This window comes from Nannobrachium achirus, assembly GCF_963921795.1.
Source record: "Nannobrachium achirus genome assembly, chromosome: 10".
In the NCBI taxonomy this organism is placed as follows: domain Eukaryota; kingdom Metazoa; phylum Chordata; class Actinopteri; order Myctophiformes; family Myctophidae; genus Nannobrachium; species Nannobrachium achirus.
The window spans coordinates 61,722,724-61,866,902 of NC_137819.1; the positions used below are offsets into that span (position 1 = coordinate 61,722,724).

Genomic DNA, 144,179 nt, shown 5'->3' on the forward strand with positions numbered 1-144,179 from the left:
GTTTCATGGCTGTATGTATAACACAGCATGAGCTATACCTGTTCAAAGTTTGCACTTTCGAAGGCTTCCTGCAGCGCCACCATTTGGCCGATTGCTGTAAAAAGTAATAGCACGCGTCGCCACAGTAAGCTGAACACATTGATGTTTTTATTTTCATTTTCTCACTAAGTATGTAGGAGTAGAAAGGAACCGAAATCCCGTCTACTGTTGATTGCCTGCCTGATAGATAAATAATGACAATATCTAAAGTGTGCTCGCCTTATAGGCGAGCCCACAATTATGGGCCCATTTCCTAATAACGGTGACTCAACCAGGAATTCAGATTTCCCTTTCTGTTCACAAATGAAAACATAGATTGACACAAAATGAGTGTAGTTTCATTGTCCTCAAATCTAAACAATATTATGTACTAAAAATAAGAATGGCCTTTTAGTCCATGGGCCATACGAGAGGTCGATCTCCAAAAGGTGGCAAAGGTTACCATGCATTTTTGAAAAGCTCTATATCTGTAGATTATATTTTGGTATGATATAAACCCTTTCTGAGACACAGCTAAATTGGTGTCATCAGCTGCCAAAGTCGGTGTCCCATTAACTTACATTACAGGGAAACTTACAGGGAAAGAAATAAAAAAAATGTATCTACTTTAAGTAGCATATGAGGGGTCAAACCAGGTTTTTTCTCAAGATTCTGAATCCATTGCAAGCATGTGTTTTGCACGACAAACATTCCTTGGACTAAAAACGGCCCCACAAAACTATGGTTTAGTGATGAAAAGTGATGAGTCGTCACTTTTCACAGTTTTGTGGGGGCCGTTTTTAGCCCAAGGAATGTTTTTCGTCCAAAACACATGCTTGCAATTGGATTCAGAATCATGAAAACCCCCTTGTTTGACCCCTCATATGCTACTTAAAGCAGATTCATTTCTTGCACTTCAACAGCAATTTAGCTGTGTCTCAGAAAGGGTCATCATACCAGAATATAATCTACAGTTATAGACCTTCAAAAACAGGGACATGCTGGGCCCCTGATTCAGCCCGGGAAAAAGAGTTGGAGAGGCCCTCATTGCGCGCTATAGAGAGAGATCTCTCTATAGCGCTGCTGCTACTCAAAGATTAGCCTTGACAAGTGACAAGCCAGTGGGACAATTACATGAGTTATATTTCGTCGTTGTCGGGTGGAAACCTTTTATGTCCAAAACCATTTTAAAAATGATTTAAACTTGTGAAAACAGCCGATCTACAAGCACACAACGCCTCGCACCGTGAGACGTTGTGTGCTTGTAAATCTGCTGTCTTCACTACTTTTGTGCAATGGCCTTGTATGATGAAGCATGGCTTTGCTTTGCGAAAAAAATTATAAATTTGAAACTTGGAGATACGAGATTTCTGCCCGACAGTGACGATTTACTTTGTTGGCCGCCCAGCCCCCCAAATGGAACGAAGGCCGACATTTAATTTATTTTCTTTTCCTAATGGCCGGCCTGGACCCGCCGGGAATGAACCGGCCGTTCGGGAGTTGTCCCGCTTTTCCCAATGGCCAGCACGTCCCTGTTCAAAAATGCATAGTAACCTTTGCCACCTTTCGGAGAGTGACATCTCATATGGCCCATGGACTAAGTGAATGGAGTTGCTGAAATTGAAACTGTTCTCAAATTGAAACTGTTCTCAAATTGAAACTGTTCTCAAACTGAAACTTTCCTCAAATCGAAAGTGATGTCCTCATATTGAAACAAATACAGTACTAAAAAGAATGCATAAAATTGTCTTCTTAACAACAGGGAAAAAGTGACTTCAGGTCTTAATGATGATACTGGCACAGATGCATCTGAACTCTTGGACATGTCCGTGTACAGACATGATGACATCAGACAACAGCACGTTCGAGCCCCGTCCGGGAGGCCTTATCTAATCTACTGTTGACACACATCGATCTGCGTGTGTATGATCACAGCTCCTCACCACGTGTGTGTGGTAAGATTACTAATTGACACATATTGGCAGAAGGGTTCAAATATCGGATGTTGAATAAGGTGATGATGATGACTGGGAGTGGAGAAAGTCCCGCTCCAAAGACGTTAAAGAATTATCTTCATTGTTATCTTCATTGTTATGGTCCCACTGGGGAAATTCTGTTCCAGCTTCCAGCATGGGGGGTTAAGGCAGTGGTTCTCAACCTTTTCAGGCCGCGACCCCAAACTAATCATATTAATCATATTTCAACTGGGGACCCCCCCCACCCTAACGAGCATTAAGAGTTGAGGAATTACATTTTGTATAACACGGTTCTATTGTGAAAATAGGGTTAGGGTTAGATCTACATGCTCACAACAACGCGAGGCGTTGTGAGCAATGTAGATCGGCAATTGTCACAATTTCTGCATCTAATATTTGACAATTTGTCCAATGTTTGATGTGTCATTTTAGAGGTATTAAAAAGTCCTTAAATTGTCACTTTAGAAATGTGCAGATACCCTCTATAGACATTATGTTGGTGTGTTTACTGTTGAGTTAAAAACAATGTTGTACATTAAGTTAATCATCTGGGGACCCCCCCAAAATAATTTGGGGACCCCCCTGGGGGTCCCCGACCCACACGTTGAGAAGCACTGGGTTAAGGGACTGCAAATGTGTGAGGGGTGTGTGTTTGTATACAAGTGTGTGTGTGTGTGTGTGTGTGTGTGTGTGTGTGTGCGTGTGTGCGTGTGTGTGTGTGTGTGTGTGTGTGTGTGTGTGTGTGTGTGTGTGTGCACGCGCGTGTGTGTGTGTTTGTGTGTGTTTTTATAATTATACATAATTATACATGTACTGTATGTGCATTTCCTTATACGTACATGTCATGTGTGTGTGTGTATGTGAGAGCATGTATGGTAAATATTATGGGAAAATTACAAGTGTATGTTTGTATCCATAAGCCTCTGGCAATGTGTGGGACCCTCACTGTAACACACAGATGAGTATTCAGACTGCTGTTGGTGTACCTCAGGATGTATGTCTACTGTAGGCTTCATGGTATGTGTGCTCAGCTAAAAAGGGAACGTATACGTACGTACATTAGCCCTCTCACGCTTAGCAAATACAGAAGTAAATGGCTTAAACTTCAGCCACAGAAAGCCATAAAGCTAGCACACAGACTCCAGAAACCTGCTTGAAAAGAGTTACTGTTTTCTCCATATCATACACAAGGAACTGGCCAATCTTTGCATATTTTACATTTATCCCTATAAACGGTATCACATATAAAGTCCCAAAATAGTGACTTTGAAGAATACTAAATTATCATCACAGAATATGGTGGCCATGTTCAATTGGAGCCGCATTAGCCCAAACTTTTAAATGGAATAAAAGGTCATGTGTGTGCACATAGAAAATTATTTGACTTCACATATTGGGGAACAGTCAATCAAGGGCAAATCACATCCCTTTTAAGTTGGGCAGCAAACCACCCATCTCAAGCAATTTATAGTGGCTAACATAAGGGAGCAATATTGGAATATAATCAACATAAGAACAATTTGTAGAAAGGAATGCAATAACATCCATTCAACAAATAAATACCGGTAAATAAATATACAATAAAATAATAATATCAACATCAACCACAACAACAAAAAGAAGTCTGTCAATATTAATATTTGGTGGACAATAAATCATAAAAGATAGGCCTATTCCATTTAAAAAATTGAATTTCCATTGTTCCTGTGCACATTATTATATTCCATAGTCTGGAGGGGAGCTGTACTGTGATTGGCTTGTAGCCATTTTTTAATCTTTATTCAAAAGTCATGACATACAAGACAATACAAAGGACAGCAAGGACTGACTGACGTTCTACTATGAGTTGCTGAACACATAAATGCGTGTTCAGACAGCAACTCAAATGATTGTTTCTTAAATTAGGAAAAAAGAAAAAAATGTAATATTATGATTCTGCGTGTATATATGGATGTATTCTAAAAATGAAGTCTAGCAAACATTGTTGGTTCTAGGATACATTTTCGAAATCTCACAAAAATAATAATAAAAAAAGCCAACTGTCAAACATAGTTTTATTTATTTATTTTGCATTATATTACCCCCACTGGGGGTCGTTCCCCTGACAACCACATTCTATCCAATCACGGCGCCACACGGTCCCTCCAGGCTATGGGATGCCCGTGCAGATTTAAATCCCCTGGCTGGAGAGGCGGGTGGGAGTGAGAGTGGGGCGTGGTGAAGTGTGGGGTGAATGGCTGGTTGAAAAAAGGGGCGGGGAACACATACTGCTAAATTACTACATCCCCCCGGCACTCACACTCACACTCTGGCACAATCACACTCAGTTTTCAAATTGATCCTACTAGACCGTTAAAGATCCGTGTGAAACTAAAAGTGACGATTTTCGTGAACAAGAAGACCTTTATATATATAATTTTTTTTTACCTCGATTGAAGACAAACGCGGCTGTTGTTGTTGTTATTATTATGGCCAAAGGCGAAGGAGCCGAGCAATATTCTAACACGAGTTTATTGACTAAACCGGCGGTGAGCTCCGATGGCATCAAACTGGCTGGGAAGGTAAGTTCATTCATTCATTGTCTCTATAACGATAATGATGCTCTTTAGAGGGTGGCTTTATTGTAAGGCAAATCAAATAAACAGCAGCTTTCAAAAGATATTAATCACGATTCATCATATAATAGGCTAAAATGTGTGTGTGTGAATGAATGAATGAATGAACGCGGGCGAGCTGGCATTTATTGTGGGCGACTCGGCGACACGCGTCGCTCCTGAGATGAATTCATAAACCAACCGACACCCGCGCCTTTCTTTGTTTAAAGGAAATTAAACCCAACTGGCCAATTAATCAGAACATTAAAGAGCACGGCAGCACGCCCATCCCTGCCCTTCCATATACTGTATCACTAGTATCAACTATATGATTGAATTGCCCAGGCTTAGACTATAATTATTGACACATATATCCAATATTGTGTGACTTTGAACAGCAATTTAGCTTTTTGTTTGTGTTTTTTTGAATATATTTGTATATACAGGCCTATATTTTGTGTTATTGGTTTTTGATCACTGTATGATTGGTGTGGAGATAGCCAGTCATCATTGCTGCCAATTATAGGCTAGGCTTGTCTTGTCTTTAGTTTAGGCTGTGCTTGAGCAGCAGCTGCAGCAGTAGTCAGCCACCAGAAAGCCTACGTGTCCTTCAGCCATGTAGTGAGGTGGTTCCCCATGTAAATAATCATCATCATATCTCATCTGGGTTTTTGTGAAATTGGCTTTTTGAGGTTTCATTGTAAAAACATCTCTCCATCTCAGTCTGGAGTAATCTAATCAGTCCAATGTATTCTCATTCAAAGCATTTAAAGCATTTACTCCAATGTATTCTCATTCAAAGCGTTTAAAGCATTTACTATCTTTAATTCCACCCCAATAAAGTAATTTCTAATATCAGAGGACAACATAGTGCTACCTACTGTATATAGCCTATCTGCCTATGCATGTCATTTGTTTATTAGTTTTTAGTGCCCTGTGTACAAAAAGCTCCCTGTGTCTGACTCTGAAAAGGAGCATCTTAGTTTTGGAAGTGGACAAGCAACAGTGTCCAATGTGTGCTGCTCCACCTCCTCTACCATTGAAGACATGTCTTAGTCCTAGATGTAAAGAACGTGTATTTTGAGCTTATAGCATTAAGGAACAGTGTTGACACGTCTTAGGTGACTCATTCATGACACATGTTCCCACATGGCATGGTCACACAATCTTGACCTGCCATGGTTGCATCATGAGTGACACTTGATGCTACACATTGAGATTTTAGAAGTAGAAATAGGAGAGCCATTTATTTATGGATTAATTTCAAATTCGCTTTGCACTCCTATTTTAGCTTTAGGTTAGATACACCTATTTATTCCCAACTGCTTTAGATAAGTCTGTATTGGGGAATAATAATTATGCATGATTGGGATCAAGTTTATATACATTTGTAATGTAAAGCAATTTTCACATAATGAACTCTGAACAATGTCCAGAGAATGAGGTTGAGACGTTGTACGGATTTAAGATTCTGTTGCGTCGAATACGCTAGGCTCTTGTGTATTGTTTCTGCAATTTGAAACTTTCACTGTTGTGACGAGTTGTCGAGTTCCCACAGCGGTCAGAGGGCTTCTGTCACCGAAACAGAAAGGCAGTGTTTATCAACAAGACGTAAGACATAAATCAGGAGGTTCATTCACATGTGGTCACAACTTAGGGTGTTTTCATGCTCAGCCAATCTGAGGAAAGGTGGTGTCAAATTATGTCTCTAGCCCACTGTGCCTAGAGTAGGTGTTCTCGACCTTCACAGGAATGTCAATATGCAACTAGCTGACAAGGGCATCATACAGTGTAGGATACAATACTTTAGGGCTCAGTTATCTATCATAAGTTTGAATGGTCACATGGCAACAGTGGTTCTCAACCTGTGGGTCGGTACCACAGATGATTAACTTAATGTGCAACATTGTTTTCTCTCTCAACAGTAAACAAACCAACATAAAGTTTAAGTGTATAGAGGGTATCTGCACATTTCTAAAGTGACAATCTAAGGACTTTTTAATACCTCCAAAATGACAAATTAAACATCGGCCAAATTGTCATATATTAGAGGCAGAAATTGTGAAAATAGCACATCTACATGCTCACAACGCCTCGCGCGCTGCGAGGCGTTGTGAGCATGTAGATCTGCTATTTTCACAATAGAACCGTGTTCTACAAAATAATGTAATGCCTCAACTCTTAGTGCTCGTCGGGGGGGGTCTGTGGGTTTGTGGCCTGACGAGGTTGAGAGCCACTGACACGATGGCAGCCCACCTTTCTCAGAGACGTGGATTTACAGTTGCCAGTCTGTCATTCAACATGCATTCTATTGGCGTTGGTTCACAGTCAGCATGGGCATCAACACAGCCAGGTCCTTTGATTGGACCAGGGGTGAGGGTGTGTTTACATGGCCCTGGACTGGCCGGTAGCCACAGGGCCAGTGGTTTGGACTTCTGGTTTACCCTGGCTGGCGTCCCTCTTGGACGGTGGTTGAGCCAGTTAAACTAAGAGCCAAGCTGCTGTCATCCTGGCCTCAGAAGGGTGCTGCGTATCCCTGGTGAGAGACCAGGGACGTGCTGGCTATTGGGAAAAGCGGGACAACTCCCGAATGGCCGGTTCATTCCCGGCCGGTCCAGGCCGGCCATTAGGAAAAAAATGTCCTTCGTTCCATTTTGGGGGCTGGGCGGCCGACAAAGTAAATCGTCACTGTCGGGCAGAAACCTTGTATTTCCAAGTTTCAAATTTGTACATTTTTTTGCAAAGCAAAGCCCTGCTTCATCATACAAGGCTGTCGCACAAAACTAGTGAAAACAGCAGATCTACAAGCACACAACGCCTCGCAGTGCGAGGCGTTGTGTGCTTGTAGATCGGCTGTTTTCACTAGTTTAAATCATTTTTAAAATGATAAATACAAAACAAACGGTGGTTTCCACCCGACAACGACGAAATATAACTCATGTAATTGGCCCACTGGCTTGTCACTTGTCATGATCTGAAATGGCAAATCTTTGAGTAGCAGCAGCAGCGCTATAGAGAGAGATCTCTCTCTATAGCGTGCAATGAGGGCCTCTGCAACTCTTTTTCCCGGGCTGAATTGGGGGCCCAGCACGTCTCTGTGAGAGACAGTGCACCCTCTCCCATCCAGGGATGGGACGATATGTGATATTATCGTATATCGTGATTAAAAAAACACTCAGGATGATCGTATCGTGGGGAGATTTAATTTATCGTGATGTCGTCCTCCATCATGCGCTGGGATCAATTCACCTTTTATTTGCTGAGTTGCATATCCGGTACCACTTAAACCCTCTATAATTGGTAAAAGGTACTTATAATATACGTACTCGATACACTTTTTTTCACTCTATCAAATGTCTTTGCGAAAAAATAGCCCATCTATAAGCTCACAACGCATCACGTTGTGACACGTTGTGAGCTTGTAGATCTGCTATTTTTTGGCAAATGTTCCGCCCCAGGATAATGGATTTTGATTATCGTGATAATATTGTAAATCGTGATATGACATTTTCATATCGTCCCATCCCTAGAGAGGACAGCCTCTCCCATCCCGGGATCTATTGAGGATTTATTTGTTTTGTCTGTGTGTGTGTTGTAACTTAGGCTTTGCACAAATGGTCCAGAGAGATTTGGCAGTACTGTTGCAAAACGTCTCATCTTAGGAAAGAAAATTAGAGTCGCAGTGGAGTGCCAACTAGACTACTCAGTCGCTGGTTCCAAGGATTTAAGTCATATTGTGTTGTGCATGAAGGACATCAAAAGAAGAAAAAAAAAGCGGACTTGGAAATGCTGAAGTGTGAAATGATTGTTTGAAGAAGAGGGGAAGTGGTTTTGAATAGCAAAACTACTGAAGTGGAATAAGGATAGCAACCCTGAAACAATCAGGGACAAATGATTAGATTATGCACACCAATTAGAGCTTGTTTTGGATGAGCCTGCTGCAACAGTCAACTGTGCTGCTTAAGCTACTCCACGGATCATTATAACAAGTCTCTGCTAAAGTCTAAGCCTAAAAATGCCTCTAAACCGCTATAAATACTTGCGGCATTTCAAACATTCCATATTAACCTACATTTGGATAAAGCTGCCTTATGACTCCCAAGTCAAGCCCATTTATTAGGCATCTATAGGTAATTATACAAGCTAAGTAGTCTCATAAAGTATAATGTCCAGCTTTTTAGCTGTGGCCTTGCAGTTACTAAACCACTCGGTTTGGTCCGTTAGTCTTGGCTGTCAAAGTTTTCAAGCACAAGTACTAACCGAGGGCTGGTCGCAGCTCATCACAGACTATGTGCTTGTTTGAGCCTTATTAATTAACCCTTTTTGATTCTTTCTCAGCACGAGACGAGGAACAGATTGTCGATCTGCAACAAGCTGTGCTATGCCATCGGTGGAGCGCCTTACCAGATCACCGGCTGTGCCCTGGGCTTCTTCCTACAGATCTACCTCCTGGATGTGGCTCAGGTGAGTCGCTATCCTCCAAACACTCGTGCACCTCTGTAGCAATAACCTTCCGTGTCGGTTCTTTCAAAATGGGAACCTGGATTTTAGATATCAAGGACTGCATTTATCTAGCCTAGTTACAGCTAGACATCATCCCCACACATGTTAAAACAAGGAGGGGATGTAATGTTTCGGCGAGCGACAAAGGTGTCTATAACAAAATAAAACTTTAGCTCATTTGCTCTTAAGGCCCTCTCTCTATAGAGGGTATGCGCGTGACATCATCATCATCATACCTGGAAGTTATGTGGGAAGACTGGGAACACATACTGAGTGGCAAAATGACTACTTTCAGGCCTTGACAGCCCATACATCCAAACAGAAAAGTCTTATCTGATTGCTATAAACCAGTGGTTCTCAAAGTGGATTCCAGGGACTCTGTGGGTTCCTTTATGGGGGTCTAAATTGACCCATACAAGTCTGTAACTCTGACAGTGTACAAATGGAACCAAATGAACCCGTTATCATTTGGTTCCATTTGTACACTGTCAGGGTTAAGGGGAGACCTTGAAATGTCAAAGTTTGAGAAACACTGCACAAAAACAACGTTAAATTAATTTTGCCACTCACTTTGCCACTCGATTTTCCATTCACTTTATGCATGCGCATGCCCTCTATATTGGCAACATACTGTGCACATTACTGTCCTGCCGTGCTTCAGTATGTGTGGAACGTATGGCATTCGGATGGGCACAAGGGCGGACGTGGATCCTTTTGCCTCCCCACATGCACACTGTAGCGCTTCCATACAATGGGGCCATTGTCGTTGAATAAAACGATGAGGCAGAACAGGTTCCCTTTTTATTGTGTCGCTCATTAACTCCATGACAGCGCTCGACTGATGACTGTAACACCCAACAGGCTTACAGGAGCTTATACTGAAATTCTGCAGGGACGGGAGGCGGGTATGGTGGGGTGGGGTGGGAGGGGGTCTATTTAGTAGGACGATTTGGTGGGTCTGCCTTTAATGGGCTTTGACGCTGATCCGGCGGGCCGTTGTAAAGTTGACGGCTTCCCAGGGGTTGGCTTTGTCTGAGCGCTCAGATCGGTGATTAAGAGTCAATTGGGGGACACAGCGTGGAGCGCAGCGTACAGTGCAGAGGTCTCGCGCTCATGGCTGCACAGTGCTTTCACTGGCTCTGTTCGTCACAGTGGGCAGAGGACATGCAGAACACGGAGCAGCTCTACCGCTGAGGGCCACAGCTGCTGCTGGACTTGGCTTGACTCTCGCATTTGACTTTCCAAGACTGTCCCTAGTCTCCCTACAGATTGTGCGAATTGGATATTGCATATCGTCGTTGTCGGGTGGAAACCCTCTATGTCCAAAACTGTTCGTTTTTATCATAAAAAAAATTAACTAAACTAGTGAAAACAGCCGTTCTACAAGCACACAACGCCTCGCACCGTTGCTTGTAGATCTGCTGTTTTCACTACTTTTGTGCGACGGCCTTGTATGATGAAGCAGGGCTTTGCTTTGCAAAAAAATGTACAAATTTGAAACTTGGGGAGATACGAGGTTTCTGCCCGACAGTGACAATATATACGTAACATTCTGAATTTGACCAAAATACAGAATTATAAATTGGCCCAATATTAAGGCATGGCTTTGAGCTTGGCTTTGAGCTTTCCAAATATAGGTTGTGGAAGGTATGCAAGCATGAGTTCTTTTTAAATTGGATGTCATGTCAGGAGTAGCTAGTTGTTTTATATAGCAACAGGTATGACTGGTTTTGTTTCAGGAATTTTCTTAATAAGGAAATTGTTTGTACTGCCATGTACAGTAGTTATGACAATATATTACTCAGAGAAACCATCAGAACAATATCGGCCACTAATTTTTAAGGAGTGCCAGACAAAAAAAAATCAATGAAAATAAGCAGACAAGTGGTAAATGGATAACACACACACATATATATTGCACTTTATCTAATCTTTTCGGCTACTTAAACGCGCTTTACAATGTTCACGTTCACCCATTCACGTGACAAATGCACACACACAGTTATAGATTAATGTTACGTTCACACACTGACGGCTGAGGCAATCACGTAAGGCACCACACTCCTCGGGAAACGAACCGGGAACCTTCCGGCTCCCAGATGGACGCTGTAACTCCTGAACCACTGCCGTCTGGGTGCTGGGAGGAAACGGGAAACGTAGAAAGATGATTCTCACTAAAATACGCAACTTTTCGTTTGCCAACGGGTCTGAGCTGCATGTTTCTATTCTGCATCTAGCCTTAAGCAAGACTTCCGAGTGAACATTTTGAACGCAAATATTTTCTTCTGGAGGTCCCTGGAACAAGATATTTTGAGATAGGGGGTCCACGGCCAAATACATATTATTTGGGGGTCCGTAAACCACTGATATTGACCGATTTTACAATTGTCTTCCAAATCCTAACAGTTTTCGTATGTTGCTATATCAGTGGTTCTCAGATGTTGTCATGTCAAGGACCCCCAAAATGAGATATATTTGGCCGCGGACCCCCATCTCAAAATATTTTGTTCCAGGGACCCCCAAAAGCAAAGATTAGAGTTAAAAATGTTCACACCAAATGTGGGTCTATTCTGCATCTAGCTTAAGTCCCAAGACCAGTTGGGAAACCCGCACACGCCTAAAATACCATGTTCTTTCCATCTTCTCCTATCACAGTTGGACCCCTTCTATGCTTCCATCATCCTGTTCGTGGGCCGAGCGTGGGACGCAATAACGGATCCCACAGTCGGCTTCCTGGTCTCCCGCACGCCGTGGACGCGGTTCGGACGCATGCTGCCCTGGTAGGTACACAGCAAACCCCCAGCTGGGTGCCCTATCACAGTGGTTCTCAACCTTTTCAAAATAATCATATTTTAACTGGGGACCCCCTCACCCTGACGAGCACTAAGAGTTGTGGCATTACATTTTGTATAACACGGTTCTGTTGTGCATGTAATGGCTATTTTCACAATTTCTGCCATTTTTTTTAGAGGTATCAAAAAGTCCTTGAATTGTCACTTTAGAAATGTGCAGATACCCATGTTGGTTTGTTTACTGTTGAGTGAGAAAACAATGTTGCACATCAAGTTATATCATCTGGGGACCCACAGGTTGAGAACCACTAGCCCTATCACAGGGGTTCACAGACCGTGTGAATGTTTTGGCGTACATTTTTGTATTGTAGTAATTTCTAGTGTTCTAGAATAACCCGAAATGAATCAGAGCTCGATAGATAAACATGCTTGCCACCGCAGTCCTTCCTGCTACGGCAGAAAACCTTTCCACGTAGCGTCTACAACGTCTGCTGCATAGACGCGTCGCCATGGGAACCAAAGAGTTCAGTAAAAGGTGTGGGAACCCGTCACCGACGGCTGTTTGCTTAACGTTTTTGACTGCTACGGCGATCGCGCCATAGCAGCTGTACTTCCGCCTAGCGGAGCCCTCCTGAAAACCGTCCCAAGCTTAAAGTCCCTACCTACTTTCTCATGTCCCGGACCCCGAGAATATGCTTTGGTTTAAATGAAATCTTGAATTGGCATATTACTCACTGTATGTCAGTTATACATTTTAGTGAATAAGGTTGAAATGGCACTGCTTTGAAAAGCATAATGAGGAAAGATGTGTCTCTAGGAATGCCCAGTGTAGGCTACTCTAGGAATGCCCAGTATTCTCTCTTCCTCTGTTGATCCCGGCGGGGGGCTGCATATGGTTGAGCCTGATGAGTCAGAGAGCTCATTATGGGGTGTTCTTCTCAGCTGATGTGCAAGTGTCCACTGGCGGTGTGGGGGTGGGGGCTCGTGCCATGATGACTGCATCTGAAATTCCAACGTCAGCCCATGATAGGTTACTAGAGTTCATGCTGCTGCATCATCTATTATCACGCCACTTCCTCGTTGCCCACATATTATTCATTACACTCGAGCTTACGCTCTATCTTCCTCATTTAACCTCTCTCTCTCTCTCTCTCTCTCTCTCTTTCTTTCTCTCTCACATACACTCTCTCTCACACTCACACCATAAAAGCCTTTACTGCAGCTCTGCAAACCATAAAATATCCTAATGAAAATATGCTTTCCGTACGCTGGTTCCAAGATTTAACACTAAAACCTGGATGTGAGCAAAATCCCTTTACAATTGCCTATTTGTGCGTCTTAGGTTTTTTTTAATATAGAAAAACCATGCATGAGCGGTTGGAGGTCTTGCACATTCCCACAGTATGGCCTCTTGACACAGCGCTGATAAATATAACCCCAGCCTGTTAGAAGCTCTAGTTTTCACACCACAGCGCTTTTATGCACTCGTTTTCTTTTTTATGATTATTTTGCAACGGAGTGTGACTTTCTCTGAATATGAGAAGACGCTATTTTGAATAGACTAAAATCAGTGGTTCTCAAAGTGGATTCCAGGGACTCTGTCTGTGGGTTCCTTTAGGGGTCTAAATTGACCCATATATAGAGGTTTGTAACTCTTGACTGTGTACAAATGGAACCTAATTTGGTTCCATTTGTACACTGTCAGAGTTATGGGAAGACCTTGAAATTTGAAAGTTTGAGAAACACCGGACTAAATATATGAAAAGGATAACCCTCGTTGTTTGGCCTGCCCTGCCTGGATAATGACTTCATGCATAATGGTTGGGTTTAACACACACTAAATGTATGAAAAGATAACCCTCATTGTTTGGCCTGGATAATTACTGAATGTATAATGGTTAGGGTTGATCTTATTTGACCTTTTCTTTTCTTTTCTAAACGTAGTCAGTTCAGTTTGAGCCCTTTCTACGAAACCCATTGTTTCAGGGTTTTCATCGCCTGGAGCAATGTGTCCCTTTCTTTTCCTGCAACTGTGTAGTGATTGTGTCTCTGTGTGGTGGTGGGGGGGGGAGAGAGTGGGGTGATTATATTTAACACTGCCACAGCCATTTCAGGCCACTGCTTGTGACCTTAAGCTGGATGGCATGTCTGTCATGTCTGTGGCTGTCAGTGCCGAGTATGGATTTATCCTTTTGGACCGCCATGGCATCCATATTCTATATCCCCGAGTCCTTAGTCTCGCGTAGCCAGACAACTATTCCACAATCTCTGAATGCTATATAGAGTCTGGAACAGCAGCTCCCGAACGGCGAGTATCGAAAACGGGCATTAACGTTCAAAAAATATATTTTAAAATGTCATTTCTGCTAAGCAGCACGCTAAACATGCTTATATGATTTTTATTTATATAATGATAAATGTGTGTGATGTGAGACGGAAACGGAAGTGACGAGGAGGCTTCACTTCCGCTCTCATCTCGCACTCATCATTTCTTCCCCGGTCTGCCAGACTGTATGCTGGGAGCATTTGACCAAATCGCGGAGGCAACAGTCTGGCCACGCGAGACTACTGAGTCCTGGATCGTCAAACATAGGGCTGTCACAATTATTACATAATCGTCTAATCGCAATTATTTGACATAATCACAATTATTTTTTGTTATAATCGTCATACTCGTTTACATGTTGCAAAAATGTTTCAAACATTGATTTTTTTTTTAAACGGCAGATCTATAAGCTCACAACGTGTCGCGACGCGTTGTGAGCTTGTAGATCGGCTATGTCTATCAATGTTATTTTTTAAGTAGTAAGTTGTCAAATTTGTCAGTAATTTCGTTGCGTATTTAGGTTCTACCATGTGTATCTTCAAAGCCTAAAAGCCAAACAGAAAGGTAATTGTCAACGACAAAAACACAATTAAATTGTTAATCGCAATTATTTGAGTGACAATTAATCGTCATGTAAAATATCATAATCGTGACAGCCCTATGAATCGCTAAACATGTTGGGTCTGTGAGGGGCTCCTGGTCCGTGTTTAGGGTGTCAATGACCCTCTATGTGATGTGAGTACGGTGAGGCACAGGGTGGGAGTTGGGGCTGTGGATTATGTAAGTGGCCGGTAGCGTAGCGTCCCCCTATATACACTGAAGCATTTAGAAGCTGCTTGATCTAATTGGAAACCTGAGGGAGGAAAGCTTGAGGGGACACCAAAAGGGGCAGTCGAAGAATGTTCTGGGGAAAGTCAAAACTCTAGGCCTATCTATGCCTTTCTATACTATCTATGTTTATTTATTTGTCGTTGATGTTGGTTACAGATACCAAGCCCCCAAAACAAGATAAGGTATCTGCTGTTAAGCAGGCACGTGCGCACATATACATCAAAGGGTGCTTGAGCTTTTATCTGTCTGTAAAAAGTGCCCTCTCCTCCAGACCATGAATGCAGTTTTTACTATGGTGAAAGAATGCCATACCTGAAGGCAGCATTCAAGAGAATTGCCTTGTCCAAACTCTCCTGAACTTGAATGCAGCATCTTTCTTTTTTTTTTTCTTCTTTATTTTGGAAAATATGTGTACATCCTGCCACAGAATTCCATCAATATGTATAACTTTGAACATTGGTAGAGGATGATCTTGTTACAGAATAAAACTCGTAAACTAAAAACTTCCTAAAGTACCATCCATTTTTCTTTATTTTATTTTTTTTTTGCAATCAAGTTGCACTTAATAAAGTGAAAAGAATTGCCCTCTCTGCGTGGAAATCCATGCCAGCGTTGACTTGATCATGCTTAGTTCAGTGTGGTATCAAGCACCGAAAATAGCCAACCTCCAAGCTCACAACGCATCGCAGCGCGACGTGTTGTGAGCTTGGAAGTCTGCTATTTTTTATATTTTCACCTAAAAAGGCCCTTTTTAGAAATGTCAGCTCCTGCCTTTCTAACGTTTTCTGCACGTCCCTGCGGTTAAGTAATCGGTTACCAGATGAGCAGGTCCTCCAAAGAGCAACATGTTCTGTGGAGGCATCCGTTTACTCGCCGGGGAGAGGGGTGTGTCAACCCTCCCGTTAATATCCCAAGACACTTGTGGAATGTTCCCTTCAGAGTCCCCTATATCGGGGTGCAGCGGGACCCAGGTCCCAGCAGGTCGGCTTCTGGCACAATCTGTTTGTTGTGTTGTCTACCTGGGGGCATTAAGCAGTAGCACACCTAGATTATTAGATTATTAGTGCAGGTAGGGCTGTCACGATATGACATTTTACATGACGATTAATTGTCACTCAAATAATTGGCGATTAACGATTTAATTGTGTTTTTGTCGTTGATAATTACATTTCTGTTTGGCTTTTAGGCTTTGAAGTTGCACATGGTAGATATGACACAAAACCTAAATATACAAAGAAATTACTGACATATTTGACAACTTTATACTTAAAAAAGAACATTGATAGTGGAAATAGCCGATCTACAAGCGACGCGTTGTGAGCTTGTAGAGCTGCTATTTCCACTGTTTTTGACCTTTTTTTTTTTAAATATATGAACATTTTTCAACATGGAAACGATTATGACGATTATGAAAAATAATCACGATTATGTAAAAAAAAATCACAATTAGACGATTATGTAATAATTGTGACAGCCCTGTCACACGGGAACACAAGATCTTCCCGTGAAGTTTGTGTTCATTTGCACAGAAACGCCCAAGCTTTGGTTTTGTTAATATGATGCTTTGCATGCATAATGATGATACGCATTATAACTGCAACAAGCAGCAACTTGGGAGAGGGTTAGGTAGAAAAGATTTCATCATTATCTGAAGACAGCATCAAGATATGAAAGTGGGTCGTGCAGAAACATTTCTCTCGAATACAATCTGGCTGTTTTTTTCTTTAGAAAAAGAGTGGGTGTTTTGTTGGAGGAGGAAATGATGAGGGAGCCGGCGGTGAGTTCAGTCCCTTCGTGGATTTGATCAGTAAAGAGCACATGACCAGGGACATGCTGGGCCCCTGATTCAGCCCGGGAAGAAGAGTTGGAGACGCCCTCATTGCGCGCTATAGAGAGAGATCTCTCTCTCTATAGCGCTGCTGCTACTTTGCCATTTCAGATCACGACAAGTGACAAGCCAGTGGGCCAATTACATGAGTTAAATTTCATCGTTGACGGGTGGAAACCTTGTATGTCCAAAACCGTTTGTTTTGTATTTATCATTTTAAAAATGATTTAAAGTAGTGAAAACAGCCGATCTACAAGCACACAACGCCTCGCACCGCGAGGCGTTGTGTGCTTGTAGATCTGCTGTTTTCACTACTTTTGTGCGACGGCCTTGTGTGATGAAGCAGGGCTTTGCTTTGCGAAAAAATTCATACATTTGAAACTTGGAGATACGAGGTTTCTGCCCAACAGTGACGATTTACTTTGTTGGCCGCCCAGCCACCAAAATGGAACGAAGGCCGAAATTTTATTTGACATTTTTTCCTAATGGCCGGCCTGGACCGGCCGGGAATGAACAACCGGCCGTTCAGGAGTTGTCCTGCTTTTCCCAATGGCCAGCACGTCCCTGCACATGGCATTTATGTTGACAATTGCATGCGAGTTTGTTGCAGTCGGACGTTCATGATGAGAAATGCATGCGTGTCTGAGCTGCGCCTCGGGCAGGGAGGAGTAGTATGCAGTTAGGAGTTCCTCTTGTCTTCCCGAGCCGCGTGTAGCCGGCGGGCGGGGGAGGGGTGATGAGACAGCTCCGGCTGGCTGCTCATTGGTCCAGCCCACAACACACCACCTGGCTCGGCCAATGGTGTTGCAGCTTTCACTAGCAAGGGCCCTTGTAGACTTTATAGAATGTGTGAGGAATCCAAGAGGTTACTTCAGTTCAAGTGAGAGGGAGCGAGTGAATGAAATGCACTATTGCAGTCGATTCCTGCCGGCAGGGACTGACATGATGGGTTGCAGGTTTCCTGTTGGTAGTTTTTTGGCTAGAATTATGCAATTTTTGCATGTAAATGCCTATAAAATGTGTTTGACACAATTTTATGATTTCTTAAATAAATATTTTGATGAAATGGCCGAATACCTGGCTTTTTCTTTTCGCCACTATTTAACTGAACTATTTATTTACTATTTAACTGAATGAAAACATTTTTTTTTTCTCAATATTGCCACAAAAGGTGACCTGGCTAGAGCAATTATCTATATTGATAATTGATTATGTGTGTATGTCTGTTGTATACATACAGTGTCATACTAGGTCAACTCCAATCTGGGAACCCAATGAAAAAAAAAGAAAAAAAAGGAGTCTTGAGAGATTACGTCAACGCAGGCATGAGATCACAAACTGGGATGTTATCATAATTGGCCCATAAAATGGCTTATCAGTGTTTTAATTACACTGTTTAATGATATCCATTTCCTCTTAACGCCTCGTATCATAATTCTTGACTGAGGCTAGGAGGGGGTTTACTGACCTGGAGAAAAGTAAACCAAGCTCCTCCTAGTCAGCATTGCTATTTTAGAAACCAGAAATGTGATGCTAGGAATGACATTACGGTTCTGCCACTGGTTATGTACGCTGGTCTAAAGCATAACGTCCCATAATGCACTTGGCCCAGCAGTCTGCTTTAGGTCGTCTGCAGCAGATGGCAATTTCTTCCAATTTAGGACGGTATAATTATTTTTATGACATTTTGATACAGGAACCAAGCTGCCCGTGTCAAATATAGATTATACAACTCGTAGTTCCAACGAAGCAATCTGATTTGTTGAAATGGCTTTCTACCCGTGCGAATAACGAGTATTACCACACGGGTCATATCAAACAAAGATATCGGCTGTGCGAGCTGAAGAGCTCCCTTTCCCAACAATATGCTAGGCGGCTACGCTAGCAGCTGTTGTATAATCGTGATATTACACGAGAGGGTGTGTGTTATCGTCATTATTAGCACTTCTGCGCTGCCTATGGAACTCTACTTCGGCTCGTTCCTGCCGCAACGCAGGTGTGCCAATAATCACGATAACCCACACCCTCTCGTGTAATATTGTTTAATTAACTCTAGATCCATTTCACATCATGATTTTATTTGTTCTTAATCCCGATATGCTTCTTTGACTGGTGTCCCCCAGTGTTTTCTAATAACCCCCCCCTCTCTTTTTCCCTTTATAGATCTTGCCCCAAAATAGGGACACGAGGAATTTGTGTGGTTATTGCATTTACATCAATGTTTAATTGGACTAAATGTTTAAATGAAGGGCTATGTAAAGCACATGCAGTTGCCTTCATGTGTATGAAATATGCTATACAAATATGCACTTGTCATCTTCTAGATTAACTTGACTTTGTTTGGATTCTTTGAGCTGTTTGTTTGAGTGGGGCGGGAGTTGGTCTGTAGTGTACAGTACGTGCGCACGTGGAGGCACAGACAGGAAACTGGCAATAAATAATCATAGCTACTGGTCTGGTCGCCGCTCCCTTGATAAGGACTGGCTTTGAATCCAACCGCGAGGGCAGGGCACTCCCTCCCTCGCCTGAGTCAGTTTCACATGCTCTACGGAGCTTAGATAGACTCAACACCATGACCATGCCTCCTATTGTACTCACTCAAACCTGTAATCTTAACAGGTGAGAGTAAAGTATACATCTGAAAGCTGCCGAAAATAAATATAGCTCTGCTTGTTGATTGGCTATTTTCAGCACGTGGCACTGTCGTATGATGAAGTCCCAGGCTTTATGATTGGTTGATTTAAACCACCATCAACACTGGCTTAACTTTTTGGGTACATATTCAAAATTCATTGTTATACAAAAAAACTTTAATTGAAAAATCTCTCTGTGGTTTAAATGGTGGTTTTCTGAAAGTATCCCCGAACAAGGAATTTAACTCAAAATTGCTATGGTGGAAATATTAATTTGCTAAAACGTTTAAGTTTGTAGATATAGATCACTACACTTTTCCCAATGAGGAATGAAGTCTAAACATTTTTTAAGACTGGCACTGGCTGTGCTACCATGTAGAGTGAGTCTACCCACACATATCCTGGTTTATTTTTAGGACATTATTCATAAAATACCAGAGCCATGACTGTTGGTCTACGTCACGAGGGATGCACGAGTCTTCTTGTAGATCATTTGTCTTATCTGAACAGGACCTGATATCATTGCAACTTCTGTTTGAGGAATTGCACTGAACTTCCCGCATGTGTGGTGCCAAATACACACCCCAGTGACCCACATGCATGCTGTCGTCTGATTGGCTCATACAGCTCAGGCCACAGGAAGAAACGTTAATGGGGCAGGAAGTGACTGCAGACATTCCATTTGAGTCAGAAGAAGAAGTAGGTGGAGAGAGAAGTGATGAAATGATTAGAAATGGTAGAACCACAAGCGTAATTTGTATTGGGTTGATGGGTTTAATAAACCCAAGGGCCCCCTACTGGTGACAGTATTATAAATTCATAGGCTATTATATCGCCCTTGTCGGGTGAAAACCTTGTATGTTCAAAACCGTTCATTTTGCATTTTTCATTTTAAAAATTATTTAAACTAGTGAAAACAGCCGATCTACAAGCACACCCGCGAGGCGTCGTGTGCTTGTAGATCTGCTGTTTTCACTACTTTTATGTGCGACGGCCTTGTCTGATGAAGCAGGGCTTTGCTTTGCTAAAGAACGTACAAATTTGAAACTTGGAGATACGAGGTTTACACCCGACTATGACGATATGTATTTTGTCATTTCCAATATATTAGGGGTCTCTAATCTCCTAATCTATGGGCCCCCCTCACAGCAGTACAGGGCCCTTTTGATCTGAAAACCCATGCAGAATAAGATCTAATTTCGCCCCTGGGTAGAACGGCATGCTCTCACTCTTATCAACATTGTGTATCCTTGTTTTGAGTTCTTGGCATACCAACTAAACACATAATGTACATGATACACTGAACTTAACTGCCTCTCCTGAACCAATTTCAGGCGTAACATTTAGCCATCAATCATGCATTTCCTTAGGGCAGAAAGCTACTTGATAGGCTTATAAGCAAGTTCTTGCTTGGCACAATTGAACTTGTTTGGGTTGTGTAGTTATGGTATGATGTAACCAAATATCGGCGAGATATCTTCTCTGTAGATGACAACGTTTATAATCTATAATATGCTGAACTACCCAGTGACTAAAAACAGGTCTTGAAGTCATTCTTTTACACACGTGAATGTGAAGCAAATTATGCCTGGTATAAAATTACAAAACCATGTCCCCAGTCAAATCATGTCCCCAGTCAAATCAAAGACAAAGTTGACATTTCTATTAACAAGAAACACTACAGAAAGTATTAAGTGGAACATCGACACGTGTTTCTCCATGCAATGCAAGTCAATGGGAGCATACAGCATTTTGAATAAATCAATTTTTAAAATCCATTATCTCACAAATATTTGGTTTTTAGATCATGGCAAGGTAACTACCAAACTCCAATCTCTACCAAAATATGCTTTAAGGTCAAAGACCAGGATGTCTTCGTGTGATCCTGACACTAAGGCACACCGTCTTCAACCTCTATCCAACACATAAACGGGCATGTTTGTAACGGTTCCAAGGATAGTTTGTATCCCCTTCTCTCTCTCTCTTACCAATTATAAGAACATGACACAACGTTGCCACTACAAGCTGACTCACTCAAGTGTGGCCTGGCTTTTGTCGTGAGAAATGCAGAGCTGAGGCCATTTGGCTCAAAGTGAATGACGGAGAGGAACACAAGAGTTGATTACGGGGACAACATCATTATGTAATGACGAGCGAGTGGCCTCTTCTCTCCACACAGTGCGGTCACTGTCTAATGGTGCTGGCATTACGCGCTCCAGTAGCGTCACGTTCTTGATCACTCACTGTGCTGTTGTGTTGTCTCTTCATAGGATCGTGCTGTCCACTCCCCTCGCTGTGCTGACGTACTTCCTCATATGGTATGTTCCTCCTTTTGAGTCAACCGAGGTCACAGGCAAGGTCATCTGGTACCTGGTCTTCTACTGCCTCTTCCAGACCCTACAAACTGTGAGTCACACACACACACACACACACACACACACACACACACACACACACACACACACACACACACACACACACACACACACTAGGGATGGTACGATATGAACATGTCATATCGCGATTATTGTGACCAAAGAAATTGCAATTTACAATATTATCGCGGTAATCAAAATATCCCCAACCTCCATTATCCTGAGGCAGAACATTTGCCAAAAAATAGCCGATCAACGCGACGTGTTGTGTGCTTGTAGATCGGCTATTTTTTGGCTAAGAGATTTGGTTAGAGAGTGAAAAAAAGACTGTATCAAGTACTGTACGTATATTATAAGTGCGTTTTACCCATAGAGGGTTTAAATGATACCGGATATGCAGCTCGGCAAATAAAAGGTGAATCGATCCCTGTGCATGACGGAGGACGATTTCATTTCACGATGAATTAAATCTCTACGATACTATTATTGTTAGTGTTTTTTTATCACGTTAAACGATAAGATCGTTTATCGTCCCATCCCCCCACACACTACACACACACAAACACCCTTGTGCATGCAGGCAGTTACACCTTCACTTCCTGTGCACAAATCAATGTTGACTCTCTGCACACTTGTTGATTCTGCAGGAGTCAAAAGCACATTTTCTAATCTAATTTTTTTAATCTTAAAATCTCAATCTCCTCCAGTGCTTCCATGTGCCCTATTCTGCCCTCACCATGTTCATCAGCGAGGAGCAGAAGGAGAGGGACTCGGCCACTGCTTATAGTGAGTGTGATGATATGATATGATATGATATGATATAGTACTTTATTGTCAGTTCACACTGAAATGTGTCTTGCGACACAGCAGCCATGTATGCGAAACATATACAAACATTTGACACAAGGGAAAAGAAACAACACAGGTTTACATACACCAGTAAGACTCCCTAATCGGGAGATAAGCGACCGTAGGTCACATATCTCCACAAATAGGGCAAAAATGTGGTTTTCCAAAATCTTCCTGAGCCATGTTGATGACATGAGTGTAGACATACTGTGTAGTGATTTTCGTGATTTTAGGGCAACATCTGTAGGAGCAGTGTCCAAAAATGTGTTTTTAAAAATCGGCCTCATGGTGGCGCTAGAAGAGGGCCATGTAAGAAATGAGGGGTGGGGTCTCCGCGGCGCCGAGGCGGACGAATAGGTACCGGCCCCGGCTCTCCCGGTCGCTCCTAGCCCAAGTTACGGCATTTTATGTGCGCTGCAGTGGCAGGGGGTCCTCCACTGGGGGCGCCACCACTTTTGCATCCGTTCTGGAGCACCAGCAGTTGGTGGTCCCCGGGAATTCCCCGTGAGCAGCCCCGTTGGGGTGGTCATTTTTGCACATTTGGTCATTTTTTACATCTGGGGGTCCCCCAGGGACCTGGGGGTCCCTGGAGCTCCGGGGGTCCTTGGAGGTTGTAGTTTGGCAGGCAAGGAGTGTGTGTGCCAAATCTGGCATGGATCGGGCCAACGGTGGCCGAGATATGAGCAGGGCAAAAGTGTGACGTGTGAGGTGTGACTGACTGACGGACGCACGGACACCTCGAGCAGCTTTCTGTAGTAAGATGCGACCTACGGTCGCAATAAGGATAATACAGACAAGAGCAATGTCCACCGCTAAGCCTACCCATGGCCAAACTCCTGATTAAGCCCTAATGTCGACTGATGGACAAAGGACCTTTTTAGTCTGACCTTATTAGTCCATGGGCCAGACGGGTTGTCGGTATCAAAAAGGTGGCAAAGGTTACCATGCATTTTTGAAAAGCTCTATATCTGTAGATTATATTTTGGTATGATAACCCTTTCTTAGACACAGCTAAATTGGTGTTATCAGCCTCTAGAGTTGGTGTCCCATTAACATTACATTACAGGAAAAAAGGTAAAAACATTAATCTGCTTTTAGTAGCATAAGAGGGGTCAAACTAGGGGGTTTTCATGATGCCGAATCCATTGCAAGCATCTGTTTTGCACAAAAAACATTCCTTGGGCTATAAATGGCCTCAGAAGACGATGCATGTATGGGTGTGCATTCATGTTAGTCGGAGGCCTTAGGGTTTTATTTCTCGTGCTAATCAGTCTAAAAGCGCCAAATATTGCACAGATGTAGCCCAGGGCATGCTCTAATGATTTAGCTAGGGCGCCCGAGTCGGTGACCTTCGGGCTCCAGAAAACATCCACAAAACTCTGAAAAGTGATGACTCATCACTTTTCATCACTAAACCATTGTTTTTCTGGAGCTGTGGCGACCCCGAAGGTCACCGACTCGGGCGCCCTAGCTAAATCATTAGCGCATGCCCTGGGCTACATCTATGCAAAATTTGGCACTTTTAGACTGATTAGCACGAGAAATAAAACCCTAAGGCCTCTGACTAACATGAATGCAAACCCATACATGCATTGTTTTCTGAGGACATTTATAGCCCAAGGAATGTTTTTTGTGCAAAACAAATGCTTGCAATGGATTCGGCATCATGACAAACCCCTAGTTTGACCCCTCTTATGCTACTAAAAGCAGATTATTTTTTTGCTTTTTTTTCCTGTAATGTAAAGTTAATGGGACACCAACTCCAGCGGCTGATAACACCAATTTAGCTGTGTCTAAGAAAGGGTTATCATACCAAAATATAATCTACAGATATAGAGCTTTTCAAAAAGGCATGGTAACCTTTGCCACCTTTTTGATACCAACAACCCGTCTGGCCCATGGACTATATTGTATGCAGGAACACTGTATCTCCTTCCTGAAGGCAGCAACCTATATTCTCTGTGCAACACATGGCTACTGTTAGAGGTAATATTTCTTGCCAACCTTAGAATGCTGTTATCATATGTAGTCGTATATAGCCTCTGAAGTGGTTGTCCAACTATCTTGGAACAAATGTTCAGTTGTTGCAGCAGTTGTGACTTTAGGGCTGCAGACAAGCATCCATACCAGGTGGTACTACAGTACTGAAGAACACTCATAATGACAGACGTGAAAAACATAAGAAGAATCTGTCTACTAGCGCCAAATGATGATGAAACTGAGCCACAAAACACAGGAAATGTGATGATGAAACTAACCCACAAAACGCAGGAAACCTTTCCGCACAGGGGAAGAGCAATAAGGGATGTCCAAACGCAAATGGTCCATTGTTTACAAAGTTCTAAGTAACTTCCTGTCGCATGAGGTCACTGTATGAATCACATCCACCGGAATGACCCCCCCCCCCTCTCTCTCCTCCTATCAGGGATGACCGTGGAGGTTCTGGGCACTGTGATTGGCACAGCCGTCCAGGGGCAGATAGTGGGCATGGCCAACGCACCGTGTGTACCGGCTGATGTCGTCGCGGAAAAATGGAACGGTTCCTCTTCCGTGTTGGACGTCACTGCCGTGCCGTCTAACCACTCCCCCATCACCCTGGAGCACGAGGTGCACACACACACACACACACACACACACACACACACACACACACACACACACACACACACACACACACACACACACACACACACACACACACACACACACACACACACACACACACACCCTTCATCCAAAGCTAAACTTCCACGGGTGACTCATGTGTGTTTTTAGTAATCACAACATGGGGATGACGTAGGGGTGGGCGATAAGGTGATAATTATCGTTGAGACGATACAATGTCTCCACGATATGCCTTTTCAGAGATATCGTATATATCGTGATACAAATGAGGGAGCCTTGTAAAAAAAATCCTGTTTAATCGTTAATACAGAGATTCATTGCAGAATTCAATTTAAACCTGCATTTTGGTCTAAATCAGTAGTTCTCAAACTTTAAAATGTCAAGGTCTCCCCTTAACTCTGACAGTATACAAATGAAACCAAATGGACCTGTAAGGGTCCATTTGGTTTCATTTGTATACATTACATACTTGTTAAATACTTGTAAAGTTCAATTTAGACCTCCCAAAAGGAACCCAGAGAGTCTCGTTTAAAAACCAACGTGAAAAAAGAATCCCTGATAAAATCGTGTATAGTGATACAGCTTGGGAAAATATCATGATATTGTATTTTTCCATATCGCCCACCCCTAGGATGACGAGGGCAGCCATAGCCGAGTAGGTAGAGAGGCCATTTGGGAATCAAAAGGTTGTCGGTTTTCCCCCCCTAGCAGCCCTTCCAGTCTGTGTCATCTCATCTCCACAGTGTCCATGAGCAAGACACTTGATAGTTGAAGAGCTATCACCTCACCACAGTGTAGTTTTCTAGCTATCACCCTAGGCTTTAGGCTGCACATTCACTCTACTAGAAAACTACACCGCGGTGAGGTGATGGCTTTTCACCTTGGACTAGGATAGAGGCTTAACTCCTCCCTGGGTGCACTTAAGGGCATTTCTCCTAATTGTTAGGATGGTTTAAATGCAGTATAAAGTAAGGGTCTTGTGTATAAACCAGGGGTCTTCAACGTTTTCAGGCCAAGGACCCCTTAGCTGAGAGAGACATGAAGCGGGGACCCCCTCTACATATTGTATAAATGTGTGATACAGATTTTAATTGATTTCATAGATAGATTCATAAACTTGTTTGACAACACTGTAATTAGTCTGTTAGATTCGTGTTGATGTGTTTTTGTCAGACTTTTAACACTTAAATCATTGTTACTTACTAAACTTCGCCTTTCACTCTGTACTTGGTCTGCTCTTTTTTTTTACCTCTACACCAAACCTATTTGCCAAACATAGACGATCTACAAGCTCTCAACGCCTCACAATGTGAGGTGTTGTGAGCTTGTAGATCTGACATCTTTGGCTAAGGTTCTCTTCAGAATTGGGATGCGAGGGTTCAAGTTGTTAATTTAAAAGAATTATCCTATCACACAAAGAGAGAAGAGAAGAGAAGACTGTAGTAACTCTGAGGACCCCCTGTTGAAGACCCCTGGTATAAACGATCAATTAACTCCGGCCTCTTGCTTCTCCTTGTAGAAAATTGCCTACATGATCGCCTCGGGCAGCATCTGTGCCATCTACGTTCTGTGTGCCATCGTTCTCTTCTTCGGAGTGAGAGAGATAAAAGGTAAAAACACTAATCCCTTAACTTACACTTTAGTCGAGAAGCATCCCAGTCAAAAAAATAAAGTCCCTTGACCAGCGAAGGAAATTTTCACATAGGCCTCATTTATTCATCATAGGACTGACTTGTGTGACATTTACTGAATGCCTTCAGGGATAGATTACAAGTACAATATATGAATGAGAAAACAAGATTTTTAGCTTTTTAGCTATTTTTTTAAGATCTTAAAAGAAACGTAATTAAAAATGTTCCCTTTCTCTCTCCTTCCTTCTCTCCCAGAGTCATCGAGTCGTCCTCGGTCAGAGCCCATGGGTTTCTTCCGGGGAATAAGGATGGTGATGGGACATGGACCCTATGCCAAACTGGTCATGGGCTTCCTCTTCACGTCCATGGCTTTCTTGGTGAGTGTGTAGTGTGTACCAGGGGTGCAGGCGTCAGGATTTAAAATGAAGCAACACGGAACTGAAGGTTCCTATGATTGGCCGCTAGTTGCGCTGTTCTGGCACCAGAATGTTCTCCATAGGATTCCATTCTATTCCCCCGAACTTTTACATTAGATGTTCTTTCCTTAATACGCATTGTCATAAGTACTTTATGATTCCTGTCGCAAGTTTAAAGCCTCGTTTCAATCACCATGATATGCGTTTTGTGAAAATATGGTCCAATTAATGTTATATTTTATGTTAAAGCAGGGTGTGCTGTAGGAGGGGCTTGTGGTCATAGGCTTGTGATGATTCTTCTTCGTGTGCTTTATTTGGCAAGCTCAACACCACATTCTCCCAAGTGTCCCTGCGGTTGCATGTGACCGTTGGCAGCCAATAGCATTTGAGATGGTACCATTTCTACTAATGAACATTGATTTCTACAATGATGGCGGCACGCCACCGTACAAGGGACAAAAAAGTGTCATTTTCGCAGCATAGAAACCAATGGTTTAACACGGTCCATATTTTTTTACAGTCTGAGACACACAGACAACAGATGCATTCATGCTTACAGTTTGATAGCACAGATCCACTGTGAGCACACTCCATACACCATTTCCACAAGTTAGGGGTTAAAATGAACAACTTGAGGATTTTACAGCTTATGTCTGTCACTGCCCATACCTGGTCCTTTGGGCCTCTCTACTCTGGTAAATGGTAAATTGTGCATTTGTATAGCGCTTTTATCCCAGGCGCTTTACATTCACCCATTCACGCACACATTCATACACCGGTGGCGGAGGAAACCATGCAAGGCACCAACCTACTCACCGGGAGCAACTAGGGGTTCAGAGTCTTGCTCAAGGACTCTTCGACATTAACTCAGGGGGATTCAAACTGGGAACCCTTCGGGAACCCTTCGTGCTCTAATAAAGTTTTTTCTAACCCTGAGCTATGCCGGCCCCACTCTAAAACAGTTTCATATAGTAGTAACCCTAACCAAAGCTCCGTAAGGCAGCTTGCCAGATTTTGCCCTGGATATGGAAAAGGCTGCTGAGTATGTGTGTGCATATGTAAAGTATGTTTGTTTTTATGGTTTATGGGCTAAGCCACACTTCTTGTGTAAAATGTTTGGAGTGTATTGACAGTTTATGTTCTCTCAGCCGCAGCATGCTTGGCGCCTGCACGTTGAAGTGTGTGTGTGTGTGTGTGTGTGTGTGTGTGTGTGTGTGTGTGTGTGTGTGTGTGTGTGTGTGTGTGTGTGTGTGTGTGTGTGTGTGTGTGTGTGTGTGTGTGTGTGTGTGTGTGTGTGTGTGTGTGTGTGTGTGTGTGTGTGTGTGTGTGTGTGTGTGTGTGTGTGTGTGTGTGTGTGTGTGTGTGTGTGTGTGCGTGCGTGCGTGCGCCATTTACTGAACATGTCTGTGTGCTTCTTGTGCTTCTTCTATACAGCTCCTAGAGGGGAACTTCGCCATGTTCTGCAAATCTACACTAGGCTTTGATAAGGACTTCCAGAACATTCTACTTGTCATCATGGTGAGAGCGCGTACACACACACACACACACACACACACACACACACACACACACACACGATGACATTTTCAGTGCGGACAAAATGGAGAGGTGCGCGGTTTCCCACAGTACTGACCAAGTCTGTGTCAGCATACAGTATGTAACCTTGGATCAACCCGAGAGAAACAGAAGCATTATCTTAGCATACACAAAGGGAAACATCAATTCCCTCAGGCCAGTGAGAGCCAGCCTGGCTCCTCCTGGCCACTGTGATGTGTGACCGCTCTGGCAGGTCCAAATGCCAGCCCATTCCCACAGACACCAGAGAGAGACATAGCGGAGCTGTTGTGCCTCTCAGCTGTGGGAATTAGCATTTTACATTCTCAATCCTTTTGTTCTGTTTGATGTACTTTCATTGTCCCTCTTCTTATATATGGACAAGTACAGGGGAGAAAAGGCCTTAATCGATCAATCGATCTTAAGTGTAGAGGTTGCTGGAAGCAGTCGACTGCGAGCTCCCAAAATGAACTTTACAGGGTGAGAAACTGTCCTCGGGTCAGCGAGGTTGAACAGATTTGAAGCACTGATCCTTTACTTTATGGAAAGGATTACGCAGCCAAAGAGGGTGACTTTTCAGTTTTAATTTATTTAATGAATTGACTGGTCTTTCTTTTTCCCTGAGATCTCTGGATCTCATGGCAGTGACCCTAATCCTCCTCGTTTTAAACGTCCAATAGAGAACATCAAGCTGACTTCTGAACAGCCCTCACGGTGTTGTTGTTGTTATGAATACCATGGGAAAAGTCAGATTAACCCATTTAGGCCTGAACACATTATGACGCAATATTTTATGCTTTAAATATAAAAAAAATAGCAGATATACAAGCTCACAGCGCGGCACCGAGTGCCGCACTGCAAGCTTGTAGATCTGCTATTTTTGAAAAATCGTGAAAATTAGAATTTTGACCCGATTCTATAAGTGTCTTTTGAATCCTTCTAAGATTTTTGGAAAAAAGCTATGTTTCTATGTCAGCAATCTGGCCAGCCATCGTCAAAGAGTGCCGCGCTGCAAGCTTGTAGATCTGCTATTTTTGAAAAATCGTGAAAATTAGAATTTTGACCCGATTCTATAAGTGTCTTTTGAATCCTTCTAAGATTTTTGGAAAAAAGCTATGTTTCTATGTCAGCAATCTGGCCAGCCATCGTCAAAGAAAAGGTCCTTTTCACTTAACTGGAGCTCAGTTAGTCCTTGAGAGACTACTATGTCAGTGGTTCTCAAACTTTTTCATGTGAAGGACCCCCAAAATGATATTTATTTGGCCACGGACCCCCATTTCAAAATATCTAGTTCCGGGGACCACCCAGAAGCAAAATTTGAGTTACAAACGTTCGCTTTGAAAATACAATATATTCAAAGATTTGCACACATTTTCACGACTCTTTTCAAAAATAGCAGATCTACAAGCTCGCAGCCGCGCCGTGAGCTTGTATATCTGCTATTTTTCACTGGTTAAAGCATTCAATAATTCTAGGCCTAAATGGGTTAAACCAGAGGCACGGTAGGCGTTATTTTTCCAGCACGTTGGATAATCGAAAGATACGGTAACTCAATAGGGAGTCGTACAGGAACTGCAGAGGATGGGTAAACACCAGGCCACAGGAGCAGCACAGGGTGTACACCCTGTGACAATGAAACATTGTCCGCGGGGCGGTGGGGAGCTCCATCAGATGGAAACAAACAAAAGGACCATGTGTTTCTGTTTGTTGCTCCGAGGCACTTTGGGAAGACAAGCACGTTCCAGGGCACGTTGCTAGCCAGGGGGCAAGCTTTTCTTGGGGCCTGCAGCAGCCTGGGCTGAACTGATCAAGATTAGCGAGGCGTTTGCTTTAACTTTGTGCTGAGCCACGTTGTGAGCTTGTGGATCGGCTATTGTCGGTGAAGAAAGTTGATGTTGTAGATAGGGATGCGGTATCGGCACTCGTGGTATCGGTACTCGCCCCGAAACCGGCCTATTTTGCGGTATCGGTACTCGTCCGATACTGCTCATAAATCGCCCGAGTACCCTGTGTGTTCCGCCACTTCGCCTTTCTCTCTCTCTCTTAAAGTATCAAAAGTAAAAATACAAAATATTTGAGCATAGCAGATCTAGAAGATCATGCACAGTACAGGAATTTCCATGGGCTAAACCTGAAAAAAAAAGTGAAATGTGTGGCAGTTGTGCCATGTTCTGGGAAAGCAATGCAATTTAATGTGTTATATACAGCCAGAAAGTGAGGAACATCTGATAAAAAAAAAAAAAAAAAAACGTAATTTAAAGACATTTTGTATTATTAATTGTACTCTTATCGGTACTCGGTATCGGCGAGTACTCAAAATGAAGTACTCGTAAAAAGTGGTATCGGGACATCCCTAGTTGTAGACCAGTGGTTCTCAACCTGTGGGTTACTATTTTGGGGGGTCCCCAGATGATTAACTTAATCTGTGCAACATTGTTTTCTCACTCAACAGTAAACGAACCACCATAAAGTTTAAATGTATAGGGTATATGCACATTTCTAAAGTAACAATTTGAGGACTTTTTAATACCTCTAGAATGACAAATTAAACTTTGGCCAAACTTTTGGCCACACTATTGTGAAAATAGCATACCATCTGCATGCTCACAACGTCTCGCAACGCGAGGCGTTGTGAGCATGTAGATCTGCTATTTTCACAATAGAACCGTGTTATACAAAATGTAATGCCTCAACTCTTAGTGCTCGTCAGGGTGGGGGGGGTCCCCACTCCCCACTTAAAATATGATTATTTTGGGGGGTCGTGGCCTGAAAAGGTTGAGAACCACTGTTGTAGACTAGAGGGAAGAAAGTGGCCAACTATGGAACCCCTGGGGCCCTGGCCTGGTCAATAAACTATATAAGGTTAAGTGGTTAATTTCCCTAGGATATGCTGTGAGCCGTGTTCTTTCTATTGCTCATCTCAGAGATGCTGTAGGTTTTAGGGGTTGATTTTCAGAGGAGAAGCCTGGCAAGGTGCTGGTGTTGATTACAACGATCGGATGGCACATATTCAGAAGCACAGGCGAAAAACACCCTACTAAAATGTCCTTGGCGCCTTATAGGAATTTAGCAGATAAGACTCTTATCTAGTGTGAAATCATAGGGTGAAATCAGTCTAAACGCCATGTCAACAAACAACAGGGTAAATAGTCACGTGAGTATAGCCTGCAAAGAAAACGATTCAGTGCTTCAGAGAAACTTGCAGAAAACGATTCAATGCTCCAGAGAAACTAGGTAAACGGCAAACCTAGCAATTGTAACAACCTGCTATGGCACACAACATAACATTCCTAGCATTTTGTGCTAAGGCCAAAACAAATCTCGCAATTCCGGGAGTCAAAAGGAATCCACTGGGAACTGAATTCCATCTTAACCATTTATATTATATGGTGATGTCCTGTCAAGCTTGACAGCCTTGTGGGAAGCATGGCCAAAAGCTTTTCTGTTGTGCAAAGGTTAATTCACTCATCAGATCAGCCAACACAGGGAATCTGACAAAACCTTCGCTAAAACCCCCAGGACAACGATCCACTCGTCCTAGACTCTTCGCCCTCCTGGCCCCCAAACTGTGGAATAAACTCCCTGTTGCACTTAGAACGGCAGACTCACTCCCTAGCCTCTGCCGTGCACCTTAGCCCATAGCACTCACGGTAGCACTTTAGCACCTTACCCTAACTAACCATAGGTGCTTGGTCTGCCTTTTCTTTGATTACTATTTCTATGCATTTGATGTATTGCCTTGCTATTGTAAATCACTCTGGATTAAGGCCATGGCTATACGGAGCTGGATTTTTCATATATCCCGGTTTTTCAGATATCCACATAGAAAAATATCTAGGTCCACACGACAAAGATATCTAGGTCTAAAATAATCTGAGTCCCCAGACCTCCACTAGGGGGACAAGCACACACACACAGTAAAGTCTTAAGAGATATCCGGGTACCGTGTCTACGCGGATCCAGTGAATCGGATATTTTTCAATGTCTTCACTTATTTATCCGGTTTAAAAAAGATCCAGCTTTGCGGCCGAAATATCCAGCTTCATGTGGCTGCAAGCCCCAACAGCACAAAAAAATGTCTAGCTTCAGAAATATCCAGCTCCGTGTAGCCATGGCCTAAGAGTGTCTGCTAATGCCTAAATTGATTATTATTCTTTTTAAAACAAAAAGCAGATTCGCTTTGCTGGCCAAAAATAATAATCTCTGACCTAGCACAACGTGTTGCCCATAGCAAACACACTAATAACACAACATATCTGCAGTCTTTACTCTAATGCTCCACGGTTCACCGTCAAATTGTGGAACGCTGGTGTGTGGCACCAGAGGAATGTTATCATTACAGAAACATTAGTTGGGCCATCCGGGGGGTCAAAGGGCTCCTGACTCCTAACTAAGGTCATTGAGTGGATGATCTCTGTGGAACTTTGAATTGTATTGAAGCAGGATTTGTTTTGGGAAGGGCTCTCTATTGTCCACCGCCTGTTGTGTTGTGATTGGCCCTTGAGAGGTCACACATTCTTCATTCCATCAACACATTTGGAGGTATTCTTTGGAAGTATTGTTTAAGCCCCAAATGACGGCTAATCCCTTTGGGGGATGTTAATGCTTTTCGTGACTTGGTTGGTTGCACAGTTCCATGTATTCATTGGTGATAGAAGTCTTTTCGTTCATATATATTCACTGTTGGTAGACGTGTAAAACGTTGCTGCTGTGACATCTGAATTTCCCTCAGTGAATCAATTTCAGTGTTATGTTACCATTATAACGATAACTGGAGCATTGCGTTCACGTGGAAAAGAAATAAAACTTCCATGCAACCCTGGTCACAACCACTAAGTGCTGTTCTGGTCACTGTTGGTGTCAACAAAATGGTTGGATAACCAGTTAAAAAACAATAATATGTTTGTATTTCCCCTCCAGTTCTCGGCTTCCCTGACCATCCCCTTCTGGCAATGGTTCCTGACTCGGTTTGGCAAGAAGACAGCTGTTTATGTTGGAACTACGGTAAGGCTGCAGCGACGTTATTACCCCGCCAGGACAACTTTGTTTTTTTTTTTTACAACAAGGGTTCATATTTTAGATTATAATTGGAGAAAAGATGGGTGTTAAAATGTTTTCATTTACTGCTTTTGTTTTAGTGTTTTTTTTATGATATTTGATTTCAGTGGGTGGGGTGCATGCGTACAAGAGGCTAAATATGTATTTTTAGACACAATAAGCCCATTCCCAAGATGCACCGCAATCTTTCATGGGCAAATGTGACTTATGGGGGCTAGTAGTGTTACTGTAAATAGTAATAAAGAAATCGCTGGCTTATTGTGGCAAAAAATACATATTTAGCCACTTGTACGCATGCCTCCAAGTAACCACTGATAAAACAGTAGAAAGCAGTAAATGAAAATATTTTAACGTTCTTCTTTTCTCTAATTCTCAAATTTCTCTAAATCTAAAATATGAAAAAACAAAGATGTCCTTTAACATAGTAGGTGTTTCTCTTCTATTTATTTTGAACAGTGTTGCAATGGTCCGGTCACGCACGTACACGCCGCCCCATATCTTTTCTGACCAGTATCACGCCTCTGCAGGGGCATGCATCGATTCCAAATAACCCCCAAATTCACACACCGGACAACGTTTAGTGTCACCGCAGGGTGATTTAACGAAGAGATGAGCCTGTATGCATATCCATAGACCAGGGGTTCCCAAACTTCCCAAACGTTTTGGTCTCGGGGCACCCCATAAATATTTTTTTAATCCGAGGCACCCCTACATTATAATTTTCACTCCCAGCACCTTATATTTATAGCATATTGTCGTTGTCGGTTGGAAACTTATGTCCAAAACCGTTTGTTTTGTATTTATCATCTATAAAATGTACTAAACTAGTGAAAACAGCAGATCTACAAGCATACAACGCCTCGCGATGCGAGGCGTTGTGTGCTTCTAGATCTGCTGTTTTCACTAGTTTTGTGCGACATCCATTTTGGTTAGAAATGACTGAAAATAACTTTGTACTTCAAGTTTAAAATGATACTAAATATTTTTTTAAGTGTCCAAATAAATTCCAAATATTATCAAATGATCTCGCGGCACCCACTTTGAAAACCCCTGCCATAGACCATTGTTTGAACCTGTTAACTCCTGCAATGTAGACGGGCGCGTGACGTCATTAAAACCGCAGACCCCCAAACATCGAATCACCAATGCAACACTGATTTTGAAGGGTGACTTTGTAACTTTGTGGGAAGTAATTTGGTGTTGATGACTGACATTTGTTTTTATTTTCTCTCTCCAGTCTGTCATCCCCTTCATGATCCTGGTGGTCTGTGTTAAGAGCAACTTGTACGTCACGTACGTCGTCTCCGTCTTCGCTGGAGTGAGCGTAGCCGCGGCCTTCCTGTTGCCATGGTCAGTGACACACACACACACACACACACACACACACACACACACACACTCACACTCACACTCACACTCACACGTTCAAGCTCTAGATTTGGTTATGGTTAGGGCTGTCACGATTATGACATTCTACCTGACGATTAATTGTCACTCAAATATTTGCGATTAACGTGTTTTTGTCGTTGACAATACATTTCTGTTTTGCTTGTAGGCTTTGCAGTTGCACATGTATGGCAGATATGACACATAACCTGAATAAAAAAATAAATGCCCGACATATTAGACAACTTTATACTTTAAAAAAGAACATCGATAGTGGAAATAGACGATCTACCAGCTCACAACGCGTTGCATTGCGATGTGTTGTGAGCTTGTAGATCGGCTGTTTCCACTATTTTTGAAAATATATGAACATTTGTCAACATGGAAACGATTATGACGATTATAATAAATTAATTGTGACTATGTTGAATAATTGTGACGTGCCTTGTTATGTTGTGATCTTACTGATGGCGTCCGTCTCTCTACTTGTAGGTCGATGCTTCCCGATGTGGTAGATGACTTCAAGGTGAGCAACCCTGACTCCACCGGCCATGAAGCCATCTTCTACTCATTCTACGTCTTCTTTACCAAGTTTGCATCTGGAGTTTCGTTGGGCGTCTCTACGATGAGCTTAAAGTAAGTCTGCGCTGTCGGACCGAAACCTTGTCAACTCCATGTCATTCCTCGTTTCATACTTTGTGCAAAAATAGCAGATCTGCAAGCTCACTGTGTTGCATTAGTCCATGGGCCATACGAGTTCTCGGTATCAAAAAGGTGGCAAAGGTTACCATGCATTTTATAAAAGCTCTATATCTGTAGCTTATATTTTGGTATGATAACCCTTTCTTAGACACAGCTAAATTGGTGTTATCAGCCGCTAGAGTTGGTGTCCCATTAACTTTACATTACAGGAAAAAAAGCTAAAAATTAATCTGCTTTAAGTAGCATAAGAGGGGTCTAACTAGGGGGTTTTCATGATGCTGAATCCATTGCAAGCATCTGTTTTGCACAAAAAACATTCCTTGGGCTAAAAACTGTCCCACAAGACTATGATTTAGTGATGAAAAGTGATGAGTCATCACTTTTCACACTTTTGTGGGGGCTGTTTTAGCCCCAGGAATGTTTTTCGTGCAAAACAGATGCTTGCAATGGATTCAGCATCATGAAACCCCCCTATTTTGACCCCTCTTATGCTACTTAAAGCAGATTAATTTTTAGCTTTTTTTCCCTGTAATGTAAAGTTAATGGGACACCAACTCTAGCGGCTGATCACACCAATTTAGCTGTGTCTAAGAAAGGGTTATCATACCAAAATATAATCTACAGATATAGAGCTTTTCAAAAATGCATGGTAACCTTTGCCACCTTTTTGATACCGACAACTCGTATGGCCCATGGACTACATCACATTGTGAGCTTTTAGATCTGCAATTTTGATCACTCACACACACACACACGCACACTCACACACTCTCTCTCTCTCTCTTTCTCACTCTCTCACTCTCTCTCTCTCTCTCTCTCTCTCTATCACACACACACTCTCACCCAAAATCTACACCATTAATCCTTCAAAACAAGTCGGGAGGTCTTGTCATTAAATGACGAATTGAAGTCTTGACACTCAGCACTAAGCCAAATCCCACTTCAAAGTCCTTCTTATCCCCATTCATCTCATTGAGTACAGTAAATGTGTGTGTGTGTGTGTGTGTGTGTGTGTGTGTGTGTGTGTGTGTGTGTGTGTGTGTGTGTGTGTGTGTGTGTGTGTGTGTGTGTGTGTGTGTGTGTGTGTGTGTGTGTGTGTGTGTGTGTGTGTGTGTGTGTGTGTGTGTGTGTGTGTGTGCATCACGTGTTTAGAGTTACTGTAGAATGATGGTCTTTTGATCTGTCACGTGGTGTCTGCCATCAGGACAGTTGTACACTTTTTTTATTTGGATAATTTTAATTCAACCAGTCCTCTGGATCAGGAGTTCCCAAACGTTTTTGTCTCAGGGCACCCCATAAATATATTTTTTTAATCGGAGGCACCCCTACATTAATATTTTCACTCCCAGCACCTTATATTTATAGCATATCGTCGTTGTCGGGTGGAAACCTGGTATGTCCAAAACGTTTCGTTTTGTATTTATCATCTATAAAATGTACTAAACAGCAGATCTACAAGCACACAACGCCTCGCATCTACTAAACTAGTGAAAACAGCAGATCTACAAGCACACAACGCCTCGCATCTGGTTTCTACCTGACAGTATTGATATTTTAGTGATTATGTTGCGAGGAAAACATTGCGATAATAGCCATTTTGGTTAGAACTGACTGAAAATAACTGTGTACTTCAAGTTTAAAATGATACTAAATATTTTTTCAACTGTCCAAATAAATCCCAAATATTATCAAATGATCTCGCGGCACCCCTGGACTGCCGTCACGGCACCCCAGGGTGCCCCGTCACCCACTTTGAAAACCCCTGTTCTGGATGCTTTGATGTAATACCCCCACCACCCCATTTATAGCTTGTTATTTTTAATGATTCCTCCTCCAACATGTATGGCTTGTGCACTAACAGGTTTCGTGTCATATTTCTAGTTTTGCAGGATACAAAACTCGAGGCTGCTCTCAACCGGAGGAGGTCGACATAACCCTAAAAGTGCTGGTCTCTGCCGCGCCCATCGTCCTCATTCTGATTGGCTTGTGTATATTCTACTCTTATCCAATCGATGAGGAGAGGAGGCAAGGCAACCGCAAGCTGCTCCAAGAAATGCGGTAAGGCTAATTAATGTCAACGTCTGCTTGATTTGTTACGTTTATCTCCCTGACGATCCGTAGAACCTCACAACGAAGGGTGTAACGATATACTAGTAACTGAATCGAAAAATCGATTTTAATTTGCAATGATCTACTGTATCGATATGCAAAAGCAAAATATATATTTTGTGTCGTTTTACAATGCAGATAATCGGTATCGAATCGTTTTGCTTTGCAATGCAAATAATCAATTGTATGAAAACTAAGTGTTTCGCCTTGTATTTAGCAATTTTAAGAGGGAAAATAAAAAAGAGGGGTCTTAAAGGAGTAGTTCACCCCCAAAATTACTTTCTTCTATTGATTACTCTATTGAAACTAAACATAGTATTGAACTCTAGTCTCCATGGCGTGACTAATCAATAGAAAAAAAGTCATTTTGGGGGTGAACTACTCCTTTAAACCTGCACTATTGAAACGTTTCACACGTATTTAATTTTCTTTGCTAAATAGTTACTATATGGATTTTAAATCATTGAATCGAAGCAAATCAAATCGTATCGCTATGATTGAATGAACCAATATCGTCCATGTATCGTGTTGTCAACCATGTATCGTGATGCATATCGTATCGCTCACAACACATCGCATCAGGGCACGTTGTGAGCATGGAGATCAGCTTTTTTTTTTTTTTGCATAATATGCTATGCAACCGAGTGTGAATGAGGCTTTGTAATGATATTTTGTTGCTTTTTGTATGTGTTTAGTGTTTACTGGTCTGTTTAGCAAAACCCAAAGTAAAGAAAAACGTATGTTCTTGCAGGGACAGCGAAGCAGATTCTGAAACGGACTCGACAGAGCTGGCCAACATCGTTTAGAACCTTTTAGAAACCCATGGACCAATCGGGTGACTCACTGCCATTTGCACTGGGCGGGACCAATGGACATGGGCCTGTCGAATCGTAGTGATGCCGCCTTGTCCAATTACATTGCTGCTCCTAAATGTCTTCAAATCTTTTCTTTAATGACGCAACGTCATGGCAACAGCCTGGCCATCTCCTTCCTGGAATAAGTATCTGACCCTCTTCAACTGTGACTTCAAGGTCTAACGCCACCATATCTACGTTTATTGCCAATTAGACCAACTTTCGAAACCTGTATTCTTTGTACATTGAACTAGATGGGAGTTCTATAAATGTTTTGTTTTTTTGTTAAAGTTGCACAAGATCTTGAAATGTGATGTGGATGCATTTTGTGGACACTGCCAATGTTGGTTCTATTTAGAACTGAGTTTCTATCCCAATAGACATATCTACGCCATATCACAGTTAATGTTGGAAATTCACAACCTTGAGCAATGCGCTAAAATAACTTTATACTCCATGAGATGTATTAGGGCCTACATGAGAAACTTGAACAATGGTAACGATGGCTTAATTTCTTTACATATATTTTCTCTTTTTGTTTTACAAATGCCACAAATTCTGATACATTTTGATAGATTTTTATACAACACGTTTTAAAGTCTATTGAAGTATTTCTATCCGATTTCTAAAGTGTTTGTTACATTTGGCATTTGTATCATTTTGGACCACCTGATACTCAAAATGGCCTTCTAATGTTGGTTAAATGGAACCAAGCTACAAACTTACTTTGGTCAGTAGTGGTACCTACCTATCCAGCATCAGCATTTTTAAGAATTCCGTTCCCCTTCTCTAGAACAATCTCAAAATGACTTTGTTCTTTTGTTTGCCAATTTGTGCGCACAGCGCGTTTACTGTAATCAACTGGCCTGTCCCCATCCTACTGACTTTGCGCAAAACAGATGGTTAACTATCTGGTCTTTAATTAAGTGTTTGCACTGTGTAGAAGCTGTGCTCACTAGTTTTAATTCCCCTAACATTGTATTGAAACCACTAAGATAGGACAGCAGTTTGTTTGCACAGTCAAGCAGTTGACAATATAAATGACACAGCCAATAACATTTACATTTATTTAAGAGCACAGCTACTGAAGACCAGATATGGATTACTGTCTTTTATATTATTTACGTTATTGAGCGACTCCATAAGTGCAACTGGTACTATTCTAGAGTTATTTAAGTATTTATTAGTATTGATTTTAGTGTTTTTGAGTTCATGTTTGCAGGAAGGTCATGTTTTCCACAGTATTTAACCTGTTCAAGGCATCCAAGTTAATTCCAAATGAGCAAGTGTTGAATGAAGTAGGGGGGATCGGTGATGTGTTGTATGTATTAATGTGAGGAGTCTCAAAAGTTGAAAAAAAAAACTTTTTAAATAGACAAATTCTGGAGCCTTTTAAATGCATGTCCTTGATCGAATCCAGTCCCCCCCCCCCCCCACCCCCCTTCACCTGCATAAAAAAGGGAAGCACATCATTTTGGAAAAAAAACAAACCCAGGTGGTTGGATATGTGAATTTTGTATTGTCAAGAGTTTGTATTTGTGTGTCAACGTTGCGAAATCGATGTACAGTTAAAGGAATGACTAGATTACTTTATAATCCTCCGAATGGGGAGAGAAAAAAAGATCATTTAATTGTTTCCTATCTTGGATATGGAACCTGTGCAGTCATATGTTATACATACTGTTACATCTTCAACGTTATGTTGATTCTGACGACCGGGATATCGGGATTTTTTTTTTTTTTTTGTAATCTATTTGCCTCTTTTCCTCAAAGTTTATTTCCCTCACCCACTAAAGCCTAATTCATTCTTTGTCGTACTTAAAGGGGCACTCCACCACTTTTCAACCTTTTCAACCTATGTTCATACAATTGATCCTCACTCAAAAATAGCTTTTCTTTTTTTTTTTTTTTCTTTTTTTTTTTTTTTCAGAGGAGGGCTGTGGGCAGGTCAGAAACCCATAGTCTTGTGACATCATCGATTGCCAATCCAGCTTATAGAAACTGCAGGCTTTCTATTCCTGAAAAGTTGCAATTTTAAAGTGGAAGCCATTGTTCTCGCGATAATAAAAATCTTTTTTTTTTTTTTCAAAAATATTGATAAATTTTTTTTTTGGGAAAATGATGATGTCACAAGACTATGGATTCTGAACTTCCCACAGCTCTCCTAGGAGACTTGGACTAAGTAGATTTTTTTTTTGATATTTTATCATGACCATTAGTGAGGACCTATTATATGAAGACAGGTTGAAAATTGGTGAACTACTCCTTTAAGCACGATTTATATTTAGTCACATGGTGGTGTCGCGCGCCAAAAATATCCGCGACACATAGTGAGCATGTATGTCACACTGGCATGAAGGTGACCTTTGCCAAAAAAGAACTTGTCTTTCTGCAAAAAAACAAACAAACATGCAAATTATAAATTAGGCTTCTCTGTAAAAATGGTGCCATATTTTTTTTATATTCTTTCTCGGTCATTATTGTTTTAAGAAACTGTTGGACAACTTCCCTCCTGTCTCTTGAGGCTGCGGCCAAAATGTGTGAGCTTTAATCAATCTATAAAAAGCTCACAAGTCTTGTGTATACATGCCTCCTGTTCATAATGTATATATTGTACAGTATGTAAATATCTTTGATATTTGTGGCAGCAAGTGAAATGAACTTGTGTTCATTGATGTACTGTAGTTATTTAAGAAAAACGTGAGATTAAATATGGAAAGATATTGTTAATAAATACTGATTCTTCATAATCTCAGTTGTCAGAATTCATCATTTGTTTGTCAAACTTTGTGTATATTTTGTATAGACTATAGGCCTATATATGGAATGTCCATAAATGAAAATGGCATATTAAAAGTATTTTCATGTGCATATTTGGCCAATGTTTTTACAATTTGAAACGCATGAACTAAAAACATTTCTCTAATACTCTTATGTGAAAGCCGTGTAGGGCATGGGTATTCAACTGGCGGCCCGCGGGCCAAATGCGGCCCGCGGGGACCTTCCTTGTGGCCCCTGGAGCAATTTTGAAAAAAAAAGATTTTGAAAAAAAAAAAATCCAAAATCATTTTTTTGGTGGAGGCTAATACGTTATAGGTATGGTTTGCGCGATATGAAACGTGAGCTTCATCTTACCATACTCACAGTAATCCCTAATCATATTCCATCATATTCAAGTGAAGTGACTCCAGTCAGAGCACAGCAGCAGAGTGGAGTGTGTGTGTCTGCGACTCACCTGATCCTCGTTGAGCATCGTTAAGGCATCAAAGAAGGCAATTGTGTGTGCACTGTCAATAAGGTCGACATCTACTCTAAGATAGCATCAAAGCCAAGTTATTGGCCATCACTAGTGTGATGTAGTTAGCACTAGATTTTAAACAAGAAAGCATGTTTACAGTTGTCAACATGTTGAACAGAAATTAAGCACATTAACATGAAAAGTATTCTACTTGAAAAGTATTCTGCTTTGCAATGTAGTTAAAATGTGGTTGTTTGTGAAAATGTAGTGTAAATGTGGTCGTGCCGTTGTTTCAAGTGTACAATAGCTGGGGGGGGGGGGGGGGGGGGGGTTACGTCAGTGCGGCCCCCGGCCCCTTGGGTTTCTGTCAATGTGGCCCCCTGGACAATTTAGTTGAATACCCCTGGTGTAGGGGGTATTTCTATGTTCCAATCCACTTTATTTATAGATCACATTTTAAAACTACAGTGTTGAACCAAGTCTTATAAGCACATGGCAGATGCCATGCTAAAATAACGAAAAACTGCAATAAGAATGCAACATAATAAAAGTGCTTTATATGTATGAAGTGTTATGTGCTGTAGGGGAGAGCGGGGTAAACTGAGACACTGGGTAAACTGAGACACCCCCTGGATCTAGGCATTGAAACACATTTGTGGTCATGTGACCATTATATTTTCAAGACCCTTGAATTTTCCCCTTGCCATGAAGGAGAGGACCTGATAGTGCTGTTGAAAACATGCTTTTTTCACGAAAATATGTTTTTTGCATGTAAAAGTACATTTTCTTGCTGTCAACATAATCAGCTGTTGTGTCACAGCAAATTGAATCGGGGAGAACATTTTATATCATACATGTTGATGAACTACCAACTTATAATTCCATGTGATAGATGCTAGCAGAAGATTACCCTGAATTGATAAGAGATGTCCCTTTTCCCAAAATGTGGCTATGGGGTAAAGTGAGACAATTGCTTCGGGGTAAAGTGAGACACTATCTCACATTACCCCAACATGATAGACCAGGAGAAAGCTGTACAAACTTGATTAAAGGGTTTACCAAACTTCTCTCAATTGATTCCTATGTATTTTTCCCTGTAGAATCTGCAAAGTATATTGTTGTATACTTGTATTGTGCACAATTAATGAGATAATTAGCATATTTGACTAATTCAGAGCCTCTGTTCACCTCTTCATCCAGGACTTTGTGTCAGGTGAGTGGGTTTTACTGTGGGCAGCCTCCACCCCTCAGGTGGAGGCTGGTAGCATTCTAGACACTGAGACTTCCCAGCACAACACACGCACGCACACACACACACACACACACACAAATGCACGCACGCAGGCAGGCAGGCAGGCAGGCAGGCAGGCAGACAGACAGACAGACAGACAGACAGACAGACAGTCAGGCGTGCGTGTGCGCGCGCACACACACACACACACACACACACACACACACACACACACACACACACACACACACACACACACACACACACACACACACACACACACACACACACACTCACACACACACACACACACACACACACAAACTGTTCCAGAAATGGACCTGGGAGTACCAATAGGGGAGGTCTTTGCCTGGGTGACACCAGAAACCCAAAGGTTACCAGAAACCCACAGTATTGCTTTTTTTTAATTGTATTTATTTAATTATATTTTAATGGCAAGTACACCATTTCTGTCTCCATACTGCTGACTGCTGTAACTTTGAAAATGAAAAATAAAATCTATATCAAATAAAGAAGGAAGCTGCTTTTTCTCCCTTCAAAGACCCACCACACACAATCTTTTTTTCTAGCGTTGTGTTGTGTTATTTGAAATAAGATTAATAAAACACAACCTTTGGCGTTATAGTGACATTTAGCACATTTATTTTCAGAGTGACAGTATAGACTAGAGACTGCTGGCTTTGAAGAGAGTGTTACTTGAGGACAGGAGGAGATCAGACCAGCTAAACTAGTTTTCTTTTCGGCAAGTAAACTAATAGTTGTGGTTTTCATTAAGGATGGGTATTCTGTTGATGAGAAAGGCTTGGAACATTATTGTGATTCCATTCTAGACTAGTTAAGTAATGGAACATTGGAGGAAGAAACTTGAACACTGATTAAATTGACTGTCATGTCATGGCATGGAATGCAATGTCACAACTACTTTCATGTTTATCCTGATGCAACACAACAGTATCATGCTACAAAGAAAATCATTCAAAGAAGAAAAGAATAAAGAAAGATAACGCATTACCCCAACATGATAGACAGGGAGAAAGCTGTAAAAACCTGATTAAAGGGTGTACCAAACCTTTCTCAATTGATTCCTATTTATTCTTCCCTGTAGAATCCATTTATCTTTTACATATTTTATTTTTGTTTTTTTCAATTTTTGAACTCAGACAAACACAGAAGAGTACAGTAGAATCCATTTCTGCAAAGTATATTGTTGTATTGCATAATTAATGAGATAATTAGCATATTTGACTAAATCAGAGCCTCTGGGGTCCTGGGTAAGTGTGGGAGACGTTCACCTCTTCATCCAGGACTTTGTGTCAGGTGAGTGGGTTTTACTGTGGGCAGTAGAACCCCTCAGGTGGAGGCTGGTAGCATTCTGGACACCTAGTGGCTTCTGAGACTTCCCAGCACAACACACACACGCACGCAGGCAGGCAGGCAGACAGGCAGGCAGGCAGGCAATATACTTTGCAGAAAAGGATTCTGCAGGAAAGATTACATAGGGAACAACTGAGAAAAGTTTGGTAAACCCTTTTATAATATTTGTATAGTTTTTTTTTCTTTTTTCTTTCTTCTCATACATGGGTGGAAATGACAGGACCAAACACTATTAAAATAATTTCTGCTATGTAAATTTTGGTATTGTGCATTTAACCTGGTTAACCAGGTTTTTATGGTAGTTTTAAAGAGACAAAAGTAAGTGGATCACTTTACCCCCTTGATTTATCTGGTCTGTCTCAGTTTACCCCGATGCTGGGGTAAACTGAGACACAAGACCACTTTTTTTTAAAACAATCATATTTTCACTGCCTTTTGTCTTGAACACATTCTGATAACTTCCATTGTTAGGAAACATCCCAAATTACTAGGACATTTGAACATTTGTACTGATTTATCTTTTAGTTCACCTAGAGCATACATGGGCAACTGGCGGCCCGGGGGCCACATGCGGCCCCCACCTTCACTTAATGCGGCCCTCAGGTTAATATCGGAATACTATAATAATTAGGGATGGTCCGATCAGGTTTTTTGGAACCGATCACCGAGCACCGATCACAAAAGTTTGATCACCCGATACCGATCAATCACCGATCCGATGAAGTTATTATTTATATATTATTTATATTTTCTAAATGTTAATGTTTTAACTTTAATTAATTAATTCACTCATGAATTCATTTATATATTTGCCTTATAGTTATTTACCAGCATTACTATGTATTTATTATCATAGCAGTAACTAATTATTCCTTCAGCACTGTGGAAATCAATACCCCAAAATGGCCTCAAGTGGGCATACTGAACGGCTGGTTGATCGGATGCACCGATCGGATCGGATCGGTGAATTTACCTTTTGATCTAAACCACCGATTATCGCCGATCACGCTTTGATTGGCCCGATCCGATCCATTGCCGATTGATCGGTAACATCTCTAATAATAATATATTATTGATTTCAGCTGTTCCAAACATGACCCGCTTTCATTACTTCAGTCTATATTCGTAGCTTAATGGCATAGCACTAGTCTTTTTTATGTCCAATGTATTTGTATTTAAGTTCATAAAGTTAACATATGAACATATAAATGCATTTGAAATGAAATAAAAACTTTATTTACAATAATCCTAAAGTTACAATGTTGGATTCCAATTCAAAAATAGCAGATCTACAAGCTCAAAACGTATCGCGCTGCAAAACGTTTTGAGCTTGTATATGAATTGTGGCCCTCTGGAGTGAGTGTGAAAATATAGTGGCCCTCTCCATCATCAAAGTTGCCCACCCCTGACCTAGAGGGGAGCAAATTGTGTCTCAGTTTCTCAGTTTACCCCACTCTCCCCTATATATGCCATTCACACTGAGCACTATAACTATAAAAATATAGTTTTAAAAATCATTCTAAGCCAAGTGGGTGGCAGAGTTCACAGTAAATATAAAAACACATAAATACAATGGTGAACGATATAGTTATCTTTATATAGTTCTAATGCTCAGTGTGAACAGCCCTTTAGTTATAGGGTTAGGAGGAGACAAGTGAAAGGTGGAGAACTGGACACTGCAGTGCCAGGAGAACAACCTGTTTCTCAACATCAATAAGATCAGCTGATATTGGACTACAGGAGGCCATAATGAGAGTGTGCCCAATGTACTGTACATCCATGTACTGTACATCCATGTACTGTACATCCATGGCATTGCAGTGGAGATGCCTGGATAAAAGCACAACATGGATGTTGCTAAAGATTATTTTTTGTGAATGACTTTTTTTCTTTTCTTTTTTGTGTGTTGTAGATTTCGATTTGACACTGCTGATTAAGTGTTACGGAAAGCTGAGTCAGTTCATAAAGTGACACAGTTAGTGATATCCGGACTAGCTTGGATGAGGTTAAGAAGCAATATTTGCCCTTTAAACACTGGTACATCAAATCCATGACCTGTGGAAATATTCTTTAATTGTATGACCAGTGGATCAACACCAGCAATACAATGCCATGCTGTTTTTTTAAATCAAGTTCATACACAGTTCCACACTGTGTTTTATCAAGTTCATAGTCAACACAGCCATCTACCCAGGGATTTGGTAGCCTGGCGGGCCATCCCTGATACTGCGTTCACTCATTCAGACAAGTAGGTGAATGCACAGTATGAGGTTGGCTTGCCAGGCTAGATATTTGGAGAACTTGGTGCTTCCATAGGTTGACAAGCTTCTTTATGGAGATGATTTCCTTTAGCCAGAAGCACTTGCACCTGCCCTAACTGGTGTACTGACCATGGTGTTACTGGGGTTAACTGACCAGCAAACTGGCCTGACCTGAACCCCACAGAGAATCTGTGTTGTGTTGTCAAGAGGAAGATGAGAGACACCAGACTCAACCACACAGATGAGCTTAAGGCCTCTATCAAAGCAAACCTGGGCTTCCATAAGCAGTACTACAGGCTGACCACCTTCATGCCACACCCCATTGATGAAGATATTTGTATTCCAGACCAAGTACTGAGTGCACAAATAAACACAACCTTTCAGAAGCTTGACATTTCTGTATTATAAATCCCTCTTTTGAGTGAATATTCTTGCGATATGGACTTTTCATTTTCATGAGCTGTATTATGCCATAACAATCTAAATTTAAACAAAACTATTCACTGCATGCACAATTAATCTAGAATATATGAAAGTTTAACACATGTAAGTAGGCCGATATACAGAAGAAAAGGAGCTTTTACACTATATTCTAAATCTAAAGGCCAAAGGCACAACAGTGGTGTACGTCTGCCATCTAGTGGCGCGGGCGCGGAGTAACAGCCTCGACCTCTGTACTCGACTGCTTTGGCCTGGGTGCGGTGTACAGTCTGAAGTCGATCACAGAGCCAGAGTGCTGATGCAACACTGACTGACAGATCCCTAACTAACTGTGCCAGAGAGAAATCCATCTTAACGGTGAGTTAACTGATCATGTTGCTGTACGGATCTTCATTACACCAATATGTGATTTAGCTCACTGAATGACAGACATGGACGCTACGCCTACAACTGTAGTTTACTGGTGCTTCACATACACACACATGGCAGAGCAGCTAGCCTGTCCATTCACTGGTTTCAACGTGTCTGCTAATCCATGTTAGCATCATCATCACATGCATGTTAAGTCAAGTCTAATGTGTGCTCCCTCGACAAGTACTCAAGTTAACATGATGTGGCTTTTTAGCTTGTTGTGGTTCTGTTCTTGTCGGCAAGCAACACCGTCGTACGACATAGTATGAAACAAGCCTGCTGATTAGGGGATTAATACCATATGTTCCATCATGGGGCAGCACTTGAGCATCAGAATGTATGTTATATTCAAATGTATAAAAATCGTTTGAAAAATGTAGGCTATATAGGGATGAAGTGGTTAATAATATATGTTTTGTAACAATAATAATCGAAATCTACAAAGTATCCTTCTAGGTTTGAATATATTATATTGGAATAAAAGTACAATATTTGGATCTGAGATGTTGTGGAGTAGAAGTAAAGCAATGAAAATGGTCCATACTACTCAAGGAAAGTACCTAAAAATACTTTAAGTACAGTACTTTCAGTAAATGTGGCCTACTTACTTTACACCACTGCATGGGAACGGGCAGCCTGTTGGCAATAACCACAATGTTGCATTAACCACAGTACTACTAGGGGATGGTAACATTGGTGTTGTATATTTGTCATTTAATGTCTCAATGAAGTGACTTCAAAAGGACCCCAATGTAAACAAGCCATAGTGATTTCTTGGGTTGAAATCCTAATAGTAGACCTTGTATCAGAATTGTACTGTCATGTCTTTTCCTATAGGGCTATGCGAACTGCTAAAAAAAGTATTCAATCAATCAAACAATCAATGATATTACATACATTTCATACATTTCATGTATTCCAAATACACAGCATCTAGATGGGTCCTATCCGCGCCTGGTTAGCAGACTGGTCTCCACAGCATAACAGTTCTCCATGCTGCAAGTGTACCAGATACTGTTGTCTAGTTAAGTTCTCCATGCTGCAAGTGTACCAGATACTGTTGTTGTCTAGTTACATATCCATTTGAAAGTTCTGACAGAAAACATATCTTTAGTAAAATATCTCTCCACTTTTCCATGACTGCTGTGGTTACACATCTCCATTCAGAAGCATTGCCATTCAGAAGATTGACTTCCATTATTCTAAATGGAGGTGTTACCTAAACCTAACCTAAGCCCTAACCCTAACCTCAGTGGGGGTGTTTCAGAATGGAAATGTTTCTAAGTGGGGGTGTTTCTGAATGGAGGTCTGCCCCCGACTGTTGGACTGAACATTTGAAACTTCCTTTGGGAACAGCAGTCTATGTTTGGGAAGCATAAAGGTGCAATTGACAGGTGCATTGTGATTGGTGTGTGATCATTAATCACACCACCTGCCAATTAGCCAGTAGCTATGCCCCTCCCAAAAAGCTTTTGTCCAATGCTAGCTTAGAATAACTTCCTGCTTGCCAAGGTTTGCCTTGGCAACAGCCTTGGCAAGCTGCCGGTTGCTAAGCTAGCATTGGACAAAAGCTTTTAGGGGAGGGGCATAGCTACTGGCTAATTGTGTGCCCTATACATTTGTGCTTCGCAAAGAAGTTTTGATATATTCAGTCCTGCACTCACTTTGGGCCCCTCGCCCGGAAAGAATGTCGTCTGTGTGCAGCTTGTGGAAAGGTGGAGGTATTTTACTCATAGACTGTAGAAAAATATGGACGAAGCGAAGCCATTGGTTTCTATGCAGTGCAAATGGCCCTTTCTACCCCTTGGAATGAGTTTCGCCATCATAGAATTGTAAAGGCATCAGAGATGCTATTGGCTGCCAACGGTCACGCGCAACGCAGGGATACATGGGAGAATGTGGTCGGAGCCTCCCGAAATACAGCACACGAAGAAGAACACAGCCGGCTGGTATCAGTTTAGTTGGCCACGCCCCCCCGCAACTTTATCATTTATTTTAAAATACATTGGACCACATTTCGACAAAACGAATATGATGGTGATTGAAAGGCAATTTTTAACTAGCGATAGGAACCATACAGTATTCATGAAAATGTTAATTAAGGTTAGAAAACGAAAGGGGAAAATTAATGGGATCCAATGGAGGGCAATTCTTTTTGCGATCGGCCGGGGGGAAAACAGCGCAACTAGCGGCCAATCATAGGAAGTTTTAGTTCCGTATTGGAGTCATTTTAAATCGGCAGAACTATGCCCCTGATTTTACTAAACACAGACTTTCTACCAGAATGGATATGAAACTAGAGGACAATATCTGACTCTTAGGAATACATTTTGGTAGACTAGAGAAGATTTATGCCACAGAGATTAGTCTGCTAACTGGGCAGGGATAGGACCGATCTATGGCTGGAATATTATACAAGTAATACAAGAAATGTATAATATCACTGCTAAAAGCCAACCCTGAACCGCCACAGCCACTATATGTTTTTTGTTTTTGTTTATTGTTCACTTAGATAAGAAAATCAATTAAACACACTGACAGGGCCTGTCTGTGTAGTTGATTTCTGATAGATACAAATTGTCTGTTGGCTCTGATGATAATGCTTGATGATTTCATCTTGGTTTAGCTGTGTAGGATCCAGAGTGATGGCAGGGCTGAGTCCAGAGGAGAAGTTCAACCTCATAACAAGGAACTTACAGGTGAGACACTCAAATATAAAAAACATTCTGGATGGCAAACTCTTTGGGAGTTTAAAGTGGATCACTTACTGTAGATCAGTGGTTCCCAAAGGTTTTAGCCCGTGACCCAAAGGAGACATTAGACATTAGCCCGGGACCCACACTAGTGAAAACAGCAGATCTACAAGCTCACAACACGTTGCGATGAGCTTGTAGATGGGCTATTTTCGCTACTTCTTATTTATTTGTTTTCTAATTTTTGGAATGACTTTGATTTTTCTTTGACTTCATGACATTTTTGAAATACATCATAGAATTTAGTTTTTGATTCATGAAACAAAAATATATAAATATAGGGGGAAAAAAATTAAGGGACCCATAAAAATATGTCTGCGACCCACAAATGGGTCCTGACCCAGTGTTTGGGAAACAGTGACTTATATGGCAAGGCACTGGCGTGGTCTAATCTACAGTATAACACTTAAGTGGTGGATTTGGTGATGTGCGTTTGTTTTACAGGAGTTCCTTGGTGAGGACAAAATCAAGCAGGTTCTCCAGGAAGGAGAACTCAAGGTCTACTGGGGAACGGCCACCACAGGAAAACCCCATGTCGCTTATTTTGTGCCAATGTCCAAGATAGCAGACTTCCTCAAGGCAGGGTGTGAGGTGGGTGGACCTTTAAGTCTGGTTGCGACCGTAGGTCGCACTTACTATCAAAACCTGCACAAACTGTCAGTCTGTCTGTCTGTCCGTCTGTCTGTCACACCTCACACGTCACACTATTGCCCTGCTCATATCTCCGCAACCGTTGCCCCGATCCATGCCAAATTTTGCACACACGCTCCTTGGCTGCCAAACTACAACCTCCAAGGACCCCCGGAGCTCCAGGGACCCCCAGGTCCCTGGGGGACCCCCAGATGTAAAAAATGACCAAATGTGCAAAAATGACCAAATGACCACCCCAACGGGGCTGCTCACGGGGAATTCCCGGGGACCACCGACTCCTGCTGCTCCAGAACGGATGCAAAAGTGGTGGCGCCCCCAGTGGAGGACCCCCTCCACTGCAGCTCACATAAAATGCCGTAACTCGGCCTAGGAGGGTCCGGGAGAGCCGGGGCCGGTACCTATTCGTCCGCCAAGGCAACGCGGACACCCCAGCCCTCATTTCTCACATGGCCCTCTTCTAGCGCCACCATGAGGCCGATTTTTAAAACACATTTTTGGACACTGCTCTTACAGTTTTTGCCCTAAAATCACGCAAATCGCTACACAGTATGTCTACACTCATCCCATCACCATGAATCTGTCCCATATAGCGCCACCTTCAGGCCGATTTTTAAAAACACATTTTTGGACACTGCTCCTACAGATTTTGCCCTAAAATCATGAAAATCACTACACAGCATGTCTATACTCATGTCATCAACATGGATCAGGGAGATTTTGGAAAAACAAAATTTTGCCCTATTTGTGGAGATTGCCGTATCTCCCGATTAGGGAGTCTTACTGGTTACTCAAGGCAGGGTGTGAGGTGGGAGGACCTTTAAGTCTGGTTACTCAAGGCAGGGTGTGAGGTGGGAGGACCTTTAAGTCTGGTTACTCAAGGCAGGGTGTGAGGTGGGAGGACCTTTAAGTCTAGTTACTCAAGGCAGGGTGTGAGGTGGGAGGACCTTTAAGTCTAGTTACTCAAGGCAGGGTGTGAGGTGGGAGGACCTTTAAGTCTAGTTACTCAAGGCAGGGTGTGAGGTGGGAGGACCTTTAAGTCTAGTTACTCAAGGCAGGGTGTGAGGTGGGAGGACCTTTAAGTCTAGTTACTCAAGGCAGGGTGTGAGGTGGGAGGACCTTTAAGTCTAGTTACTCAAGGCAGGGTGTGAGGTGGGAGGACCTTTAAGTCTAGTTACTCAAGGCAGGGTGTGAGGTGGGAGGACCTTTAAGTCTAGTTACTCAAGGCAGGGTGTGAGGTGGGAGGACCTTTAAGTCTAGTTACTTGACAGACTTCCTCAAGGCAGGATGTGAGGTGGGAGGACCTTTAAGTCTAGTTACTTGACAGACTTCCTCAAGGCAGGGTGTGAGGTGGGAGGACCTTTAAGTCTAGTTACTTGACAGACTTCCTCAAGGCAGGGTGTGAGGTGGGAGGACCTTTAAGTCTAGTTACTCAAGGCAGGGTGTGAGGTGGGAGGACCTTTAAGTCTAGTTACTCAAGGCAGGATGTGAGGTGGGAGGACCTTTAAGTCTAGTTACTTGACAGACTTCCTCAAGGCAGGGTGTGAGGTGGGAGGACCTTTAAGTCTAGTTACTTGACAGACTTCCTCAAGGCAGGGTGTGAGGTGGGAGGACCTTTAAGTCTAGTTACTCAAGGCAGGGTGTGAGGTGGGAGGACCTTTAAGTCTAGTTACTCAAGGCAGGATGTGAGGTGGGAGGACCTTTAAGTCTAGTTACTTGACAGACTTCCTCAAGGCAGGGTGTGAGGTGGGAGGACCTTTAAGTCTAGCTACTTGACAGACTTCCTCAAGGCAGGGTGTGAGGTGGGAGGACCTTTAAGTCTAGTTACTTGCACCAGCAGAGCGTGCAAGTACCGTGTCTGTATCCGGCTGACAGTACAAAGGCGAGTGCTGTCTTATGAGGGAGCCAATGAGGGAGCAGTGTTCTCTGTGTCGTCACATACTGTACCCACATAACCTACTGTCAGACGGATACAGACAGCACTGATCACAGTACTTGTGCGCTCTGCTGGCGCACAAGTAGGCCATATATGGCCACGAGTGCACAAGGCCAGCATACTTTGCTTTTTGATCTGCACTTAATTGTGGTTTCGACATTTCAAAGCATCTCACTGTGTTTTCATGTCTTGTATTTTATCGACGTTTATTTATACCCTTTTTCACTTTTTTTTCTTTTTTGCAGGTAACTATCTTGTTTGCAGACTTGCACGCCTTCCTGGACAACATGAAGGCTCCCTGGGAGCTGCTGGAGCTCCGGGTGCAGTACTATGAACAAGTTATCAAGGCCATGCTGGAGAGCATCGGGGTGCCGCTTGATAAACTCAAGTTTGTCAAGGGAACAGACTTCCAGCTCAGCCGGTAAGTACAGTAGACCTGTCACAATTATTACACGATGATCGTCTAATCGCAATTATTTGACATAATCACAATTATTTGACATAATCGCAATTATTTGACATAGTCATAATCGTTTATATGTTGAAGGTTTTTCATATTTTCAAACGTTTTCAAAAATAGTGGAAATGGCAGATCTACAAGCTCACAACACGTCGCGATTGCATATGCGTGCAAGTGGCTAAATGTCTTTTTAGACACGATGAGCTGAATACCGTATTTTCCGGACTATAAGCGCACTTAAAAGCCTTTAATTTTCTCAAAAAACTACAGTTCGCCTTATAGTCCAGTGCGCCTTATATATGGATCATTCATTGACATTGACATTCACTTTAGCACAGCTCCATCTGTTGGATGCATAACGCAACGGTAGCGTCTATTATGTGCGCCTTATAGTCAGGTGCGCCTTATATATGAAAACAGTTTGAAAATAGACCATTCATTGACAGTGCGCCTTATAGTCAGGTGCGCCTTATAGTCCAGAAAATACTGTAATTCTTTATTACTATTTACAGTAACACTACTAGCCCCCATAAATCACACCTAACCATGAAAGATTGCGGTGCATGCTTGTTGTAAAAAACTAAGTTGTCCTTTAAGTATAAAGTTGTCAAATGTCAGTAATTTCTTTGTATATTTAGGTTATGTGTCATATTTGCCATATGTGCAACTTCAAAGCCTACAAACCAAACAGAAATGTAATCGTCAAAACAACAAAAACAGAAATTAAATCGTGACGCTAGTCAAGTGATCTCCAAACTAAAAAGCAGTTATAATGTCAAGATGAGTTTTTCAATTGGCCTGACTAGCAATAGAATACAACAGAACTTCAGAAGTTCCTCTATAAAATGAAGCATGGATTGGCAGTTCAGAACTTCAGGGAAACCCCCCAAATATTGATGTGCGCTGCTTGCACATAGTTTCAAAAATCACATATTGGGACAAGACATGGTCTGAAAATAATTGTTAGTGTTGTTGGGCCCTGAGTCTAGACTAGAGAAGAACACATATTCATGGTTTTCATTCAAGTGCCTGTGCAAAACACTCATCGTCCCTAAGCACCTCTTAACCCATTTAGAACGGGTACACATTATCGTGTATCATTATTTTATGCTTTAACTATTGAAAAATAGCAGATATACAAGCTCACAGCGCGGCACTCGGTGCCGCGCTGCAAGCTTTTATATCTGCTATTTTTGAAAAATCGTGAAAATTTGAATTTTGACCCGATTCTATAAGTGTCTTTTGAATCCTTCTAAGATTTTTTGAAAAACCTGTGTTTCTATGTCAGCAATCTGTCTGGCCATCGTAAAAAAAAAGGTCCTTTTCACTTAACTGGAGCTCAGTTAGTCTGTTCTTGAGAGACTACTGTGTCAGTGGTTCTCAAACCTTTTCACGAGAAGGACCCCCAAACTGATATTTATTTGGCCACGGACCCCCATCTCAAAATATTTAGTTCCAGGGACCACCCAGAAGCAAAATTTTAGTTACAAACGTTCGCTTTGGAAATACATATATTCAAAGATTTGCACACATTTTCACAACTTTTTCTCTGTGCCGCGTTGTGAGCTTGTATATCTCACTGGTTAAAGCATTCAATAATTCTAGGCTTTCTGGGGGAAAACATGAAACTAAAAACGGTCTTGTCTGTCTCTTGTCTTTCAGTGAGTACACGCTGGACGTGTACCGCCTGTCCTCCATGGTCACTGAGCATGATGCCAAGAAGGCTGGAGCGGAGGTGGTCAAACAGGTGGATCATCCTCTGCTGAGTGGTCTGCTGTACCCCGGACTACAGGTTAAAGGCCCCTTTTTATGTATATGAAAATAAATGTCACAACTCGCTACTAATGACAGATTCTAATAGATGGAAATCTACTCTAAGATGTCAGTTGCTGTATGTGAAGGCTGTAATGACCTTTCAAATTGGTTACTTTCTGCGAGCGACGATGAGCTCTGAAAAAAGAAAATGATGATGAGAACACTGGGACACTGGGTTTGGACCTAGGGTTGCAATGGTATGAGATTTTTAACACCGAAAATATCGTCCGTGTCAACACCGCGGTTATCGGTAACACCGTTTCAACCACCATTGCGTGTCTTGTCGTCTTGTGAGCACTCAGTAGCAGCCAATGCTACCTCAAGCTACAACAACAACAACAACCATCCGACCATATTAAAAATTCAGCTTTGTAAAAAAGCAACACTGTTAGTGTTACAACAGCCCTGCGTTTTCTTGTTTGGCTAATCGTTGTTTTTCTGCCTACTGCGCGCTGTGACATTATAAAGCCACAACTAGTCTCCTGGAACGTGCCCTGCGAGTGGGGACGAGACATCATGCAGTCTGATGGGCTGTGCCTCGCCCCGTGGATGATCCATTGATTCTGGATCTGTTCTCGACACTCCCACACAATCCCGGCCTCCCGCGATTGAGAACCGAATCCCATCGTTCATTTAAAAGAGCTGTTCAAAAGAGCGGAATCGTTGGCGAACGTCACATCTCTACTGCGCTCCTCGGGGCAGAGCAGAGCAGCGGATACGTTTTCTTTTTATTTAACGGTGTTATCGGTGTGCAAGTAAATACCGTTGCAACCCTGGAGCACAACGGCAGTTGTTTTCCTCTCCTTCTGTACCAGGTAAATGATTGCATTCTACCTGTTGGCTTCATTGAAGTGACTAAGAGTAGATGTGTGCGTTGTTGTCTTTCTCCTCAGGCTCTTGATGAGGAGTACCTGAAGGTGGATGCTCAGTTTGGAGGAGTTGACCAGAGGAAGATCTTCACTCTGGCAGAGAAGGTTAAATCTCACCTTATCTTCAACCCGTACACACTCTACTCTGGTAGTCTCGGACACGCCTGGCCTGCCTTTTGCAGCAGAATTACTCATTCATCTCATGTTAAGTCAGCTCATGTTAAGTTTATATCGGCTCTGTCGGGCAGAAACCTTGAATAATTCCCTACTCTCCGTCGCACAACAGCTTTGTGCTAAAGCAGTGAAAATAGCCGATCAATAAGCACACAATGTGTTTCATCGCGACACATTGTGAAATTGTAGGTCTTCTATTTTTGCTATTTTTGAAATATTTTGAAAGTGAAAGTAGTTAAGTGTGTCTTTATTAACATTGAACAGATGAATTGTATTAAGAGTGTGGGACTAAATAACAACATTTTCCATTTCCTGAAATGGATGTGAAGGTTTTGGACAAGGTTTCCACCCGACCAGCTACAATATGCAGGTGTGAGGCATCCTTGCTATGCTAACACGTGGTGTTATTTGTCATTCATGTGCAGTACTTGCCCTCCCTGGGCTATGCCAAGCGGGCTCATCTGATGAACCCCATGGTGCCAGGACTGACGGGGGCCAAAATGAGCTCCTCCGAAGAAGTAAGAACACGTCACAATATTTGATGGAAGTTGAAAATACACGTTTCTCATCTAGGCATGGGACGATAAGCCATATTATCGTTTATTGTGATAAAAATCACTCAAGATAATCGTATCGTGGAGATAGGCCATGGCTACACGGAGCTGGATTTTTCATATATCTCGTTTTTTCAGATCCACATAGAAAAATATCGGTCCCATCCTCTTTTACAGTACACTTTGAGACATAATAAGACAGAATAAAGCCATAATAAGAAATAATGTGTTGGTAATTAGAGCTAATATATTTTATTAGACAGAAATAGTGGAAATAGCAGATCTACAAGCTCACAACGCGTAGCATCGCGACGCGTTGTGAGCTTGTAGATCGGCTATTTCCACTATCAATGTTATTTTTTAAGTAGTAAGTCGTCAAATATGTCAGTAATGTATTTGTGTGTTTAGGTTATGTATCATATCTGCCATATGCAACTTCAAAGCCTAAAAGCCAAACAGAAATGTAATTATCAACGACAAAAACACAATTAAATCGTTAATCGCCAATTATTTGAATGACAATTAATCGTCATGTAAAATGTCATATCGTGACAGCCCTACGCGGCAGTTACCAGCGATGCCGGTGCCAGATAATGTATTCGCTTTCTGCTATTCTGTCTCAGCCACCACCCCACGGACTGTCTTTGTTTCTGTCTAATAAAATATATTAGCTCTAATTACCAACACATTATTTCTTATTATGGCTTTATTCTGTCTTATGTCTTATTATGTCTTAAAGTGTACTATAAAAGAGGATGGGACCAAAATATCTAGGTCCACACGACAAAGATATCTAGGTCTAACAAGCACACACACAGTAAAGTCTTCAGAGATATCCGGGTTCCCTGTCTACACGGATCCAGTGAATCAGATATTTTTCAACCTCTCCACTTATTTATCCGGTTTAAGAAATATCCAGCTTCGCGGCCAAAATATCCAGCTTCATGTGGCTGCAAGCCCCAACAGCACAAAAACATGTCTAGCTTCAGAAATATCCAGCTCTGTGTAGCCATGGCCTCAATTTATCGTGCTATCGTCCTCCATCATGCACTGGGATCAATTCACCTTTGATTTGCCGAGCTCCATATCCAATACCGCTTAAACCCTCTATAACTGGTAAAAGGTACTTATAATATACGTACTTGATGCAGTCTTTTTTTCACTCCCTATCAAATGTCTTTGCCAAAAACATTGGCGATCTACAAGCTCACAACGCGACGCGTTGCGACGCGCTGTGAGCTTGTAGATCTGCTATACCCCCCCAGGATAATGGATTTTGATTATCGCGATAATATCGTAAATCGCGATATGACATTGTCTTATCGTCCCTTCCCCAGTCACAATATTTGCTGGAAGTTCTCAAAAGAAATGATAAAGATAAAAAATCTAGTCATCTCTTGGCTAATCATCATCTCCTCCACTGTGGCTCTGCTACTGATGGCTGCAGGAGTCAAAGATTGACCTCCTGGACAAGAAGGAGGACGTTAAGAAGAAGCTGAAGAAGGCTTTCTGTGAGCCTGGCAACATCGAGAACAATGGCGTGCTGTCCTTCGTCAGATACGTCCTCTTCCCACTCTGCGGAGGTAGAGGACCCCCCCCCCCCCCCTCTGTTCTCTTCACTATTCTCCCTCTTTGATAGAATGAGAAACAAATAGATAGATCGATCATTGACCTTCTGCTCCGTTTCAGATTTCACTGTCAAAAGAGACGCCAAGTGGGGCGGAGACAAAGTCTACACCGTGTTTGAGGAGGTGGAGCAGGACTTTGCAGCCGAGGTACACTTTAGTTTCAGAGACACACTTTTGACTTGAATGACACATCAGTGTTCCAACCTTTGTCAGCTTTCTGTTTGTAACCGTTCCCCTGAGAAACGGCATAAACTATGTCTGAAACAACAGTTAACTATGTTAACTATGTTGATGTCCGTTCTTTTTCCCTGTCCGTACTTGTCCGTATGGTATGATTACACCCCTCAACTGAACTTACTGGACTTGTCCGTAGCAAGAAGTACCCGCGGCCACCGTTTTCCAAAAGATTGGAAAGATTTGTTCTTCAACGTCTCTAAATATCAACCATACCTCTATGATACAAACATGGAAAGCTCTGTGGCGTGACGCCGTTCTCATCAAGAGCCCATGGTAAAGGGAAAGAGTGAGCCTCGATGGCCTAATATGTTGAAAAAGACCCCATCTAAGTTTCCTTTTTAGTTGACACTGTCCTTTTTAATAAGACGGACAATATGAAATCCTGTTGGTTATTGATTAATCACCAGATTCGAGAGATGCGGGCTACTCGAGGAGTGTGGTTCATTCAGCCAAAATTCGTTTCACTTGCGTTTCGAATCGTATATCCTTTGACTGGCAGTTGATATAACGTTAACTGACACAAAGTATTTATAAAAAGACTTGTGTGGATGACAGAGACATTAGAGTGAAATCCTGGTCGGGGGCGCGCTGGGAATTGCTTGTTCTGCTCTCGTGTGCTCTTTGCCGCGAGGCACGATATGTGGCGCGTGGCCACAACGGGAGCAGAATTGGAGCGGAGAGCGGGTCGGCACGCACACACGTAGATGAACTAAGCATATCGACGCAATTACTGCACGTCCTCTCCCACCCAAAACATACACAAAATCAAACATACGGAACTATAAACGACCCTTAAAGGTGATACACCATGCATTTAAAAAGTATTTATGTCATATTGTTTATGTCCCAAAAACGTTTTTCAAAAGGTTTGAGGCTAAATTACCACTCCTGAATAGAGAGCCTCTCTCATTTTGAATGGCTCTCAGAGCATTTTCAGCTGCAGTACCACCTTTGGCCTGAAGAAGTTTTTTTTGGGGGGAAAAAAAAAGTTTTTTTGAAAAAAAAAAAAGTTTTTGAAAAAAGGTTTTTTTGAAAAAAGAAAAATATATATATCTTCAAAAACGGCCGTCGATGACGTCAGCGATGGCAGCAAATCTGGACAGCCTGTTTTGAGAACCCGTGGGATGCTTTTAACCTCCGCCTTCCCAAAACCAGAGAAAGACACAACGGTCAGAAATGGGACTTTGTGAGGATAGAAGGTGCTAGTGGGACCCCAAAAAAAAGTTTTAAAATAGGAAAAGTGAAATTTCATGGTGTATCACCTTTAACATGCTAGCCAATAAAAAGGTTCCACTTTTTTGTTAATTACGGTATTATGATTTTAAATATGCTTTTCAACAGGATGTTGTCTTTAGCAACAATAGACTGTCTAATCAGACTACTTTTCTTTTGTTGCTAAATTCCTCTTCACATCTCCCATCACGCTGCGACCGCTGACATCTCAGTCAATCCACCCGGGTGACCTGAAGGCCTCAGTGGAGGTTGCACTCAACAAACTTCTGGACCCGATCCGGAAGAAGTTTGAGTCACCTGAGCTCCGCCAACTGACCGACACAGCCTACCCCGACCCCTCCAAGAAAAGTCAGTATATCAGCACTCCAACCACCTCTCACTTCTCTCTTCTTTCACTTTAACTGCCAAGTATACTGGTCATTCTCTTTTTGGCCACTAGATGGTCAGGGTTCCCACGGTCATGAAATTCCTGGAAATATTTTGAAATTAGAAAAATATTCTTTCCAGTACTGGAAACGTTTTGGAATTGATCAAGGGTCCTGGAAGGTCCTGGAAGAAATGGCTATGCATTGTCTTTGGTTATTGATTTTGTTAATACCTCTGAAATGACAAATTAAACATTGGCCCAAATTGTCAAATATTAGAGGCAGAAATTGTGAAAATAGACGATCTACATGCTGTAGATCGGCTATTTTCACAATAGAAACGTCTCATACAAAATTCCTCTACTCTTAGTGCTCGTCAGGGTGGGGGGGTCCCCAGTTAAAATATGATTATTTCGGGGGTCACTGCCTGAAAAGGTTGAGAACCACTGGCATACACTACCTGTCTTTGGGCATTGCGCATAGGAGTAAGCGACTTGTTATTGAGCTGAATTATTGTTATATAGTCCTGGAAATTGGGTTAAATATTCTGGAAAAGTTTTGGAAATTAATTGGTAAAAATGTGTGGGAACCCTGGATGGTGCTCTACCATAAGTTATGAAAGACCAGTAGCACATGGCTATTCTGGGTAGCCATGTGCTTCAGTGAATCATGTGACAGCAAAGAAATCAGCTGATTGGCTGTTCAGAGAGGCTAGAGAAAACATGACAACAATACATTCCTATGGGATGATTCCCCTGCTGTGTCTGTGTCTCCACTATCATTCATTGCTCCAGTTTAGTTTATTGAAAACCTTGTGACAGCTGAGGGATAAATGCATTTTTTAATACAGTAGCAGTGTTAGTGTTAAAACCCAAATACTATACAAACTGTAGAGTCTTGTAGATTCTACTCTACAATATGTCCTTCCTGGCTGAACATGATGTCTGATATTGCCAGCTAACCCATACAGGAGGGGTCCCCGATTAGTTTTCCCCAAGGGCCGAATCATGTCTAGGGTACCAAGCCGAGGGCCACAGCATTGCAGGGGACGACGGTGGCATTCCCGCTACTCCAGCGACAGTTCAGATATCGTCGTTGTCGGGTGAAAATCTTTTTATGTCCAAAACCGTTTGTTTTGCATTTATCATTTAAAAATGTTTTTAAATGATGCGGTGCGAGGCGTTGTGTGCTTGTAGATCGGCTGTTTTCACTACTTTTGTGCAACGGCCTTGTATGATGAAGCAGGGTTTTACTATTTGCGAAAGAACGTACACATTTGGAAATACGAGTTTCCACCCGACAACGACAATATACTAGTGTTGTTGCTGCTCTTATACCACCGTTATTACTGGGGTTGGTGAGAGCCAGACAGTAGCCCCTTGCGGGCCGCAAATGGCCCGCGGGCCGCCTATTGGGGAACCCTGCTGTACAGATTCACCACCAAATGCTGCTTTTGTTTGATGTTCAGAGGCAGCAGCAGGGAAAGGTGCTAAAGCAGCAGCAGGAGGAGCAGGAGGAGGAGGAGGGGGAGATGATGAGCTGGTGCCCTCTCGGCTGGACATCAGAGTGGGCAAGATCATCAGTGTGGAGAAGGTAAGGAGGTCAACACGGTACAGAGTATAATGGTGGGTCTTTTACCGGGAAAATCCCAGTTGTCCGGTGTCCCAGTTGGGCGAACAGACTGTAATTATTGTCCACGACATTGCAAGCGGCGCGAAGGCCAGTGGACTTTGGTCAGGGCCGCGCGAGTTACGAAGCTGCGGTGATTGCAATCGTTATATTTATGCCCAGGCCGTAAGGCCTGGGCAAGCGCAGTTTATTCTCACTTAAAGGAGTAGGTCACCCCCAAAATGACATTTTTTCTATTGATTAGTCCACACCATGGAGACTTGAGTTCAATAGTATTTCTTTGTATTTGTTGCATTCCTAAGACAAAAATAAATATTATAGTAAATGTACCCCCGTTGATTCTGGATGGGGACCCAAATACATGGGCCTGGATGGGGACCCAAATAAGGCCCTGGATGGAGACCCAAATAAGGCCCTGGATGGAGACCCAAATAAGGCCCTGGATGGAGACCCAAATAAGGCCCTGTGGATGGAGACCCAAATGCATTTGGGTCAGAATCAATGGGAGGAAATGTAGGGTCAAGGGTCAAGTAAATTTACCCCCATTGATTATCACACAAAAGCATTTGGGTCCCCATCCAGGCCCATGTATTTGGGTCCTCATCCAGAATGAATGGGGGTAGATTTTCTATAATACATGTTTTGTCTCAGGAATGTGACAAATAAAACAATATAATATTGAAGTCTGCATGGTGTGACTAATCAATAGAAAAAAATAATCTTTTTGGGGGTGAACTACTCCTTTAAATGGTAGTGCAACTGGGGTGATATGTTGAAGAATAAAAAATATCAGAGAATTATTAAAAATGGCAAAAATCTGTGCCATGTATGTCAACAGTTACGAGGGAAAACAAGGATTGTAGCATTTGAAGAACTCGTTTGTTAACACATCGGATACCACAGTGGAAGTTAGAGAGACTTAGGTTATTTTACTTATCAATTTTATTGTTATCGTCGATAAACTGTTAAGTGGTCCCAACGTTTAAAAGGCAATGTCATCACTTGATGCTGATCTACATAATGTGCCTCATCCCATTTCTCATGGATTTCTTTTCCTCTGCTCCCCTTGTTGCAGCATCCCGATGCCGATTCCCTGTACCTGGAGAAGATCGACGTAGGAGAGGCAGAGCCCAGGACTGTAGTCAGCGGGCTGGTGGCCTACATTTCCCAGGAGGAGTTGCAGGACAGAATGGTGCTCCTGCTTTGCAATCTGAAACCTCAGAAGATGCGGGGCATCGAGTCTCAAGCCATGCTGCTATGTTCCACAATGTAAATGGATTTCCTTTCAGCCACTTAGACCTGGAACGCATATCTGTTTCACTTTAGATTTTAAGCACTTTAACCATTATTTTATGCTTTAACTATATATTTAAAAAAAACTATTATTAAAAAAAAGCAGATATACGCGAGCGTGTAGATCTGCTATTTTTGAAAAATCATGAGAATTTATGTAAGTCTTTGAATATTAAATTTGACCCGATGCCATAAATGTTCTTTAAATCCTCTTCTGTCAAGGACCCCCAAAATTACATGTATTTGGCCGCGGACCCCCATCTTACAATGTGTTGTTCCAGGGACCCCCCAGAAGCAAATATTTGACTAAATGAGTTTTAAATATAAACACACACACACATGCTCGTCCTTGAACACATTTCTTTCCTGTCTCCTCCGGTTGGCTGGGCTTTAGTGAAGGAGAACCCAGGAGAGTGGAACCGCTGGACCCACCAGAGGGTTCCTCGCCAGGAGAACAGGTCTTCATCGAGGGATACGAGGCGGGGAAACCGGACGAGAAGCTCAACCCAAAGAAGAAGGTTTGGGAGAAACTACAGGTAAGCTTCAGCGAAAGCATCCAAAATGTTATTTCCCAAATACACTGCAACAGTAGTTAACACATCGGATGCCCACGTGGTGTCTACAAGTCAATTTCTTTGATGTCGCTGGAGGCCCACGACGCGTTTGACGCGTTGTACAGTAAACTATACTGTACTGTAGCTACTGCACTTGGCTACCGCGGTGATGAAACAAACTCCATTTCCCAACATGCTGTGCGCAATTACGTCACCCGGACGTGCTGTCTGTCTCGTTGACTTCCTGTTTAGCGGCTGCACAAAAATGCTGTTTTCTCCGGATTCTCTTCCTTTTTTCATTTTTTTCTCAAAACGGCAGCCTCTTCTACATGCCGTAACACAAACACTGTGGCTTAGAAATGATAAAAAACGGTCCTGACTGAAAGAAAAGATTTTCGCGAAATAAACAGGACATACTCGGATTACATTTACTCGGATTACTTTTCTCGCCAGTATTCTCGCCGGTAGGTAAAATGACGCGTTTGACGCGTTGCCATGGGCACCAGCAAATTAAGACATCAAAACCACGTGGGCGTCCGATGTGTTAAAGGTAGGGTAAGCGATTTAATTTAAATCAAATAATAACAACATGGGTCAGTGTTCTGGTACCAGATACTGTAGAGTGTTTGGTCCATATTTGGACTTGACCCCTGTGAGGAGAAAAAAGCAGTTTCAGTTGCTCCACCAAAACTGTGTTGAGTGGCAGGTTTTCCTCCAATCAGGATAGACTGAGGCCTTCCTCCAATCATGGTCGAAAAAATAATCTACTCGGTCCAAGTCTTAGGAGAGCTGTGGGAAGTTCAGAAATCCATAGTCTTGTGACATCATCAATGGGGAATCCAAGCTAATAGAAAATGCAGGCTTTCTATTCCTGAAAAGTTGCAATGTTAAAGTGGAAGCTATTGTTCTTGTGATAATAAAAATCTTTTTTTTTTTTTATGTTAAAAAAAAAGAATCTGTCAAACGATGATGTCACAAGACTATGGATTTCTGAACTTCCCACAGCTCTCCTAAGAGACTTGGACCGGTGTTCTTTTTTTTTTTTGCAATTTTATTATGAACATTAGTGAGGCCCTAATGTGAGGATATGAAGATAGGTTGAAAAGTGGCAAAGTCCTCCTTTAAGTGGAATCACTTAACCTACCTTTAACACTTTGAGTGCATAGTTTTGCCATAACTGATGTAGATTACTGGTTAAGACGCCTGGGGACGTCTAAAGGCTCTAACAGAGTCCAGGGTGAAGAGCTATTCACTTCACCTCGTTGTAGTTTCCTAGCTATCACCTAGGCTGTGTTATACATTTTTAGGTGATAGCTAGAAAACTACACCGCGGTGAAGTGAATAGCTCTTCACCCTGGACTCTGATAGAGGCTTTAGGCACTCCCATGTGTTAATACACCTTTGCTTAAAGGACCTACACCATGAATTTTCACTTTTTCTATTTTAAAACCTTTTTTTGGGGTCCCACTGGCACCTTCTATCCTCACAAAGTCCTATTTCTGACCGTTGTGTCTTTCTCTGGTTTTGGGCAGACAGAGATGAAAAGCTTTCCACGGGTTCTCAGAACAGTGCTGTTCTGAGAGTTGACGAGAGTGACGTCACTCTCGCTTCCCGTTTTTTTTCAGAGTCAAAAAAAAAAAATTCAAAGACATTTTTTTTTTCAATTTTTTTTTTCAAAACTTTTTTTTCTTTCAAAAAAATGCTTTTTTTTCTGGAAAAACCCCACTAGATGCGCCCCTGAGCAAACAGAGGCTGTTTTGGTATTGCAGCTGGAGAGCCTCATTATAGTAGAGCTAGAACAAACAAAAAGAATGGTCAGAGTGTTTTTTGAGGGTTAAAACCTGTCTAAGACTCAATTTTGAGCATATATTTATACAAAAAATATAGTTTTAAAAGCATGGTGTAGGCCCTTTAAACATAGTTGATGTTGAGCTGTTAACTATGAAAACCGGCACATCTTGTCCGTGGCTTTGTCAGTCACGCCTGACACTGTGGTTCCCCTGACATATCACTGTGACATTACAGGTCTCTGACATCACTGTGATGTCAGGGGAACCACTCTTAACAGAATGGGTTTGCCGCTCTGACATCACGCTCTGGCTTCACTGTGATGTCACGCTAACAGAATCCCTTTTATGCCCATATATGGAGTTCCCTGATGTCATCAATATTAAGCCCATATCTTACAGGACTTCATATGGGGATGCCCATATATGGAGGCCACATCGGCCACTTACCACACTAACAGAATCCATATATGGCCAAGACAGATGGCCAAGATAGCCCATATCTGTGTGGCTGGTTCTACAGACAGGTATCTCCATTTATGGGCATAAAAGGGTATGATGAAAATGTCATAGACATCATAGGACTTTCACATAACGAATAACTGAGTAAGCATGTTTGGGCTCTCACAGCATATCTCCATATACAGTACATGGATCTCCATATAGTATGGGTACCAGGGGTCTCCATATGTAACTGGTCCGATATACATCACTGGCCAGATGGCCAAGAATTGTCACATGTCGCCCTGAGGTGTCTTACTAGTATAGTATTGTACTGTACAGTAGGGCATTCACCAAATATTCGAATATCAAAGTCACTATTCGATGTTGTTCACCGAAGTCGAATATTCTTTTTCTTTTTTTTTTGGTCAATGCCGCTGGTGGATGAATGTGTTAATGCTCTATACCAGGGCTTCTCAAACCTTTTTAGGCCGTGCCCCCCAAAATAAACATATTTGAACTGGGGACCCCCACCCTGACAAGCACTTGGAATTGTAGGTATTACATTTAATGTGACTCGGTTCCGCAGATAAATATTGTGAAAATAGCTTGCGAGGCGTTGTGAGCATGTTGATCGGCTATTTTCACAATGTTCGCCTCTTGCTTACTTAATATTTGACAGTTTGGCCAGTCCTGTTGACTATTCGACCATTCGAATACTTTGAGGTTGAATAATTCGAATACTAAAAATCACTATTCGTGTATGCCCTACTGTACAGATCAGATAATTAAATGTTTGTTTTCCTTCTCTCCCTAGGTGGACCTAAAGGTATCGGAGCAGTGTGTTGCCCAGTGGAAGGAATATAATTTGATGACCAAACTTGGACAGATCACATGTAAAACATTGAAAGGAGGCAACATCAGTTAGATTGCACACTGCTTATAAAGCTGCTCATTACCACGTCACTATGGTAAACCCAACTCTCAACCATAATCCTTCTTGCTTTGAGAACCAGATTGCTAAAGTAATTGGACTTTAATCCAATCAACAATACTGTCTGTGGAACTCAATGACTGGTGAGTTTTAGACATTAAATGTATATAAAGAATAATATCAACATTTCTTGTATTATATGGTTATATTGATGGTGGGTTTGTTTTAATTTAATTTTTTTCATTGTGAAATGTTTGGCACTTCCAGGCTACCATAGAAATGGTTCAGCAAGGTTCAACATTGCATCATCTGTAATATGAAATAAACAATGGTTCAGATCTCTGATCGTCAACTCAACAATAATTATTCATTATTATTATTTACAAAAATAATTATGTTTCTTATTTTATTTTTTTTCCCCTCACATTTAAATTTAAATTTAATGTTTTCTGTAGGAGGCCAAACGTGACACAAACATCATTACATTTTACAATATTGTAAAAATGTGTAGAATAAATATTGCATTTCAACATTTTTGTCAACTAAGATTGACGCCATTGTTTGCGACCCACGTTGTGGCGGTGCCAGTCAGGTGGCTACGGTAACGGTACCAACTGAGGGGATTAATGCTCATAGTGATTTTTGTCATGGTATACAACATGTCTAGAGTTAGAAAATATGTGATCGCCTTGCACCAGAGGTAGCTTTATGGGTGCTATCATGCATTTTATTTTATAACACTAGGCGAAAATTACATGGGTCAATATATGAAAACATACTACTTAACTCCTCTATACAAAAGGTTTTTCCACTAGTTCTGGTACCTCTAGGCATGCTTAAGAACACCAGGTGTCCAAGCAGGCAGCAGCTATGGTTACTGTTTGACACAGAGTATTCACCTCACGATTGACGTGCATGCATTCCTCAGCTGCATTGCAATACTGTTGCAAAGTTCAGCACTGGAAATGCATGTGTTTGCATATGGAGGGCTGACAGGCAAGCTCAGTGGTAATAGTCTTGTGTATCAGCAGCACTCTGAAGTGCTTTCTATCAACTACGAGACCAAAGACCTTTTGAGCAGATACAGCAGCAGCCTACCTGACTAGACGACACTGCATCTGACTGGCTGACTTTGTGTAGACAACTTAATTCTTCCTACTGTATACTTCCCATCCACCGGTTTGAATGTGCAGGGAGACGCCTTGTCAATAGGTTGCCACCTTTTCTCTCATGACGCACATGGTGAAGTACTTCTTCCGTGCTGGCCATGTGCAGTATGCTTGATATCTCACCCAGTGCCTGCTAAGATGCATGTGCTCCATGCCAGGGGCTAAGCTAGAACTTGTCAACTGTCAGCACCATGATGGATTCTGGATCACTGTCTCTGCTCACCAGTCTGGGGAGCAGACTGCCATAAAGAGCAGGCAAGATGCTGTCATGATGCATGTGGGTGGGTGGAGTATTTATAAAGGAACCCTTTGTGTTACATCTTTAATGAAAACAAAAGTACATCTTGTGTAATGTAGTCACTACACTACAGTATATAGTATGTTGTCACAATGCCTGTAATAGATACCATTTCTAGAGATGCTACTTTTAACAACCTTTGAAAATGAAAAACATGTAGTCTGAGCTTTATCCTTGCCATTTTTCAAAGACAGAGGGTCAATAATACTAAGAGAGAATCATTGGTTTGAAGTAGAATGTTTCATTCGGATTTTGAAAACTGTGTTTTGGCATGTGATTATAAATGAAGTGTAATTTTAACACCTTTGATATTTAATTAAATTGGAGTTATTTGAAAGAGTCGATCACGTCAGTGTTATCCCAGAGTTGATTTTCACTCCCAAAGTGTAATGTTAACACTTTCTGATAATGGGTTAAGTGTTTGGAGTTATTTTAAATAGTTGATTAAAAAGTGTTACCCAACTCTGGTACTGAGGAGGACAGAATCAGCATTCTTGATAAGCCTATTCAGACCAAGAGAGTCTAGGACGAGTGGATCGTTGTCCTGGGGTTTTTAGCGAGGGTTCTGTCAGCTTCCCTGTGGAGCTGAGCCTCCTCAGGAAGTAAAGCCCTTCATCATCCACTCCCTCAAAGGATTCTGTTTACTTTGCACCACAGTCCTCTGCTCTGTACTACATCTCTTAACCTCCACTGACACATGCCATAATAGCAGAATCATCTGCAAACACCAAGTAGCTGTATGTGCCTTGTGCCTGAAATCTGAGGTGTTGTAGACAGAGGCTAAAAAGTTAGAGACAAAACTGTCCACTGGGAGGCGCCAATGTTACTCACCACCTCCAGTCTGGAGGGGGGGGGGGGGGGGGGACTGATTGGCAAAGCGTTAATCAATACTCAGCCTATCCTAACTGGATCTCCTAACTGGTTAGTCAGCTGTATCCCATGTTGTCATTAATCAGTCAGATATAAAAGCAGGTCAAATCCCGCTAATATTTATTTCTGTGCTGAACAGCGTCTTCTGTTGTAAGTAGACCCGCCCCACACACACGCAAGCACCGCAACTCGGACCCCGCGAGCCTCCGTGACCCAAGACAAGATTAATGTTTGCACACTGACCACATAACGGTAAATGTTTGAAAAGGTTATATAGGCTATTATCAGACCAGAGTCAGACAGCATTTCCAGTTGCTGCTTTTAATCTGCTGCCTTACCTAGACTGAGCAGAGGCATTTAATCCTGGTGCGTTTGTGCGTGCATTATTATAACAAAAGAAACATACAGTAACCACGAGCCTGAAAGCAATTGGTGCGTGTGTGCGTGCCGTGCTTTCAAGAACTGATGAAAAGCACAAATAAAAACAATACAATTCGACGAAACAGTGGGCCTATTTTAATTTAAATGTCGCCACACACCTCACTCCAAATAAACACGTTTTAATTTACAGTAGTCTTCTCTCACGACCAGTTATGTTTGAGGGCTAGCATGCGTCCTCAACGTGCTCAGAGTTGAAGCGGCTCCCCCCATTCATAATTTATGCATGAAGGAGCTTTCTGTGATTTTCCAGCAGCTTTGGTAGATCAGTTGTTTTGGTGCTGAGGCTGAGCACCGAACAGCGGGGGAATAAAATGATACAAACAGTCTGAAACGTTACGTGACCTCTTTTCACACAGCTCATCCAAGCTGCCCTCATCAGTCAGCAGAGGCTTTTTATTGAACACACCCACATTGTCAATGAATATCACAGGTGGATCAATCAGTCATCAGTCAAACAGCATAAACAATAAAAAACATTTTTCTTAAGTTTCCCCCTTTACAATACATCATTTTCCAAACAAATTCAGCAAACTTAACAATTTAGAAGCTTTTGTCATCACATGACAGTTTGTACATTCTTTTTTTTTATAATCAAAATTTTTATTGAGTTTACATAAAAATGTGTGACAGAAAAGTATTAATATAATATACAAACTGCAATAAAACAAATTAAAGACATCAAACGGAAACAAGAACAAAAAAGAAAAATTTGTGTTTTTACCCAAAAGATGGCAGCTAAGGACTACAATTGCGTCACCGTTGGCACACACTATAGTGTTTGCCAATAGTGTGTGCCAACGGTGACTCAATTGTAGTCCTAGAGCTGCCATATTTTGGGTCAAGCTCAGGTGTTTCAATAAACCCTTTTGCAAATCCCGCCCCATTCTGCCCTGTTACTATGATGGGACATTAACCCTGGGCAGATTGTTTTTATAGTGGAAGTGGATGGGATTTTTTTTCCCCTTCATAGCCTCATTACAGCTATATAAAGTACCAAAGGAAAAACACCTAGGTGATATTAATAAAAAGGGAAGACAAAGGTACAGTAGTTACATTGCAAAACAGGGGGTTTACCCGAAAATATATGTTTTAATTTGTTTAATCCCAGTGGGACAGAATCCTCTTTGCAGATTATTTTATAGTGGTAGTGGATGGGATTTTTTTTTCCCTTCATAGCCTCATTACAGCTATATAAAGTACCACAAAAAACACATCTACGTGATATTAATAAAAAGGGAAGAAAAAGGTACAGTAATTACATAGCAAAACAGTAGTTTTCCCCCGAAAAATAAATGTTTTAATTAGTTTAATCCTCTGGATCAGAGATAGAAAGAGAAGCGCATTGCATCTTGGGTACTAGGAAGAGGACAGAGAGAATGTTTCTCCTCACATAATAGGCTGGCTTTTCGTAATTCTGCCCATTTAAATTATATGTACCCAATCGTGACTCTTAGACCATTGATAAGGTACATGTGAACTAGTTTGTTGAAGCTTATTCGTTATGATGAGCGAGATCGCTTGACGCTTGCCGTCGCTATCACCGTACCGGCCGATCTCCGTGTCGCGCACTGCGGACAGTTGTTGAAAGCCACATTCAATATTCTCCACTGCACAAACTCCACCCCCGATAGCAAAAAGTGAATGTTTTTTTCTGGTTGGCCAGTCAGGGAGTCTCAGGGACCAATCAGAAGGCTGACAAACGGTCTATTGTTTGATTGGCAAAGAGAACTAATGCTCTGCTCCAATCAGAACACCTGTGTAAGGCTGTGTTGACCCAAGAAATGGCTGCTCTAGAACTACATATTGGCACACCCTATCCACCTGTTTCCGCGGGAGTTTACTGGAGATTATTTGGACCTGTTTGGACCACACTTCCGGTTTAACAGCAGACATACAAGCTCACGTCGCGTGACTCGCGTCGCAGATGCAACCCGTTGTGAGCTTGTATCACACTCGGCTGCGGCGCCGGAAGCTCGGTACAGCATCTGGGCAATGCACTATGGGGCGATGGAAAGCCGTGGATAGGCCCTGGATGGGGAGTGTCTGATAAAATGAATATCAAATATATATCTAAATATTGAATCAAGCTAATTAAACTGTCCAGGGTGTTCACAAAAGCCTGATTAGATGATAACATGTCGAAAAGCTGTTTAGAAAGTGGAATATTCCTCAAGTTTGGACACTTAAACATGTACATGTCACAACCTACTGAACTGAACAACCACAGTCTCATTAGACAGGCTTGCTTGTATCAGCAATTTGTAAGTTTGGACACAACACATTTTATTTGCACATAAAAACAAAAATAACACATCTGAAAAAGTATTGTATAATATTGGGTTGGGTTGTGCAGATGAGATTTAGAAAACCCAGTGGAGTTTAAAGTTAATCTCATTTAACAACAAAAATACAAAATAATCATAAATAATAATCCATCATAAATAAAAAGAACATAACAGAGGCAGTAACATGTACAGTATACACAGTAAATGATTGACTGTTGGGCGAGCCAAGGACAAAACAAAACACTTGCAAAAAGACCTTAAATGCAGAGCCAATAATATTGGCTGCCAGCTGATATACCAATGACACTTTAAAATGACTGATAGGCCATGTAAACATAGGTCTATGACAGGAGATTTCAGCCCTATACATTTTGTCCATTTGAAAATAGCAGATCTACAAGCAATGTGTCACGATGCGGCGCATTGTGAGCTTGTAGATCTGCTATTTTCAAATGATTTCTATACATTTTGAAAACTTGAAATGGGACATTCTGCCTAATGAATACTTTTACTTTTGGTACTTTAAGTACATTTTGGTGCCAATACTTTTGTACTTTTAATCCAAGTACATTTTGAATTCCGGACTTCTACTTGTAACAGGAAACCAAAGTCTTTGGGTTCCGGGGGGAGTATGGTTGCAAAGCTGAAACTTAAAGGAATTGACGGAAGGGCAACACCAGGAGTGGAGCCTGCGGCTTAATTTGACTCAACACGGGGAAGCTCACCCGCCCCGGACACAGAAAGGATTGACAGATTGATAGCTCTGTCTCGATTCTGTGGGTGGTGGCATGGCCGTTCTTAGTTGGTGTAGTGATTTGTCTGGTTGATTCCGATAACGAACGAGACTCCGGCTTGTTAAGTAATACATTTGACTACTTTTTCCACCACTGATTTTAAGAGAGACGTTTACTGAACTAATTCAGCTTATTTATGCGACAGAGAATCTTACTTAGTCTGTATGTCTGTCTGTCCCTCTGTCTGTATGTCTGTCCCTCCCTCTCTCTCTCTGCTGTAGTTTCACTGCGTTCTACGCTGAACTAAGGTAATCTTCTCAGCCGAATAACTGGAGGTGCAGGAGGGACTCCCTTCATGCCCATAAACCCTGGTCCAACCCCGATAAAGAGAAGACTGTGGTGGACGCTGGGAGGATGGGTGGGATTCCCCTCGAGGGTACCGATGTGTGCCAAACCGGTGTTCAGCTGCGCTGGAAACATGATACTGGACTACCCACGTTGCTGTCATTCCACCGCGAAGCAGAATACACAACGTGGGCGGTTGCAGTGAACCACCGAACTGGGGTAAGTCTAGAGAAGATGTGTTTGTTACATTCTGCAACAGTATATTGCTGTTCTCACTATAAAGTTAACTACAACTACTTTATATCACTCACCATTGTATTTATAGGGCTCAAGCCTGAAAGGCTGGATTAAAACTCTTTGTTTTATTGTGGGGTCCTTATAAGGCCACTCAATTGAAATTCTGGTATAACTCATGTCCTTGACCTACAGACATGAAACTTCATTAAACAAGTGCATCTCCTCATACAGAACAACTCTAACAGTCTGACTTTTTAAAGACAGCCATGCCTCGTTAAATAAAAACAAATGTAATACTTCCTATGGTTAAATCCCTCAGTTCAACTACAAGCACCAGGCCCAGGTGGAGTGCCCGCGAAGCCAAGTCGGAAGGCTGCCGGTTGTGGCGCGGCCAAATGGGAGATACACCCAGTCTCCTTAAATCCCTCAGTAAGTAATTTTCTTGATCAACAATAGCCGAAAATGTTTCGATATAATAATTAAAAACAAAAACGTAGGAAACTGGAAACGCAACTGTGGCAAGCGTCCCCCCCCCTTGTTGATCTGCTATTTTCAAAAGATTTGTACACATTTTGTACATTTGAAACGTGTGAAATTAGTTGCTACTCTGAAGAAATCATTTAATTTTTTTTCAACACTTTAACTCTCTCCTTGGTGTTTCAGGTGGCACCAGCAGTTCCACCCCCACCTCCACTCAGACCACGGGTACAAGTGGGACGACTGCCCATTGTGGCCAAAAAAGATGGCAGATACGTACCGTCCCCCTAAACCCCTCCCCGTCCCCCTACAAGCTCGCAGTGGCAGAGAGGACAATGACAACGTAAATAAAAATTGAGTTGGAACTGGCTGTTGACTAAAATAATATTAATCACTAATAATGTTTCTGTGGGTTTGTTTGTTTGTTTGTGGTTCCAGGATTGTCGCTTAACCCTAACCCTGCAGATGTTAACAGAGGAGCAGCTCTCTGCCCTGGGCCCTGAGGCTTCCTTCGACAGCAATCAGTGAGTGTGTAAGTCAGAGGTTCTCCGCCACGACCCCCCAAAATAATCATACATTAACTGGAGACCCCCATTCCCTGACAGAGTTGAGGCATTACATTTTGTATAACACGGTTCTATTGTGAAAATAGTAGATCTACATGCTCACAACGCCTCGCAGCGGCTATTTTCACAATGTCAGCCTCTAATATTTGACAATTTGACCAACGTATCATTTTTTTTCAACACTTTTTAACTCTCCTAGGCTATTCCAGCTGTTCAGCCAGGTGGGGTTCAACCAGGCGGGGTTCGACCCCCATACGCAAAGGCCATTGGGACAACACAACAGACCGCAACACAGCAAAACAAAGACAAATGCGAACACTAACAAACCCTCACAGTTAACCACCCACCATGCCAAAATAAATTGGCACGTAAATACAATTAATGGTGGTATCATAGTAGGAAATAATGGGTGCCAGGTTTTGTAGAAGTTATTCACCGAGCCTCTAACCCCCACAGGTTGAGAACCACTGGTCTAATAATTCTTATTGTGGGTCATTATTAACCTTTTTGTATTGTCATCACTCAGGCGCAACTGGAAACGCCCCTGTGGCAAGCATCCCCCCCCGTGTTGATCTATTTTCAAAAGATTTGTACACATTTTGTACATTTGAAACGTGTGAAATTAGTTGCTACTCTGAAGAAATCATTTAATTCTTTTTCAACACTTTAACTCTCTCCTTGGTGTTTCAGGTGGCACCAGCAGTTCCACCCCCACCCGGACCACGGACCACGTCTGCAAGTGGGACGACTGCCCATTGTGGCCAAAAAAGATGGACGATACGTACCGTCCCCCTAAATCCCTCTGTAAGTAATTTTCTTGATCAACAATAACCGATCTACAAGCTCACAACGGCAACGCGTCAATTCACGCTGCGGTGTGAGCTTGTAGATCGGCTATCTTCTTCCTTTTATCTATTTTAGAACATAAGACAATACAGTACATGGTCACACACAGGGTAGGAGAAACAGAACATAACAAAATAAACACAACAGACCGCAACACAGCAAAACAAAGACAAATGATGTCATTGTAATGATTTATGCCAGTGTGCCAGTGATCACCCTCTCCTGTGCCACCTTTTGGCACGCGTGCCTAAGGTTGCCTACCCCTGAGCTAGAGAGACCCCTGTTACTAAGCAAACACTCTTTAAAACAATGATGAACAATGCTCAATGATGAACAATGCTCAATGATGAACAATGCTATCAGAAATGTAGTGCTTTTTTTTCCCACCAGGGGAAGTGCTGCTTCCCGAGCTCCAGCCCCTCCCACACGAGGGAGCCCCTCCCCCCACTGTTTCCATCCAACCCCCGCCAGGCCTGACACTGGAACTAAAGGTCAATTATTTTTGAGAGTAAGTAAAGTACAGTAAAGCCACGGCTTAAAAGGCAGATGTTGGCACCCACCCGTGCCTAAGGTTGACCACGGGTCCCTGAGCTAGAGAGACAGAAATCAGAAATGTAGTGCCTTTTTTTTTACACTCCTGCAGGCCCTCCTCCCACCAGAGCCGGTCCTCCTGACCGCACTGCAGGACCTCCCACGCGGGGGAGACCCTGGCCCTAATGTGCCCATCCAAGCCCCACCAGGACTTAAAATGATTGTCAACTCAAAGACGCAAGTAAAGTAATTTTCTTAGAACAGAAATGTACATATTCCACCTTCCCACTTGAACTTTTTGCAGCTTTTTAATCCTCTATTCTCCCCTACAGATGATTCCAGGAGTTCTAAGCAGTGTTGCAGTGGTCTTGGGTCGCGCGCCCCCGACGACCCATATCTTTTTTGAGCCGGGGTCTCGCACCCACCGAAGTTCACACCTCCTCGACAACCGTTTAACAAGAAACTAGCCTATTTGCATATCAATAGACCTGTATAGTAGGTGTCGAGCGACGTTCGCGACCCCCCAAACATTGAATCACCACTGCACCACTGGTTCTAAGTCCATGTTCAGGACATTAAAGAAACAACCCCGATGCCCCTTTTTAAACACTCCTGCAGCCCCTCCTCCCCACCAGGGGAAGTTCTCCTCCCCGACCTCAAGCCCCTCCCACGCGAGGGAGCCCCTCCCCACACCGTTCCAGTCCCACCCCCTCCAGGCCTGACCATTAAATTGGTGGTCAATTCTTTTTGAGAGTAAGTAAAGTCATTTTCTTATAACAGAAATGTACATATTCCACCTTCCCACTTCACCTTTTTGCAGCTTTTTAACCCTCTATTCTGCCCTACAGATGATTCCACAAGTTCCAAGTCCATGTTCAGGACATTAAGAAAGCAGGCCCTCCTCCCACCAACCCCCCAGCTCCAGCCCGCACTACAGCCCCTCCCACGCAGGGGAGCCCCTCCCCCTGTGGGAAATGTGGCAGTCCCGCCAGGCACACCCATAACAGTAAATTCTTTTTGAGCTTACACACGTGCCTTGACCCAAGAGGAACACATCTGTGTTTTTGTCCAAAACGGATTTAAGTGTTTTATTAACTGCTCAAAATGGAGCTTCCATTTTGAGCAGTTAATAAAACACTTAAATCCGTTTTTTTCCCTGGGACTTTTGATCAATTCGCAAAAGACATTCTACACACAATCTGAGAACCATTAACTAGAGCAGGGGTTCTCCTTTCTTCCCTTTCGTCCCCCAGGAATATGAAGTTCTCCGGAGGTTCAATTGGGGATATAAGTTTGTTGTGCCGCGTGTGCCGACTTCCGCTGCAGCTCTGGCAAACTTTGATCAGACGGATGTGAGGAATGTGGCCTACAACGAGCATTGCTTTCCAGAAGACGACGACTACCAACAAAACCAACAAATAGACAGACATGCCTTGACCTCACCAAGGTTTGAACCCAAGGAATGTTGGCAGAAAAAGAAAGGACAATAAACCAAAGGTAAAATTCATAACATATTCATAGACGGACAACCATTGACTTTGCAAAAATATACAGTTGTGCTTGAAATTATTCAACCCCCTCTGACAAATGTATTAATTAGTGTAACCACTGTTCCTTTGACTTAAAACTTGTGAACTTTGCTCAAAACTGTACTTTTTGGAACATTCAGTGTCTTTGCAATTGTTTTATATCCTTTTCTTTTTAACAAAACAATCATCTCTTCTCTGAACTTTTCTGACCATTCCTTAAACTTAGCCATGTTTCTAACTGCTCTAAACACAGCCAACAAGTCAACAAACGTCTAGTCATAGCTGGGAGGGAATTCCTAAACATTGATGTTTACGATGCTGCCAAATATTTCAATTCACGTTTCTGCGCCCCACTGAAATATTTAAAAAATGCACCATCTTGTAGATCTGCGCCTTTTCAACCAAATTGTGATGATTTCAAAAATATGGAAATTGTCTGAAGATATTTTAATTGTTTAAAAACATTGTTAATGTTGGTTCATGTTTTGTTTTTGTAGCCAGCAGTCCTAGTCGTCCTCGCGAAAGAGATGACGGATACATTCATGCTCGAGCCATTCCGTTTCCTCCAGGATGAGCTCCTATACCTGGAGAACCACCTGCTAGCCAATGACTTCAAATACCTAACTGGTGTACGGACACACACACACACACACACACACACACACACACACACACACACACACACACACACACACACACACACACACACACACACACACACACACACACACACACACACACAAATGTGTTATGCGTTAACGCATTACCTTTCCGATTCAGTAACGCTGTTATTGTTACTGTGGTGTAAGGGGGCTTGTTAGTCAGTTATTTTCTACTAGAGGGTCGCGGCCCTTCGGGCCGCTCACATCTAGTTAAAAAAAGGTGGGAGGACCTTTAAGTCTAGCTACTTGACAGACTTCCTCAAGGCAGGGTGTGAGGTGGGAGGACCTTTAAGTCTAGCTACTTGACAGACTTCCTCAAGGCAGGTGTGAGGTGGGAGGACCTTTAAGTCTAGTTACTTGCACCAGCAGAACGTGCAAGTACCGTGTCTGTATCCGGCTGACAGTACAAAGGATAGAGACAGCACTGATCACAGTACTTGTGCGCTCTGCCTCGCGCACAAGTAGGCCATATATGGCCACGAGTGCACAAGGCACAATTCGTAAACATTGGGCACTTGGTGACAAGTTTTAGATTTTTGGCATGGTGTTAGGTATGGCGATAAGGTTTTCAAAAATCATCGCAAACAAATTGGGATTGCCCCCTAGTGGTCTGTTTGCAATGGATCCAATATTAGATATGGTTGAAATCCCAAATAATTGACTAATTGATTCTGTTACTATTGGGTATGCTAAATAACATACTACGATGGCTGCTGGGAGCTTAAAATGCCTGTAAACTGGGATTTGATATATAAAAAATCGTAACAACTGTGCACTTGGTGACAGGTTTTTGATTTTCGTCATGATGATAATTCAATGTATTTAGCCCCATATCAAATGGCCAAATTTTAGCATCAGATTTTCAGAAGTTAATTCGTTCTCTGTAACCTTTCTGACCCCAAACGTGTATAGTACACAGATGACAACACAGTCCAACACAGGGTTGGACCCCGAAGTGCGAGGGCCGTTGGGCGGCTGCCCGTGGTGGCAAGGCCAAATGTCCGCTACGTACATTCCCCCTAAATCCCCAAGTAAGTAATTTCTCTTGATCACAATCAAATCATATCAGAACACCACCACAACAGACAACACAGCAGAACAAAGACAGCCCTCACAGTTAACCACCCACCATGCAAAAATAAATTCAATATTTAGATATTTGATGTAATTGCGACCGTAGGGGGACCCCCAGATGTAAAAAATGACCAAATGTGCTCACACGTCACACTTTTTCCCTGCTTATATCTCCGCACCCGTTGACCCGATCCATGCCAGATTTTACACACACACACACACACACACACACACTCCTTGCCTGCCAAACTACAACCTCCAAGGACCCCCGGAGCCCCAGGGACCCCCAGGTCCCTGGGGGACCCCCAGATGTAAAAAATGACCAAATGTGCAAAAATGACCAAATGACCACCCCAACGGGGCTGCTCACGGGGAATTCCCGGGGACCACCGACTCCTGGTGCTCCAGAACGGATGCAAAAGTGGTGGCGCCCCCAGTGGAGGACCCCCTGCCACTGCAGCGCACATAAAATGCCGTAACTCGGGCTAGGAGCGTCCGGGAGAGCCGGGGCCGGTACCTATTCGTCCGCCAAGGCAACGCGGAGACCCCACCCCTCATTTCTCACATGGCCCTATTCTAGCGCCACCTTCAGGCCGATTTTTAAAACACATTTTTGGACACTGCTCCTATAGTTTTTGCCCTAAAATCACGAATATCACTACACAGCATGTCTACACTCATGTCATCAACATGGATCAGGAAGATTTGGGAAAAACAAATTTTTGCCCTATTTGTGGAGATAAGCCACCTACGGTCGCTTATCTCCCGATTAGGGAGTCTTACTGGTGTAATATTTGATAAAATGTCCAGGACCCAACAGTGTACTAACATACTTCTCTTTTCTTCCAGTCTTCCGGTCTGATAAAAAAAAAAAATCAATGATAGCTCACAACGCGTCGCTTCACGCCGCGGTGTGAGCTTGTAGATCGGCTATTTTTTTTTTCAACACGTTTTAACTCTCTCCTAGGTCTTCGGAGCACCCCCACCCCGACCAGGTGCTATTGTGCCTGCACCTGTGCCCCCACCCCCACCCCCCACGGGTACAGTGCAGTGCGGCAGGCTGCCTGTCTGTGCCATGACATACAAACACTCCCCCTAAATCCTTCAGTAAGTCATTTTCTTGATCAACAATAGCCGATCTACAAGCTCACAACACGCCGCTTCACCCCGCGGTGTGAGCTTGTAGAACAGCAATTTGCAATTTTTTTTTCCTTTTTATATATTTATTCACCATTACAGTACATACAGTACATGGTCACTAACAGTTATTAGCTATTAACCTTCTGCACGTCAGAAAGTCACAACTAAATTCGGTTTGGGAGAGACTAGGGACAGGCCTTTAGTAAGCTATCAGAAGTTATTTTTTTTTCAACACTTTTTAACTCTCTCCTAGGTCTTCGGAGCACCACCACCCCCCCCCCACCCCCACCATACCCTCTGCCTGCAGCAGTGCCTGGGCCTGGGCACAACTCTGAGGATGGCTGCCTGCCCTGATGCTGTAGTTTGGACATCCCTGTGGCCTGTTGAGTCTGATGACTCTGATGGCACCTTACGCAATTTAATACAAGGTGAATGTTAATTAATAATGACGATTGCCTGCTCTGATGCTGTAGTTTGGACATCCCTGTGGCTTGTTGTGTCTGATGACTCTGATGGCACCTTATGCAATTTAATACAAGGTGAATGTTAATTAATATACTGTAAATAAATGTATGTACTCTGAACGCCACAAAGACAATGGTTCTCAACCTGTGGGTCGGGACCGAATTATTTTGGGGGGTCCCCAGATGATTAACTTAATGTGCAACGTTGTTTTCTCTCTCAACAGTAAACAAACCAACATTTCTAAAGTGACAATTTAAGGACTTTTTAATACCTCTGAAATTTTAACTTTGGCCAAATTGTCAAATATTAGAGGCAGACATTGTGAAAATAGCCCGGCATCACAACGCCTCGCAACAAGATGTAGATCTGCTATTTTCACAATAAATAGAACCAAACCGTCACAAACAGTTATTAGCTATTAACCTTCTGCACGTCAGAAAGTCACAACTCTCCAAAGAAAAGTTCGGTTTGGGAGGGGCTTGGACAGGCATTTACTAAGTTATCAGCCAAGTTATTTTTTCCAACACTTTAACACTCTTCTAGACCGTTCAACTACAAGCACCAGGCCCAGGCAGAGCGGTGCCCCCACGCCCCCGAAGCCAAGTCGGGAAGCTGCCTGTGTTGGCCAGGCCAAATGGACCCCCACCGCCAGGCCAAATGGACCCCCACCACGGGTCCAAACAGGGAGGCTGCCTGTGTTAGCCAGGCCAAATGGACCCCCACCACGGGTCCAAACAGGAAGGGGCTGCCTGTGGTGGCCAGGCCAAATGGACCCCCACCGCGGGTCCACACAGGAAGGCTGCCTGTGGTGGCCAGGCCAAATGGGAGATACACCCAGTTCCCTTAAATCCCTCAGTAAGTAATTTTCTTGATCAACAATTGCCGAAAATGTTTCGATATAATGATTAAAAACAAAAACGTAGGAAACAAAAAATAAAAAGGGACACCTAAAAAGGGGTCCTGACCCACTGTTTGGGAAACAGTGTACTAACATACTTCTCTTTCCTTCCAGTGTGTTGACCCCACCCCCTGTTCACCAGACGTTGTACTGGACCCCGCCCCTCCCCTGTCTTGTCTTTTGTTTAATTACATTAAATTTTAATGTACAAAGATGGCTCACTGTTTTTCCTTTTTTTCAATTCTATCAAAATGAGGGGAAGATGTTACAGTAAGTCAATGTTATTTATAGAGCAAGTTTAAAAACATTTAAACTGTCAGGAATTTGAGGAAATCAAAGAGTAAGAATTCTCCAATCATCATGTAATTGATAGTGGAAAAAGCCAATGTCCTGTTTAGGGAACTTCTGACATGCTTGTCCACTGAAGTCCAATGACACTTATTTAAATGTAAAGTATTTCAAGTTCATATCCTCCACTTAAATGCTAACACTTTGAGTACTATAAATAGTTGGTTCAGCCCTGTGCTTGCTGTCCAGCTCATCGGTTAACCTTCCTGGGACAAAACAAATGTGGGTGACCAAAGCACTTTGTTTAAATCCCCCAGGTGTTCCCCCTTGGGTTATACCCCGTGCTGTGACCTTGTATGGTTATACCCCGTGCTGTGACCTTGTATGGTTATACCCCGTGCTGTGACCTTGTATGGGTATGCGGCAGCAGCAGTCTAATTTTCGTATAGCTATTTACGTAGAGTAATATGACATAAGATTAAAAAGAATAATAGTGTAATTCAGTGTGCCGTGGATGAAAAAGGTGAAACCATGAATATAGAGGAACCTCTGGGAACAGACCAGGTGGGGGCTCTGCTCTCTCAAAGTTAAACACACAAACTAAGCAGCGTCTGCCCTGCTATAGTTGAATACATGGACTGAGTTCAGTCATTTGGATTCCATTGAAGCCAGCATGACTTCTATGGAAGCATGTTGGTCACCCAAAATGTTTTGTTTGTTTTTCGATCAAAGTAATAAAAGATTCTCCAAGACCTGTCCATAGAAGTGCTGTGCTCCACTCGCCTCCCTGGCAAACTTTATTCTTAACCATGGAGTGTCTTCATGTCAGCCAAGTGGATGCCATGCTCCTTGTTCACAGACGCCTCCACACAGCTTGCATCACATGGAACCTGCAGAGAAGAAGCGTGGCTTCTGGGAAGGCCTCGGTCTCTCTGCTCCATCATCGGCTATGAAGATCTGTTGCCAAGGGTGAAAATGTAATAATGTTTTTTAAGTCAATTAATATTTTTCTATTGTGTTTGGGTACTGGTAAACCAAATACAGGCGTCATCAGACATTAAAATATCCTCCAGATCAACCTCAAGAAAAGACACAAAATGTTTGAGAACAATACAGACCGCACCACCTCAAAACTTAAATTTTACCTTGAAAGAACTGTTCCACTAAATACATGAAGGAGAACCTTTAAGATCATGTATTAGGACCAATACAAACTATATTGCATTACTATTGCAATTTCTCTGGGGTTGGGCCTTTTTGGCTTGGACTGACTGGCCTATTAAACAACATTCTACCTGTGGCCCTCTCATTCCTCTGCCTAAGACATGACTTTCCAAACATTTTAAGCTTGACGTCAGAGATTAAAGAAACAAAGTTTAATTCATTAAGTGCACTGCGAAGCTTGGCCAATGAGCCAAGTGTGGGACATAACAGTACGTTCATACAGCTTTGTCTCAAAATATGAATTGTGTAAAAAAGGCATTGGAAGCAGTAGATGTCATAGCATCCCAAATCATCACTGATTGAGGAACTTTGACACTGGACTTCAATCAACTCTGACTTCAGAAGATTGACATTTCTCTAATTGTTTTGAATGGTCTTTGTAATACTGTAATATTTTGAGATATGGATTTTTGATTTTCATGATCTGTATGCCATAAACATCAGAATTATGCCATAAAAAACTAAAATGGGTTTGCATATTTCACTGCATGCATAACGTATCCAGATTCTAGATTCATTTCTTTACGGAATTACAGAACATTTTCCACAATATTCTAACTTGAGACAAAGCTGTACAAACAGACAAAGACAGATGACCAATTTACAAGCAACACGTTTAGACCTACTTTATTCCACTCATTGTCATTATAAGTACCTGCAGCTGAACTTCAGCTTAGGGCAGATGGAGCGGTCTGCTGACTTGTAGAAATAGTCGTCTCCATACTCGTCCTGCAGGTCATACTTCAGCAAGTGGATGGTGAATGACAAGCCTCAAGGGGGGGGGGCACTCCTGCAGTGAAAATAAGGCATACAGTTTGTTATGTACAGCAGTGGATGAACTCTGACCCCAGTGATTTACAGACATTAAAGTATGTATATTGGAATTTAAGTGGGGTTTGTGTGTTAGACCTGCTCAGTCCATCCACGGTGCACATAGTGGTGACTTTCCTGGTCTTGTGCTGGCATCAGTATTCTACAGAACAAAATAAATAATACAAGTGCATTTTGAATATGAAATTATTCTCCAAAATGTTGCTTTATCATGAGCCTAGGTGATAACATCCATGCAAATGTGGTTGAAATGTGAAGTAATCAAAAGGATCCCTGGGTCATGAGGAGTTATCAGTCATAAATATTAACTTATGTATTGAAAAAAGTGGGAAATGAAATCACTTCCAAGAATGTTGATACATTCAAAATCACAAGACTTACTTTCAAGATGGTCTTGTGGTCTTTAGTAGGTCTGACTACAGCCACTCTCCATGTGTCCGGCAACGACTTCAGCCACACCTGTAAGTCCTCCTTCGTCTTAAGGGTCATCTGTAATGTGGCCTCGAAACTGAGGTGGTCCCAACTGCTTGGTTGGCTCACAGCCTTGTACCCACACACACACACACACACACACACACACACACACACACCGTACTGAGAGTCCTTTGGTAGAAAGTCCTTCAAAATAAAGATAACAAAATGTACATGGTTGTTTTCTCAGCTGAATACTGACATACTTGTCATACTAACAAATAAAGTGTTGAATTATTTGATCGTTTTATCGACATCCCATAGCATTTACCTTCAGTTCATGGTGTTGGTCCATTTTAGGCCCATGGATGGGGCAGTACAGCTTAGCAGCATTGCATTACTGGCACTCCCTGATGGTCTGTTAGGAGTTAGGATGTGAGATTAATAAGAGCTACAGCCAATTCACACAAGGACTTAAATAGTTTATTTGAATGTTCACTTTAATGAAATGACTGCTAAAAGATGAAAGGTTACCTACCTACTTTCTTCATCTGCATGCATCTTCACAAGGCAAAGCTTCAGCAGGTAGTTCAGGTACTGTAGAAAACACAGACACGCAGGATTAAGTTTAACATGAGGTAAGCAACATTCCAAAATTCTTTATGAAAAATATAATATATTTAATATATTTATAATCAAATATAATCAAATCAATAATCATGAGCAGACTGTTGTGTGGGAACTAAGCCTTCACTGGTTGCTTCAAAATGCTTTCTTATGAATAAGACTTCCCATGGAATTTCTATTTCATCAAATCAAACATCATGAGACTTTTCCTCATTTGGAAAGCCTTACGTTGGTGCATATTATTGCGCTTCAGCAATATTGACAAACAGCTGTGGCAATGCAATGGACTGAGTAAATGGTAAACTGGGCACCAATACCATCTGAGCACTAAGGAAAACTGGGCACTAGGGAAAACTGGGCACCAATACCATGTGGGCACTAGGAAACTAATGATCTACTCCAATCAGAAAACAAAATGACGTCACCCATTATAACCGACTGCTCCTAAACCATCTTCTCCAGGCAGAATAATTTGTGCCCCAAACTGATTTCTCACAATGGCTTTTATTTTTGCACCATGAGTAGACAACATGAAAAACTGTCAAGGAACAAATATAAAAAAAAAATGCCATAATGAATTTACAGACATATTAGGCTACTTATCATGCAAAACAATGCAAACCCCAGTTATCAATAAAAGGCATACAACTAGGTGTATGAAAAACATTAACTTTACATAACAGTGAACCAACAACAAGATACAAAACAAACAAAGTGACGTGTAGGTGTGGCCTTCTATACTGAATATTTAGGAGTTAAGTTACATTCTTCTCTCATCTTATCCTTTTAGAGACCCTTGTTGGCTCTGTCTTTCTTTGTATTCAAGAGACTCTTCTCACTGAGACAGCACAACTCTGTGTGCATCTGTTCTTGTCCTCTGATTACCAGTCCATACCAGGTGCACCTCATATACTAGCCCTGATTGGCATCATGTGACCACCCATGCCCATATACCATGATGGCACCAACCAAACATCATGGCTTCAACACATGTCCCCCACAAAAATACACAAAATGTCACCCAAATGACATAAATTCATCCTTCACATATTTCCAGCAGAAACAATAATAAAATAAAATATTTCCCTATCCAATCATTGCTTGGACAGCTACACCCATTGACAGTTTCACTTCATTCAAACATTTCTTCACTGTAAAACGTCACTTTAAACACTCAGCTACACAATAACATTAGCGAAAATATACCATTTATAAAGACTGTTGTAATGAGGTAGGTCCATAGTTTGTTTCCATTGTACTGAGACAGAAACACAGAATAATGAAAAGACTTTACTCGACTTGACTTTTTCCAGAATCTGAGGAGGACAAGGAGAGTAGCGCTACGGCATATGGGGACCCTAGAGAATCTGGGCTAAAACAAAGGTTCCGTCCTCACTGCTCCACAAAAGTCCTTAGGCCTATGAATTCCTTACTTTGTTTTTGTTAGAGCAATATTAATTCACAGTAGCCTATCACTGGTCGAGTTTGAACTTATTGACATGACAAAGTTTGAGAACCAGGCTATATCAGTGGTTCTCAAACTTTGTCATGTCAAGGACCCCAAAATCATATCTATTTGGCTGCGGACCCCCATCTCAAAATATTTTGTTCCAGGAATATTTGCGTTAAGTGTGTGTAATAGTTAAATGTAGGCTATTTTATACTATAAAGCTGATCTATAACGCACTGTGTTGTGAGCTTGTACATCTGATATTCTCCTAAAGAGGGGTACAAACGAGCTCAACACAAATCCTTCAAGCTCCATAGACCTGGTGATATGGTATGACAATATGATACATTACTGCACCCTGGTGCACTTCTTTTAACAGGAGTCATCAATGTCACCCCTGCTAAATACATAGCCATACATACATTGACAAATGTGTCCATGGCAGTAGCCTATTTACTTCTCCATATCTGTGGCAAACCTTTAATTATTGATTTGGCTTTCTGAAGCGTCAATATACATCATTTAATACACCGTTGGCCCCATCTGGTGGACACAATAAGTAACTACACTGCCATGTTAATCCTGTAGTCCAGTTTCTCAAAGTGGATTCCAGGGACTCTGTGGGTTCCTTTGAGGGGTCTAAATGGTCCCATGCAAGTCTGTAACTCTGGCAGTGTACAACATAAATGGAACCAAATGGACGGGTTCCTTTGGTTCCATTTGTACACTGTCAGAGTTAAGGGGAGACCTTGAAATGTGAAAGGTTTGAGAAACACTGCTGTAGTCTATAATGACAGTCAAGATCAGCTGATTGGCAAAGGAAAGGGGTAATCAATACTCAGCCTATCCTAACCGGATCTCCTAACTAGTAGTCAGCTGTATCCCATGTTGTCATTAATCTGTCAGATATAAAAGCAGGTCAAATCCAGCTCTTAATTCTTTCTGTGCAGACCAACAGCGTTTTCCGTAAGTATGACATGCATGCGTGCAGTCATGTTTCAAGGCAAGCATGCGTGGTGCGTCCTCAACCTGCTCACTGAGCAGGTTTTTCTATCGATTACTATACTGTATCCATGGAGAGGTGTTCATTTATTTTATTTCTATACTATAGACTACTCTATCACCCCATGGAGAGGTGTTAATTTATTTTATTTCTATACTATAGACTACTCTATCACCCCATGGAGAGGTGTTAATTTATTTTATTTCGTGGCGTTCGGCGTTCCTAATAAACTTTTTGATCATCTTCACTCAGGTCCTCCCTCCCCGCTTAACATGCAGGTCTGTTAAAGGGATATTCCACTTTTTGGAGCTGTGTGAAGCACAGGCTCCCTATACGTGGCCGTGTGGGTCTGTCTGTGTGTCTGTCTGTATGTAGCCTGAACTTCCTAAACTTCGGCACGCCACTACTAGTCCCACAGTTTTGCCACCACACACTCGCGCCATATGTCAAATCGAACGGCTTACTCGGGAATCGTGGGCTATTACTTTTCTAAGAGAAAGGTTCTATAGTTTAATTGATATTAATTTATTAGTGAATTAATTTTCCCCATTGACTTATAATGGGAATCGCAAAAACTCACATTCAATTATTTGTCTCTCGCAAACCATAGGGGCTAGAGTTTCAAGACTTGGAGAGGAGGTTCATAATGATTTCAAGGATTAAATAAAAAATAATTGTGTCATTTGGCCGCATGGTGGCGCCATAACACCCCACTTTACGTTTTGGCCTGTAACTCTTGAACCATAGGTCGGAAAATTAAAAATATTTTTTCCCTGGATTCCTTGGGTCATGACGCATCTCCCCATATAGGCCACGCCCATTTGCGCCATGATAGATTTTCCGCCATCTTGAATTTTCTCCAAAACACACTTTTTGCTCCTTTTCCTACATATTTTCTTCAAATGTCACAAAAATCGGTACACATGATCCCCACACACACACACACACACACACACACACACACACACACACACACACACACACACACACACACACACACACACACACACACACACACACACAGCTCCACTTCACACGGGTGTGATTTTTTTAAAATGTTTGGTCATTTTATCGTCTAATCAGGCTTTTGTGAACACCCTGGACAGTTTTTAATGTGCTTGATTCAGTAGATATTTTATCAGTCACTCCATCCATTTTTAATAAATGTTTGGGAAAATGGAAAAAATGTAATGTAATAAGAAATAAAAAATAAATGAAAGGTTAGCGAAAGAATGTTAGGAGGGTAGTATGAGTCACCAGAAAAAACACAGGTGTTTTTGATGAATCCATCATGGTTAAAATGGAGTTTGAAGTTACAATGGGGTTGTGTACAGTATAGGCCCTGTCTGATAAAATGAATATCAAATATATATCTAAATATTGAATCAAGCTAATTAAACTGTCCAGGGTGTTCACAAAAGCCTGATTAGATGATAACATGTCGAAAAGCTGTTTAGAAAGTGGAATATTCCTCAAGTTTGGACACTTTAACATGTACATGTCACAACCTACTGAACTGAACGGTGTCAGGCATAATCGCCTATAACATTTTCGCCAGGTCTTTTCGCGGGGCACTTTTGCCGTGGAGGAGAGTCTTTTCACCTACCTGTCTGAGCCATTTCGCCTACCCTCAGACTGTCCATGTTTTCATATTATCTCTTTGTCATTTAAATATTAGGCCTATAGTGACTGTGACAGTGGTGTTACATGTCAAACCTACACACGGCTATCCTATGCACTCCATAGTAATCACATAAATACAGAGCTATTGGAATCAGGTGCGCCCAAATAATTAATTAATCCATGTCCCGATACTATACATTCTTTGGTGCAGTATTGAACAGTATTGTAAAATGAACAGTATTGTAGGCCTATATTGTTTTAACATTCGGCTATACAAAATATATATATGTAGGTCTATATAAGATATGCTACACCTAAGTAGGCCTATAGAATCAACCTTGCCTGTCAACAGGCATAAAAAACTATTTTGCCATTTTTTAGGAATAAAATGTGATGTAAATAATAAATGTCAAGTAAACTGTTAGATTCACTTGACACCACTGTCAGTCACTATAATATTTAAATGACAAAGAGATAATTTGCAAACATGGACAGTCTGACAGCAGAATTGAGGGTAGGTGAAATGGCTCAGACAGGTAGGTGAAAAGACTCTCCTCCAAGGTGAAAATGCCAGGTGAAAGGACCAAATGCGTGTAGGCGAATATGTTATAGGCGAAAGTGCTGGTGACCAACTGAACAACCACAATCTCATTAGACAGGCTTGCTTGTATTAGCAATTTGTAAGTTTGGACACAACACATTTTATTTGCACATTAAAAAAAACACACATCTGAAACAGTATTGTATAATATTGGGTTGGGTTGTACAGATGAGATTTAGAAAACCCAGTGGAGTTTAAAGTTAATCTCATTTAACAACAAAAATACAAAATAATCATAAATAATAATCCATCATAAATAAAAAATAACATAACAGAGGCAGTAACATGTACAGTATACACAGTAAATGATTGACTGTTGGGCGAGCCAAGGACAAAACAAAACACTTGCAAAAAGACCTTAAATGCAGAGCCAATAAGATTGGCTGCCAGCTGATATTATACCAATGACACTTAAAAATGACTGACAGGCCATGTAAACATAGGTCTATGACAGGAGGTTTCAGCCCTATACATTTTGTCCATTTGAAAATAGCAGATCTACAAGCTCACAATACGTCATGATGCGGTGCATTGTGAGTTTGTAGATCTACTATTTTCAAATGATTTCTATACATTTTGAAAACTTGAAATGGGACATTCTGCCTAATGAGTACTTTTACATTTTGTACTTTAAGTACATTTTGGTGCCAATACTTTTGTACTTTTAATCCAAGTACATTTTGAATTCCGGACTTCTACTTGTAACAGTGTATTTCTGTTTTGTATTGTGGTATTGATACTTTTACTTAAAAAGCTCCTAGTTGGATCTCGGGACCGAGGTGACGGTCCGCCACCAGGCGAGCCACGTCTGTCCCAGCCCCTGCCTTCCGGCGCCCCCTCGATGCTCTTAGCTGAGTGTCCCGCTGGGGTCCGGAGCGTTTACTTTGAAAAACAGTGTTCAAAGCAGGCCCTAGTCGCCTGAATACTGCAGCTAGGAATAATGGAATAGGACCTCGGTTCTATTTTGTGGGTTTTATTATCTGAACTGGAGCCATGATTAAGAGGGACGGTCGGGGGCATTCGTATTGCGCCGCTAGAGGTTAAATTCTTGGACCGGCGCAAGACGGACAAAAGCGAAAGCATTTGCCAAGGATGTTTTCATTAATCAAGAACAAAAGTCGGAGGTTCGAAGACAATCAGATACCGTCGTAGTTCAGACCATAAACGATGCCGACTTGCGATCCGGCGGCGTTACACCCATGACCCGCCGGGCAGCGCCCGGGAAACCAAAGTCTTTGGGTTCCGGGGGGAGTATGGTTGCAAAGCTGAAACTTAAAGGAATTGACGGAAGGGCAACACCAGGAGTGGAGCCTGCGGCTTAATTTGACTCAACACGGGGAAGCTCACCCGGCCCGGACACGGAAAGGATTGACAGATTGATAGCTCTGTCTTGATTCTGTGGATGGCCGTTCTTAGTTGGTGTAGTGATTTGTCTGGTTGATTCCGATAACGAACGAGACTCCGGCTTGTTAAATAATACATTTGACTACTTTTTCCACCACTGATTTTAAGAGACACGTTTACTTTGAACTAATTCAGCTTATTTATCCGACAGAGAATCTTACTTGGTCTGTATGTCTGTCCCCCTCTCTCTCTGCCGTAGTTTCACTGCGTTCTACGCTGAACTTTTCCCCCAGCGGAAAGCCTGGTGATGCGAGGTTAACGCTGAACTAAGGGAATCTTCTCAGCCGAATCCCTGCAGGTGCAGGAGGGACTCCCTTGACCGCCATCAACCCTGGTCCAACCCCGGGGCTGTTAATGAGAAGACTGTGGTGGAAGCTGGGAGCATTTGTGAGATTCCCCTCGAGGGTACCGATGTGTGCCAAACCGGTGTTCCCCTGCGCCAGTGTTGCAGTGGTCTTGGGTCGCGCGCCCCCGACGACCCATATCTTTTTTGAGCCGGGGTCTCGCACCCACCGAAGTTCACACCTCGACAACCGTTTAACACCGAAGTTCACACCTCGACAACCGTTTAACAAAGAAACTAGCCTATTTGCATATTAATGGACCTGTATAGTAGGTGTCGAGCGACGTTCGCGACCCCCCAAACATTGAATCACCACTGCACCACTGCCCTGCGCTGGAAGAATGAAAGTGGACCACCCACGTTGCAGTCATTTCACCGAGAAAGTGAATACTCAACGTGGGTGGTTGCAGTGAACCACCAAACTGGGGTAAGTCTAGGGAAGATGTGTTTGTTACATTCTGCAACAGTATATTGCTGTTCTCACTATAAAGTTAACTACAACTACTTTATATCACTCACCATTGTATTTATAGGGCTCAAGCCTGAAAGGCTGGATTAAAACTCTTGTTTTATTGTGGGGTCCCATTATAAGGCCACTCAATTGAAATTCCAATGATCTGCAATACTTTGATCCCAGTGTGCATGCGACCTACACACCGCATGTGGAAGCAGCAAGCATCTTACAGGAAAACCAACCTATAGACAGACACACCCTGACATCACCAAAGTTTAACAGCTACACTCGTTACCAGGATAAGAAAAAACAATAAACCAAAGGTAAAAGTCATAACATATTCATAGACGGACAACCATTGACTTTGCAAAAATATACAGTTGTGCTTGAAATTATTCAACCCCCTCCGACAAATGTATTAATTAGTGTAACCACTGTTCCTTTGACTTAAAACTTGTGAACTATGCTCTAAACTGTACTTTTTGGAACATTCAGTGTCTTTGCAATTGTTTTATATCCTTTTCTTTTTTACAAAACAATCATCTCTTCTCTGAACTTTTCTGACCATTCCTTAAACGTAGCCATGTTTCTAACTGCTCTAAACACAGCCAACAAGTCAACAAACGTCTAGTCATAGCTGGGAGGGAATTCCTAAACATTGGGCACTTGGTGACAAGTTTGAGATTTTTGGCATGGTGTTGGGTGTGGCGATAAGGTTTTCAAAAATCATCGCAAACAAATTGGGACAACATACAAGGGTCATTATAAATCTTTTGTATTGTCATCATCACCCAGGTGTAAGTAATTTTCTTTATCAACAATCAAATCAAATCAGAACAACAACACAACAGACCGCAACACAACACAGCAAAACAAAGACAAATGTGAACACTAACAAACCCTCACAGTGACACTGGAACTAAGGGTCAATTCTTTTTGAGAGTAAGTAAAGTACAGTAGTACACAGATGCGGTGGAGAACGGTGGGCGGGGCCGGGGTGTGACTACAAAATTACGCCGTGGCTTAAAAGGCGGATGTTGGCACCCGTGCCTAAGGTTGACCACGGGTCCCTGAGCTAGAGACACAGAAATCAGAAATGTAGTGCCTTTTTTTTACACTCCTGCAGGCCCTCCTCCCACCAGAGCCGGTCCTCCTGCCCGCACTGCAGGACCTCCCACGCGGGGGAGCCCCTGGCCCTAATGTGCCCATCGAGGCCCCACCAGGGCTTAAAATAACTGTTAATTCATTTTAAGACGTAAGTAAAGTAATTATCTTAGAACAACAGAAATGTACATATTGCACCTTCCCGCTTCACCTTTTTGCAGCTTTTTAATCCTCTATTCTACCCTACAGATAGACAGATGAAAGAACCCCCACCCTTCCAGTTGAAGAGGACCCCCCCCCCCCCCACCACCTAAAATTAATTGTAATGTGTGTGAAAACTAAAAATGTTTTAAATTAAAAAAAATTACACACACAAATAAACTCCTCCCACACGGAGCCGGTCCTCCTGCCCCCACTGCAGGATCTCCCGCACGGGGATGCCCCTGCCCCCATAGTCCCCATCCAGGCCCCACCAGGAATTAAAATTAAAGTTAACTCATTTTAAGACGTAAGTAAAGTAATTTTCTTAGAACAGGAATGTATCCCACTTCACCTTTTTGCAGCTTTTTAAGCCTCTATTCTGCCCTACAGATGATTCCAGGAGTTCTAAGTCCATGTTCAGGACATTAAAGAAACAACCCCGATGCCCCTTTTTAAACACTCCTGCAGCCCCTCCTCCCCACCAGGGGAAGTTCTCCTCCCCGACCTCAAGCCCCTCCCACGCGAGGGAGCCCCTCCCCACACCGTTCCAGTCCCACCACCGCCAGGCCAGACCATAATAATGGGTGGTTAATTCCTTTTGAGAGTAAGTAAAGTCAATTTCTTATAACAGAAATGTACATATTCCACCTTCCCACTTCACCTTTTTGCAGCTTTTTAACCCTCTATTCTGCCCTACAGATGATTCCACAAGTTCCAAGTCCATGTTCAGCTCACCATTGTATTTATAGGGCTCAAGCCTGAAAGGCTGGATTAAAACTCTTGTTTTATTGTGGGGTCCTTATAAGGCCACTAAATTGAAATTCCAACTTTGAACTGGTATAACTCATGTCCTTGACCTACAGACATGAAACTTCATTAAACAAGTGCATCTCGTCTCCACTCTTGACTTTTGATCGGTGCTTTAACAATCGTTTGAATATACACTTTAAAGAGGCATTCATGCCTTGTTTGGCCTAAAGACATGCAACTTGCTTCCACACGTGCCTTGACGCAAGAGTAACACATCTGTGTTTTTCCCTAGGATTTTTGATCAATTTGCAAGAAACATTCTACACACAATCTGAGAACCGTTAACTAGAGCAGGGGTTCTCCTTTCTTCCCTTTCGTCCCCCAGGAATATGAAGTTCTCCGGAGGTTCAATTGGGGATATACGTTTGTTGTGCCGCGCGTGCCGACTTCCGCTGCAGCTCTGGCAAACTTTGATCATAGTAGGGGAGCCTATGTATCAGATTCTGTTGGCCGTAATTTTGGAATGTTAATTTTTGGAGACATGTATATCTTGATTCTTGGGGTTCTCAGAATGCCAAAAAAACATGTCTCCAATTTTTCTTTTTGGGTTTAGCTGGTGTAATTAGCATAATTAGTCAATTAATTGCCCAAAACAGGAAATGGCAATAACTTTGCTTCTAGGTAACTTATAAAGGTGATCTAAGAGTCTAAGTCGATGTTTGTGAGGTCCAGAAATTATCTGTTACCATTTTGAAGTCATACAAACTTTCCTAATTAGCATAATTAGCATAAATTATGCAACAACGAGGTGAAAATAAGCAAATTGCTTATTTTTTTCAGTTTTAGTCAACTTTGAAAGCTTCTCACAGACTTTAAGATGTAAGTTTACAAATCATCAATTATCATCATCCTATAAATAAATCATGCAACCCTGTATCTGTGTAATAATTACGTAATAATCACACCAAAACCAGAAAGCTATATTTCTTTGCTTCAAGTTAATTAATAAACTGATCTTACAGACAGTGTAAGTCTGTTTGCAAGACTAGAAAATATTCTCTTTCCATAACTAGGATATCTAACCTTCCCTTATTAGCTTAATTTGCATATATATCCTTCATATAAAATAAAGAACAATATGAGAAATGGTCACAGAATTATCAGATTGTTTATTCTCAGAAAATATTGTAAACACATTTAAATAGAAGGGTCTCCATCTTTTTGTCGTCAACACCAATTCCCAACACCAATGCCTTGCTTACATTACAACACACCTATTCATCTGCCCCACACATGCACATCTCAGAGCAGTTAAAACGTTAAGATCGACAAGAACAATGTGACACGCACTGGGATTTCTTGCAGCCACATTTGATCAGTTGGGTATTATGGGTAATGGTGGCTGGAGCTGGGGGTTCCCGTGTTGTGACTGGCACCAGTTGTTCTCCCTCAGCCTCCATCCATATTCAGTTACTGGTGGTATCTGTGGGTTATGTACGTGGTCCTGACTCCTCATACCATATTGCCTTGTAATGGGAACGGGCAATGGCTTGATGTAATGCTCCTTGTGTAGGTGGCAGCTTATCGGCTTCTAATTGGTTCTTTGTGAATAACCTCCACCTGAGCTCACCAACATCCACAAGATTTGTACCGGGCTCGTACAGCTGGCAAACAAATGTTTCAACCTTTTTTTCTGTGTCAGAACTGAGCTTTTTTGTAATACCTAGAGTAGCAAATGCAAATGGGAAAGCCATCATGGATCAAGACATGTTCCCAGTGGGCTGACCACTTCATAGCCACACTGGACAGGAACATAGTGAGACTCATGTAGTATTTGACCGCTATGGCATTGCATCTTCACTGAAGGATGCCACATGTAAGCGACACCAGGGTGGCAAGCCCCCTACCACTTATGATGTGGAAGACAACACACCGATAGGGAAGGTGTCAGAAAAACTATTCTTGTCAGGTATCCACACCAAAGATGAGCTGATTGTCTATCTTGCTAAGAAAGCCCTCCAACTCTTCCAGGGAAAACCCAACATTATCATAATCAAGGCAAGATGTCCACTCAAACTCTATTGATGTACAGTAAAACATACCAGGGTATGAAAACTTACCAGGGTTCCATGCCATCATGGAACTGACCAGACAGGCCATTTTGTTGGCAAGGGAAAGTTAACCTGTTGGCAAGCTCTAAACCGGTGTCCTGTGGAGGTGGTATTTGCATTTGATACTCTAGGCACTGCAAAAAAGCTCAGTTCTGACGCAGAAAAAAAATACTAAGATTTAAGCATTTGTTTGCAAGCTGTACGAGCCCGGTACAAATCTTGTGGATGTTGGTGAGCTCAGGTGGAGGTTATTCACAAAGAAACAATTGGAAGCAGAGAAGCTGCCACCTACACAAGGAGCATTACATCAAGCCATTGCCCGTGCCCATTACCAGGCAATGGTATGGTATGAGGAGTCAGGACCACGTACATAACCCACAGATACCACCAGTAACTGAATATGGATGGAGGCTGAGGGAGAACAACTGGTGCCAGTCACAACACGGGAACCCCCAGCTCCAGCCACCATTACCCATAATACCCAACTGATCAAATGTGGCTGCAAGAAATCCCAGTGCGTGTCACATTGTTCTTGTCGATCTTAACGTTTTAACTGCTCTGAGATGTGCATGTGTGGGGCAGATGAATATGTGTGTTGTAATGTAAGCAAGGCACATCTGTTGGGAATTGGTGATGATGACGATGGAGACCCTTCTATTTAAATGTGTTTTCACAACTTTCTGTAAATATTAGAATAAACAATCTGATAAATCTGTGACCATTTCTCATATATATATATATATATATATATATATATATATATATATATATATATATATATATATATATATATATATATATATATATCCATCCATCCATCCATCTTCAACCGCTTATCCGGAATCGGGTCACGGATATATATATATATATATATATATATATATATATATACATACATGCAAATTATGCTAATAAGGAAAGGTTAAATATCCTAGTTATGGATAGAGAATATTTTCGAGACATGCAAACAGACTTACACTGTCTGTAAGATCATGTTTATTAATTAGCTTAAAGCAAAGAAATATAGATATTTCTGGTTTCGGTGTGATTATTACATAATTATTACACAGACAAAGTGTTGCATGATTTATTTATAGGATGATGATAATTGATGACTTGCAAACATACATCTTAGAGTCTGTGAGAAGCTTTCAAAGTTGACTAAAACTTAAAAAATGCAGCAATTTGCTTATTTCCACCTCATTTTTGCATAATTTATGCAATTTATGCTAATCAGGAAAGGTTGTATGACTTCACAATGGTAACAGATGAATTTCTTGACCTCACAAACATGGACTTAGACTCTTAGATCACCTTTATAAGTTACCTAGAAGCAAAGTTCTGTTTTGGGCAATTAATTGTCTAATTATGCTAATTACACATGCTAAACCCCAAAAGAAAAATTGGAGACATGTTTTTTTGGCATTCTGAGAACCCCAAGAATCAAGATGTACATGTCTCCAAAAATTAACATTCCAAAATTACGGAAATACATAGGCTCCTCTACTATCAGACGGATGTGAGGAATGTGGCCTACAAAGAGCATTGCTTTCCAGAAGAAGACTACCAAAAAAAACAACAAATAGACAGACATGCCTTGACCTCACCAAGGTTTGAACCCAAGGAATGTTGGCAGAAAAAGAGAGGACAATAAACCAAAGGTAAAAGTCATAACATATTCATAGACGGACAACCATTGACTTTGCAAAAATATACAGTTGTGCTTGAAATTATTCAACCCCCTCTGACAAATGTATTAATTAGTGTAACCACTGTTCCTTTGACTTAAAACTTGTGAACTATGCTCAAAACTGTACTTTTTGGAACATTCAGTGTCTTTGCAATTGTTTTATATCCTTTTCTTTTTAACAAAACAATCATCTCTTCTCTGAACTTTTCTGACCATTCCTTAAACTTGGCCATGTTTCTAACTGCTCTAAACACAGCCAACAAGTCAACAAACGTCTAGTCATAGCTGGGAGGGAATTCCTAAACATTGATGTTTACGATGCTGCCAAATATTTCAATTCACGTTTCTGCGCCCCACTGAAATATTTAAAAAATGCACCATCTTGTAGATCTGCGCCTTTTCAACCAAATTGTGATGATTTCAAAAATATGGAAATTGTCTGAAGATATTTTAATTGTTTAAAAACATTGTTAATGTTGGTTCATGTTTTGTTTTTGTAGCCAGCAGTCCTAGTCGTCCTCGCGAAAGAGATGACGGATACATTCATGCTCGAGCCATTCCGTTTCCTCCAGGATGAGCTCCTATACCTGGAGAACCACCTGCTAGCCAATGACTTCAAATACCTAACTGGTGTACGGACACACACACACACACACACACACACACACACACACACACACACACACACACACACACACACACACACACACACACACACACACACACACACACACACACACACACACACACACACACAGTTAAAAAAAGGTGGGAGGACCTTTAAGTCTAGCTACTTGCACCAGCAGAACGTGCAAGTACCGTGTCTGTATCCGGCTGACAGTACAAAGGATAGAGACAGCACTGATCACAGTACTTGTGCGCTCTGCCTCGCGCACAAGTAGGCCATATATGGCCACGAGTGCACAAGGCACAATTCGTAAACATTGGGCACTTGGTGACAAGTTTTAGATTTTTGGCATGGTGTTAGGTATGGTGATAAGGTTTTCAAAAATCATCGCAAACAAATTGGGATTGCCCCCTAGTGGTCTGTTTGCAATGGATCCAATATTAGATATGGTTGAAATCCCAAATAATTGACAGAGGAGTCTTTTTCAATGGATTCTGTTACTATTGGGTATGCTAAATAACATACTACGATGGCTGCTGGGAGCTTAAAATGCCTGTAAACTGGGATTTGATATATAAAAAATCGTAACAACTGTGCACTTGGTGACAGGTTTTTGATTTTCGTCATGATGATAATTCAATGTATTTAGCCCCATATCAAATGGCCAAATTTTAGCATCAGATTTTCAGAAGTTAATTCGTTCTCTGTAACCTTTCTGACCCCAAACGTGTATAGTACACAGATGACAACACAGTCCAACACAGGGTTGGACCCCGAAGTGCGAGGGCCGTTGGGCGGCTGCCCGTGGTGGCAAGGCCAAATGTCCGCTACGTACATTCCCCCTAAATCCCCAAGTAAGTAATTTCTCTTGATCACAATCAAATCATATCAGAACACCACCACAACAGACAACACAGCAGAACAAAGACAGCCCTCACAGTTAACCACCCACCATGCAAAAATAAATTCAATATTTAGATATTTGATGTAATTGCGACCGTAGGTCGCATTTACTACCAAAAGCTTCACGGGCTGTCTGTCAGTCAGTCAGTCCGTCACACTTTTGCCCTGCTCATATCTCCACAACCGTTGCCCCCATCCATGCCAAATTTTGCACACACACTCCTTGACTGCCAAACTACAACCTCCAAGGACCCCCGGAGCCCCAGGGACCTGGGGGTCCCTGGGGGACCCCCAGATGTAAAAAATGACCAAATGTGCTCACACGTCACACTTTTTCCCTGCTTATATCTCCGCACCCGTTGACCCGATCCATGCCAGATTTTACACACACACACACACACACACACACTCCTTGCCTGCCAAACTACAACCTCCAAGGACCCCCGGAGCCCCAGGGACCCCCAGGTCCCTGGGGGACCCCCAGATGTAAAAAATGACCAAATGTGCAAAAATGACCAAATGACCACCCCAACGGGGCTGCTCACGGGGAATTCCCGGGGACCACCGACTCCTGGTGCTCCAGAACGGATGCAAAAGTGGTGGCGCCCCCAGTGGAGGACCCCCTGCCACTGCAGCGCACATAAAATGCCGTAACTCGGGCTAGGAGCGTCCGGGAGAGCCGGGGCCGGTACCTATTCGTCCGCCAAGGCAACGCGGAGACCCCACCCCTCATTTCTCACATGGCCCTATTCTAGCGCCACCTTCAGGCCGATTTTTAAAACACATTTTTGGACACTGCTCCTACAGTTTTTGCCCTAAAATCACGAATATCACTACACAGCATGTCTACACTCATGTCATCAACATGGATCAGGAAGATTTGGGAAAAACAAATTTTTGCCCTATTTGTGGAGATAAGCCACCTACGGTCGCTTATCTCCCGATTAGGGAGTCTTACTGGTGTAATATTTGATAAAATGTCCAGGACCCAACAGTGTACTAACATACTTCTCTTTTCTTCCAGTCTTCCGGTCTGATAAAAAAAAAAAATCAATGATAGCTCACAACGCGTCGCTTCACGCCGCGGTGTGAGCTTGTAGATCGGCTATTTTTTTTTTCAACACGTTTTAACTCTCTCCTAGGTCTTCGGAGCACCCCCACCCCGACCAGGTGCTATTGTGCCTGCACCTGTGCCCCCACCCCCACCCCCCACGGGTACAGTGCAGTGCGGCAGGCTGCCTGTCTGTGCCATGACATACAAACACTCCCCCTAAATCCTTCAGTAAGTCATTTTCTTGATCAACAATAGCCGATCTACAAGCTCACAACACGCCGCTTCACCCCGCGGTGTGAGCTTGTAGAACAGCAATTTGCAATTTTTTTTCCCTTTTTATATATTTATTCACCATTACAGTACATACAGTACATGGTCACTAACAGTTATTAGCTATTAACCTTCTGCACGTCAGAAAGTCACAACTAAATTCGGTTTGGGAGAGACTAGGGACAGGCCTTTAGTAAGCTATCAGAAGTTATTTTTTTTTCAACACTTTTTAACTCTCTCCTAGGTCTTCGGAGCACCACCACCCCCCCCCCCCACCCCCACCATACCCTCTGCCTGCAGCAGTGCCTGGGCCTGGGCACAACTCTGAGGATGGCTGCCTGCCCTGATGCTGTAGTTTGGACATCCCTGTGGCCTGTTGAGTCTGATGACTCTGATGGCACCTTACGCAATTTAATACAAGGTGAATGTTAATTAATAATGACGATTGCCTGCTCTGATGCTGTAGTTTGGACATCCCTGTGGCTTGTTGTGTCTGATGACTCTGATGGCACCTTATGCAATTTAATACAAGGTGAATGTTAATTAATATACTGTAAATAAATGTATGTACTCTGAACGCCACAAAGACAATGGTTCTCAACCTGTGGGTCGGGACCGAATTATTTTGGGGGGTCCCCAGATGATTAACTTAATGTGCAACGTTGTTTTCTCTCTCAACAGTAAACAAACCAACATTTCTAAAGTGACAATTTAAGGACTTTTTAATACCTCTGAAATTTTAACTTTGGCCAAATTGTCAAATATTAGAGGCAGACATTGTGAAAATAGCCCGGCATCACAACGCCTCGCAACAAGATGTAGATCTGCTATTTTCACAATAAATAGAACCAAACCGTCACAAACAGTTATTAGCTATTAACCTTCTGCACGTCAGAAAGTCACAACTCTCCAAAGAAAAGTTCGGTTTGGGAGGGGCTTGGACAGGCATTTACTAAGTTATCAGCCAAGTTATTTTTTCCAACACTTTAACACTCTTCTAGACCGTTCAACTACAAGCACCAGGCCCAGGCAGAGCGGTGCCCCCACGCCCCCGAAGCCAAGTCGGGAAGCTGCCTGTGTTGGCCAGGCCAAATGGACCCCCACCGCCAGGCCAAATGGACCCCCACCACGGGTCCAAACAGGGAGGCTGCCTGTGTTAGCCAGGCCAAATGGACCCCCACCACGGGTCCAAACAGGAAGGGGCTGCCTGTGGTGGCCAGGCCAAATGGACCCCCACCGCGGGTCCACACAGGAAGGCTGCCTGTGGTGGCCAGGCCAAATGGGAGATACACCCAGTTCCCTTAAATCCCTCAGTAAGTAATTTTCTTGATCAACAATTGCCGAAAATGTTTCGATATAATGATTAAAAACAAAAACGTAGGAAACAAAAAATAAAAAGGGACACCTAAAAAGGGGTCCTGACCCACTGTTTGGGAAACAGTGTACTAACATACTTCTCTTTCCTTCCAGTGTGTTGACCCCACCCCCTGTTCACCAGACGTTGTACTGGACCCCGCCCCTCCCCTGTCTTGTCTTTTGTTTAATTACATTAAATTTTAATGTACAAAGATGGCTCACTGTTTTTCCTTTTTTTCAATTCTATCAAAATGAGGGGAAGATGTTACAGTAAGTCAATGTTATTTATAGAGCAAGTTTAAAAACATTTAAACTGTCAGGAATTTGAGGAAATCAAAGAGTAAGAATTCTCCAATCATCATGTAATTGATAGTGGAAAAAGCCAATGTCCTGTTTAGGGAACTTCTGACATGATTGTCCACTGAAGTCCAATGACACTTATTTAAATGTAAAGTATTTCAAGTTCATATCCTCCACTTAAATGCTAACACTTTGAGTACTATAAATAGTTGGTTCAGCCCTGTGCTTGCTGTCCAGCTCATCGGTTAACCTCCCTGGGACAAAACAAATGTGGGTGACCAAAGCACTTTGTTTAAATCCCCCAGGTGTTCCCCCTTGGGTTATACCCCGTGCTGTGACCTTGTATGGTTATACCCCGTGCTGTGACCTTGTATGGTTATACCCCGTGCTGTGACCTTGTATGGTTATACCCCGTGCTGTGACCTTGTATGGGTATGCGGCAGCAGCAGTCTAATTTTCGTATAGCTATTTACGTAGAGTAATATGACATAAGATTAAAAAGAATAATAGTGTAATTCAGTGTGCCGTGGATGAAAAAGGTGAAACCATGAATATAGAGGAACCTCTGGGAACAGACCAGGTGGGGGCTCTGCTCTCTCAAAGTTAAACACACAAACTAAGCAGCGTCTGCCCTGCTATAGTTGAATACATGGACTGAGTTCAGTCATTTGGATTCCATTGAAGCCAGCATGACTTCTATGGAAGCATGTTGGTCACCCAAAATGTTTTGTTTGTTTTTCGATCAAAGTAATAAAAGATTCTCCAAGACCTGTCCATAGAAGTGCTGTGCTCCACTCGCCTCCCTGGCAAACTTTATTCTTAACCATGGAGTGTCTTCATGTCAGCCAAGTGGATGCCATGCTCCTTGTTCACAGACGCCTCCACACAGCTTGCATCACATGGAACCTGCAGAGAAGAAGCGTGGCTTCTGGGAAGGCCTCGGTCTCTCTGCTCTGTCATCGCTAATGAAGACCTGTTGCCAAGGGTGAAAATGTAATAATGTTTTTTAAGTCAATTAATATTTTTCTATTGTGTTTGGGTACTGGTAAACCAAATACAGGCGTCATCAGACATTAAAATATCCTCCAGATCAACCTCAAGAAAAGACACAAAATGTTTGAGAACAATACAGACCGCACCACCTCAAAACTTAAATTTTACCTTGAAAGAACTGTTCCACTAAATACATGAAGGAGAACCTTTAAGATCATGTATTAGGACCAATACAAACTATATTGCATTACTATTGCAATTTCTCTGGGGTTGGGCCTTTTTGGCTTGGACTGACTGGCCTATTAAACAACATTCTACCTGTGGCCCTCTCATTCCTCTGCCTAAGACATGACTTTCCAAACATTTTAAGCTTGACGTCAGAGATTAAAGAAACAAAGTTTAATTCATTAAGTGCACTGTGAAGCTTGGCCAATGAGCCAAGTGTGGGACATAACAGTACGTTCATACAGCTTTGTCTCAAAATATGAATTGTGTAAAAAAGGCATTGGAAGCAGTAGATGTCATAGCATCCCAAATCATCACTGATTGAGGAACTTTGACACTGGACTTCAATCAACTCTGACTTCAGAAGATTGACATTTCTCTAATTGTTTTGAATGGTCTTTGTAATACTGTAATATTTTGAGATATGGATTTTTGATTTTCATGATCTGTATGCCATAAACATCAGAATTATGCCATAAAAAACTAAAATGGGTTTGCATATTTCACTGCATGCATAACGTATCCAGATTCTAGATTCATTTCTTTACGGAATTACAGAACATTTTCCACAATATTCTAACTTGAGACAAAGCTGTACAAACAGACAAAGACAGATGACCAATTTACAAGCAACACGTTTAGACCTACTTTATTCCACTCATTGTCATTATAAGTACCTGCAGCTGAACTTCAGCTTAGGGCAGATGGAGCGGTCTGCTGACTTGTAGAAATAGTCGTCTCCATACTCGTCCTGCAGGTCATACTTCAGCAAGTGGATGGTGAATGACAAGCCTCAAGGGGGGGGGGGGGCACTCCTGCAGTGAAAATAAGGCATACAGTTTGTTATGTACAGCAGTGGATGAACTCTGACCCCAGTGATTTACAGACATTAAAGTATGTATATTGGAATTTAAGTGGGGTTTGTGTGTTAGACCTGCTCAGTCCATCCACGGTGCACATAGTGGTGACTTTCCTGGTCTTGTGCTGGCATCAGTATTCTACAGAACAAAATAAATAATACAAGTGCATTTTGAATATGAAATTATTCTCCAAAATGTTGCTTTATCATGAGCCTAGGTGATAACATCCATGCAAATGTGGTTGAAATGTGAAGTAATCAAAAGGATCCCTGGGTCATGAGGAGTTATCAGTCATAAATATTAACTTATGTATTGAAAAAAGTGGGAAATGAAATCACTTCCAAGAATGTTGATACATTCAAAATCACAAGACTTACTTTCAAGATGGTCTTGTGGTCTTTAGTAGGTCTGACTACAGCCACTCTCCATGTGTCCGGCAACGACTTCAGCCACACCTGTAAGTCCTCCTTCGTCTTAAGGGTCATCTGTAATGTGGCCTCGAAACTGAGGTGGTCCCAACTGCTTGGTTGGCTCACAGCCTTGTACCCACACACACACACACACACACACACACACACACACACACACACACACACACACACCGTACTGAGAGTCCTTTGGTAGAATGTCCTTCAAAATAAAGATAACAAAATGTACATGGTTGTTTTCTCAGCTGAATACTGACATACTTGTCATACTAACAAATAAAGTGTTGAATTATTTGATAGTTTTATCGACATCCCATAGCATTTACCTTCAGTTCATGGTGTTGGTCCATTTTAGGCCCATGGATGGGGCAGTACAGCTTAGCAGCATTGCATTGCTGGCACCCCCTGATGGTCTGTTAGGAGTTAGGATGTGAGATTAATAAGAGCTACAGCCAATTCACACAAGGACTTAAATAGTTTATTTGAATGTTCACTTTAATGAAATGACTGCTAAAAGATGAAAGGTTACCTACCTACTTTCTTCATCTGCATGCATCTTCACAAGGCAAAGCTTCAGCAGCAGCAGGTAGTTCAGGTACTGTAGAAAACACAGACACGCAGGATTAAGTTTAACATGAGGTAAGCAACATTCCAAAATTCTTTATGAAAAATATAATATATTTAATATATTTATAATCAAATATAATCAAATCAATAATCATGAGCAGACTGTTGTGTGGGAACTAAGCCTTCACTGGTTGCTTCAAAATGCTTTCTTATGAATAAGACTTCCCATGGAATTTCTATTTCATCAAATCAAACATCATGAGACTTTTCCTCATTTGGAAAGCCTTACGTTGGTGCATATTATTGCGCTTCAGCAATATTGACAAACAGCTGTGGCAATGCAATGGACTGAGTAAATGGTAAACTGGGCACCAATACCATCTGAGCACTAAGGAAAACTGGGCACTAGGGAAAACTGGGCACCAATACCATGTGGGCACTAGGAAACTAATGATCTACTCCAATCAGAAAACAAAATGACGTCACCCATTATAACCGACTGCTCCTAAACCATCTTCTCCAGGCAGAATAATTTGTGCCCCAAACTGATTTCTCACAATGGCTTTTATTTTTGCACCATGAGTAGACAACATGAAAAACTGTCAAGGAACAAATATAAAAAAAAAAATGCCATAATGAATTTACAGACATATTAGGCTACTTATCATGCAAAACAATGCAAACCCCAGTTATCAATAAAAGGCATACAACTAGGTGTATGAAAAACATTAACTTTACATAACAGTGAACCAACAACAAGATACAAAACAAACAAAGTGACGTGTAGGTGTGGCCTTCTATACTGAATATTTAGGAGTTAAGTTACATTCTTCTCTCATCTTATCCTTTTAGAGACCCTTGTTGGCTCTGTCTTTCTTTGTATTCAAGAGACTCTTCTCACTGAGACAGCACAACTCTGTGTGCATCTGTTCTTGTCCTCTGATTACCAGTCCATACCAGGTGCACCTCATATACTAGCCCTGATTGGCATCATGTGACCACCCATGCCCATATACCATGATGGCACCAACCAAACATCATGGCTTCAACACATGTCCCCCACAAAAATACACAAAATGTCACCCAAATGACATAAATTCATCCTTCACATATTTCCAGCAGAAACAATAATAAAATAAAATATTTCCCTATCCAATCATTGCTTGGACAGCTACACCCATTGACAGTTTCACTTCATTCAAACATTTCTTCACTGTAAAACGTCACTTTAAACACTCAGCTACACAATAACATTAGCGAAAATATACCATTTATAAAGACTGTTGTAATGAGGTAGGTCCATAGTTTGTTTCCATTGTACTGAGACAGAAACACAGAATAATGAAAAGACTTTACTCGACTTGACTTTTTCCAGAATCTGAGGAGGACAAGGAGAGTAGCGCTACGGCATATGGGGACCCTAGAGAATCTGGGCTAAAACAAAGGTTCCGTCCTCACTGCTCCACAAAAGTCCTTAGGCCTATGAATTCCTTACTTTGTTTTTGTTAGAGCAATATTAATTCACAGTAGCCTATCACTGGTCGAGTTTGAACTTATTGACATGACAAAGTTTGAGAACCAGGCTATATCAGTGGTTCTCAAACTTTGTCATGTCAAGGACCCCAAAATCATATCTATTTGGCTGCGGACCCCCATCTCAAAATATTTTGTTCCAGGAATATTTGCGTTAAGTGTGTGTAATAGTTAAATGTAGGCTATTTTATACTATAAAGCTGATCTATAACGCACTGTGTTGTGAGCTTGTACATCTGATATTCTCCTAAAGAGGGGTACAAACGAGCTCAACACAAATCCTTCAAGCTCCATAGACCTGGTGATATGGTATGACAATATGATACATTACTGCACCCTGGTGCACTTCTTTTAACAGGAGTCATCAATGTCACCCCTGCTAAATACATAGCCATACATACATTGACAAATGTGTCCATGGCAGTAGCCTATTTACTTCTCCATATCTGTGGCAAACCTTTAATTATTGATTTGGCTTTCTGAAGCGTCAATATACATCATTTAATACACCGTTGGCCCCATCTGGTGGACACAATAAGTAACTACACTGCCATGTTAATCCTGTAGTCCAGTTTCTCAAAGTGGATTCCAGGGACTCTGTGGGTTCCTTTGAGGGGTCTAAATGGTCCCATGCAAGTCTGTAACTCTGGCAGTGTACAACATAAATGGAACCAAATGGACGGGTTCCTTTGGTTCCATTTGTACACTGTCAGAGTTAAGGGGAGACCTTGAAATGTGAAAGGTTTGAGAAACACTGCTGTAGTCTATAATGACAGTCAAGATCAGCTGATTGGCAAAGGAAAGGGGTAATCAATACTCAGCCTATCCTAACCGGATCTCCTAACTAGTAGTCAGCTGTATCCCATGTTGTCATTAATCTGTCAGATATAAAAGCAGGTCAAATCCAGCTCTTAATTCTTTCTGTGCAGACCAACAGCGTTTTCCGTAAGTATGACATGCATGCGTGCAGTCATGTTTCAAGGCAAGCATGCGTGGTGCGTCCTCAACCTGCTCACTGAGCAGGTTTTTCTATCGATTACTATACTGTATCCATGGAGAGGTGTTAATTTATTTTATTTCTATACTATAGACTACTCTATCACCCCATGGAGAGGTGTTAATTTATTTTATTTCTATACTATAGACTACTCTATCACCCCATGGAGAGGTGTTAATTTATTTTATTTCGTGGCGTTCGGCGTTCCTAATAAACTTTTTGATCATCTTCACTCAGGTCCTCCCTCCCCGCTTAACATGCAGGTCTGTTAAAGGGATATTCCACTTTTTGGAGCTGTGTGAAGCACAGGCTCCCTATACGTGGCCGTGTGGGTCTGTCTGTGTGTCTGTCTGTATGTAGCCTGAACTTCCTAAACTTCGGCACGCCACTAGTCCCACAGTTTTGCCACCACACACTCGCGCCATATGTCAAATCGAACGGCTTACTCGGGAATCGTGGGCTATTACTTTTCTAAGAGAAAGGTTCTATAGTTTAATTGATATTAATTTATTAGTGAATTAATTTTCCCCATTGACTTATAATGGGAATCGCAAAAACTCACATTCAATTATTTGTCTCTCGCAAACCATAGGGGCTAGAGTTTCAAGACTTGGAGAGGAGGTTCATAATGATTTCAAGGATTAAATAAAAAATAATTGTGTCATTTGGCCGCATGGTGGCGCCATAACACCCCACTTTACGTTTTGGCCTGTAACTCTTGAACCGTAGGTCGGAAAATTAAAAATATTTTTTCCCTGGATTCCTTGGGTCATGACGCATCTCCCCATATAGGCCACGCCCATTTGCGCCATGATAGATTTTCCGCCATCTTGAATTTTCTCCAAAACACACTTTTTGCTCCTTTTCCTACATATTTTCTTCAAATGTCACAAAAATCGGTACACATGATCCACACACACACACACACACACACACACACACACAGCTCCACTTCACACGGGTGTGATTTTTTTAAAATGTTTGGTCATTTTATCGTCTAATCAGGCTTTTGTGAACACCCTGGACAGTTTTTAATGTGCTTGATTCAGTAGATATTTTATCAGTCACTCCATCCATTTTTAATAAATGTTTGGGAAAATGGAAAAAATGTAATGTAATAAGAAATAAAAAATAAATGAAAGGTTAGCGAAAGAATGTTAGGAGGGTAGTATGAGTCACCAGAAAAAACACAGGTGTTTTTGATGAATCCATCATGGTTAAAATGGAGTTTGAAGTTACAATGGGGTTGTGTACAGTATAGGCCCTGTCTGATAAAATGAATATCAAATATATATCTAAATATTGAATCAAGCTAATTAAACTGTCCAGGGTGTTCACAAAAGCCTGATTAGATGATAACATGTCGAAAAGCTGTTTAGAAAGTGGAATATTCCTCAAGTTTGGACACTTTAACATGTACATGTCACAACCTACTGAACTGAACGGTGTCAGGCATAATCGCCTATAACATTTTCGCCAGGTCTTTTCGCGGGGCACTTTTGCCGTGGAGGAGAGTCTTTTCACCTACCTGTCTGAGCCATTTCGCCTACCCTCAGACTGTCCATGTTTTCATATTATCTCTTTGTCATTTAAATATTAGGCCTATAGTGACTGTGACAGTGGTGTTACATGTCAAACCTACACACGGCTATCCTATGCACTCCATAGTAATCACATAAATACAGAGCTATTGGAATCAGGTGCGCCCAAATAATTAATTAATCCATGTCCCGATACTATACATTTACTGTCTAGATTCCAGGATGACCTCCCACTTGGGTAATGTCGCCCCCTGGCGATCATTCAGAGAAACTACTTCAGCTCCCGTACTAACGTAGGTAGGAAGGGCCTGTCACTCAAACCAGAGTGACCCGCCTCCAGGCTATAAAAGCCCCCGGAGGCGGAAGTAACATCCTCTTTTCACTCTCTGCGATATCACATTCAGATAAGTTGAAACTCAGCCTTATAATTTATTTCTTCGCTCTTTAGCCTAAAGCGGTGGCATAGGAAGTCGCCCACCGGCGAGTGTAGATTTAAACCCGTACCTAAGAATAATTATTCTTGTCCCGTCTTAAACCGACGGGTTTCTACTGCTTAACAAAGTAGTTTACCGCTTGTTCAGGCCTCTGCCTGAATCAAGCGTGAACTAGCATTAGCCGTTAGCTCTTTAGCTCGTCAGCTTTGTGTTAACGTTAGCTACACTGCTTACCGCTTGTTCAGGCCTTTGTCTGAATCAAGCGTGGCCTAGCTTTAGCCGTTAGCTTGTTAGCTTGTTAGCTCTGTTAACGTTAGCTACACTGCTTCGCCATGGATCCTCTGGCCCTTCTGCCGAGGCAATGTGACTACCCAGGCTGTCCAGGACTCATCGACGGACAGGATTTTCATCCTCTCTGTGCTAGCTGCATGGGCGTTGCACACGCCTTCTCTGCACTATGTCCTCAGGGGAGAGCAGGACCCTTCTGCGACATCTGCACGGCCTTCGACCACGATGTCCTGGTATACCGCCTCTACCTGGCTAGGGCAGGCCTCGGAGCCTGTGCTCCACCAGGTGGGTCTGCTGCTCTGAACCCCACAGCCCAGTCTTTCCTTCCCCAGGCGGCCCGCACCGTTGGTCAAGGTGCGGCGCTGCCTTCCGGAGCTCCGGTTGGCAAACAGCGCGCCACTCCAGGTCAAGATGGCGCCATGCTACTTGGAACACCGCCTGCCGCGCAGCCGACCGCAGCTAGCTCCACTGTCACTGGAGCTGGCGGGTCTGGCGAAGTCGCCGCTAAGAAGGCGACCAAGAAGGCTAACATCCCTCCAGTAGCCTTTACCCCTTCGGGCGCGGTGCCCAAAAAGAAGCGATCGGATGTGACCGTCGGGGACGTTCCCCTCAACGTGAGCATCAACAAAACAGTCCAGACCTTCAGGCGCGAGTCGGACCTGAGCTCTTGTCAGAGCGAGGGTTCGTGCTCGGAATACTCTGGGTACACGGACGAGGAGGAGGAGGATATAGTCGAGGACGATGGTTCTCGACTCACAGTCACGGTAAAAAACCCTACGGCTCCAGCAAGTCAACTGGACGCCGCAGGGTCCTCCCAGTCCTCCTCTGGCGCCGCTGCCCCTCCACCCGCCAGTCAAGCGGATGAAGCGGGAGCTGAGGACGTCGATTCTGCAATAGATTTGCTGGATCACCTGACAGTCTACATGAGAGCTCTTGCCAGAGTTGGAGAGGAGTTGCCACCTCCTCTCCCCTCTGATGAGGCCGAGGATGATGACGAAATGCCCGGGCAGGAGCCTTCGGTTCCCGCCCCGTATGTCCTCTCCAGGCTGCCGCTGGTGAAGGGATTCACCAAGGCTCTTCATTCCTCATGGAAGACTCATAAAGACCCCAGAAAGCTGTCCTTCTCTGTTTTGGAGGTGGTCGGAGGTGCGGAGGCAGGCATGTCCACCTGCCCCAACCTGGACCACCTGTTAGCGCAATCCTTTCTAGGCTCCGTCAGACCCCAGTATAAGGATGTGGGCACGGCTAAGTGCGGGCCGTTTGTCGGCCCCGTCGGCACCAACCCGCCGGGGTTCACTGTTCTGGAGGACAAGATGCAGTCGGACAGGGCTCGTAACGCCTACCGGTCCGCTGCTCTGGCTGCTAAGGACCTGAATCTAATCCAGCTCTTGCTCGCTTCCACCAAGGACCTGGTCAAAGGTCTGCCCACGGGGGAGCACACAGCTGAACTGAACACTTTATTTGACATCATGCTGAAGGTCAATTGGCATGCGGTTAAGTGGATGGGCAGGTCCATGGACTACAACCTCCAGTCTGAGAGAGCCCGCTGGCTCGACTATGTCGACCTCGAGCCTAAGAGGGACGTGGGCGAGAAGCCTCTAGGTCCTCGCGGGGAGATGTACAAGTCTCTCATTAACATGGAGAACAGTCCCACCACCCTCATGGGTGGGGGCTTGGAGCTGCTGCAGGGTAGAGTTACCTTCTTCAAGGCGGCTAAGGACATCGTCGAGTCCACTACAGTGCCTCAGGAGGAACCGCAGCAAGCTAGGAGGGTGTCCCGCTCCTCCCGCACCAGAGAGAGGGGCCGCTCTGCTTCTTATAAAAAGCACTCTTCTTCCTCCAGGGGAGCATCTGCAGCCAGGGCGCCTGACAAGCCCCGCAGCAAGGTTGTAGTTCCCGAACGTGCTCAGCAGCGCCGCACGTCCAGGGATAATAGGCAGCCGTCTTCTTTCCGCGGGGGCCGCGGCAGGGGACAGCGGAAATGACACTTTGAAGAGGGAGTTTGTGTCGGGGCGGGGGTCCGAGGTGTCTCTCGGTCCCCTTCCCCCCAAGCGAGAGCGTTTGTTTTCTGTACCCCGCGTCGGGGAAATGAAAATGCCAATGTTTATGCCTCCTGTATCGGGAATAAATATGTTGAAAGAGCAAAGTCTGCCTCTGTCCAACTCTCTCGTACTTGCACAGACGACCCCATTATGCATGTCTCCTGTAGAAATGTTGATGTCCCGTCAGGACTATCTAATCAATCACAGGTTTTATCATCAACCAGTAATGTTAATGTCAAACAATTATATGGTTCCTCATGCGCGCGAGTGGACTTTCCCTCGCGTGAGCGATGCTATGAATTCAACAATGAGTCAGAAATTCTGTCGGCCTACTATGAGCCCGTGTCAAGGGACAAGCATAAAGGCTTTAGAGCAGGAATTAAACGTAAAAGTTCCTCCCCTGTCAGGGGAGAATGCTTTAGTTGTGGGCGAATCTGCTTATCAGTCGAATCGTTTTGCTCTTCCTGTCTCTCTATCGAGCGAAAGCCGAACGCTTCCGGTTTCACCGGATACGGATTCGCTCGCTCCCCACTTCCGGTCCAGCCGCCAAAAAGCTCCGCTAGTCAAGCGGTACAACCAGAAGGTGTTTCCGCCTTGCGGCCTATTGAACCCATGCGCTCCGCTTCCGGGTGTTCCGGATACGGATACGCAGGTCTCCCGCTTCCGGTCCGGCCGCCAAAAAGCTCCGCCGTCACGGAAGCACAGTGGTGGGGTTTCTCTCTCTCAAAACACGCTAGCACGCTGCGCGAGCCAGTGGAAGTTATGCAAACCGAGCCATTGGGTATTTCGAACGATAACCAAGGGTTACAGGTTACAGTTCGCGAATGTACCTCCGCTTTCAAGCAGGGTTATTCATACCAGGGCGCGTGGTTTAAAGGCAGATCTTTTGAGAGAGGAGATCAGCTCGTTGCTAAGCAAGGGTGCTATAGTGGAGCTGGACAGGACTCAATCCCGCCTGGGATTTTGGAGCCGTTATTTCCTGGTGCACAAGAAAGGGGGGGGGCTACGTCCCATCCTGGACTTGAAGGCGCTAAACGTTTACCTGAAGAAATACGTTTTCAGGATGCTAACTGTACCCACCATGTTACGGTCGGTCAGGCAAGGGGATTTCCACTGTTCAGTGGACTTGAAGGATGCTTATCAGCACGTTCTGATTTATCCCCCACACAGGAAATTTCTACGGTTCGCCTTCGAGGGTCGCCTGTACGAATATACAGTACTCCCTTTCGGTCTGTCACTGAGCCCGAGGGTTTTCGTGAAAGTGACCGACGCAGCCATCGCGCCGCTGAGACAGCAGGGCGTCAGGTTGGCTACGTACATCGACGATTGGATGATTTCAGCGAGCTCCGCCCACAAAGTGGCGCGTCACACACAAGTGGTTTTGGCTCACCTAAAGGCATTAGGTTTCATAGTCAACCACGACAAGAGCATGCTGACTCCAGCACGCCGTCTTACCTTCATTGGGGTCCTTCTGGACTCGTCCGTCATGTCGGCTCGTCTCTCAGAGGAGAGGGTGGACAGGTTTCGGAAATGCCTCAACTCCTTTCAAGTAGGCCAGGAGGTCACTTACAGGAGTTGCATGGTACTGACGGGAATGATGGCTTCCGCAGTACATCTGTTGCGGTTGGGCAGGTTTCATATGAGACCTTTTCAACGATGGATGTTATCACTCGGGATCCCGCCCTCCTTGAAGTACAAGAAGGTTACGGTTTCCCCTTCCTGCGCGATCGCCCTGTCTCCTTGGCGGGTGGAGGGGTTCCTCACCAGCGGAGTCTCGATTGGCGAGGTGGTTTCCCACAAGTCGATCACGACAGACGCCAGTCTCAGTGGGTGGGGAGCCACTTACGAGGGGCGCACAGCGCAGGGGCTTTGGCCTCTGGAGATGAGGAGTCGTCACATCAACTATTTGGAGTTGATGGCTATACTCCTGGCGCTCAAGCATTTCGAGCCTTGGATTTTGCATTGTCATGTTCTGGTCAGGACCGACAATACGACGGCCATGTTTTATGTCAACAAACAAGGAGGCCTGTCGTCGTTGCCACTGGATCGTCTGGCTCGAGAATTGACGGTTTGGTGCTTGTCGCGCCTCAAGTCAATCAGGGCCTTACACGTCCCGGGTCTCCTCAACAGCGGAGCAGATCTCCTGTCCAGGGGAGGGCCTCGCTACGAGGATTGGTCTCTCCACCCCAGGGTGGCGAGCCAGATTTTTCGCAAGTTCGGTCAGCCAGTGGCGGACCTGTTTGCGTCAGCGGAGAATACGAAGTGTCCGTTGTTCTTCGCGGTGAAGGGCAGTCCTCCCTTGGGGTTGGACGCCTTAGCGCACACGTGGCCGAGAGGTCTACTGTACGCGTTTCCCCCCTTCGATATGATCCGTCCCACTCTGGAGAGAGTCAGGAGGTTCGGTCTGGAGATGCTCCTGGTGGCTCCCTACAAGGGCACGTGGAGATCGGCGATCGCCCCTCTCCTTTGCGAACCGGGTTGGCAGCTGCCTCAGCGCAGGGATCTGTTGAGGCAGGCCAGAGGGGAGATATTCCACCAAGACCCGCAGGTCCTAGACCTGTGGGTTTGGCACGTGAAAGGTTAAACCTGCTGGCGGCCGGTTTTTCTTCTGAAGTGGTTGATACCATTCAGAGTGCTAAGGCGCCTTCGACGAGGGCGTCTTATGATGGAAGGTGGAATGCCTTTGAGGACTGGTGTGAGTCGCGTGTTCCGCCGGTGGTGGCTCATGTGGCGTCAGCCCAGAAAATTTTGGAATTTATGCAGGACCGCTTGAAAAGTGGTCTTGCGTTTTCTACCCTTAGGGGATATCTGGCGGCTATTAATGCCTGTCACCTGGGGGTGGCGGGCAAGGCACCTTCTAAAGTCCCGGAGGTCGTCAAGTTCATGCAAGGAGTTGAACGTTTGAGGCCGGTGACTAGGTCTTTGTTCCCAGTTTGGGATCTGCAGGTGGTTCTGGGGGGCCTATGTCAGGCTCCCTTTGAGCCGCTTGTAGGGATGCCTTTGAAATTTTTGAGTTTCAAGACGGCTCTTTTGCTGGCTTTGGCTACGGCTAAAAGAGTTGGTGACCTGCAAGCTCTCTCGGTGTCTTCGGAGTGCATGCAGTTTATGAACAATGACCTCAAGGTGTTGCTCAAGCCTCATCTTCAGTTTGTTCCTAAGAACATGGTGGTTCCCAGGGAGCCTGTAGTTCTTCTGGCTTTTCATCCTCCTCCGTTTGTCTCGGTGGAGGATGAGCGGCTGAATTGCCTGTGCCCTGTCAGGGCACTGAAGGCCTACTGTGACAGGACTGCTGGTTCTAGAGCTTCTTCTCAGCTCTTCGTGGGAATGGGCAATGTTCTTGTCAGAAAGCCGGTGTCTAGACCCACTCTTTCGAGGTGGATTGTGGATGCTATTAGGCTGGCTTACTCTAGTGCTGGCGTGGAAGTGCCGGTGGCGCTTAAAGCCCATAGTACTAGGGGTGTGGCTACTTCGTGGGCACTGGCAAAGGGAGTCTCCGTGCAGGAGATTTGTGTTTCGGCGAATTGGTCTTCGCCTTCTACCTTTGCAGCCTACTATCACCTGGATATCGAATCCTCTTCGCTAGCGCATTCGGTTCTGGGTGCTGCTGCCTCCTCTACGTCATAGAGGAGTCGGATCTTCCCCTCCCACAGGTGGGCATGTAGCCACCTGGGGTATTGTGGGGGGGACCCTGTGTTTTCCTTATTTAGTGTGTCTTACTTATAAGGCGGACTTGTCCTTTCATTTAGTTGAATGAGGCGGACTTCGGTCTGTCAGGGTCTCTCTCTATTTTCTCATTCCTTCACACCCAGGTCCGGTGGGCCTGGGACCTTCTGGGTGAGGGGTCACGCCCGTTTGGGCTGTGCTCACCTGTATGAGGGGTTTGTGGGGGTATGAGAGTAGGTTGTGGCTTAGAGGGGAGTTTAAGAATCCCAAGTGGGAGGTCATCCTGGAATCTTGACAGTAAACGGTAGGTTCCGTACGGAACCATTGTTTACTTAGAGATGGAAGGATGACCTCCCACGTAATGCCCCTCTGTTTCACTGAATGTGGCAGAGAGTGGTATTAAGAGGATGTTACTTCCGCCTCCGGGGGCTTTTATAGCCTGGAGGCGGGTCACTCTGGTTTGAGTGACAGGCCCTTCCTACCTACGTTAGTACGGGAGCTGAAGTAGTTTCTCTGAATGATCGCCAGGGGGCGACATTACCCAAGTGGGAGGTCATCCTTCCATCTCTAAGTAAACAATGGTTCCGTACGGAACCTACCGTTCTTTGGTGCAGTATTGAACAGTATTGTAAAATGAACAGTATTGTAGGCCTATATTGTTTTAACATTCGGCTATACAAAATATATATATGTAGGTCTATATAAGATATGCTACACCTAAGTAGGCCTATAGAATCAACCTTGCCTGTCAACAGGCATAAAAAACTATTTTGCCATTTTTTAGGAATAAAATGTGATGTAAATAATAAATGTCAAGTAAACTGTTAGATTCACTTGACACCACTGTCAGTCACTATAATATTTAAATGACAAAGAGATAATTTGCAAACATGGACAGTCTGACAGCAGAATTGAGGGTAGGTGAAATGGCTCAGACAGGTAGGTGAAAAGACTCTCCTCCAAGGTGAAAATGCCAGGTGAAAGGACCAAATGCGTGTAGGCGAATATGTTATAGGCGAAAGTGCTGGTGACCAACTGAACAACCACAATCTCATTAGACAGGCTTGCTTGTATTAGCAATTTGTAAGTTTGGACACAACACATTTTATTTGCACATTAAAAAAAACACACATCTGAAACAGTATTGTATAATATTGGGTTGGGTTGTACAGATGAGATTTAGAAAACCCAGTGGAGTTTAAAGTTAATCTCATTTAACAACAAAAATACAAAATAATCATAAATAATAATCCATCATAAATAAAAAATAACATAACAGAGGCAGTAACATGTACAGTATACACAGTAAATGATTGACTGTTGGGCGAGCCAATGACAAAACAAAACACTTGCAAAAAGACCTTAAATGCAGAGCCAATAAGATTGGCTGCCAGCTGATATTATACCAATGACACTTAAAAATGACTGACAGGCCATGTAAACATAGGTCTATGACAGGAGGTTTCAGCCCTATACATTTTGTCCATTTGAAAATAGCAGATCTACAAGCTCACAATACGTCATGATGCGGTGCATTGTGAGTTTGTAGATCTACTATTTTCAAATGATTTCTATACATTTTGAAAACTTGAAATGGGACATTCTGCCTAATGAGTACTTTTACATTTTGTACTTTAAGTACATTTTGGTGCGAATACTTTTGTACTTTTAATCCAAGTACATTTTGAATTCCGGACTTCTACTTGTAACAGTGTATTTCTGTTTTGTATTGTGGTATTGATACTTTTACTTAAAAAGCTCCTAGTTGGATCTCGGGACCGAGGTGACGGTCCGCCACCAGGCGAGCCACGTCTGTCCCAGCCCCTGCCTTCCGGCGCCCCCTCGATGCTCTTAGCTGAGTGTCCCGCTGGGGTCCGGAGCGTTTACTTTGAAAAACAGTGTTCAAAGCAGGCCCTAGTCGCCTGAATACCGCAGCTAGGAATAATGGAATAGGACCTCGGTTCTATTTTGTGGGTTTTATTATCTGAACTGGAGCCATGATTAAGAGGGACGGTCGGGGGCATTCGTATTGCGCCGCTAGAGGTTAAATTCTTGGACCGGCGCAAGACGGACAAAAGCGAAAGCATTTGCCAAGGATGTTTTCATTAATCAAGAACAAAAGTCGGAGGTTCGAAGACAATCAGATACCGTCGTAGTTCAGACCATAAACGATGCCGACTTGCGATCCGGCGGCGTTACACCCATGACCCGCCGGGCAGCGCCCGGGAAACCAAAGTCTTTGGGTTCCGGGGGGAGTATGGTTGCAAAGCTGAAACTTAAAGGAATTGACGGAAGGGCAACACCAGGAGTGGAGCCTGCGGCTTAATTTGACTCAACACGGGGAAGCTCACCCGGCCCGGACACGGAAAGGATTGACAGATTGATAGCTCTGTCTTGATTCTGTGGATGGCCGTTCTTAGTTGGTGTAGTGATTTGTCTGGTTGATTCCGATAACGAACGAGACTCCGGCTTGTTAAATAATACATTTGACTACTTTTTCCACCACTGATTTTAAGAGACACGTTTACTTTGAACTAATTCAGCTTATTTATCCGACAGAGAATCTTACTTGGTCTGTATGTCTGTCCCCCTCTCTCTCTGCCGTAGTTTCACTGCGTTCTACGCTGAACTTTTCCCCCAGCGGAAAGCCTGGTGATGCGAGGTTAACGCTGAACTAAGGGAATCTTCTCAGCCGAATCCCTGCAGGTGCAGGAGGGACTCCCTTGACCGCCATCAACCCTGGTCCAACCCCGGGGCTGTTAATGAGAAGACTGTGGTGGAAGCTGGGAGCATTTGTGAGATTCCCCTCGAGGGTACCGATGTGTGCCAAACCGGTGTTCCCCTGCGCCAGTGTTGCAGTGGTCTTGGGTCGCGCGCCCCCGACGACCCATATCTTTTTTGAGCCGGGGTCTCGCACCCACCGAAGTTCACACCTCGACAACCGTTTAACACCGAAGTTCACACCTCGACAACCGTTTAACAAAGAAACTAGCCTATTTGCATATTAATGGACCTGTATAGTAGGTGTCGAGCGACGTTCGCGACCCCCCAAACATTGAATCACCACTGCACCACTGCCCTGCGCTGGAAGAATGAAAGTGGACCACCCACGTTGCAGTCATTTCACCGAGAAAGTGAATACTCAACGTGGGTGGTTGCAGTGAACCACCAAACTGGGGTAAGTCTAGGGAAGATGTGTTTGTTACATTCTGCAACAGTATATTGCTGTTCTCACTATAAAGTTAACTACAACTACTTTATATCACTCACCATTGTATTTATAGGGCTCAAGCCTGAAAGGCTGGATTAAAACTCTTGTTTTATTGTGGGGTCCCATTATAAGGCCACTCAATTGAAATTCCAATGATCTGCAATACTTTGATCCCAGTGTGCATGCGACCTACACACCGCATGTGGAAGCAGCAAGCATCTTACAGGAAAACCAACCTATAGACAGACACACCCTGACATCACCAAAGTTTAACAGCTACACTCGTTACCAGGATAAGAAAAAACAATAAACCAAAGGTAAAAGTCATAACATATTCATAGACGGACAACCATTGACTTTGCAAAAATATACAGTTGTGCTTGAAATTATTCAACCCCCTCCGACAAATGTATTAATTAGTGTAACCACTGTTCCTTTGACTTAAAACTTGTGAACTATGCTCTAAACTGTACTTTTTGGAACATTCAGTGTCTTTGCAATTGTTTTATATCCTTTTCTTTTTTACAAAACAATCATCTCTTCTCTGAACTTTTCTGACCATTCCTTAAACGTAGCCATGTTTCTAACTGCTCTAAACACAGCCAACAAGTCAACAAACGTCTAGTCATAGCTGGGAGGGAATTCCTAAACATTGGGCACTTGGTGACAAGTTTGAGATTTTTGGCATGGTGTTGGGTGTGGCGATAAGGTTTTCAAAAATCATCGCAAACAAATTGGGACAACATACAAGGGTCATTATAAATCTTTTGTATTGTCATCATCACCCAGGTGTAAGTAATTTTCTTTATCAACAATCAAATCAAATCAGAACAACAACACAACAGACCGCAACACAACACAGCAAAACAAAGACAAATGTGAACACTAACAAACCCTCACAGTGACACTGGAACTAAGGGTCAATTCTTTTTGAGAGTAAGTAAAGTACAGTAGTACACAGATGCGGTGGAGAACGGTGGGCGGGGCCGGGGTGTGACTACAAAATTACGCCGTGGCTTAAAAGGCGGATGTTGGCACCCGTGCCTAAGGTTGACCACGGGTCCCTGAGCTAGAGACACAGAAATCAGAAATGTAGTGCCTTTTTTTTACACTCCTGCAGGCCCTCCTCCCACCAGAGCCGGTCCTCCTGCCCGCACTGCAGGACCTCCCACGCGGGGGAGCCCCTGGCCCTAATGTGCCCATCGAGGCCCCACCAGGGCTTAAAATAACTGTTAATTCATTTTAAGACGTAAGTAAAGTAATTATCTTAGAACAACAGAAATGTACATATTGCACCTTCCCACTTCACCTTTTTGCAGCTTTTTAATCCTCTATTCTACCCTACAGATAGACAGATGAAAGAACCCCCACCCTTCCAGTTGAAGAGGACCCCCCCCCCCACCACCTAAAATTAATTGTAATGTGTGTGAAAACTAAAAATGTTTTAAATTTAAAAAAATTACACACACAAATAAACTCCTCCCACACGGAGCCGGTCCTCCTGCCCCCACTGCAGGATCTCCCGCACGGGGATGCCCCTGCCCCCATAGTCCCCATCCAGGCCCCACCAGGAATTAAAATTAAAGTTAACTCATTTTAAGACGTAAGTAAAGTAATTTTCTTAGAACAGGAATGTATCCCACTTCACCTTTTTGCAGCTTTTTAAGCCTCTATTCTGCCCTACAGATGATTCCAGGAGTTCTAAGTCCATGTTCAGGACATTAAAGAAACAACCCCGATGCCCCTTTTTAAACACTCCTGCAGCCCCTCCTCCCCACCAGGGGAAGTTCTCCTCCCCGACCTCAAGCCCCTCCCACGCGAGGGAGCCCCTCCCCACACCGTTCCAGTCCCACCACCGCCAGGCCAGACCATAATAATGGGTGGTTAATTCCTTTTGAGAGTAAGTAAAGTCAATTTCTTATAACAGAAATGTACATATTCCACCTTCCCACTTCACCTTTTTGCAGCTTTTTAACCCTCTATTCTGCCCTACAGATGATTCCACAAGTTCCAAGTCCATGTTCAGCTCACCATTGTATTTATAGGGCTCAAGCCTGAACGGCTGGATTAAAACTCTTGTTTTATTGTGGGGTCCTTATAAGGCCACTAAATTGAAATTCCAACTTTGAACTGGTATAACTCATGTCCTTGACCTACAGACATGAAACTTCATTAAACAAGTGCATCTCGTCTCCACTCTTGACTTTTGATCGGTGCTTTAACAATCGTTTGAATATACACTTTAAAGAGGCATTCATGCCTTGTTTGGCCTAAAGACATGCAACTTGCTTCCACACGTGCCTTGACGCAAGAGTAACACATCTGTGTTTTTCCCTAGGATTTTTGATCAATTTGCAAGAAACATTCTACACACAATCTGAGAACCGTTAACTAGAGCAGGGGTTCTCCTTTCTTCCCTTTCGTCCCCCAGGAATATGAAGTTCTCCGGAGGTTCAATTGGGGATATACGTTTGTTGTGCCGCGCGTGCCGACTTCCGCTGCAGCTCTGGCAAACTTTGATCAGACGGATGTGAGGAATGTGGCCTACAAAGAGCATTGCTTTCCAGAAGAAGACTACCAAAAAAAACAACAAATAGACAGACATGCCTTGACCTCACCAAGGTTTGAACCCAAGGAATGTTGGCAGAAAAAGAGAGGACAATAAACCAAAGGTAAAAGTCATAACATATTCATAGACGGACAACCATTGACTTTGCAAAAATATACAGTTGTGCTTGAAATTATTCAACCCCCTCTGACAAATGTATTAATTAGTGTAACCACTGTTCCTTTGACTTAAAACTTGTGAACTATGCTCAAAACTGTACTTTTTGGAACATTCAGTGTCTTTGCAATTGTTTTATATCCTTTTCTTTTTAACAAAACAATCATCTCTTCTCTGAACTTTTCTGACCATTCCTTAAACTTGGCCATGTTTCTAACTGCTCTAAACACAGCCAACAAGTCAACAAACGTCTAGTCATAGCTGGGAGGGAATTCCTAAACATTGATGTTTACGATGCTGCCAAATATTTCAATTCACGTTTCTGCGCCCCACTGAAATATTTAAAAAATGCACCATCTTGTAGATCTGCGCCTTTTCAACCAAATTGTGATGATTTCAAAAATATGGAAATTGTCTGAAGATATTTTAATTGTTTAAAAACATTGTTAATGTTGGTTCATGTTTTGTTTTTGTAGCCAGCAGTCCTAGTCGTCCTCGCGAAAGAGATGACGGATACATTCATGCTCGAGCCATTCCGTTTCCTCCAGGATGAGCTCCTATACCTGGAGAACCACCTGCTAGCCAATGACTTCAAATACCTAACTGGTGTACGGACACACTTCACACACACACAGTTAAAAAAAGGTGGGAGGACCTTTAAGTCTAGCTACTTGCACCAGCAGAACGTGCAAGTACCGTGTCTGTATCCGGCTGACAGTACAAAGGATAGAGACAGCACTGATCACAGTACTTGTGCGCTCTGCCTCGCGCACAAGTAGGCCATATATGGCCACGAGTGCACAAGGCACAATTCGTAAACATTGGGCACTTGGTGACAAGTTTTAGATTTTTGGCATGGTGTTAGGTATGGTGATAAGGTTTTCAAAAATCATCGCAAACAAATTGGGATTGCCCCCTAGTGGTCTGTTTGCAATGGATCCAATATTAGATATGGTTGAAATCCCAAATAATTGACAGAGGAGTCTTTTTCAATGGATTCTGTTACTATTGGGTATGCTAAATAACATACTACGATGGCTGCTGGGAGCTTAAAATGCCTGTAAACTGGGATTTGATATATAAAAAATCGTAACAACTGTGCACTTGGTGACAGGTTTTTGATTTTCGTCATGATGATAATTCAATGTATTTAGCCCCATATCAAATGGCCAAATTTTAGCATCAGATTTTCAGAAGTTAATTCGTTCTCTGTAACCTTTCTGACCCCAAACGTGTATAGTACACAGATGACAACACAGTCCAACACAGGGTTGGACCCCGAAGTGCGAGGGCCGTTGGGCGGCTGCCCGTGGTGGCAAGGCCAAATGTCCGCTACGTACATTCCCCCTAAATCCCCAAGTAAGTAATTTCTCTTGATCACAATCAAATCATATCAGAACACCACCACAACAGACAACACAGCAGAACAAAGACAGCCCTCACAGTTAACCACCCACCATGCAAAAATAAATTCAATATTTAGATATTTGATGTAATTGCGACCGTAGGTCGCATTTACTACCAAAAGCTTCACGGGCTGTCTGTCAGTCAGTCAGTCCGTCACACTTTTGCCCTGCTCATATCTCCACAACCGTTGCCCCCATCCATGCCAAATTTTGCACACACACTCCTTGACTGCCAAACTACAACCTCCAAGGACCCCCGGAGCCCCAGGGACCTGGGGGTCCCTGGGGGACCCCCAGATGTAAAAAATGACCAAATGTGCTCACACGTCACACGTCACACTTTTTCCCTGCTTATATCTCCGCACCCGTTGACCCGATCCATGCCAGATTTTACACACACACACACACACACACACACACACTCCTTGCCTGCCAAACTACAACCTCCAAGGACCCCCGGAGCCCCAGGGACCCCCAGGTCCCTGGGGGACCCCCAGATGTAAAAAATGACCAAATGTGCAAAAATGACCAAATGACCACCCCAACGGGGCTGCTCACGGGGAATTCCCGGGGACCACCGACTCCTGGTGCTCCAGAACGGATGCAAAAGTGGTGGCGCCCCCAGTGGAGGACCCCCTGCCACTGCAGCGCACATAAAATGCCGTAACTCGGGCTAGGAGCGTCCGGGAGAGCCGGGGCCGGTACCTATTCGTCCGCCAAGGCAACGCGGAGACCCCACCCCTCATTTCTCACATGGCCCTATTCTAGCGCCACCTTCAGGCCGATTTTTAAAACACATTTTTGGACACTGCTCCTACAGTTTTTGCCCTAAAATCACGAATATCACTACACAGCATGTCTACACTCATGTCATCAACATGGATCAGGAAGATTTGGGAAAAACAAATTTTTGCCCTATTTGTGGAGATAAGCCACCTACGGTCGCTTATCTCCCGATTAGGGAGTCTTACTGGTGTAATATTTGATAAAATGTCCAGGACCCAACAGTGTACTAACATACTTCTCTTTTCTTCCAGTCTTCCGGTCTGATAAAAAAAAAAAATCAATGATAGCTCACAACGCGTCGCTTCACGCCGCGGTGTGAGCTTGTAGATCGGCTATTTTTTTTTTCAACACGTTTTAACTCTCTCCTAGGTCTTCGGAGCACCCCCACCCCGACCAGGTGCTAATGTGCCTGCACCTGTGCCCCCACCCCCACCCCCCACGGGTACAGTGCAGTGCGGCAGGCTGCCTGTCTGTGCCATGACATACAAACACTCCCCCTAAATCCTTCAGTAAGTCATTTTCTTGATCAACAATAGCCGATCTACAAGCTCACAACACGCCACACACACACACACACACACACACACACACACACACACACACACACACACACACACACACACACACACACACACACACACACACACACGCGCACACACACACACACACACACACACACACACACACACACACACACACACACACACACACACACACACAGTTAAAAAAAGGTGGGAGGACCTTTAAGTCTAGCTACTTGCACCAGCAGAACGTGCAAGTACCGTGTCTGTATCCGGCTGACAGTACAAAGGATAGAGACAGCACTGATCACAGTACTTGTGCGCTCTGCCTCGCGCACAAGTAGGCCATATATGGCCACGAGTGCACAAGGCACAATTCGTAAACATTGGGCACTTGGTGACAAGTTTTAGATTTTTGGCATGGTGTTAGGTATGGTGATAAGGTTTTCAAAAATCATCGCAAACAAATTGGGATTGCCCCCTAGTGGTCTGTTTGCAATGGATCCAATATTAGATATGGTTGAAATCCCAAATAATTGACAGAGGAGTCTTTTTCAATGGATTCTGTTACTATTGGGTATGCTAAATAACATACTACGATGGCTGCTGGGAGCTTAACACACGGGTGACTAACCGGTCCTTTAGGCCGATTTTGAGATTTCAAAGTGCAATAACTCTCCCTGTGAAGGTCTCAGAAATTTCCCCTTCCATGACTTTTCCTAAATACTCAAGATATATGTTCTCGTTTTTTTTCCCCTTCTGAAACGTTTCCTAATTATGAAATAAAATACAATTATACCACTCTGACGGTAATTATCGGCAGAATAGACCGCTCTCCCCCATTCTCCCCCTCCTAAGAGAATTCACACGTTTAGCGCTCCCGTTGTGCGCCTTTGTTCAAGGTAATGGATCATTTGCATTTCACTGTCAGCTTAGCAAAGACATTAAAACCACTACCTGGAAATGTTTTATTTCATGAATAGTATCAATATAATATTAATTATGAGAATCGCTATGGTGTATATAATGTAGGCCTATTATTATTTTAGCCGTGCATGAGCAATCATTTGCGGGGAGATGATGCTCTTGCTGACCGGGAGAAGTGCGACGCTGCTGCCACTGCACAGCGTGTTTCTAAAAGCTAAGCATCATTTCAGCTAATAATACATATAAAGAACAACTGGGTGATCTATAAGTTATCGGCCAAAATGAATATCTTGTATAGATATGCCTACACGGCACGCGCTGCGCCTGTTCTGTCCGAGTGGAGACGGCTTTTAGACGGCACGCATGTCATGGTGACATGGGTGCGATCAAACAGTAGCCTATAGGCACCCGACACTTGTGTCCTGCACGTTTAATTTCTGATAATCATTTGCTTTTTATTGTTACATGCCTAAGCAAAAAACACTACGTGAACATTTTACAGAGTGAAGAGAATGTGAATTATCTCTCTCTCTCTTTTTCTCTCTATATAGGCCTATAGATCGCATCACGCTGCAACGCTTTGTGCCGCGTTGTGCAGAGTTGAACAGCGCGATGGATATAAATAAGTGTCAAAGACTCAAAGTGAACTTTTATATTACTCCAAAGGTGCAGAGATTGTTGACAAAATGTTACATAACGTCCATCATATTGAAGTGGTTTGTTTCTCAACTCAAGTGAAAACTAAGAGATGCACGCAGGCTGACGCAGCACAAACCAGGCGCCGTCAGCGCAACAATAGAGTTGCGCATAAAAGCCGTGAATAAAATACATTTCTACCTTTAAAGTTTTCGGGGTCCGAGAAGAGTAGTCCTATGAACTTGTGTCTAATCCCTGAGTAGTGAGTAGGCTACAGTAAAGCAGAGAAAGACATAAGACAACAACTCCAGGTATGAGGAGTCCTTGTACGGGAGTGGGACAGGACGGGATTTATTTATTTATTTATTTTTAAGATGTGTTGAGTTTTTGTTGAGTTCTGAACGCTTCGGAAAGGTTCTGTTTGGCTAAGTTATTGTATTTTTCGTTTCCTCTTATTTAGCTTATTATTTTCGTTGCTTTATAAGTTGTGTTTAGACCATTCTTTATTTGTTATTTCCCTTGTTTATGTAATTTCTTTGTTAACTTTGTGTTGGGCCACGGCTTCGCTCGCCACGGCTTCGCTCTAGTGAGCCTACTGATCAACGTTCTCTTTATAATTAACTAACTTATAACAATTTCTAGTAATAATAATAATAAAGTCGGGACATATACGAAAGCTTTGCCAAACAAATGTTTAATTATATAAGCTCACAAACTGTGTGGCTATGGTGAGCTTGTTGTCCCGTCGTATTTTGAGAGGTCAATTGAAATGCTAATTCACATTTGGAAGACAATAGAACCCCCGCTGGCAGCAGGGGGAGGAGGTGTTGCGCAGCTCGGCCAAAAGGGAGAAAATCTAACGGTCTAAATGAACGGTAAATGCAGGCGGAGGGGTAGTTTTTTCAGTTCAGTCACCCAAGTGTTAAAATGCCTGTAAACTGGGATTTGATATATAAAAAATCGTAACAACTGTGCACTTGGTGACAGGTTTTTGATTTTCGTCATGATGATAATTCAATGTATTTAGCCCCATATCAAATGGCCAAATTTTAGCATCAGATTTTCAGAAGTTAATTCGTTCTCTGTAACCTTTCTGACCCCAAACGTGTATAGTACACAGATGACAACACAGTCCAACACAGGGTTGGACCCCGAAGTGCGAGGGCCGTTGGGCGGCTGCCCGTGGTGGCAAGGCCAAATGTCCGCTACGTACATTCCCCCTAAATCCCCAAGTAAGTAATTTCTCTTGATCACAATCAAATCATATCAGAACACCACCACAACAGACAACACAGCAGAACAAAGACAGCCCTCACAGTTAACCACCCACCATGCAAAAATAAATTCAATATTTAGATATTTGATGTAATTGCGACCGTAGGTCGCATTTACTACCAAAAGCTTCACGGGCTGTCTGTCAGTCAGTCAGTCCGTCACACTTTTGCCCTGCTCATATCTCCACAACCGTTGCCCCCATCCATGCCAAATTTTGCACACACACTCCTTGACTGCCAAACTACAACCTCCAAGGACCCCCGGAGCCCCAGGGACCTGGGGGTCCCTGGGGGACCCCCAGATGTAAAAAATGACCAAATGTGCTCTCACGTCACACTTTTTCCCTGCTTATATCTCCGCACCCGTTGACCCGATCCATGCCAGATTTTACACACACACACACACACACACACACTCCTTGCCTGCCAAACTACAACCTCCAAGGACCCCCGGAGCCCCAGGGACCCCCAGGTCCCTGGGGGACCCCCAGATGTAAAAAATGACCAAATGTGCAAAAATGACCAAATGACCACCCCAACGGGGCTGCTCACGGGGAATTCCCGGGGACCACCGACTCCTGGTGCTCCAGAACGGATGCAAAAGTGGTGGCGCCCCCAGTGGAGGACCCCCTGCCACTGCAGCACACATAAAATGCCGTAACTCGGGCTAGGAGCGTCCGGGAGAGCCGGGGCCGGTACCTATTCGTCCGCCAAGGCAACGCGGAGACCCCACCCCTCATTTCTCACATGGCCCTATTCTAGCGCCACCTTCAGGCCGATTTTTAAAACACATTTTTGGACACTGCTCCTATAGTTTTTGCCCTAAAATCACGAATATCACTACACAGCATGTCTACACTCATGTCATCAACATGGATCAGGAAGATTTGGGAAAAACAAATTTTTGCCCTATTTGTGGAGATAAGCCACCTACGGTCGCTTATCTCCCGATTAGGGAGTCTTACTGGTGTAATATTTGATAAAATGTCCAGGACCCAACAGTGTACTAACATACTTCTCTTTTCTTCCAGTCTTCCGGTCTGATAAAAAAAAAAAATCAATGATAGCTCACAACGCGTCGCTTCACGCCGCGGTGTGAGCTTGTAGATCGGCTATTTTTTTTTTTCAACACGTTTTAACTCTCTCCTAGGTCTTCGGAGCACCCCCACCCCGACCAGGTGCTATTGTGCCTGCACCTGTGCCCCCACCCCCACCCCCCACGGGTACAGTGCAGTGCGGCAGGCTGCCTGTCTGTGCCATGACATACAAACACTCCCCCTAAATCCTTCAGTAAGTCATTTTCTTGATCAACAATAGCCGATCTACAAGCTCACAACACGCCGCTTCACCCCGCGGTGTGAGCTTGTAGAACAGCAATTTGCAATTTTTTTTTCCTTTTTATATATTTATTCACCATTACAGTACATACAGTACATGGTCACTAACAGTTATTAGCTATTAACCTTCTGCACGTCAGAAAGTCACAACTAAATTCGGTTTGGGAGAGACTAGGGACAGGCCTTTAGTAAGCTATCAGAAGTTATTTTTTTTTCAACACTTTTTAACTCTCTCCTAGGTCTTCGGAGCACCACCACCCCCCCCCCACCCCCACCATACCCTCTGCCTGCAGCAGTGCCTGGGCCTGGGCACAACTCTGAGGATGGCTGCCTGCCCTGATGCTGTAGTTTGGACATCCCTGTGGCCTGTTGAGTCTGATGACTCTGATGGCACCTTACGCAATTTAATACAAGGTGAATGTTAATTAATAATGACGATTGCCTGCTCTGATGCTGTAGTTTGGACATCCCTGTGGCTTGTTGTGTCTGATGACTCTGATGGCACCTTATGCAATTTAATACAAGGTGAATGTTAATTAATATACTGTAAATAAATGTATGTACTCTGAACGCCACAAAGACAATGGTTCTCAACCTGTGGGTCGGGACCGAATTATTTTGGGGGATCCCCAGATGATTAACTTAATGTGCAACGTTGTTTTCTCTCTCAACAGTAAACAAACCAACATTTCTAAAGTGACAATTTAAGGACTTTTTAATACCTCTGAAATTTTAACTTTGGCCAAATTGTCAAATATTAGAGGCAGACATTGTGAAAATAGCCCGGCATCACAACGCCTCGCAACAAGATGTAGATCTGCTATTTTCACAATAAATAGAACCAAACCGTCACAAACAGTTATTAGCTATTAACCTTCTGCACGTCAGAAAGTCACAACTCTCCAAAGAAAAGTTCGGTTTGGGAGGGGCTTGGACAGGCATTTACTAAGTTATCAGCCAAGTTATTTTTTCCAACACTTTAACACTCTTCTAGACCGTTCAACTACAAGCACCAGGCCCAGGCAGAGCGGTGCCCCCACGCCCCCGAAGCCAAGTCGGGAAGCTGCCTGTGTTGGCCAGGCCAAATGGACCCCCACCGCCAGGCCAAATGGACCCCCACCACGGGTCCAAACAGGGAGGCTGCCTGTGTTAGCCAGGCCAAATGGACCCCCACCACGGGTCCAAACAGGAAGGGGCTGCCTGTGGTGGCCAGGCCAAATGGACCCCCACCGCGGGTCCACACAGGAAGGCTGCCTGTGGTGGCCAGGCCAAATGGGAGATACACCCAGTTCCCTTAAATCCCTCAGTAAGTAATTTTCTTGATCAACAATTGCCGAAAATGTTTCGATATAATGATTAAAAACAAAAACGTAGGAAACAAAAAATAAAAAGGGACACCTAAAAAGGGGTCCTGACCCACTGTTTGGGAAACAGTGTACTAACATACTTCTCTTTCCTTCCAGTGTGTTGACCCCACCCCCTGTTCACCAGACGTTGTACTGGACCCCGCCCCTCCCCTGTCTTGTCTTTTGTTTAATTACATTAAATTTTAATGTACAAAGATGGCTCACTGTTTTTCCTTTTTTTCAATTCTATCAAAATGAGGGGAAGATGTTACAGTAAGTCAATGTTATTTATAGAGCAAGTTTAAAAACATTTAAACTGTCAGGAATTTGAGGAAATCAAAGAGTAAGAATTCTCCAATCATCATGTAATTGATAGTGGAAAAAGCCAATGTCCTGTTTAGGGAACTTCTGACATGATTGTCCACTGAAGTCCAATGACACTTATTTAAATGTAAAGTATTTCAAGTTCATATCCTCCACTTAAATGCTAACACTTTGAGTACTATAAATAGTTGGTTCAGCCCTGTGCTTGCTGTCCAGCTCATCGGTTAACCTCCCTGGGACAAAACAAATGTGGGTGACCAAAGCACTTTGTTTAAATCCCCCAGGTGTTCCCCCTTGGGTTATACCCCGTGCTGTGACCTTGTATGGTTATACCCCGTGCTGTGACCTTGTATGGTTATACCCCGTGCTGTGACCTTGTATGGTTATACCCCGTGCTGTGACCTTGTATGGGTATGCGGCAGCAGCAGTCTAATTTTCGTATAGCTATTTACGTAGAGTAATATGACATAAGATTAAAAAGAATAATAGTGTAATTCAGTGTGCCGTGGATGAAAAAGGTGAAACCATGAATATAGAGGAACCTCTGGGAACAGACCAGGTGGGGGCTCTGCTCTCTCAAAGTTAAACACACAAACTAAGCAGCGTCTGCCCTGCTATAGTTGAATACATGGACTGAGTTCAGTCATTTGGATTCCATTGAAGCCAGCATGACTTCTATGGAAGCATGTTGGTCACCCAAAATGTTTTGTTTGTTTTTCGATCAAAGTAATAAAAGATTCTCCAAGACCTGTCCATAGAAGTGCTGTGCTCCACTCGCCTCCCTGGCAAACTTTATTCTTAACCATGGAGTGTCTTCATGTCAGCCAAGTGGATGCCATGCTCCTTGTTCACAGACGCCTCCACACAGCTTGCATCACATGGAACCTGCAGAGAAGAAGCGTGGCTTCTGGGAAGGCCTCGGTCTCTCTGCTCTGTCATCGCTAATGAAGACCTGTTGCCAAGGGTGAAAATGTAATAATGTTTTTTAAGTCAATTAATATTTTTCTATTGTGTTTGGGTACTGGTAAACCAAATACAGGCGTCATCAGACATTAAAATATCCTCCAGATCAACCTCAAGAAAAGACACAAAATGTTTGAGAACAATACAGACCGCACCACCTCAAAACTTAAATTTTACCTTGAAAGAACTGTTCCACTAAATACATGAAGGAGAACCTTTAAGATCATGTATTAGGACCAATACAAACTATATTGCATTACTATTGCAATTTCTCTGGGGTTGGGCCTTTTTGGCTTGGACTGACTGGCCTATTAAACAACATTCTACCTGTGGCCCTCTCATTCCTCTGCCTGAGAAGACATGACTTTCCAAACATTTTAAGCTTGACGTCAGAGATTAAAGAAACAAAGTTTAATTCATTAAGTGCACTGTGAAGCTTGGCCAATGAGCCAAGTGTGGGACATAACAGTACGTTCATACAGCTTTGTCTCAAAATATGAATTGTGTAAAAAAGGCATTGGAAGCAGTAGATGTCATAGCATCCCAAATCATCACTGATTGAGGAACTTTGACACTGGACTTCAATCAACTCTGACTTCAGAAGATTGACATTTCTCTAATTGTTTTGAATGGTCTTTGTAATACTGTAATATTTTGAGATATGGATTTTTGATTTTCATGATCTGTATGCCATAAACATCAGAATTATGCCATAAAAAACTAAAATGGGTTTGCATATTTCACTGCATGCATAACGTATCCAGATTCTAGATTCATTTCTTTACGGAATTACAGAACATTTTCCACAATATTCTAACTTGAGACAAAGCTGTACAAACAGACAAAGACAGATGACCAATTTACAAGCAACACGTTTAGACCTACTTTATTCCACTCATTGTCATTATAAGTACCTGCAGCTGAACTTCAGCTTAGGGCAGATGGAGCGGTCTGCTGACTTGTAGAAATAGTCGTCTCCATACTCGTCCTGCAGGTCATACTTCAGCAAGTGGATGGTGAATGACAAGCCTCAAGGGGGGGGGGGGCACTCCTGCAGTGAAAATAAGGCATACAGTTTGTTATGTACAGCAGTGGATGAACTCTGACCCCAGTGATTTACAGACATTAAAGTATGTATATTGGAATTTAAGTGGGGTTTGTGTGTTAGACCTGCTCAGTCCATCCACGGTGCACATAGTGGTGACTTTCCTGGTCTTGTGCTGGCATCAGTATTCTACAGAACAAAATAAATAATACAAGTGCATTTTGAATATGAAATTATTCTCCAAAATGTTGCTTTATCATGAGCCTAGGTGATAACATCCATGCAAATGTGGTTGAAATGTGAAGTAATCAAAAGGATCCCTGGGTCATGAGGAGTTATCAGTCATAAATATTAACTTATGTATTGAAAAAAGTGGGAAATGAAATCACTTCCAAGAATGTTGATACATTCAAAATCACAAGACTTACTTTCAAGATGGTCTTGTGGTCTTTAGTAGGTCTGACTACAGCCACTCTCCATGTGTCCGGCAACGACTTCAGCCACACCTGTAAGTCCTCCTTCGTCTTAAGGGTCATCTGTAATGTGGCCTCGAAACTGAGGTGGTCCCAACTGCTTGGTTGGCTCACAGCCTTGTACCCACACACACACACACACACACACACACACACACACCGTACTGAGAGTCCTTTGGTAGAAAGTCCTTCAAAATAAAGATAACAAAATGTACATGGTTGTTTTCTCAGCTGAATACTGACATACTTGTCATACTAACAAATAAAGTGTTGAATTATTTGATAGTTTTATCGACATCCCATAGCATTTACCTTCAGTTCATGGTGTTGGTCCATTTTAGGCCCATGGATGGGGCAGTACAGCTTAGCAGCATTGCATTACTGGCACTCCCTGATGGTCTGTTAGGAGTTAGGATGTGAGATTAATAAGAGCTACAGCCAATTCACACAAGGACTTAAATAGTTTATTTGAATGTTCACTTTAATGAAATGACTGCTAAAAGATGAAAGGTTACCTACCTACTTTCTTCATCTGCATGCATCTTCACAAGGCAAAGCTTCAGCAGCAGCAGGTAGTTCAGGTACTGTAGAAAACACAGACACGCAGGATTAAGTTTAACATGAGGTAAGCAACATTCCAAAATTCTTTATGAAAAATATAATATATTTAATATATTTATAATCAAATATAATCAAATCAATAATCATGAGCAGACTGTTGTGTGGGAACTAAGCCTTCACTGGTTGCTTCAAAATGCTTTCTTATGAATAAGACTTCCCATGGAATTTCTATTTCATCAAATCAAACATCATGAGACTTTTCCTCATTTGGAAAGCCTTACGTTGGTGCATATTATTGCGCTTCAGCAATATTGACAAACAGCTGTGGCAATGCAATGGACTGAGTAAATGGTAAACTGGGCACCAATACCATCTGAGCACTAAGGAAAACTGGGCACTAGGGAAAACTGGGCACCAATACCATGTGGGCACTAGGAAACTAATGATCTACTCCAATCAGAAAACAAAATGACGTCACCCATTATAACCGACTGCTCCTAAACCATCTTCTCCAGGCAGAATAATTTGTGCCCCAAACTGATTTCTCACAATGGCTTTTATTTTTGCACCATGAGTAGACAACATGAAAAACTGTCAAGGAACAAATATAAAAAAAAAAATGCCATAATGAATTTACAGACATATTAGGCTACTTATCATGCAAAACAATGCAAACCCCAGTTATCAATAAAAGGCATACAACTAGGTGTATGAAAAACATTAACTTTACATAACAGTGAACCAACAACAAGATACAAAACAAACAAAGTGACGTGTAGGTGTGGCCTTCTATACTGAATATTTAGGAGTTAAGTTACATTCTTCTCTCATCTTATCCTTTTAGAGACCCTTGTTGGCTCTGTCTTTCTTTGTATTCAAGAGACTCTTCTCACTGAGACAGCACAACTCTGTGTGCATCTGTTCTTGTCCTCTGATTACCAGTCCATACCAGGTGCACCTCATATACTAGCCCTGATTGGCATCATGTGACCACCCATGCCCATATACCATGATGGCACCAACCAAACATCATGGCTTCAACACATGTCCCCCACAAAAATACACAAAATGTCACCCAAATGACATAAATTCATCCTTCACATATTTCCAGCAGAAACAATAATAAAATAAAATATTTCCCTATCCAATCATTGCTTGGACAGCTACACCCATTGACAGTTTCACTTCATTCAAACATTTCTTCACTGTAAAACGTCACTTTAAACACTCAGCTACACAATAACATTAGCGAAAATATACCATTTATAAAGACTGTTGTAATGAGGTAGGTCCATAGTTTGTTTCCATTGTACTGAGACAGAAACACAGAATAATGAAAAGACTTTACTCGACTTGACTTTTTCCAGAATCTGAGGAGGACAAGGAGAGTAGCGCTACGGCATATGGGGACCCTAGAGAATCTGGGCTAAAACAAAGGTTCCGTCCTCACTGCTCCACAAAAGTCCTTAGGCCTATGAATTCCTTACTTTGTTTTTGTTAGAGCAATATTAATTCACAGTAGCCTATCACTGGTCGAGTTTGAACTTATTGACATGACAAAGTTTGAGAACCAGGCTATATCAGTGGTTCTCAAACTTTGTCATGTCAAGGACCCCAAAATCATATCTATTTGGCTGCGGACCCCCATCTCAAAATATTTTGTTCCAGGAATATTTGCGTTAAGTGTGTGTAATAGTTAAATGTAGGCTATTTTATACTATAAAGCTGATCTATAACGCACTGTGTTGTGAGCTTGTACATCTGATATTCTCCTAAAGAGGGGTACAAACGAGCTCAACACAAATCCTTCAAGCTCCATAGACCTGGTGATATGGTATGACAATATGATACATTACTGCACCCTGGTGCACTTCTTTTAACAGGAGTCATCAATGTCACCCCTGCTAAATACATAGCCATACATACATTGACAAATGTGTCCATGGCAGTAGCCTATTTACTTCTCCATATCTGTGGCAAACCTTTAATTATTGATTTGGCTTTCTGAAGCGTCAATATACATCATTTAATACACCGTTGGCCCCATCTGGTGGACACAATAAGTAACTACACTGCCATGTTAATCCTGTAGTCCAGTTTCTCAAAGTGGATTCCAGGGACTCTGTGGGTTCCTTTGAGGGGTCTAAATGGTCCCATGCAAGTCTGTAACTCTGGCAGTGTACAACATAAATGGAACCAAATGGACGGGTTCCTTTGGTTCCATTTGTACACTGTCAGAGTTAAGGGGAGACCTTGAAATGTGAAAGGTTTGAGAAACACTGCTGTAGTCTATAATGACAGTCAAGATCAGCTGATTGGCAAAGGAAAGGGGTAATCAATACTCAGCCTATCCTAACCGGATCTCCTAACTAGTAGTCAGCTGTATCCCATGTTGTCATTAATCTGTCAGATATAAAAGCAGGTCAAATCCAGCTCTTAATTCTTTCTGTGCAGACCAACAGCGTTTTCCGTAAGTATGACATGCATGCGTGCAGTCATGTTTCAAGGCAAGCATGCGTGGTGCGTCCTCAACCTGCTCACTGAGCAGGTTTTTCTATCGATTACTATACTGTATCCATGGAGAGGTGTTCATTTATTTTATTTCTATACTATAGACTACTCTATCACCCCATGGAGAGGTGTTAATTTATTTTATTTCTATACTATAGACTACTCTATCACCCCATGGAGAGGTGTTAATTTATTTTATTTCGTGGCGTTCGGCGTTCCTAATAAACTTTTTGATCATCTTCACTCAGGTCCTCCCTCCCCGCTTAACATGCAGGTCTGTTAAAGGGATATTCCACTTTTTGGAGCTGTGTGAAGCACAGGCTCCCTATACGTGGCCGTGTGGGTCTGTCTGTGTGTCTGTCTGTATGTAGCCTGAACTTCCTAAACTTCGGCACGCCACTACTAGTCCCACAGTTTTGCCACCACACACTCGCGCCATATGTCAAATCGAACGGCTTACTCGGGAATCGTGGGCTATTACTTTTCTAAGAGAAAGGTTCTATAGTTTAATTGATATTAATTTATTAGTGAATTAATTTTCCCCATTGACTTATAATGGGAATCGCAAAAACTCACATTCAATTATTTGTCTCTCGCAAACCATAGGGGCTAGAGTTTCAAGACTTGGAGAGGAGGTTCATAATGATTTCAAGGATTAAATAAAAAATAATTGTGTCATTTGGCCGCATGGTGGCGCCATAACACCCCACTTTACGTTTTGGCCTGTAACTCTTGAACCATAGGTCGGAAAATTAAAAATATTTTTTCCCTGGATTCCTTGGGTCATGACGCATCTCCCCATATAGGCCACGCCCATTTGCGCCATGATAGATTTTCCGCCATCTTGAATTTTCTCCAAAACACACTTTTTGCTCCTTTTCCTACATATTTTCTTCAAATGTCACAAAAATCGGTACACATGATCCACACACACACACACACACACACACACACACACACACACACACACACACACACACACACACACACACACACACACACACACACACACACACACACACACACAGCTCCACTTCACACGGGTGTGATTTTTTAAAAATGTTTGGTCATTTTATCGTCTAATCAGGCTTTTGTGAACACCCTGGACAGTTTTTAATGTGCTTGATTCAGTAGATATTTTATCAGTCACTCCATCCATTTTTAATAAATGTTTGGGAAAATGGAAAAAATGTAATGTAATAAGAAATAAAAAATAAATGAAAGGTTAGCGAAAGAATGTTAGGAGGGTAGTATGAGTCACCAGAAAAAACACAGGTGTTTTTGATGAATCCATCATGGTTAAAATGGAGTTTGAAGTTACAATGGGGTTGTGTACAGTATAGGCCCTGTCTGATAAAATGAATATCAAATATATATCTAAATATTGAATCAAGCTAATTAAACTGTCCAGGGTGTTCACAAAAGCCTGATTAGATGATAACATGTCGAAAAGCTGTTTAGAAAGTGGAATATTCCTCAAGTTTGGACACTTTAACATGTACATGTCACAACCTACTGAACTGAACGGTGTCAGGCATAATCGCCTATAACATTTTCGCCAGGTCTTTTCGCGGGGCACTTTTGCCGTGGAGGAGAGTCTTTTCACCTACCTGTCTGAGCCATTTCGCCTACCCTCAGACTGTCCATGTTTTCATATTATCTCTTTGTCATTTAAATATTAGGCCTATAGTGACTGTGACAGTGGTGTTACATGTCAAACCTACACACGGCTATCCTATGCACTCCATAGTAATCACATAAATACAGAGCTATTGGAATCAGGTGCGCCCAAATAATTAATTAATCCATGTCCCGATACTATACATTCTTTGGTGCAGTATTGAACAGTATTGTAAAATGAACAGTATTGTAGGCCTATATTGTTTTAACATTCGGCTATACAAAATATATATATGTAGGTCTATATAAGATATGCTACACCTAAGTAGGCCTATAGAATCAACCTTGCCTGTCAACAGGCATAAAAAACTATTTTGCCATTTTTTAGGAATAAAATGTGATGTAAATAATAAATGTCAAGTAAACTGTTAGATTCACTTGACACCACTGTCAGTCACTATAATATTTAAATGACAAAGAGATAATTTGCAAACATGGACAGTCTGACAGCAGAATTGAGGGTAGGTGAAATGGCTCAGACAGGTAGGTGAAAAGACTCTCCTCCAAGGTGAAAATGCCAGGTGAAAGGACCAAATGCGTGTAGGCGAATATGTTATAGGCGAAAGTGCTGGTGACCAACTGAACAACCACAATCTCATTAGACAGGCTTGCTTGTATTAGCAATTTGTAAGTTTGGACACAACACATTTTATTTGCACATTAAAAAAAACACACATCTGAAACAGTATTGTATAATATTGGGTTGGGTTGTACAGATGAGATTTAGAAAACCCAGTGGAGTTTAAAGTTAATCTCATTTAACAACAAAAATACAAAATAATCATAAATAATAATCCATCATAAATAAAAAATAACATAACAGAGGCAGTAACATGTACAGTATACACAGTAAATGATTGACTGTTGGGCGAGCCAAGGACAAAACAAAACACTTGCAAAAAGACCTTAAATGCAGAGCCAATAAGATTGGCTGCCAGCTGATATTATACCAATGACACTTAAAAATGACTGACAGGCCATGTAAACATAGGTCTATGACAGGAGGTTTCAGCCCTATACATTTTGTCCATTTGAAAATAGCAGATCTACAAGCTCACAATACGTCATGATGCGGTGCATTGTGAGTTTGTAGATCTACTATTTTCAAATGATTTCTATACATTTTGAAAACTTGAAATGGGACATTCTGCCTAATGAGTACTTTTACATTTTGTACTTTAAGTACATTTTGGTGCCAATACTTTTGTACTTTTAATCCAAGTACATTTTGAATTCCGGACTTCTACTTGTAACAGTGTATTTCTGTTTTGTATTGTGGTATTGATACTTTTACTTAAAAAGCTCCTAGTTGGATCTCGGGACCGAGGTGACGGTCCGCCACCAGGCGAGCCACGTCTGTCCCAGCCCCTGCCTTCCGGCGCCCCCTCGATGCTCTTAGCTGAGTGTCCCGCTGGGGTGCGGAGCGTTTACTTTGAAAAACAGTGTTCAAAGCAGGCCCTAGTCGCCTGAATACCGCAGCTAGGAATAATGGAATAGGACCTCGGTTCTATTTTGTGGGTTTTATTATCTGAACTGGAGCCATGATTAAGAGGGACGGTCGGGGGCATTCGTATTGCGCCGCTAGAGGTTAAATTCTTGGACCGGCGCAAGACGGACAAAAGCGAAAGCATTTGCCAAGGATGTTTTCATTAATCAAGAACAAAAGTCGGAGGTTCGAAGACAATCAGATACCGTCGTAGTTCAGACCATAAACGATGCCGACTTGCGATCCGGCGGCGTTACACCCATGACCCGCCGGGCAGCGCCCGGGAAACCAAAGTCTTTGGGTTCCGGGGGGAGTATGGTTGCAAAGCTGAAACTTAAAGGAATTGACGGAAGGGCAACACCAGGAGTGGAGCCTGCGGCTTAATTTGACTCAACACGGGGAAGCTCACCCGGCCCGGACACGGAAAGGATTGACAGATTGATAGCTCTGTCTTGATTCTGTGGATGGCCGTTCTTAGTTGGTGTAGTGATTTGTCTGGTTGATTCCGATAACGAACGAGACTCCGGCTTGTTAAATAATACATTTGACTACTTTTTCCACCACTGATTTTAAGAGACACGTTTACTTTGAACTAATTCAGCTTATTTATCCGACAGAGAATCTTACTTGGTCTGTATGTCTGTCCCCCTCTCTCTCTGCCGTAGTTTCACTGCGTTCTACGCTGAACTTTTCCCCCAGCGGAAAGCCTGGTGATGCGAGGTTAACGCTGAACTAAGGGAATCTTCTCAGCCGAATCCCTGCAGGTGCAGGAGGGACTCCCTTGACCGCCATCAACCCTGGTCCAACCCCGGGGCTGTTAATGAGAAGACTGTGGTGGAAGCTGGGAGCATTTGTGAGATTCCCCTCGAGGGTACCGATGTGTGCCAAACCGGTGTTCCCCTGCGCCAGTGTTGCAGTGGTCTTGGGTCGCGCGCCCCCGACGACCCATATCTTTTTTGAGCCGGGGTCTCGCACCCACCGAAGTTCACACCTCGACAACCGTTTAACACCGAAGTTCACACCTCGACAACCGTTTAACAAAGAAACTAGCCTATTTGCATATTAATGGACCTGTATAGTAGGTGTCGAGCGACGTTCGCGACCCCCCAAACATTGAATCACCACTGCACCACTGCCCTGCGCTGGAAGAATGAAAGTGGACCACCCACGTTGCAGTCATTTCACCGAGAAAGTGAATACTCAACGTGGGTGGTTGCAGTGAACCACCAAACTGGGGTAAGTCTAGGGAAGATGTGTTTGTTACATTCTGCAACAGTATATTGCTGTTCTCACTATAAAGTTAACTACAACTACTTTATATCACTCACCATTGTATTTATAGGGCTCAAGCCTGAAAGGCTGGATTAAAACTCTTGTTTTATTGTGGGGTCCCATTATAAGGCCACTCAATTGAAATTCCAATGATCTGCAATACTTTGATCCCAGTGTGCATGCGACCTACACACCGCATGTGGAAGCAGCAAGCATCTTACAGGAAAACCAACCTATAGACAGACACACCCTGACATCACCAAAGTTTAACAGCTACACTCGTTACCAGGATAAGAAAAAACAATAAACCAAAGGTAAAAGTCATAACATATTCATAGACGGACAACCATTGACTTTGCAAAAATATACAGTTGTGCTTGAAATTATTCAACCCCCTCCGACAAATGTATTAATTAGTGTAACCACTGTTCCTTTGACTTAAAACTTGTGAACTATGCTCAAAACTGTACTTTTTGGAACATTCAGTGTCTTTGCAATTGTTTTATATCCTTTTCTTTTTTACAAAACAATCATCTCTTCTCTGAACTTTTCTGACCATTCCTTAAACGTAGCCATGTTTCTAACTGCTCTAAACACAGCCAACAAGTCAACAAACGTCTAGTCATAGCTGGGAGGGAATTCCTAAACATTGGGCACTTGGTGACAAGTTTGAGATTTTTGGCATGGTGTTGGGTGTGGCGATAAGGTTTTCAAAAATCATCGCAAACAAATTGGGACAACATACAAGGGTCATTATAAATCTTTTGTATTGTCATCATCACCCAGGTGTAAGTAATTTTCTTTATCAACAATCAAATCAAATCAGAACAACAACACAACAGACCGCAACACAACACAGCAAAACAAAGACAAATGTGAACACTAACAAACCCTCACAGTGACACTGGAACTAAGGGTCAATTCTTTTTGAGAGTAAGTAAAGTACAGTAGTACACAGATGCGGTGGAGAACGGTGGGCGGGGCCGGGGTGTGACTACAAAATTACGCCGTGGCTTAAAAGGCGGATGTTGGCACCCGTGCCTAAGGTTGACCACGGGTCCCTGAGCTAGAGACACAGAAATCAGAAATGTAGTGCCTTTTTTTTACACTCCTGCAGGCCCTCCTCCCACCAGAGCCGGTCCTCCTGCCCGCACTGCAGGACCTCCCACGCGGGGGAGCCCCTGGCCCTAATGTGCCCATCGAGGCCCCACCAGGGCTTAAAATAACTGTTAATTCATTTTAAGACGTAAGTAAAGTAATTATCTTAGAACAACAGAAATGTACATATTGCACCTTCCCACTTCACCTTTTTGCAGCTTTTTAATCCTCTATTCTACCCTACAGATAGACAGATGAAAGAACCCCCACCCTTCCAGTTGAAGAGGACCCCCCCCCCCCCCCCCCACCACCTAAAATTAATTGTAATGTGTGTGAAAACTAAAAATGTTTTAAATTAAAAAAAATTACACACACAAATAAACTCCTCCCACACGGAGCCGGTCCTCCTGCCCCCACTGCAGGATCTCCCGCACGGGGATGCCCCTGCCCCCATAGTCCCCATCCAGGCCCCACCAGGAATTAAAATTAAAGTTAACTCATTTTAAGACGTAAGTAAAGTAATTTTCTTAGAACAGGAATGTATCCCACTTCACCTTTTTGCAGCTTTTTAAGCCTCTATTCTGCCCTACAGATGATTCCAGGAGTTCTAAGTCCATGTTCAGGACATTAAAGAAACAACCCCGATGCCCCTTTTTAAACACTCCTGCAGCCCCTCCTCCCCACCAGGGGAAGTTCTCCTCCCCGACCTCAAGCCCCTCCCACGCGAGGGAGCCCCTCCCCACACCGTTCCAGTCCCACCACCGCCAGGCCAGACCATAATAATGGGTGGTTAATTCCTTTTGAGAGTAAGTAAAGTCAATTTCTTATAACAGAAATGTACATATTCCACCTTCCCACTTCACCTTTTTGCAGCTTTTTAACCCTCTATTCTGCCCTACAGATGATTCCACAAGTTCCAAGTCCATGTTCAGCTCACCATTGTATTTATAGGGCTCAAGCCTGAAAGGCTGGATTAAAACTCTTGTTTTATTGTGGGGTCCTTATAAGGCCACTAAATTGAAATTCCAACTTTGAACTGGTATAACTCATGTCCTTGACCTATAGACATGAAACTTCATTAAACAAGTGCATCTCGTCTCCACTCTTGACTTTTGATCGGTGCTTTAACAATCGTTTGAATATACACTTTAAAGAGGCATTCATGCCTTGTTTGGCCTAAAGACATGCAACTTGCTTCCACACGTGCCTTGACGCAAGAGTAACACATCTGTGTTTTTCCCTAGGATTTTTTGATCAATTTGCAAGAAACATTCTACACACAATCTGAGAACCGTTAACTAGAGCAGGGGTTCTCCTTTCTTCCCTTTCGTCCCCCAGGAATATGAAGTTCTCCGGAGGTTCAATTGGGGATATACGTTTGTTGTGCCGCGCGTGCCGACTTCCGCTGCAGCTCTGGCAAACTTTGATCAGACGGATGTGAGGAATGTGGCCTACAAAGAGCATTGCTTTCCAGAAGAAGACTACCAAAAAAAACAACAAATAGACAGACATGCCTTGACCTCACCAAGGTTTGAACCCAAGGAATGTTGGCAGAAAAAGAGAGGACAATAAACCAAAGGTAAAAGTCATAACATATTCATAGACGGACAACCATTGACTTTGCAAAAATATACAGTTGTGCTTGAAATTATTCAACCCCCTCTGACAAATGTATTAATTAGTGTAACCACTGTTCCTTTGACTTAAAACTTGTGAACTATGCTCAAAACTGTACTTTTTGGAACATTCAGTGTCTTTGCAATTGTTTTATATCCTTTTCTTTTTTACAAAACAATCATCTCTTCTCTGAACTTTTCTGACCATTCCTTAAACGTAGCCATGTTTCTAACTGCTCTAAACACAGCCAACAAGTCAACAAACGTCTAGTCATAGCTGGGAGGGAATTCCTAAACATTGATGTTTACGATGCTGCCAAATATTTCAATTCACGTTTCTGCGCCCCACTGAAATATTTAAAAAATGCACCATCTTGTAGATCTGCGCCTTTTCAACCAAATTGTGATGATTTCAAAAATATGGAAATTGTCTGAAGATATTTTAATTGTTTAAAAACATTGTTAATGTTGGTTCATGTTTTGTTTTTGTAGCCAGCAGTCCTAGTCGTCCTCGCGAAAGAGATGACGGATACATTCATGCTCGAGCCATTCCGTTTCCTCCAGGATGAGCTCCTATACCTGGAGAACCACCTGCTAGCCAATGACTTCAAATACCTAACTGGTGTACGGACACACACACACACACACACACACACACACACACACACACACACACACACACACACACACACACACACACACACACACACACACACACACACACACACACACACACACACACACAGTTAAAAAAAGGTGGGAGGACCTTTAAGTCTAGCTACTTGCACCAGCAGAACGTGCAAGTACCGTGTCTGTATCCGGATGACAGTACAAAGGATAGAGACAGCACTGATCACAGTACTTGTGCGC

At 42.8% G+C, this 144,179-nt stretch overlaps 2 protein-coding genes across 2 annotated transcripts; both read left to right on the forward strand.

Annotated features, from left to right (window-relative positions):
* The first annotated feature begins 4,316 nt into the window (after window positions 1-4,316).
* Window positions 4,317-41,800, forward strand: LOC308292103 (sodium-dependent lysophosphatidylcholine symporter 1-B-like). The gene is made up of 14 exons (XM_080734347.1): window positions 4,317-4,555; window positions 8,927-9,052; window positions 11,747-11,871; window positions 21,772-21,907; window positions 22,584-22,662; window positions 25,151-25,332; window positions 26,870-26,960; window positions 27,237-27,358; window positions 28,832-28,915; window positions 33,872-33,955; window positions 35,247-35,359; window positions 35,888-36,031; window positions 37,979-38,155; window positions 38,958-41,800. Exons 1-14 carry the CDS (start codon window positions 4,463-4,465, stop codon window positions 39,010-39,012), a joined length of 1,611 nt encoding a protein of 536 aa, XP_080590473.1. The 5' UTR covers window positions 4,317-4,462; the 3' UTR covers window positions 39,013-41,800.
* Window positions 41,801-47,900: 6,100 nt separating this feature from the next.
* LOC308293376 (tyrosine--tRNA ligase, cytoplasmic-like) lies at window positions 47,901-67,609 on the forward strand. Its single transcript, XM_080735860.1, has 14 exons — window positions 47,901-47,983; window positions 50,664-50,736; window positions 51,235-51,381; window positions 53,620-53,795; window positions 55,497-55,626; window positions 56,543-56,623; window positions 57,118-57,210; window positions 58,694-58,829; window positions 58,936-59,021; window positions 60,557-60,692; window positions 62,178-62,302; window positions 63,414-63,607; window positions 64,026-64,167; window positions 67,231-67,609. Exons 2-14 carry the CDS (start codon window positions 50,683-50,685, stop codon window positions 67,339-67,341), a joined length of 1,611 nt encoding a protein of 536 aa, XP_080591986.1. The 5' UTR covers window positions 47,901-47,983; window positions 50,664-50,682; the 3' UTR covers window positions 67,342-67,609.
* Window positions 67,610-144,179: the final 76,570 nt, after the last annotated feature.

What these genes read in the sequence shown, in the direction of transcription:
- LOC308292103 (XM_080734347.1), top strand. Translation starts at nt 4,463, where the DNA reads ATGGCCAAAGGCGAAGGAGCCGAGCAATATTCTAACACGAGTTTATTG. An exon ending in ACATTCTACTTGTCATCATG is followed by an intron (nt 28,916 to 33,871) that starts GTGAGAGCGCGT and finishes TTTCCCCTCCAG; the next exon opens with TTCTCGGCTTCCCTGACCAT. An exon ending in GTCTCTACGATGAGCTTAAA is followed by an intron (nt 36,032 to 37,978) that starts GTAAGTCTGCGC and finishes TCATATTTCTAG; the next exon opens with TTTTGCAGGATACAAAACTC.
- LOC308293376 (XM_080735860.1), top strand. Translation starts at nt 50,683, where the DNA reads ATGGCAGGGCTGAGTCCAGAGGAGAAGTTCAACCTCATAACAAGGAAC. An exon ending in AGCAGGACTTTGCAGCCGAG is followed by an intron (nt 59,022 to 60,556) that starts GTACACTTTAGT and finishes CTGACATCTCAG; the next exon opens with TCAATCCACCCGGGTGACCT. An exon ending in CCCCGACCCCTCCAAGAAAA is followed by an intron (nt 60,693 to 62,177) that starts GTCAGTATATCA and finishes TTTGATGTTCAG; the next exon opens with AGGCAGCAGCAGGGAAAGGT.